The 109,860-nt window shown below is 36.2% G+C and overlaps 4 protein-coding genes and 3 long non-coding RNA genes across 9 annotated transcripts; 2 read left to right on the top strand and 5 right to left on the bottom strand.

Moving 5' to 3' along the window:
* Window positions 1–16,161: 16,161 nt before the first annotated feature.
* On the top strand, window positions 16,162–32,670 carry LOC147762040 (uncharacterized). The gene is made up of 4 exons (XM_087012067.1): window positions 16,162–16,343; window positions 18,588–18,862; window positions 31,253–31,604; window positions 31,902–32,670. Exons 1-3 carry the CDS (start codon window positions 16,163–16,165, stop codon window positions 31,589–31,591), a joined length of 795 nt encoding a protein of 264 aa, XP_086868193.1. The 5' UTR covers window position 16,162; the 3' UTR covers window positions 31,592–31,604; window positions 31,902–32,670.
* Window positions 32,671–61,353: 28,683 nt separating this feature from the next.
* LOC147762039 (uncharacterized) lies at window positions 61,354–63,169 on the bottom strand. Its single transcript, XM_087010318.1, has 2 exons — window positions 62,926–63,169; window positions 61,354–62,702 (listed from the first exon to the last, which is right to left on the bottom strand). Exons 1-2 carry the CDS (start codon window positions 63,073–63,075, stop codon window positions 62,397–62,399), a joined length of 456 nt encoding a protein of 151 aa, XP_086866444.1. The 5' UTR covers window positions 63,076–63,169; the 3' UTR covers window positions 61,354–62,396.
* An 8,896-nt stretch (window positions 63,170–72,065) lies between these two features.
* LOC147762038 (uncharacterized) lies at window positions 72,066–73,741 on the top strand. Of its 3 annotated transcripts, none has more exons than XR_015334116.1 (4): window positions 72,066–72,147; window positions 72,698–72,772; window positions 73,063–73,237; window positions 73,487–73,740. It is a non-coding gene; the product is annotated as an uncharacterized LOC147762038 (long non-coding RNA). The 3 variants fall into 3 exon arrangements; XR_015334115.1 differs by having other exon boundaries at window positions 72,107–72,206; XR_015334117.1 differs by lacking the exon at window positions 72,066–72,147 and adding an exon at window positions 72,425–72,587 and having other exon boundaries at window positions 73,487–73,741.
* Window positions 73,742–73,871: 130 nt separating this feature from the next.
* LOC147762037 (uncharacterized) lies at window positions 73,872–74,999 on the bottom strand. The gene is made up of 2 exons (XR_015334118.1): window positions 74,624–74,999; window positions 73,872–74,266 (listed from the first exon to the last, which is right to left on the bottom strand). It is a non-coding gene; the product is annotated as an uncharacterized LOC147762037 (long non-coding RNA).
* An 8,027-nt stretch (window positions 75,000–83,026) lies between these two features.
* On the bottom strand, window positions 83,027–85,593 carry LOC147762036 (uncharacterized). The gene is made up of 3 exons (XM_087011891.1): window positions 85,344–85,593; window positions 84,655–84,914; window positions 83,027–84,424 (listed from the first exon to the last, which is right to left on the bottom strand). The coding sequence occupies exons 1-3, from the start codon at window positions 85,531–85,533 to the stop codon at window positions 84,131–84,133; spliced, it is 744 nt and encodes a 247-aa protein (XP_086868017.1). The 5' UTR covers window positions 85,534–85,593; the 3' UTR covers window positions 83,027–84,130.
* Window positions 85,594–91,833: 6,240 nt separating this feature from the next.
* On the bottom strand, window positions 91,834–94,841 carry LOC147762035 (uncharacterized). The gene is made up of 3 exons (XR_015334217.1): window positions 94,752–94,841; window positions 93,963–94,161; window positions 91,834–93,142 (listed from the first exon to the last, which is right to left on the bottom strand). It is a non-coding gene; the product is annotated as an uncharacterized LOC147762035 (long non-coding RNA).
* Window positions 94,842–99,836: 4,995 nt separating this feature from the next.
* LOC106153843 (uncharacterized) lies at window positions 99,837–102,398 on the bottom strand. The gene is made up of 3 exons (XM_013527953.2): window positions 102,094–102,398; window positions 101,435–101,682; window positions 99,837–101,233 (listed from the first exon to the last, which is right to left on the bottom strand). Exons 1-3 carry the CDS (start codon window positions 102,281–102,283, stop codon window positions 100,934–100,936), a joined length of 738 nt encoding a protein of 245 aa, XP_013383407.1. The 5' UTR covers window positions 102,284–102,398; the 3' UTR covers window positions 99,837–100,933.
* Window positions 102,399–109,860: the final 7,462 nt, after the last annotated feature.

The raw sequence follows: 109,860 nt of genomic DNA, 5'->3' as shown, positions 1-109,860 counted from the left end.
TACTGATAAGAGAATCATATTTTCACTGACTAAAAAATCATACAGCCTTTCTCCGCCTCCCTACTCACCTGTTCTATGTCAAATGATAGGGGTGGAGAGAAAGCTGCCGTGATATTGCACACGTCATCAATAGAGCTGAAACTAAATGACATTATAAAATGGCTAAGATGGCGCACACGTATTGCGGTAGTTAATGATGTGGCTGTCGTCTTCCCACAAACCTTGAGCGAGGTTAGATAACAGCTGGTGAAATCAAAACAACACCTACTCCAGAGAAGAATTTCATCAACTGTGTTATGTTATAAGAATGAGGCAATTTTTCTTTGGTCAACAGCTTAACATTGAAATTGATTTTACCTCTAACTTTCGATGTCTAGCAGAACATCTTCATCAGCGATATTCACCTAGATAGCCTCATTTTCTCCAGGTGCCCTATAGACATTTACCGTGGACACGGGGTACCTGATGATATACCTGGTACTCCAGGTGTCCTATAGATATCTACCGTGGACATGGGCTATCTGATGTTATACCTGGTACTCCAGGTGTCCTATAGATATCTACCGTGGACATGGGCTATCTAATATTATACCTGGTACTCCAGGTGTCCTATAGATATCTACCGTGGAAATGGGCTATCTGATGTTATACCTGGTACTCCAGGTGTCCTATAGATATCTACCGTGGACATGGGCTATCTGATGCTATACCTGGTACTCCAGGTGCCCTATAGATATTTACCGTGGACATGGGCTATCTGATGTTATACCTGGTATTCCAGGTGTCCTATAGATATCTACCGTGGACATGGGCTATCTGATACTATACCTGGTACTCCAGGTGTCCTATAGATATCTACCGTGGACATGGGCTATCTGATGCTATACCTGGTACTCCAGGTGTCCTATAGATATCTACCGTGGACATGGGCTATCTGATGCTATACCTGGTACTCCAGGTGTCCTATAGATATCTACCGTGGACATGGGCTATCTGATGTTATACCTGGTATTCCAGGTGTCCTGTAGATATCTACCGTGGGTATGGGCTCTCTGATGCTATACCTGGTACTCCAGGTGTCCTATAGATATCTACCGTGGACGTGGGCTATCTGATGCTATACCTGGTACTCCAGTATTACACCGATACCTTGTTAAATGTAAATTTCTCCATTACCACAAACAGGTTAGCATAGTAACAGGTAGCTATATGACTTAATACGGCACATGATACTGATCTTTAAGATTTCAAGTACATCATTTATTGTAATAATATTGAGAGAAAATGTACATTAATTAGGTGGAAACGATAAAGACTGTTATCAAATTATGTGAGAATTAGGAGGTGACTACGGGTGTAGAAGGCCCGAACAGAGACAGGTTGAATTGGGCTGTTTATAGTACTAGGTGTTATATTATATAACAGAGGCGATGTATTAGGCACATTATATAATTGAACCGGGTGCCCATTACTGCGCTGAAATACTGAAAATCAAAACGTTTTTCTGGAGTATGACCGTACATTATAAAATTCCTTAACTCTCTTGCAATAGGTTTCATGAGTAAATATCAGGTAAACACAATTACTTAAATTAAAATAATCATACAATTACAAAAATAGAGCGACTTATTTGCGAAAATTGATGAACCTTCTAGAAATACGGTAAGATCAAAGGTAGGGAATATTATTTAAATATTTAAGCTCTTAGTGTTTTATGTTCAAACTATACAGGCAGATATGAGTTTTGCTGCCTACTCACTTCATAACCTCTGGCGTCGATTGCTTATTATTGAGAGAAAAAAATGCATTAATGAGATGGAAATGATTACGAAACTTAGCAAAGTTTTGTGAGAATAAAGAGTTGACGGCGAGTGTAGAAGGCTTGAGCAGAATCAGATTGAATTGGGATCTTCATTGCTTCACATGTGCTGATTGGCTGATGGGTAATATTCCATGCATGCTCATGCTTATCACAGAAAACATCTTTAAAGTCAAAGGTCATAAAATAGGGCATATTTATTCTCATTTCCAGGTGATGTGCCACAAGAGGAGGAAGTGGCTGGTCACGACCCTACCCATGATACACAGAGCACAGAGCAACCAGTGAGTTTACAATATTAACATAACTTAATTTTTGTTTTTGGTAAATAAGAAACATAAATACAAACATGCTCTATTTTGAGAAATTATTTGTGAAACTTTTTTTTCTTCATCTATCAATCTTTTATTTAAATTTACTCTTCTTCTTCTTCTTATTATTATTGTTATATTTTTGCAGGACCAAAGGGAGTGGTGGGATGGAAGGCCATCCAAGATCTAGCAAAGGCCTTGTTTGAAGGTAAGACTTTTTATTGCATTTTCTAAATTTCAACATTAATAAGTTATGCATGCAACTAGTTTAAATCCCTTTAAAAATAACTACAAAAAAAAAAAAAAAAAAAAAAAAAAAAAAACATTTGTGATTAATTTACTTCTTCAAAGAGCTTCAGAAGATAAGACTCTATTGCATTTTCTAAATTTAATCATGATAAAGTTATGCACGCAACTAGTTTAAATTCCTTAAAAAATAACAACAAAAAACTGTCATTTGTGATGGAATTTACTTCTTCAAAGAGCAAAATTAGGGACAAAATCTTTCCAAATATGAAAGGAGGATAGTTCATTTTTTTTTCCATTTTTTTTCCAGAGCAATGGTGGGAGCATCAGCAGGTCCTGCCACAGCAGTGGATGTTTCTCCACTGCATGATAGACTGATGAGCCAAACCAACATCCAGCTGTATGAAATCAACGCTACTGAAATGGTAAGAATTTTATTAAATTTTTTAAGCATGTACATTATTTCAGTTATTTTAAATTTGTTTCATCAGTTGATTTGTCAATAAAAATACTACATGTACAAATCAAAAGTGTAATATGTGGGAACAAATATTACTACTAAAGAGATATTTCACTGCGGTTTCTGTTGTGGTGTTAAACATTTTTTATGTACAGACACAGATGCCGGCGCCGTGCACTTTCATTGTAAACACGATAAGTGGAAGGCAGTTTTACTTTTTGTTTTTATGTTTATGGAGCTAATGAATATTCATAAAACGCAGGTCAAGTTCGAAAATCAGCATGATCTGGCCATTATTGTAGAAGATATGCAGTTTTTTCACTTTTCAGCATATATGCAACACTGTAAACACATTTCAAGGAAAACCGATAGGCCTGTTGTCATAAAACTCACAGGAGTAATCAATCTTACTAAAACGCAGGTCAAGTTCGAAAAACAGCATGATCGGGCCACTATTTTAGTAGTTATGCTTTTTTTCACTTTTCAGCATATATGCAACACTGTAAACACAATATAAGAAAAACAAATTGGCCAATTGTCATTAAACTCACAGGAATGGTCAATCCTGCTAAAACGCAGGTTGAGTTGAAAAATCAGTATAATCGGGCCATTATTTTAGAAGTTGTTTTTTCACATTTCCTCAAATTCAATTCTTAGGCATGTTAACAGTTTCATTATTTAACTAATGAGATACATAAAAGTGTTTGTTTGACATTTCCTGCATCTTTACAACATCGTTAGTTGATAATGTAAAAATGATGGTAAACTTGTCATGGTGTATAGTGTAATAAAGTTTCAAAAATGGAAATAAACTCATATCATTGCAGTTTGTCAGATTCAATCATTCACTATGTTCAGAATCTCAGAATGGAAGAAATTGGACATTTAACACTGTTGTTTTGATATCTTTCCCATCGCATCAATGTTCTTAGTTTATCATATAAAAATGGCAGTAAACTGTTAATTTTGTTTTATGTTAAAAAACTGTTGAAAATGGGGAAAAAAACATTTCAGAACAGTGCTGTCTTGTTTACATTTTGACATTTTTAAGTTGTGACTTTGAAGTTCTATGGGCCTGAAGACCTTTGCTAGTCTCATTTTCTGAATATCCATGATACTAATATTTTATTATTAAAAATTGATGGTCATTATGCTGTTAAACATTTTGTAATATTGCATCAAAATTTGAAAAAAAAAACTTTTTGGGCACTGCTCCCATGATGACCATTTAAGGAAAACCATGTCACTTACTGTTCTCAGTCTCACAGGAAAGAAACATGGGACTAAAATACAGCTTCAGTAGGCAATGCAGTCTGTTTGGTAATTCTTTCTGCCAGTTTAACAGTTTTTTTGTGAAAATTTAATTTTTCACATATTGGCATTTTCAAGGTGTGACTTTGAAGTTCCACGGGCTTGAAGACCCATGCTAGTCACATTTTCGGAAAATCCATGATACATATATTATTAAAAATTGACGGTCATTATGCTGTTAACCATTATGTAATATTGCATCAGAATAGAAGAAAACACAATTTTGGGTGCTGCTGCCATGATGGCTATATGGGAAAACCATGTTACTTATGATTGTCAAACTTTCAAAAAAGAAATACAGGACTAAAATGCTGCCTGAGTTGGAAAAGCAGTCTAATTGGCTTCTTTTTCTGGACGTCATACATTTTCAAAGTGTGAACTTGAACTCCCATGGGCCTGAAGCCTTATGCTTGTTACACATTTTACTTGCATTGGTATTACCTGTTGAGCATAATTAAAATTTGATGTTGAATTTGTAGTTTAACATAAAGTACTTTTGCATCAGAATTGACAGTAGCCTATTTTGTGCATATTTATTTCCTGCTTTTTGTCTGCACATTTGACAGCTTTGCTGCCTTGTTCCTTCCATGTAGGAATCAATAATTTTGATAACATTTTTTCATCAGTTTTGTAATTTTGATTAACCTTATTTTTAGGTGGAATGACAGGCAAAAGGGGCTCGAAAAAATGGTCCTGATGCAAGGCTTGCCTCCGCCTTTGATGGCATAGAATAAGCTACTGCCTGCCCTCCGGCGACCAGTGAGCCCAAAGGCAACACCACCAGCACCCATAGAGCTCCTTCCAAGGCTGTTGCCCCAGCCCAGTGCCCCTGTTCATGTCTTTGCCAGCATACCATCTGTAGCACCCCAGGTGAAGGTAACAACACCAAGTCCCCAGGGTGAAGAAAAGCTGCTAAAATACACACTATTTATTTATTTATTTATTTATTTATTTTTGCTCATGTAAGTGTTCTGTAATTTTCATAAATTAAAAACTATCATGCACAAGTTACAAAATTTTATACTACCTTTAACTTATGGCCCACCTGAATGTAGGCCTTATTTAGTTATGTATAATGTATTCTGTATATTTATATTGTACATTTGTATTTCCTGGCACATATCTGAGTACATTTTACCTTGTGTATATTATCTTTTATATACTGTTCCACAGTTATTATTTTATTTGCATAGTTATTAATTAATTTATTAATTTATTTATTTATTTATTTATTTATTGTACATATTTGTGCATTGTTACATGTTTAATGTAGACTTACCTGCAGATGAAGGCAGAACGGCAAAACGGAGAGTAAACCTCACTTCAGCTGGACAGAGCATGGAAAACTCCTACCCCCCTCCCCAACTTCCTTCCATACAATTCCCACCATTCATAAAGGGAGTGGAGTTGGGCAGCCCGCTCGCAGCATGTCTTTCAGTCTGTCATTTTTTTTTTTTTTTTTTTTTTGTAAGATATTTTAATTTTCTTGGTTAAAACTTGTAATTTTATTTGCATTTATACAATATATGACATAGTCTTAGTACATACCAATTACAATAGTATTTTTCAAATATAGTAACAGTTGGCAGTTTTTTTATTTATTTGATTATTTGATTTATTTGTAAATCTGCATAAATTTAATTCTTTTTAAAATACAAAATAACTTTTGTGTTTGTAGAATACATGTTTATGCACTTACCTTATATTTCTTTCACATATTTTATTTCATAAGTCAATCTTTTTGCTAGATATTTTCAATTTGGTTTTTAAATAGTGGAAATGTATTTTTTTAATGGAGGCCTATCAGTACTGTTATGCTGTACATAAAACTGTTTTAGTGTAAGTACATTGTTCTTTTTGTATGAAGATAATTCTTTTAGTTACTAGTTAAATTAGTTTTGTTTGTTGTAACATGTTCTTTATTTGACTGTAATAAACGATGTTTTGGGGAAAAGAAAGATGTTTGTTACTCTTTTTCCTTTCACTATTTACATACAAAAAATTAATTTATGTGGATTAGGGATAATATCAATGGGTAGATTTTCTATTTAAAAATGAAAAAAATATTCATTTCAATTACCTCAAAGTTAATGGATTATGCTTTTTAAATGAAATGCTTTGCAGAAAGATCGTTAGTATAATTAAATAGAATTTTGATCAAAATAAACGTTTAAAAAAAATTGAAAAATATATGCTTTTATTTTAAGTTTCTGCTCCAATCAGGTAACTGCAAATGCTGTTAAAACTCAAATATCTTACTTATTTAAGTTATTTAATCATTATTTAATTATATTTTGGTGTGAGGAGCCTTTTTAAAAAGATTTTGAACCTATTTATAATCTAGTGAGACTCCCCACGGGGATAGATTGATCTAAAATATGTGGGAATGCAGTCTTATTATATTTTCATATACACCTGCAGTACCTTGAAATTGTCACTTACTATAAGTCTTCCCATTTACCAAATAGTCAAACTACACCAGAATGTCGCAAAAAAGAGTCACCCCTTCCACAAGTATGCACATTGCTACAAGGGTGCCCATAAAGGTAGCTTTAATTTTACTATTACATAACAAATAGGAAACATATCATCATGTAAATTGTGGATGTGAGTAGCAGATTATTAATATTTTAATATTTAAAAATATCATACTGTCAGTATGGCATCTGATCCTGACTCCACCTTCAAATAACTGACTGTCCCAGTCATACTGTCAGTATGACATCTGATCCTGACTCCACCTTCAAATAACTGACTACCTCAGTCATACTGGCAGTTTGGAAGCTGATACCGACTCCTAGTGCACCCTCAAATAACTGGCTGACAGTGGGATTTTTTTTAAACAGCAGTCAGGGTTTTATGTGCATATGCCTGAATATATAGATGAATATATTAGTACGGTTGTGTAGTATCAAATTTGTTCTGTCACATAATTCCATGTCACATAATTATTTACTGTATTCCCTAAAAATACAAATTGTAGGGCAAGCGAATTTCACTTATATTACTCAATCATTATTTTTTTTCTAAACACTTTTAGGCATATTTGTAGGAATATGATTCAGTTAACTATATTTATTGGTTTTTCTTTTTCATTAATTCTTTCGTTCACTTTCACGATAGGTCGTATTTTCTGTTTCATATTATCCGTTTACAATCTTTATTGCAGACAGGGATTTAAATTATTTTGTTGTTGTGTAGCACTGCTAATCTTATTTGTTTCTGTGAGTGCATTTTTAATATGCACATCATTTATTACATATGCTATGTTAGTGGAGGTTAAAATTCAAACATTGTGTGTATGGGGCAGATTCAGTTCTATCTTTTAGCTTTGCTTCATTCTGAATAAAGTATGCAAAAACGTAGCAATTTTTAACATTATTTTTGAAAAGGAAATCGCCCCCCCCCCCCAAGAAAAAAACAAAAACAAAACAATAATACAATAAGTGAAATGATAACCGCCAGTAAACCCTCTGTTCGAGAAAAGAATGCCCAAAAAGTGGTGAGAGATAGAGACGCCATCAGTGATCGCGTAAAAATAGAAATAAGGTCTAAAAAGATAAAATGAGATATATGAGAAAATAAAATACACAAATGTCTTCAGATGCAAGAGTGTAATTCTCAGTTTATATTTCGGTAAAAATAAAGGGTAAAAATAAAACCGGTTGTGGTAGAGCAACCTGGGGGTCCAAGAGGTAAGGGGCGGCACAGTGGGAGGGTCCAGGGATTAAAATGATGCCGCTTGGGGTATATTCACTGGGGAACCGGGGGAAGGGGCGGCACAGTGAGAGGGTCCAGATGGTTAAATGTTGTCACATGCTGTATATTCAGGGGGGGGAGGGGTCCGGAGGAGGTAGCAACAGTGGGACGGCAAAGTAGAAAAAAAGTTTTAAGAGAATGCACCCGTGTAAATCATACGGCCACCAAAAGCTGTCGCCGCCGGCAGGCAGCACAAGTACAAAATAATAATTGATTAATTTTACGCAAAATTTAGATTTTGATTGTTGCTGTGTGTATGCTGCCATTTTATCAAGGGTTATGGCAGGTCCAGATTGTGCTTTTTTCTTTTTGTCTCATCAAACGCAATGACTGCCATCGCGCGTATACCACAATTCGTGCTAAGACTCCGCAAACACAACTGTTTCAATTAATCATCAGCGATAGTTATTTTATCTATTTGATTTTTAATAAGCTGAGATATTAGTGTGTGACATTGATCTTCTGTGCCAGTATAATTCACGCACAAGAATGGGGAGGGGCGGGCAGAGAGAGGTAGCAGTGACTGAAAGCACCCCTACGTCCAATGCCACGTGGCACAGAGGATGAGGAGTGGGTTGTAATGTTGAATTAATACGGTCAATGGGCAGAAAGTGGCATTGTCTCTGAGACTGTAATCGGGACATTCTGCTCAGTAAACCGTAAACCAGGGGCGGTTTGAAACCGTCTTTTGGGTCTTCCGGAAGTCGGTCAGATTTTAACATTGACGGGTATCTATTTTTTCTGTTGGAAGACCATTAAAAATGGAGAATGGATCAACAAAGATAATTTGGAATACTGCCAGAAAACATATCTGGATCCGCTCAGGTTTTGTCATCATTCTACCTGCTGATAGTATGCTGACAGAGGACAATGCAACACTGCCATCTATCGTCATTCTATATGTACTAGTAAGGAGTTTAAATGGTGGATTCTTATTGTGAGGTTGTCCAACGTTCAGTATGTGCATGTATTTTAGCGGTACATTATAAAATACAGGGAAACAAGACAAAGATGTATGATTTGTTTGAGAAATTATACAGTTATAGGGCAATTTATGACATTCTTATGTATTATGGTGTAATAGTGGCCGCAAACCCAGCCTGCTAAATTATTCAGGGGAAGTTGCTATATTCTGATGCTCAGCAGTTCTGTAAAAATCTAGGTTTATTAGTGATTTCTTCTAAGATAATAGTTTGATTTATTACATCTCTCAAAATCTGAACATCAAGTAAAATATTTGAAGAATTTACGACGAGAAGACTGATACCTGCTTCACAGATATCATACTAGTACAGCATACAGCATAAGAGCAGCATATTACACGAGCACGTAGCTGCTGATGAATTTTCTCACCACAAATAGGTTAACCCAGTAACAGGTTGCTCATATGGCTTAATACATACGACACTAAACTGATCTGTTCCATTTTATCTAATCTGTATCCAAAACAAAGGGTTCTTTGCGATAACAGGGGAAATATTCATGAATTGAAATGCTAAATGACCACGAGGATAGTATGAGGCAGAGCCAGTTTGAGGTGTCCTACTTACACGTAGATTTGTTCATCTGTATGATAAAAGACAAGTACTGTGATTAACGAAGCGATGACACTGAAGAAACTCATGTGAGAACTAAGTGGGAGAAAAACAAATTTAGAAATACTAATCAGAAACAAGTTATTTTAGCCTCATTTTAACAATATGTTTTTTAGGATTTCGATCACAGATCTTGGATGATAGAAATGTCAGGTAGAGCCCAGTAAGATACAACATATAAAGTTATGACCGCCGATGATAATACTGATGTAACGGGACATTGTGGAACTTACATTTGACGTTGAAAAAGGTATTGTCACCTAAATAAGTTACAGGAATAATGACGTCCCCATGTACCTATCATGTATAAGGTTTCACGTAAATCAATTAAGTTATTGCAATTTTTGTTGGATATATATATACTCACTTATTGACGAAATTGAGGATTACAGATGACAGTGTGCTGTGGATAGGAATTCAATCGATGAAGATGCGTGTGTCGACCAGGAGACTGAAATTTGGATTGAAAATAAAATGATCACTGGAGGTAAGGCTAAGAGAATTTGGTTGAAAAATAGATTGAATAAAATTGAATCTTTGAAGCTAGAACTGGTGATGTCAACGTGATACACCAAAGTGAAACATAGGTACACACACTGGAAAAAAGAAGTGTCACCCCCTAACTCAGAGTAATAATGTCGGCAGATCTTGGGTACTTATAATGCCTGGTCTACTTATAATGTGACTAATGAGTATAAAACTGCGATACCATGGAATTGTATTGTTGGTCTTGTACATGTACAGCAAATTTTATTCCTGTCTTCCTCCAATATGGTAAAATACAGGCAATTATCTAACGGTTATAGGTGCAAGTTATTAACCTGAAGAGGCGGAATATAAGCAATGTCAGAATATCGGTACAATTGAATTGTTCAGTCAGAACCGTGCAGAGGGTCTGGTCTCGGTATAGAAACACTGGATCAAGAGACAAATTGCCTCTGATGGGTCGTCCAAGAAAAAATACTGGCCGTGAAGACCGACGACTGATTTTGATGTCCAGGTTGTCAAAGTTCGACACTGCTTGTCAGTTGACAACACAGTGGAACAATTTCACACATAAGAATGTGTCTGTGAAAATTGCTAGGAGTCGGTTACATGCTCAGAGAGTGTACATCAGGGTAGCAAGACTGAAACCTCTTATATCGTTACAAAACAGGCAACGTAGAGTAAACTAGGGTCAACAGGATCTGGAACTGGACAGTTCATGACAATTGGTCCTATATATTTTTTTCTGATGAGTGTCGCTTTGGTCTGACCTCTGATGACAGACGGGTACTATGCTGGCAAACTGCTGGTAAAGCATTTGAAACACATGCACTGAATTTTCGAACCCGAAGCAGCATATTCATCATGGTGTGGGGCTGCATCAGCATCCATGGTTTGGGCGAATTGATAGTGGTTATTTGAAACATGAATCACTGGAAATATATCGATGTTTTGGAGTCAGGCTTGCTACCATCTATTACTAACATGTTTGGTGACAGGAATTATCCATTTTTTCACCAGGACGACAATGCTCCTTGTCACAGGCCCAGAGCAGTTGATGATTGGTTTGACCAACAGGACATTCGCAGGGTGATGTGGCCTGCCCAGAGTCCGGGTGCAAACATAATAGAAAATGTGTGGAATGATATGTCAAAACTTTTTACAAATGCCCGTCTCACCAGCAGAGAAACTCTGTTATATTCATGTGTTTCATGCTTGGGCCAGAATAAGCCCTGAACGCATCAGACAATTATATGAAACCTTGCTTCGTAGACTGGCACCTATTATTAGGTCACGTGGCTATGCCACTAAGTACTAATTTTGGACTTAAAACTGCATATTTTGGTAGAATGTATATTTTGTTCTCATTTTGTGATTTTTTGTGAAATTTGATGTTAATAAAATTATACCAGGAGCATATCATTCCACAGTAATTTATCTCCCCCATAGTATTGGCTCAGTAGGGGTGACACTTTTTTTGTCCAGTGTGTGTAGTAAATGGATGGATATATATATAGATAGATAGATAGATAGATAGAAAGACAGGGAGATAGATAGATAGATAGAAAAATTCTGAAGAATCTACGAGGTGAACAAAAACACAGTTTCAGTCCAACTCATCAGCATCGTTAAAATACAGCAGATGTTTCTTCTTTACAGGTAAAACTCTCTCTCACCACAAACAGATTAACGCGGTAACAGATAACTTATGGCTTAATTTGAGACAGTGTTGTATTTCTAATTGTATCTGAGATAAAACGATAGTGATAGGTAGGATTTGGGATTGTGCAAATCAAGAGGTGCTGACAGAGGAAGTTTAATTTTTTTTAAACATCTTTATTCTCAAGAAGGTTAAATATTGTTGCAGTATAATTGAAGGTGGCAATTCGCCTAGGCATTACATGCTCACCTTTGAAATTAAATAATAATAATAATAATAATAATAATAATAATAATAATAATAATAATATTCAAGGAAAAGACTGACGAGGACATGAGTGGCATTAGAGGGGAGTGAGGGACAGGGCATAGGGGAAAGGTATTTATGGGGAAGAGGGGGCAATAGGCAATCAGGAGTGAGTGGTAGGCGCCAGAACAGATATGGAAGATGATTCAGACATTTTTGATTAAGAAATCCGACACTATTTCAAAAATTTTATCGTTTTGTCCAGATGTTAGTATTTTATGGTTATGATGGAACAGGGATATCTTATATAGTTGGGTTCTGAAATATACATAGGTTACACCAAGTATATCTTCAACAGATTCGTAGAGATCATGATATTGCCTCTGTTTCAGAGGGTACTGAAAGAAAAAAATGACGGATGGTTTCGGGTTTCCCACATAAACAGTTGGGAGAAGCCATAGCTGTCCAGTTGTGGTCATATAGTTGGGCTCTAAATAACAAATCGACCCGGGCCTTGTTTAGGATTTTTTCATTTTGTCTCATAAGCTTCAGATGGGTGGTGGACATTGTTGCTGGGAAGGTTTCCTTTCTAAGGTTATAGTTGAGAGAGGATGCAGAAGGAAGATTTTTTTGGGTGGTGTTTAGTTCATCCCAGCTTGTCATCAAAAAGTGTTCAGGACCTTTGTATGTGAATTTAGAGGGAATTATGTAGTCTCTTTTAGATGTTGTCCGTAGAGGTAGCATGGATTTGTTTCTAAATGGGATGAAATAGGTAGAGACATACATGTAGGAAGGTGCTAGTTGATTGTGGATATTGAACATGATTATTTTCGTGCGGTTTCTTCGACGTTCCTCTAGTGAAACCCAGTTCAGCTGTTTCAGTACCTTACAGCGATTTGAGCCAGGAAGTTTAATGATCGTTTTGAAATGCTAAGTATAAAAAACAATATATCTGAAGTTTTTATAGGCTAGTCATATTCCAAATACCATATATATTTTTTAGAATTCAATTGAATGACTTCAGAAAAGTAATGTAAATGGACATTAAACGTTGATTTTCCATAAATGCAGACTTCTACGTAACACGTAAGATACATTTAATCTCGAATTTGACAGAACGTAGGAAGAAAACAATTTAATTATTTAGCCTTTGAGGTTTTTATGTTCAAAATGTACCACAAATGGAAGCTTTTGGCTAAATCTCTTCATTAAATTTGCTATTTCTATCATATTTTACCTCAGTTCCCAGCCGTTTATTAAAATATTCAGAAGAATCAGAATGCAATGACTAAAACAGAAATGGCAACATATGGTCGTTGAAATTAAATTTAGCTATTCGTGTATCATCACAGAATAACAGCAACGCACTTCTTTCAATAGCTCAGGCAGCACCCTGAAAGAGCTTGAACAAATATATAATTGGTGAGAAATCGAAACCAAAATGCATGACTAGGAATAAGAAAATTAAAAAAAAAAAAAACTAGGAGCTGGAAGACTTTCATACCGTTAGCAAACGGTCAACCTGGACGTAGGTACTCATCAGACTGATGTGAGTAGATGTTGTTGCTCACTGACCTCTAACTAAGATATGAAAGTTTATCGGCTTGTGTTTGTTAATTTTCATTAATTATGAAGTAAAGATATTTTGGAAGAGACAGCTGATCACGAGGGAGTAAGTAAAAACTGGTATTCATAGGCTCGTCATAATCTAAAACATCAAATTGCTTTTTAAAAACACTATAATGATACCAGTCAGTGGATTTAAATGAAAATTGAAGACTGGTTTTCCATAAATACAACATTTCATTTGACAAGTATAATGAATAAAATCTCGAATTTGATAGCATGCGGGGAAAGTCATTTAATAATTTTGGCCTGTAAGGTTTTATGCTCAACGTTTGCGTCAAATATCTGCTGTCAGCTGGCTCAAACATTTCATTAAATATGCGATGTCTTTCTTATTGCCATCATATTTTACCTCAACTCCCAAACACTAATTAAAATTTTCAAATAATACAGAAAACACCGACAAAAAGATGCTGTCAACTGGCTCAAACACTTCATTAAATATGCGACGTCTTTCCTTTTGCCATCATATTTTATCTCAGCTCACAAACACTAATTAAAATCTTCAAATAATACAGAAAACACCGACAAAAAGATGCTGTCAACTAGCTCAAACACTTCATTAAATATGCGACGTCTTTCCTATTGCCATCATATTTTATCTCAGCTCCCAAACACTAATTAAAATCTTCAAATAATACAGAAAACACCGACAAAAAGATGCTGTCAACTAGCTCAAACACTTCATTAAATATGCAACGTCTTTCCTATTGCCAGCATATTTTACCTGAGCTCCCAAACACAAATTAAAATCTTCGGATAATACATAATGATGAAGCATGATGGAGTGAATGAGGGAAAGTCAAATAATTAACCATAATAATAATAATAATGATTTGCACTTCTTTCAGTAGCTCAGCCAACACCATGAAACAGCTTGAACAAATAAAGAATTGGTCAGAAATTGAAACAAAAATGCATGATTGAGAATAAAATATATAGTAAAAGAAGCAAAATTTCTTTGATGTCCCTGCTACCCTTTGTGGGTGTAAGAAACTACTAATACTTGTTTCTTTATTCCATAACCAAGTGGCTGCAAGTCAACTATATTGCCCTTTTACCTGCTCTCATTTCTTGTGCCAGAGCTTGGAGATAAGACTCTGAACTGGTGTTTGCTGGGGGTAGGAGGGTGAAGGGTACCCTACATGCGTTGATGAAAATTACATTAAATCTACGTAATTCAATGCGGAAAAGAGTGAAAGCTGTGTTCTAATAGCATGACGCAAATAATGTTGCTTTAAAAGTAAGAGTTGATTGTGACCCCATATACTCAGCTTGCGTTTTGACTTTTGTTATATTAATACTACACACATAGTCCCCATACCCAATATACTCAGTTTACTGAGCTGTAACATTTTCCTCCTCGCAATTTCTGGAAAAACGTAAAATGAAGATGTGTCAGTAGAAAAGTGTAACGTTCTTTTCCCTAAAATCAGGAAAAGTAACACTGCATTCACACGTAAAGAATTTTGATGAATCAACGAATTGAACAAAACTTATTATTTATAGGGCCGTTATTTTCTAAAATATCATATTACATATTACTTTTAAATCACCTAAATGGTTTCAGAAACTTGTTTTAAACGTTGATTTTCCACGAATGCAGAGCTACATTTGACACGTAAGAGTTTAATTAAGTTTAATTAAGGAAGACTGCTCAGTTTTGGTGGATGATTTTCTTAAGTCTCCTTTGGGGAGGGGGAAGCAACATGCCATCAATACTCAAGGTTTGATAACGTTATGTGAGTACATGGGGACAATATAGGAGCACTTTTTATTGTCCACTTGTTTGCTAATTTTTGTCTGATGTCTGGGATGACATTCAGTTTGTAGATTATAATCCACTGAGCATAAAATTTGTAATATTGTGAGGCATTAAAACTGGTTGACTGAGAAAGAAAAGACGTGGGGATGGGCTGCATGTAGCTCACAGACATTGCTTTATCACAATATGGGGGTGACTGGCAAATTCGTACACTTCTATAATATACAGCAGATTCACCCTGGTCTTAATATTTAAATTTTCTTTAACCCCTAGGACAGTTTTGTAGTTGAAAAGTAATTTATGAATTAAAAAGTATTAAAATAAAACATTTGGACTAGATTCAGGCCAGTAGTTAGCAATTTCAAAAGGGAGGGCTCTTTTTCTGAAAAAAATGTGGTACTTTTATTATGAAATCTTTGTGTGCCTAGATCAAATTTTACTCAGAGGAGACACTTTCCCGCAAAAAGGGCGATTTTTGGAACCCTCCGAACCCCCAGGCTACGGTCCTTCGGATTATTTTACAATCGTCTCAGAAGATCTCACCTGCAGCGAAATGACAAAGACCACCATAGAATGCTTTGGAATTTACAGTAAAATTGAGTAAGAGAGATATTAAATGCTCTTTGAATTTCTTCTTTCTCTATCTCACTGTCCTGGTTTCTTTTATTCTTTATTTTTATTTCTAAAACCCACAACTCCTCTGCACCAACCTATGCACATAAACAGAGCGCACATGCGCACTTTCAGTTTGTCAACGTGGAGGATTGCTGCGTGCCCACCTTTAAAATTTGAATAAATAAGAAGAACGGGGGAAAGAGAGTCGCAGATGCCGTTTGTCCTTCTGCTACACATTTGACAAAAAGGGGACTCTCTTGAAGATGACAGGACAAGGAGGCGTGGCCGTGCTTCTGATCATCGCTTTGACAACAGTGACAACCGTTACTGGCGCGGGTCCCATCCCTCTTACTCAGGAGGAACTGGATCAAAGAGACGATGCTATGGCTGAAATAGCTAACCTTCCACTCATGGATCAGATGGAACTGCCCGCCGGTCCAGTATGTAAGTTGCATTTTCACTAATATTGCAAACGTGACTGAATAAGAAAACGAAGATTTATCGTTGAAGACTTAACCTAGACTGCCTTTTAAAGTGCCTGTGTACTAAAATTACCAAAACGAGAGTATAATGTAGTGAGTAGATCTCTGATACTACACACTGTTATCATTTCCGAAGCAAATCATTACGTGTAATGATGTTTTTTTAACTTGAAAATAGACAAAAAAGATACATTTTGCAACTCCTTTTGTTTAAACATCAAAGATAATAGTTGGTTCAGATAAGGTATTTATTTGTTTTAAGAGTCATATTAAAAAAAATATATATATATATATATTACAAAAGACGATCAAATTATTAAAGAACCCTATGCCCATGGTCTTTAAAGAACTGACAGTTCTCAATTTCTGGACAGGCCTTGGGGACTTAATACTTATGCGTTGCCAATACTTAGCTTCTACAAAATCAAAGAAGGTTATGTACATTTCTGTGCACGCTGTACCCTTTTTTTCTGTGTGTGTGTAGGCAAAAACAGAAAAATAGTATTCGGCTGCAACTTTCAACAAGTTTGGTCATCTAACGCGTCGGTCATCTATTACAGATGTATATTATGGGGAACTGGGTAAAGAGTTTAAGTTCCCAAAAGTGTGTTTTACGTAAAATTTGTAAAGCTGCAATTCTTGTAACGAAACAAATTTAACATGTTGCCGACAAATTTCATTTTAAGAAAGAAAGTTACACTATAAACTTAAATCAGGACTGTGTTAGATGTTACATCAAAATGTCCTTTGTAGACAAACATGACAAATGCCTTTTACTTGCTGCATGACTTGGGTAAATGATAATTCACTAAAATATCGACAAATATTATATAAATTAAGAATTTCAGCCCACACATTAATGGAAGAAAACAGGAGACAGTAATATACACCGAAATGTGAGACACACACATACACACGGATATATAAATTTGTATCTTGTTTTATACTCTGCAGTCAGATGATTTCACATTCGATGGAACTTTAGAGAAAACAAACAGAAAAGATCAATTGATAAATGCTGTTAACGTTAGCTTTTATACCACACTCGCTAAAGTCTGCCAATTTTTCTCGACCCCACTCTCCCCTAGATTTGACTTTAATCTTTAAATTGTGAGGCATATATACCATTTGGCCCTGTCGAGCGCGCAATCTCCATTTCTTTTACGCACTATGCAGCGAGAATAAGTAGCCTGTAACTCGAAACTCAAAACGAATTGAAAAAGTTTCCGGTGGCAGAGCACACTCGATAATTGATCACCCCTATAGCTGCCCGAAAAGTCATGGTGTCAAGCAATCAATCTGATTGATCTCAGCGAAGTTGAATTAAGCCGAGTGTATGCATAACTGACCAGTTGATAAGACCTAAGTATACACCTTCGATCCTGTATGTTTGACTGTCCAGATGTTCTCTCGACGCTACAATAGCCTGAGAGATTCATACCAAAATACGAGTGTAATCAGTTGAAAAGATTGCCACGCCCCCTCCCGGCGTCAAGTCAAATACAGATAAGCTAATCATAACAGTAAGTTGGCAACAAAAAGAAGCGAGACATTCCGCTATGCACCCAGCTGTGCACCCAAATTAGGGTCGATCTACAATCGTTCACAAAGGAAATAACTGTTTTAAAAGTATAAACGTATAAACTTGCACGGTTTTCACAGTAGGCCTACGCATCGGAGGGTGTTATATTCCTCTTTTTGTTCCTCTTAAATACAATCCCTCTTTTTTTTATTCCATTTCAATATAAATGTTTTAACTTAAATATAAATGAAAACTACCTACCGCTGCCAAAATATTCAGTTTATTTCTCTCATCAATTATAAACTTACAGTCACCTTCGAAACATTTTGACTGAATAATCGTCGAGCTAAAAGGTCTATTTTAAGCGTCTAAGCGCCTTGCCAGAACTGTATTCGGTAGAAAAGCTATTAACTTTTAACTTTTTGCCATAAGTGGGTGACCTTTAACTCACCACAGAACTTAATGAACACCACATGTATATGTGTTTGTTGATGTTTGTAGGTTTTAGAAAAGTATTCCAGGCAACATATTTTTATACCATCGGTTACAAAGCTTTTCACATTTTTTTTTTTTTGAAAATTCACATTTCGATTGTTTCTTGCGTATCGGATGCATTCACCTTTAGTGAGATCTTTAATGGAGGTACTGGAATGTATCCAAACCAGTGTTCCTTTTTCATTCAAGTCCCCCTTACCGTGGTCCAAGATTGCCATGCGCATGGTGATATCCGCTATGTTACGTTAGATGGGCTGGCCTTCAGATTTGACACCTGGCCCTGGGATATAGGTATAATGGCAAGGCCCCTAAATAGCTGGTTTTGGTATATAATGACGAAACATGAATTCTTTGATGGAGGTCCGAAGACTCGTCTGTCAGCAGTGAAATTCAAGATCTTTGATCACTACGTGATCATCGAGTACAAAAAGAATCCAGATCCAGCTGGACTGTACAATATAACGGTAGGTTTAACTAATTTTTGTACTCTCACTCTCTCTCTCTCTCAAGTCACTTAGTATACTGCTCCCAAAAGGTAAGAATTGCACCGTCCCGTGAAAATTTAGTCACATTAAATTTTGTACTTGATGTATACATGGTTGTCATATAATTGACACTAATAACGATGCCCAATGTATTCCCATTATTACCCCCTACAGCGGAGAAGTTAGTTTTTGTAGCCTTAATTAGTTTTGTCCATCGTTTGTTACTTTGAACTTCAATTTTGAGATATGTTGGTCAGTCTGTTTGTTTGTTTGTTTGTTTGTTTGTTTATGTTTTGATGTATGTCCCCAGCAAAGAGTGAACAGTTAAGAGCAAAGTCTTATATTGAATCTGTACCTATGATTTGATTAATGATTAATTTATAATAATGAGAATTGGGTAGTCTTGGAAAGAAATACCGGAAACACCATTGCAGTACTGCCTGGCTTCAGAAATAGTGGCAGCTACATGTATATGTGCATCACTCAACAGCGTATTCAGGTTTTGATTTTGATCCTTCTGATGTGTACAGCTTTTAAAGTGTGCACTCAGTTCTACTTGGTATTCTTGTATGTATGTTACTTTGGAATCCCCTTTCGGGGGATTCCAGATTCTGTATATTAATTTGCAATGGCTACCAATTAACACCATCTAGTTAATTTACATATTTCGTTCTTTACAACTGGTAAGCTGCCCTTGCGTTATACTGTATAAAGCAACACATTTTTCAATACCTGTCCGAAAAAAAGTGCCAGGAAAATGTTTACACTTGTCAACAAACTGTTGACAGCACACTTTTTGTAATCGTTAGACGTAATAAGGGGATGGATTTATAATATACTAATTGCTCTAGGGTGACATAAGATGGGTAACCCAGCTCATGGTCAGAGGTTAGCCAGGTGTACGTAGGGAATTTTTATTTTACTCTCGTTCTTCACTATATCGTACCTATGTTGTTGCAATATGTTTTCATGCATGTGAGAGTCATTTATATATGTTATATTATTTAGCAATCCTTTGCTTTATTAGCAATTTTATTTGTTTGTTTGCTTCTTTGTTTCACAGTGGACAGCGGTACGCAAAAAGTAATGGACGGATTTTACTAGAATTTCCGGGAAAGGTCACAAATGTCCCATAGAAGAAATAATTGTATTTTTGTGATGACCCATTATTCACTTAATGAGTAAATAAATAAATTAGCTAGTCAATTAATTAAGTGTATACAGATGTTGATGAAACTTACAGGATACAATATTGGACGCAAATTGACCAAGGAAGGTGTGGTTAAATTTTGGTAGGGGCCCATTAATTAATTAATATATTGTGGATAGATTTTGATAAAATTTTCAGGATAGCTGAAAAAGAGGCCAATGAAATTGTTAATTATTGTCAATTATTACTTAATTATTTTTCTTGCGCTTTAGACTTCCTCCAACAAGAGGGTTATGTTTTTGTTATCATTGTTGTGACGCGTGACACTCCAATACAAAAGAGAAGACTGTATTTGCACTCATACGGTTGATTTATTGTCTCTTTACACAAACTTGTGTGACGATACTTATGTGTGTATGGTTCAAATCTGTAAAATAAGATACAATAAAAATTGCTTAAATAACTGACAAAAACCCTAGAGCACATTATATATATAGATATAAAGAAACAAACAGATAAATAAATATTAATAAAGTGAATACATTAAATAATAAAGAAAAATGACACTTCTTTTGAAATTATCCACGAGTCCACACCCAAATTTTACTGAGACTTGTAAATACCACAATATATTTACCTAAAACTAAATTTGAAGTCAATATGAATTTGATAGTAACAATGGCAGTTGTATTAAAGTAAAGTAAATGAAACTTACAATTTTTTTGTCCTCTTTTGTATGCCAAATTTCTAACTTCTTGGATGTCTGCATATAATTCAACTGCTTGCATCTAAGCTTTCTGTGTAATCAACTGCTCATGCTTGGTGGCAGTGTCTATTATTGATAGGGGTGATAAGTGGACTACATTAAACAGTAGGGGTGTCAGGTAATGTCCTTTACACCGGCCCCTTAAATGTGAGATTATAAAACGAACATTTACCTAATATACTTCTAAAGGACAGAACTTAACTCTCTTTGTATGAAGTACATTTTATAACATAAACATATCAGTTACAGTCCTAATATTATTTATGTGTGCATTTTTTCCATCTACCATAAGAAGATTAGATACAACTATAACGTCAGAAAACACAATAGAGGGAGTGTGATAATGATAGGGTCGCTAAACGATTCTGACGGAATATAGTTACTAGCCTAATCCCCTTGTCGCCTGGGTAGGCACGCCCCCTTAGAGTACTTATGTAAACAAAAGGTCTTCCATAGAAAACTATCCTTTTGTTCAACAGCTTCGCGCGTGCAGCGGATTATGTATATAGTGACACTATACAGCTAACTGCAGTTAAATCTGTGAAAGCTGTTATTTAATTTATTCTGCTGTGTCGGACGTTGTGGGCCAGCCCAATGGTTCATTCACTCATTCTTTTCTGAAGATTGGTGATGCATATTTTGAATGCTTAATTATTTGCCCTCCTTCTTACAAAAGAAAGGAAAAGGGGAGATAAACAGAGACAGTGTCAAATAAAAAGGGTAAAGAGTAAAACAATACATTAATTAAAGGGACTCGCGGTGGGAGAAACGATAGACTGTTTTGCATCAAGGTATGCAATTATAATCCCACATGGCCATTGCATATACATTGTACGGCCGTAGTTTAAATACATTACTCATAGTTGTATTAAATTACATTCTTTTGCTGAATAGACATACATTTTAAAGTTGGTCTTTCAGGAAATCGTTTTGTTTGAAATAAAACAAACGACAGAGGTAAAATCACATATAAATTTATTTTGAAATAAAATGTTTCGCTAGATCTTGTTTACACTCAGCGAAATGCACCTAGTGATTATATTCGATGTGCCATCATTTAATTGCTTTCTCGGTTTCATTAATTGACGATAATAATTGCAGTAAGCAGGAAGGAGGAAATGTTGAAGACAAAGCAACGCCGTGGGTATGTGTGACTTTCTCCCTTAATATTTTCAATGGTGCTGTCAAAGAAAAAGGAACCGAGATAGCGATCATTTAAACCGCTGCTGTTTACAGCTGGACTTCTTCGTTTATCATTTGAATGCCCCCCTCCCCCAGCAGACCGAACTTGAGGAATGTCATTGTAGCTACAGTACACTGTATATCAAACTTCGGTTCAAGTTATGAAATGTTTAAGCACAAAACGATAATTTGAGGGTATTTTTTCATTCAAGACAAAATTCAATAACTATGATGTGTGACAAAAGAGACTTTACAAAGCTTTATGTGTACTTAGATATATTCCAGTAACCTATGAAGATTGGCTAGCGACGTAATTGTAACCTCAACAGGCAGTGTCCCCGATGAAAGCAATTAAGCACCACAATAAACACTGAAAGGCGGGGTACAAAAATTAACTTTTTAGATATCGATTACAACATGCTGTACAATGACTGAGACGTGAAAGGGGTATTGGACTTATTTGCGTTAAAAACAAATTCATTTCGAAATCAAAAGAGCTTTTTTTTTGGGGGGGGGGGCGTGGGGGGGGGAGGTAAATAGTAACTCATTCTGTAACCCTTCTTGCACATTTATTTAATCGTATCAAAACGTTTGATACACAATGTTCACTAGTGTTATGATTTTGGCGATTTATTAAAACCATATTTGTACAAAGTAGGTTACCTTAAGTTAGGCAAAAACCAGTGTGAAGAACAACTCCCTTTTTAAGTGAGGCAAGACAACCTATTCAAACTGATTATAACCTTGATAAAGACACAAGGCAAAGGAGTTATGTAAACTAGCGTGTGAAAACATTCTTTGTCACTGTTACAAGACAATGGAGGCGACCAAGTGGAGTAATTACAATATACCCTTGTACAGTCAAAGAGAAATTAGTTATGAAAGCTTACTTCGGGTCAGCCCTTAATTTGCTTGTTCGAAAGAAAGAGATAGATGTCGCAACGCGAATCCTTTTATTAACCCTTCATGAGTTTGTTTAAAAGTGTGAAAAACAGGCAACGATATCAAGTCGCTGTTGATATTGTTCGCAAATAATATTATAGTATACCGCCTACATGTAAACATCAGACAAGGCGTTGAGATCGATAAAAGTGGAGGTTTATCTGAAAAATTAGATGACATTTTTGTGAAATGAGTTATTAAGTGATGTGCATGTACCTAACATGTTTAAATTCTTGATTTTTATTATTTGAAACATCTTCATACACGGCCTCATATTTATATTTCTCTCAGGCCATATTTATTTTCTTGTATAACATGGGACTCTAAAGCACAGGGCATTGTGAAAGTTAATTGGCTACGGAGACTTGTTATCCTTCATGCATTTACAGCGTGGATGAACTAGAAACAGGCTTAATTTACTTAGGTTTACTTAATTTGACTTGATGTAAACCTAACACTGGTTTTAAAATTAGAAATATAAATGTGTTCGATGGATTAAATCACCGACACTGTTCTATTTTAACTTGGTTATATACACAGTAACACATATAATATTTATAAGTTGTCTGTCGTTCAGCACGCATTATAGGCGAGTAGCCAAACAGTGACGATGATTAATCCAAGTAAAATCTAGGCAAGTATTGTTTACAAAATAGATCATGATGAATAAACCTACGCTTTAATATACAATCACCACACGGTTCTGTTTTTGTCACTTAAAAGCTTTTTTTTAAAGACGCTCAATGATATCAAAAATGATTCGACGCTTTAAAAATGGACCGATTCAAGGGGCATTTTTTGTTTCAGCTAGGGGGATTTCAGGAAGAGGATTCAGTGTAGGTGTTTCCTCGGATGATAACAGCATCACACCCTAGGTCTAAGCCAGTTGACTAGAAGCTTTTTGTCCAACCATCCTATTCCTACTACTAAACTAATTACTTTAAACCATAAAGGTTTATGCGGTAAAAAAAAATTAAACTAAATGAGGTGCATTGACAGAGGCACAAGTACAATCCAACACCAACGTGCAACAGGGGAAAGTCTGACAGTGTATTACATAATATATGAAAGTGCGGTCAATATTAACAGTGTAAGACATCAGTTAAAGAGGAGGGGGTCTTACTATCTTTTGTTAAACGCGACTGTTATTATCTCTCGAACAAGCTTAAACCATGCCTTATACAATTACTGTGTCTCCGGCTGTCGTGCAGAAACGGCATGTCGAACATATTTGCTACAGTTACAAACAGGGCAAACTAGCGACTTGTTCTAGATCGCTCTAGTAAGAAAGCATAAGCGCGGCGCCCGGGCAAAACAATCAACTACCCAGTATAACATTCATATCTTAGCGTTTACATATGAAGCGCAAAGAGCTAAGTACATATGACGCGCAAAGAGCTAAGCAGTTAGCCTTGACAAAGTGGTCCGTTTTTAAACAACAACGAGAAAAAAGAACGCCTTGTCATAGTTATGAGACAAATTGCTTGCAACGTGCAACAAGGGGGATGGCTGACAGTGTGGTCACACTACATGTTTATGTATGTTGAATTAACAGTCTTAGACATCGCCCAAAGAGGAGGGACTTACTATAGCCCTCAATCTATTGTTAAACTCGATCATTATCTGTTCTTATACAACCTTAAACAAAACCTAAACAATAAGATTGTTAAATCAGATAAGTGATGTAAAATTATATTGGAAATTTACGTTAACGACGGAGACTTTCATTCGCAAAGTAAATGAAACAAGACTGGTCCAAGTTAACTGCCCATATTGAATAAATCTTAGACTGTTAAACCTAAAGCCCTGCTGACAATTTCAAAGGGGGGGGGGGGATCTTTTTCTGAAAAAGTGGACCTGTTACCGAAAAATCCCCATGGACTTATGTCAAATTTTATTTATTTATTTAGTTATTAAGTTTTTCTATTATTTAAATTTACGGATTGGCTTGAATTATTTTATATGAAATGTGACTTAATTGAGGCAACACGTCAGCTTGTTATATGAATAAATTGTTTTAATACTGTTTCTTTCTTTGTTATTTCTAAACTGTAATTTCTTTTTTACACAGGGCGCGAATTTATGTACGGAGCATCTTTAAACTTTTTGAGACGGGGTGATTTGTTGATCAAGCTGATGCACGATGCTGATGCATGTTAAACAAATTCAATTTTGACTACGGAACACTTCATATTATATTAAATAACTGATACTAAATTATACTTGCAGTTTTCTTGCAACACTTTAAACATAATGATAGTTCGCCACGGGAGACGGTTTAGTGGCACGCGTTAGCATGGGTTCTAGCTTCTTAAAGCCATAATCATATCACCACAACAAACAATGGGTACCTTCTGGCTGATGTATCCTGCTGTTAATTACACCTAGTTACAGCCGATTGTCGCGCTCGCGCTGGACCACAGAAACCGGCGTCATGGGGTTCACTCGCCTAAGGTATTGCGTGTTATTACGTCTAAACTATTGTGTTTTGGCGTTCGAATTTTGAAGGGATTAGACGGCTCTCCATTGTTTGTCCGCCCCCTTCTATTCATAGGATAGGGATTAAAACGTTTCTGACGTTTTTAAAACGTCGTACAACGGAAACTTAATTTTTATTACTACTGTATATGGTACATCTTAAGTTAACTATACTCCTTAAATGTCAATCTTAAACTAAGTAACACAATGTCCACTGTTTAATTACTGTCACTTTATCCAATGTCCTTCATGGTAACCTCCATGAATTATTGTCCTCATTGATCACTTTCCATGTCTTAAATGTCCTCCATGAATATCCTTTCCATGAATGAAATCCATTGTTATGACAGTCTCTGACTTTAACATAAACTGAATAATAACTGAAATTCAATTAACATATGTTATCATAGTCTCTGAATAAACCATAATAAAACAAAAGTAATGAAACAGTCTCTAAAGTCTATAAATCACACAGTTCTGCATTCTGTGACCTCTTCCAATAAGCACAACTTGGTTATGGGCCTAATCAAAGTTGTGTTGACAGTTTGTACTTCTGCAGATCTTACATGTCCATCTCTCCCTGGAAAAGTTTTAATGACTGTTGCAATTTGCCACATGTTCCTTGGAGTGTTATCTGCAATTAAAACAACATCACATATATGTCTCAGATGTATATCACGTCTTACAGTCATCCACTTTTATCTGCTTTGTAATAATGGCAAATATTCTCTCACCCAACGTTTCCAAATCAAATCAGCAAGATACTGTATGTGACGCCATCTTTCACGACTGTTCATATCTTCCTTCTGAAATCTACCAGGTGGAAGTGTTGGTCCTGAACGTAAAAGGAGCAAATGATTGGGTGATAGCGGTTCTGGATCTCTGGGATCATCTGAGACATATGTTAGTGGTCGACTGTTCACTATGCTTTCCACTGTGCACATAAGTGTAGAGAGTCCTTCGTCATCTAAGGTCTGCTCTCTCATGACTCCACTTAATACTTTACGAATTGTCCTGGGGCCGGTTTCACAAAGCAGTAGTTAGTTACAACAACTAACTACTGAACTACCTCGCTAACGAGCAAACTTAGCGATTTTCGAGGGGTGTTTCACAAAGCAGTCGTTAACTCATCGCTAAGTTCAGTCGTAAAGTTCGGTCGTTAGTTCTCTCGTTACTCACCGTAGTCTCGAAACCGTCTGCAGGAAGTGGAACTCTTGCGTAAAAGTGTCACGAAAGCACTTACTCTCCAATTTTTGGTGGCTGGAAATGCATAAGAACGTCTGCTTTGAGGTCGTCGTAAAGGATCTCCACCACCTTTTTGCCGCTCTTTTTGTCACAGCTAGGCGCAACCTCTCGTAAATTGCATCATCGTGTGTATATTCTAATAGATTCTGCCTTTCATGAAAACGTCGTAGTCTACGTTGCCGTCTGGCGGTACGGATAGCAAGAAAAGTAGCCGCCATATTGAATACAAAGACAAACGACAGACAACGGTAACTAAGCAACCTTTTTATTTCACTCATTACGCATGCGTACGATGAAACTCTAGAGTTAGCGACTGGTCTGACCAGTCGTTAAATATCCAAGGCAACAACGAGACAATAACGAGCGAGAGAACTAGCGACTGCTTCGTGAAACGGCACTCTAACTAGCGAGAGGCTAACTACCGATCGCTAACTAACTACTGCTTTGTGAAACCGGTCTGCTGTTTGTCCCCTTGAAACGTCATCCACTGGGTTGCTTTTGGAATCCACATAGTGCCACTGGTTCGGCTGTGAACCTTCTCTGATTACTGTCACTCGATTGGCCACGAAGGTCTTGTACCGATTGTCTTCATTGGTTATGTATCTGAGTACTGTTGCACTATCTGTCCAAAAAACAGACTCTGAAACTCTGAAGTCAATGTGCTTGAGTATCACGTGGTTTAATTTCACTGATAATGTCGCTGCCATTAACTCTAGTCTTGGTATTGTCACTTTCTTGATTGGTGCTAGTCTTGATTTGGCCATCAATAAACAACAATGTACTCTATCTTTGCAGACGGTGCGAAGATATGCTACTGTTCCATATGCTGTTTCTGATGCATCAGAAAAGAAATGTAAAGAATGATCAACTATGTCTGTGTCAACTGAGAATTTCACACATCTATTGATCTTCATTTCTTCGAGCTTTTTTAGGTTACTGTGCCATTTCAACCACTTCTCTCTCTCCTGGTCTGGTATTGGTTCATCCCACTGTAATTTCTGTCTGGTTAACTCTTGTAGAATCTTCTTTGCCTGCAAAATGTATGGACTGGCAAAACCTAAGGGATCAAATATGCTGCTGACCATACTCAAAATACCTATTCCCGTCAAAGGTTTCTCTTTAAGAGCAATCTTGTAACAAAAACATCCTCTTCAACATTCCAATAAACACCTAGAGCTCTCTCTGTAGGTAACGCTTGTTGACTGAGGTTGACTTCAACCCCTTTGGCTCTCTCTTGGACTGGGATAGATTCCAAGACTTCATGTTTGTTGCTCATCCACTAAGTTTAAACTAAGTTTAAACCATCCAGATTCTAGCAACTCGCATAACTGGGGAATGAACTTCACTGCAGTTTCCACGTCTGGTAGTGTCTTTAGGCAATCGTCTACGTAGAAATTTTTCTTGACTGTTTCCACAACTGATTCATCACAACCAGTCTGGTTCACTTCAGCTGTATGTCTGAGGACGAAACTACAAATGCTGGGACACCATGTACCACCAAATAAATGTACTGTCATTCTGTGGTCTACAGCTGGTTGAGACAAGTCTCCATTTGGCCACCATAAAAAAAAAAAAAAAAAAAAAAAAAAAAAAAAAAAAAAAAAAAAAAAAAAAAAAAAAAAACTCAACACACTTCTCTCACTGGGGGGAACTTTTACTTGATGGAACATGGACTGTATGTCTGCCATTATTGCCACTGGCTCTTCTCTGAGTCTAAGTAGGACTCCTAGTAGACTGTTAGTTAGATCCGGCCCCTGGTATACTTGTTCATTCAAGGAAGTCCCTTTGTATTTTGCTGAGCAGTCAAATACAACTCTTGTTTTCTCTGGTTTTCTGGGATTTATCACTGAATGGTGAGGTAAATACCAAGTAGGCATGTCATTTTGTTCAGTTGAGAAAGGTGTTTTCTCTGCATATCCACATTCTAACATATCTTTCATGTAGCAACAATAGTTTTGTTTCAAAACTGGGTCTTTTGTCAACTTTTTCTGCAGATTTCCTAGTCGCTGCTGGGCTATCTGAAGATTATTGGACAATGTTGGTGGTCTTTTTTCTGAATGGAATAGAAACTTCATAATGAAGATCTTCATTCTGCTGCAAGGTTTCTTCCCACATACTTAGTGTCTTCTTATCATTGTATGACATGGCCTTCTCATCAGTAAGATCATCTATGTCTTCAACTTTCCAAAATTTTGCGACCTGATCTTCTAATGGTAGAAGGTTTGATGTCACTTTAGGCTCCTTTGTCCTGGCTTGGCAGTTGTCCATTGGCACTGGTCCATCCTTAACATCTACAGGCGGTATTTGCAGATCCTTGAGGTGTGACCACTGCCTTATGCCTGTGGGTGTTGCCATGTGTTCTATGTTGACTGGCAGCCGTGTTCTGGTGAATACACGTGGTAGTAACACTTTATCACTTCCTCCAACTTGTTTGACTTCCAAGCTCACCACTGAAGCCTCCGCTTTACTGTTGGCCCTTTCAGGTGTGGTTAATGACATAGTGGTGCTGGTGGTGCTTCTAATCTGTAGCCTTCTACATAGTTCGACAGAGCAAAATGAATGGGTAGATCCACTATCAAGAAGAGCATATGTTGTTACCTCAATTGGAGAGTCGACTCCTCTGACTGTCACAGGAACTATGGGTAAAACAACTCTGTTATGGCTCATCATGTTGCTTGGATGGGATACTTGACCTATGTAACCACTGCTACCTTGGGTTGTGTTAGAGGTGCTCTGTGGTGTGTTAGTTGCGACTCCTCTTTGGAAACCTGGCACTGGCATGTGGAGAAATTTTGTGTGTCTTTTTCCGCAGTTTGGAACTGAACAGACTCTTTTTAAACCGCATTTCTGTGCAACATGACCAGGGTTAAGACAATTGTAACACAGCCTGTTTGAACGTACAAATTTGAAGCGATCCTCAACCTTCATGCCTTTGAATATATCACAACCAAAAAGAGAATGATGGCCACTGCACGGAGACAAATCTTATCAGCCTCTGGCCTAGATGTGGTCTGCTGCGGCTGGAAACTGGATGTTGTAGCACTGTAACTGGAGCTCCTGTCTTGACCTCTGTTTGGCCTGCTTTTCTGAACTGTTTTCTGTTGATCAAAGGGGTTACCATAAACTGGGTCATTTGCTTCATCAGCTGCATCCTGGACAAACTGTGAGAGGGCCCCTATAGTGGATTGTCTGTCCTGTCTGCGTATCCCTAAGACCTGATTCCTCCATCTGGACTGAAGATAAGCTGGTAACTTTGCTACTATTCTAACAAGTGCTGACTGGGTGTTGATTTCTTGGAGATGATCACTTGCCTTCAAAGTTTCTAAACATACTTGTAAATCATCAGAAAAGTCTCTTAATGCCATCTTATCATTGGGTTTTATGTACGGCCCTTCAGATACTTTCTTTATCCAAGCTTCAGTATAATAAAAGAGTTTCCAAACCTCTGCTTCAGCAAGTCTCTTGCTCTCTTATACCCCAGGGCTGGCTCCATAGCTAAGTAACATTCCATAACTTTCTTCGCCTTTCCAGAACAATACTGAACTAACCTCAAAAGTTTTGAAGCACAGTCAATAGTTTCTTTTTCTACCACACTATCAAATGTACGTATGAAAGACCAATATTTCAGTGGGTTGCCATCAAAACTGCTCATCTCTGTTTTAGGTAAGAGTGCAATGTCCATTAATCTCCGCTGTATCTGAATGGCACTAGGTACACACTCCTCTGGCTTAACACTTTCAACCCATGCACTTACTTCTTTCTGGGAACTTGGTTGAACTGCATCATGTTCAGCAAGGTTTTCACTGGTGAGGTCATCACTAATACTCTGATTACTGTGGCGTGCAGAGAGTAAACTGTCTGGTGCCTTTTGCTCTAATGCTTCCTCTTCTGCTGCTGTGATAGAAATGTCTGCCTCTAAACGTAAACTTGCCTTCCTCTGTCTCATCTGCAGATCTTCCAATTCCCGCTTTAACTTAATTTCCATCTCCTCCTTTTCTAGCTGCTGCTGTGCCTTCAGTGCTGCTGCCTCTACTTCTAATAGTTTTCTTCTTGCTGCTAACCTGGCCTTCTCACTGCTGACTGATACTTTGGTTTTTCTGCTACTAACATGACTACAGGCTATGGCTTTCTCCAGTTCATTTATTTGCTCTGCAGCACTGCTGTCTCTCACAGGGAGTTTGGACTCACTTTCAGGTTTTGGGGTTGACTGTCTCGCATATTACATGAGGAAGTAATGATTGGATTTTGATGATGATCCATTAATGAATAATAATTATGTACTGATTTTAATTAAATTTTCAGCATAGGTCTGTAATGAGCAAAAGAAAATTATCAGAATTTGCCGATGATCCATTTACCAGTAAAGTATTTAATGATTAAGTTTCAGAATAGGTAACAAATTGGCCAATTTCATGAAATTTTCAGGAGAGGTAAGAAATGAACAAAAAAGAAATAAGACGATTTGATGAATAATTAATGAATTAATTGTTACTACTTTATTATTCGTCTTGGTAGAGGTTGCGCTATCTAAGTCCTTATGTAGTTATGAATTTAACGCTTATTATTATGGGAAGATAACGATATCGGGATTTTGTCATCATTGCAGGTTGGACAGGAATTTGGTCCGGTACTGTGGGTTGGTTTTGTGGGCCTTGGTCCCGGTACTGTAGGAGGTGAGATCCACACAGAGGGCGGTTTTAAAATCGCGGTAATTCTGATAGCTGGCGATTGGTACATTGAGGTGCGTAGCACGCACCTGCCAGCCGTCCTGTTCGACATGTGGATACGTGTAGCCCGACATTGTCTCCAGATTCACCTTCCTCCGATCTGGTCTGGCCTCATGGAAGGGATATGTGGAGATTGGGACGGACTTCCATGGAACGATGTTGTCGCTCTTGACGCCTTCCCACAGGTGACATCTAAGCCGTTTCCCAGATTCCCCTAACGACGCTGATGACGTAAGCGGCTTGTATTTTGTCTGGAAATTAAACGCGCAAGTCATAGATTGCTGAAGTTACTCTCTCACACACACACATATAAACACGCAGACGCGCACACACACACGGCATTCCCCAGAAAATGCTTTTTCTCTAAAAAAAACTTATATCACACCCTACTTATCAGATTTGAAAGCATTAATTTTCAATCCTGATTTTTCAGTCTTTTGTTTTCCCTCACATCAACGATCATCTACAAAAATCATGAAAGAAGCTGGCAATAAAATATAATCTTTGTCTCATTTCTCTTTAAACCAGGATGTTACTTGACGATCCATGGCGTGATGACCAAAGAACCAATCAACCAACCAACGCTGTTGCCTTCTTTCTCCAGTCAGTGATCTTCACGTGGAACACGGGAAGCGCTGGACGCCATTTCATGTTCCACAGCCGTTGACTTGGATTACTACGGACCATGTCACTTAAACTTTTCAAACACTATTCACGGTGAATCTACTAACAGAACTGAGAAAAGCTGATTTTTGACTCACTCACTTATTGTTCTTTGGTGAATGTCCATGGGAGAGTCGATAATCCACAAAAGGAACGGAATCATGGACAATGAAATTGAAATTTGGGGGGTGCACGCTATTCTTTCGGTTTTACGATAACGATTCAATTTTTTTGTTTGTTTTAATTTTGGCAGTGGTCAAAGTGCAAAGAGGTTGAATTAATCAGTTTTTAATCATTTTTTGCCGTAACAGGTATATGACATTATTTCGTGAATGTAAACAAATTCGGAGAAATCTCAAACACAAGACTGACCATCAGAGAGAAAAACACATTTGGCACTTAAGAGAAATGCAATGTATTCGTACTTCTGGTACTTTTAGAAATAATTTGCACAGGTTTTGATGACGTTCACCTGGTGCAGTACAGTGGACACGTGATTTAAATTGGGTACGATGTAGTGACAATAGCTTCAAAATGTATTTGTCGTTTTAATTTTTGATTTATATTTCTCTTCAATTCGTTTCGCCGTGCTTGTGGCTTAAAACCGTTATTAAATGGTATCATTGATATCAAATATCTGTAGTATGTTTTGATTATGTTATATAGGGGAAATATGAGGAATTTCCGTTAATATTTTTTGATTAAATAATTATATATATATATATATATATATATATATATATATATATATATATATATATATATATATATATATATAAAGAGCACCTATCGTTCAAAGTTTAACCAGATATTCCAAAACATCGGCACTGGTTTCAGCACTGGTTCTCTGGGAGATTGTATTTTTTCTTTTGGTAAGCAAGGGCTTGGATGAGGGGAGTAACAAGCATGAAAAATTACAAATAGAGGTTGGAAAAAATAGTGCATTTTGACAGAAAAATGTTTCTTTTTTGTCTTTTAGTTCGCTTTTAAAAGAGTATGAAGAGATAGCTCAGAAGCTATAGGGCAGGGCACGTGCCCGTTGCCCCCTCAGATGTTATTATAACTTATTCATAAATTCAACGGTGCGCAGCCAGTTAAAAGCATATAGCAAAATGAATCGAAAAAAAGTTCAAGTGCAAAAAGTTAAACTTTTAAGCATCACTTTAATGAAATGACCGCAAAGAAGAAATTTTCAGTAAAAAAGAAGAGCAAAAAACGAAAATAATAAAGCCCTCCTCACACTACTCTATCTTATCTTTAAAGAGATTGCTATGGACACGAGCAAACAATAACGGGTTAAATTGTATCAGTGGCAACGGAAGCTTATAGTTACGGCAGATTGGATAAAAGAATAAAACGCTGAGGAACAAAACCAGTCATATTTTTTAAACTTTTAGACCCTGTTTATTAAACATCCAGTTGAATTATTTTAAAAAGTCACAACCAAGACTTACATAGCTTAAATAAATTATTTTAAATAGTTAACACATTAAGTAAATAGCATATCTCAAAATGTTTCTTATAATATATGATGTTTGTTTAAACGCCAGACGAACGACTTTCTCATCCGATCACTGCTGAAATCACCTTCGTGTGATTTAAGTATCTTTTCTGATTTATCTGCATTAATAATTTCCCATGCCTACCGAATGCCTTATCTGAGAATTAATTGAAACAGATGTGTTTAAAGAGTCTTGGCACAGATTGTGGTACCTTGTATACGCACGGCGGGGGTCATTGCGTTAGATGAGACTTACCAAACACAATCTGAATCTACGGCTGTAATCCCAGAGCTTTTAGATCGATCTATCCCCGCGGGGAGTCTCACTAGATTACTGTCAGATAACCCGGCTTAAATGTCCGTCCCGCCTACTACAAGCTGTAAGTGGGTAATTAACTTTCGTGTTCGCCCGGCTGACAGCTATTTAGCGTGAACCCCCAGGGAGTTAGGTCTATCTAAAGTAGATCGATCTAATCGCTGGAAATGGGGTCTACGATAGTCCTTGATAAAATAGCAGCACACACTAACATCAACAATATAATCTAGATTTTAAAATAAATCAACAATTATTTCACAGTTGTGTTGCCTGCTGGCGGCGACTGCATTTGTTAGCTGTATGATTTGCACGGGCCGATTCTCTTAAATCTTTTCCCACGTGCCGTCCCACCCCCACAAATTTCAGTTTCATTGTCCATGATTCTGTTCTTTTTGTTGATTTTCGACTCTCCAATGGACATTCACCAAAGAAAAATAAGTGAGTGAGTCAAATAATCGGATTTTCTCAATTTGTTAGTCAACAGATAGAAATATTTCATGGGAATAGGGATTTAAAAGTCTAAGTGACATGGTCAGTAGTAAACCTGTGTCCAAGTATACGGCTGTGAAACATGAAATGGCGTCCAGCGCTTCCCTTGTTCCACATGAACGTCACTGACTGAAGAAAGAAGACACACTTTGTAGAGAGTTGGTTGGTTGGTTGGTTGATTGGTTGCTCATCACGCCATGGATCACCGAGTAACATCCTGGTTTAAAGAAAAATGAAGCAAAGATTATATATTTGCCGGTGTCTGTCATTATTTCAGTAGAGGTAATTTTTTATGTAAGGGAGAACAAATGGCTGAAAAATCAGGATACAAAATTAATGGTTTCAAATCTGTTTAGTTGTGTGTAAAATATGAGAGAGAGAGAGAAAGAGAGTTACTTCATCAATCTTGTGTGTATAAGTTATACACATTCCAGACAAAATTCAATCCACTTACGTCATCGGCGTCGTTTGCGGTTAAGGGAATCCCCTAAACGGTATAGCTTTAAGCTGTGGAATCTCTGCATCGTTTCCTGGTAATCCGTCCCAATTTCCACATGTCCCTGTCATGATGAATCGCCAGACCGGAGGAATGCGAATCTGGAGACAATGTCGAGCCACAAGTATCCGAATGTCAAACAGGACGGCTGGCCAGAGCGTGCAACGCACCTCAATGTACCAATCATCGCCAATCTTAATTACGGAGATCTTAAAACCGTGCCCCTCGTAGATCACACCACCTACAGTATCGGAATTAAGACTTCCTTGAAAAACCGCTATCGGCGGAACTTGTGCAAATTCAGCTGCCACCTGCAATGAGACAAAATCCCGATAGTGTTATCATGCCATAATAATAAGAAGAAGAAGAAGAAGAAGAAGAAGAAGCACCGGACAAAAAATTCGTTTCTGACCTGCAATGCAAAATCCCGATATAGTTCTCTTACCAAAATAATAAGCATTTAATTTATAATCAGAAAAGGGCTCAGATAGCGCAACCTCCGCCAAGACAAATAATAAAGTAATAATTAATCAATTAATTAATTAATTAATTAATTAATTAATTAATTCATTAATGGATCATCACCAAATCTTCCCATTTCTATCTTTGTCCATTTCTGACCTCTCCTAATTTTTTATGAAAGTGGCCAATTTCTTACCTACCTCTTTACCTATTTCATTAAAATATGAACATGATTAATATATTCATTAATTTATTATTATTCATTACTGGTTCATTACCAATTCTAATCATTACGTCCTTGTGCTATTTGTGATCTATACCGAAAAAGTCAATTTTTATGTGTTTCACAATCAAACGAACAAACAAACAAGAGCGGTCATTTGAACTGAGTGCAAACGGTAACAAAAAAAATATACCTAATAAGATTACACTGAACATCATTATCAGTGTCTATTATACCCCGTTATGACAACCATCGAGTGCTTACCTATTGGGAGCAGTACACTAAGTGGCCTGACAGAGAGAGAGAGAGAGCAGAGGAAGAGAAAACTTACCGTTATTTTGTACAGTCCATCTGGATCGATAGTCTTTTTGTACTCAATTTTCACGAAGTAAAAAAAGGCCTTGAATTTCACTGATGCCAGACGAGTCTTCGGACCGCCATCAAAGAATTCTTGTTCTGTTATTATATACCAAAGCCAGCTTATTATGGGCTTTGCCATTACACCTATATCGGTGGGTGGGGTGTCAAATTTGAAGGCTTTTTCCATCACACGTAACATAACGGACATCACCATGCGCATGACATTCACAAGGGGGGATTGGCGCTGAAATGGACAGGGGCAACTTGAATGATAAAGGAACACTAATTTGGATACATTCCAGTACCTCCATAATTGTCCACCGTCAGCATTAAATGATCTCATTAAAGGTGAATGCAACCTGTACGCAAGAAACAATATATCAAAAAAGGAATCTGAAAAGAAGAAAAACTTCTTTATTGATAAGTTTTGTGACTGAATGACCAATGGTATAAAACTGAAAATGCCGTCAAAACATAGCGACTCAGGTCAACCACAACCTGTTTTAAAACAGAATATAGCCGGCGATAGAACGATCCAGACACGGACACAGGAAATGCCCTTAGTATTCACGTTCACTTACGACAGAATTTAAAAAAAATATTACAAAAGAAAAAATACAGGATATCCAAAAGCTGTGATTGTCAAAATATTTGTCACCCTCACTAGCATTTAATAGGCGGACAAAAAAGGACCCCACCCCCCAGCTCTCGGTATCGTTTCAAACCATTTCCATATCTGTTTATAGATTTTGATCGACTTTGATCTACTTTAATTATATAATATTTATAAGTTTAAATAGCACTCTTTATACATTTCAAAATTAACCAACCAAACGTGATAGAGGCTGATCTTAGACCAATATCGCTTACACCAGTGTTGGGTAAAAATTAGAGTCATTTGTGGCAAAATGGGTGATGGGTGGCCTGCAAATTGATAGGTCCCAATTTGGAGTAGTCAAAAATAGCTCTACTACCCACGCTCTAGTACAGCTGACTCACAAAATACTAGAAGGTCCTGAACCACCTGCTAAAACCAAATCTTAGTTTTATTTTTAGATTTTTCTAAGGCGTTTGACAGCATCTTAATTGAAAAACTGGGCAGTCAAGGGATTTCAGAGTTTATTAGGAAGTGGATTTACTCCTTTTTATGCCAAAGATATCAGAGAGTGAAATGTGGTCAGTGTAAATCTGACTGGGTCCAGCTTAACGGAGGGGTACCTCAGGGGACAAAGTTAGGTCCAATCTTGTTTATAGCAATGATAAATGATCTAAAAACCTGCTGCCCAGATATAAAATTTGTTGATGACACATCTATTTATGAAATATATCAGTTTGGCCAAAAGTCACTACTTCCACAGGCAATAGAGCAACTTGAAAATCGGGTTAGAAAAAACAATATGAAATTGAACGTAAAGAAGACAAAATGTATGGATTTTAACTTTACCAAATGTATAGATACCATCCTAACACTATTGGTAGATGGAGAAATAGTCGAAAAGGTGAGTAAATTTAAGCTACTAGGAGTAACTCTGACCCCTGATCTCAAGTGGACAGAACATGTGCAGTTAATTTATTCCAAGTCTTGTGCCAAGTTTTTTTCTTATCTCCGGCAGTTGAAAAGGGCAAATCTGGCCACTGAGGATCTAATAGTTATATATCAATCAATATTTAGATCAGTCCTAGAATATGCATGCCCTGTGTGGGGGCCTGGGCCAATTCTATAAAAGCATTCTAAGCCCTAGTTGGTTGCTGAACTTCATTCTATCTCTAGTTGCATACTCACTCTATTCCATAAAACCATTCTAAGTCTAGTATAGTTCTAAGTTTCATGCTAAAGTTAGAGTAGGTCTGGCTGTCTTCTAAATCACTAGTATCATTCTAACTCATTTCTACTCATACCTCATACCGAGGTGTAAGAATGGCAGAATTTTAGAAATTGTGGAACTCCGCAGAGCAATGCGGTGGGAACGAGTGGTTCGGGATAGAAGGAATCCGTTTGACATTTGTGATGATGTGGAACTTGTAAAAAGATACAGATTTTCCAGAGAAGTTTTCTGAGAACTGACATCGTCAAAAATTACATTACCCACCCTTCCAGGAGACATCTTGCCTTATTGCCATGCCAGCAGGTAATGATAGCTTTGCAATACTATGCAACGGGCATTTGCAAGTGTCCCAGCAAACTGCTTGGCGTACGATTCATCATGTATCAAATGCTCTTGTAGCAAGGATTACAAAAACAGAGATCGACACATTAGGATACCTTGCCTTGTGCTGATTCAGGATGCTTTCCCAAGCTTTATTTTTCCTAGCATTGGTGTTAGCATCCTTGTGTTGACTATCTAATGTGTCCTTAAATTCATCAAAGGATTCGGCTATGAAGAGATTTTCTTGTGTCAAATAATTCGGCTTTCGTTGTCTCTTCCCTGAAGCTGAAGTTGTCATTTTGACCACTTTCTATATAGTGCTTTTATAGAATACATGGGAATGCTTTGACCAGTACTTCCCTCAGCCTGCACTCAGTTCAACTTTCACCCTGTCACTGCCTATTGTTTGGCCAACTTGACCCTGTGTTTTTGCGGTTTTCCTATGAAGACACCATTCTAGCCAAACCTTAGCAAGTAATTAGTAAGAATTCTTCTTAGTATGGTTTTATGGAATCGAAATTAGTTGATTGCTAACAAGTATGCAACTAGGGATTTAGAATCATTCTAAGTCCTATTATCATTCTAAGTTAGAATGCTTTTATGAAATTGGCCCCTGGTCTTACAGCCGAACAATGTGAATGCTTAGAGACTGTTCAAAGGAGAGCTCTTAGAATTATTTACCCATTTTATACTTACAAGGATGCCCTACAGGCTAGTTATCTCACCTGAGGGAGATAAGAGACGTTTTATTTAAGAACTATTTTACAAAAATCAAGAATTTTAATAAGTTACACCATCTGTTTAAAGGGATAATAACTTTTCGTTTTAGTCAAAAAATGAACATTCCTGGAGTAAACAACAATTTTCCCATACTTACCAATGGTTAATGAATCCATTTTTACATTCAAATTTAGTCCCTGTTTTTTTTTTTTTTTTTTTTTTTTCTAAAAAGTTTGCTTTTTTGTTTAATCTCTTAAGAGATTATAACAGAGTATAGCCATCAATGGAGGTCACGTGATCTGGAGACAAGCTCAGATATCAGAATAATAGCTATAACTGCTGTTTTCGTCGTAAAACAGGATATATTATATTTCTATGAGTTATTCACAATGTTTCAATTGTGAAATATAGATTTCATACGAAGAGATATTATCCCTTTAAAGAAAAGAATCCAAGAAATATCAGTGTCGGCAACAAATTTTTAATGCCAAGAATGAAAACGGCGCGTTTTAAATCATCCTTTATAATGCAGTCTTTTAGATTTTATTCAAAAATAATTCTGCTCCAAATTGTCTTGTTTTAAAGCATTGGTCTTTAGTTTATAATTTTGAGTTACTTGTAAATACCCGTATGATTTTATTTATGATAAACTGTAAAACTTCAACCTTTGGGTTGCGATTGTACCAAATAAATTATTATTATTATTATTATTATTATTATTATTATTATTATTATTATGTGTCATCTGTACCAATCATTATTATGTAATCAAAATAAAAAAATGTCTCTTTTTGTCTTCTTACTTTTTTTCCAATTAAAAAAACGTCATTATACGTATTTATTTGCCTCAGGGATGATAAAAGTGTGCAGTATCAGACATGTACTCATTGTATCCTATATTCTAGTATACAGTCTAGGTTAAAGTCGTGTAAATCTTCGTTTTCATATTCCGTCTAGTTTGCAATCTTAGTGAAATTGTAACTTACCTACTGGACCGGCGGGCAGTTCCATCTGATCTTCAGGTGGAAGGTCGGCCATAGCTTCCGTAGCATTGTCTCTTTGAGCCTCTTCTTCCGGAGTAAACGGGATGGGACCCGCGCCAGTAACGGATGTCACCGTTTTCAAAGCGATGATCAGAAGCACGGCCACGCCACCCTGTCCTGTCATCTTCAAGACTCCTTTTTTGTCCAATGTGTAGCAGAAGGCAACTGCGATATCCTTTCTTCCGTTCTTCTTATTTATACAACTTTTAAAGGTGGGCACGCAGCAAATTTTCCTCGTTGGCAAACTGGGTGCGCATGCGCGTTCTATCAATGTACGTAGGTTGATGCAGAAGTGTTGTGGGTTTTACAAATAAAAATTAAGAATAAAAGAAAGTAAGAGGGAGAGAGAAGAATCTCAAGGTTCATCTCAAGGTTCGAAAGAACCGCTCTTTTTGCCGGGAAAAGGTTTCCTCTTAGTAACATTTGATCTAGGCACACAGAGGTTTCATGGTAAAAGTTCCCTTTTTTTTCTGAAAAAGAGCCCCCTTCTAAAATTGCTAGCTACGGGTCTGAATATAGTTCAAATGTTTCATATAAATACATTCTAAGTCGTAAATTGCTCATCTACTGCAAAACTAACCTAGACATTAAAGAAACTTTAAATATTAAAAATAATGGGTGAAACTGCAATATATTATAGAGGTGTACGAATTTGCAAGTCAACCCCATTTTATGATAAGTAATATCTTTAAGTTAGCCCATCCCCACGTCTTTTCTTTCTCAATCGACCAGTTTCTTTGCCTCACAACATTACAAGTCTGTTGCTCAATGAGTAATGATCTGCAAACTGAATGTCATCCCACACATAAGACAAATAATCATACAAAGGGACCATTAAAAGTGTTCATATTTTGTCCCCGACCATTCACATCAACAATCAACATCAACAATCCTTGCGTATTGATGTCTTGTTGCTATCTCACTCCCCCCCCCCAAAGAGACCTCAGAAAATCTTCGACCCATCCACTAAAATCGAGAAGCCTTTCTTAATTAAACCACAAAAAACCCTGAAATAGATTCTTGATCAGTGATTTTACCTAATGTATGAAATATTTAGTATTTTTGAAGACATTCTAGCTTAATTAATGCGGGTTTCAGCCGTCTTAAGCAGAAAATTCTGTGTGGTTAGATTACGTAAGACTTAATTTTTCAATCTTATTACGCCCATGTATATTCCACACTGTACATGCGTGACATCTTATCATTCATATGTTCAGTTCGAGTTATGTGCTTTGCCATCTTTCTCTTTACGGCATGAATTTCATCACATTTCATAGATAAAAATGATTAAGATGTAGTAATATTTTTGAATGCACAGATATATATGAAATATAAAGGTAAAATATTAAAATGGAATTAGATTTAAGTAACCTTTAAAATAAATATTTAAGAAAATAGTGAGAACACAATAAAATGTTCGTCATCCTTTTGAAAGTCACAGGTTCATAGAAATACAGAAGGCAACTGGGTCTATTCATAAACAGACCCAGTTCACTGGTAAATTGTATGTATATAGTTAATAAAGTGCTTCTAAATCGTTTGGTCCGTTTTGCTTAACATGACCGTAATGTAAATAAAATAAGATAAGAGAAAGGTTCATTTATATAATGAATACATAAATATACAATATCGGGAATGGATTGCTATATAAAGTCGCCGTCGTATTAAGAAACTGCAAAAAAAAACTTCATAATTTCACAAATTTAGCCACAAATTGAGCCATAATTGAGCCATAATTTTACGAATCCTCACATATCACATTCTTGTTCCTAATAATGTATTATAAAGCCCACATTGACTTTAAAACTACATTTCCTTCTGGTACCTTAATAGGTGGGGGAATTTAAAAAAATCAATACAAGGGTAGAATGTACATCGAAGAAATGCAACTTCTATTGTATTCTTAATGTTATGTTTTGATTTCGGACCAATTTTATATTTGTTTAAGCTGTTTCATGGTGTTTTCTGAGCTACTGAAAGAAGTGCGTTGCGGGATTTTGATTTGTCCATCTCTCAGTCACTCCATTATGATTCACGATAGGCAAAATTTACTTTCCAAGGCCAAGCGTTGCCATTTCTGTTTTTCAATGTATTCTGTTTTATCTGGGGATCGGGTCAGTCTGTTCTCACTTATAGACTCATACTGAAGCCTTTTTTACGATACACACACACATGTAAGCTGTTTCATGGTGCTGTCCTAGCCACAGAAGGAAGTGCGTTGCGAGTTTCTTATTTGCCCTGTCCTACGTAGCTTTCCCTATCCTCAGTCACTGTGTCATGATTCATGAGTAGCCAAATCTGCTTTCAACTGCCATATGTTGTCATTTCTGTTTTTGTCAGTGTATTCTGTATTATCTGAAGATTTTAATTAGTGTTTAGGAGCTGAGGAAAATATGATGGCAATAGGAAAGACGTCGCATATTTAATGAAATGTTTGAGCCAGTTGACAGCATCTTTTTGTCGGTGTTTTCTGTATTATCTGAAGATTTTAATTAGTGTTCAGAAGCTGAGGTAAAATATGATGGAAATAGCATAGACGTCGCATATCTAATGAAGAAACTGAGCCAGAAAGCTTCATTTGTGGTAAACGTTCAACATAAAACCCCCAATCGCTAAATGATTAAATCACTTTTCTACGTTCTATCAAATTCGAGATTAAATGTATCTTACGTGTCAAATGGAACGCTGTATTTGTGGAAAATCAACGTTTGAATCACGTTTCTGAAACTTTTCAAGTGATTTAAAAGCAATACGATATTTTAGAATATGACGGGCCTTAATATACTCCAGAAATACTTTTATATTTAGCATTTCAAAATAAGCATTTAATTTCCTCGGTCGATCATTCCACAAGCGTCTCCACTTCTTGATTTGCACTATCCCAAGTCCTAACTGTCATTATCGTTTTTATTTTCAAATACATTTAAAATAACAACGCTGTCTATTTATCATAAAATAAGAATCTATTTACATGCACACAGAATATATCAAACTTGGTATACCTTACCCCTCCATCGTGGTAATTTATTTCATATTTTTATTTTATTATATTAAATGACAATCTGTTGTAAGGTACAGTATTTTAAATATAAATGGTTTGTGCCATGTTTCGATTTATCAAGCCGTTTAAGTTATCTGATACTAAGTTAACCTATCTGCTGAGGGAGAAATTTACCTGTACTGAAGAAACAGCTCTTGTATTTGAACGTCACTTGTGAAGGTGATGAGTTGGTTTGAAAACTGTGGTTTTGTTCACCACGTAGATTCATCAGAATTTTTCACGTGCGAATGCAGTATAGTTTTCTGATATTTAGGGATAAGTAAGTCACTATTTCTATTGACACACCTTCATTTTACATTTTCCCGGAAATGCGAAGTAGCAAAAATGTATCAGCTTAAGCTGAAAAGATTGGGTTTGGGGACAATGCGTGTAGTAAGAGTATTTCAAAGGTCCACAAATAAGGCCGTAGTGCAAGGTGAATAGACCGGGTTAGTATCAAATATTACTTAAAAACCTCAAGTAACATAAACTACGTAACACTTTTATAGAATACCTTTCACTCTTTTGCATATACTGAATTTAACAAGTTAGCAGATTTAATGCCATTTTTCATCGTCGCACGTAGGACATTAGAGAAAAATGGACGTTCATTCCAGGAACTCTTCACCCCCTACCCCTGGCAAACACCAATTCAGAGTCGGTGGGGATCGGGTCAGTCTTTTCTCACTTCTAGACTGACACTGAAGCCTTTTTACGCTACACACATACATGTAATCTGAATGATTTAAACTTAATTAGAATATAAAAGTTACACAGATGTGGTCATTGCAGTCAATGCTACGAAGACGTACGTAACCGTGTTCATTACTTAACTCCGGCTATCTTTCACCCTGCGAAATATCAACAAAAGTCGAAAGAATAAGGGAAACTCAACATAGTGCAATTACAACTACATGGTTATGGAATATAATAGTAGCTTATAACCAACTTCGCAGTTTCTCAATGTCATGTATGTATCAAGATATATTTTCAGAGATAATGTGCTTCTATCTTTGGTTTCAGCTGACTGGGTATTTTCTTGTGTCTAAGCCTCTTGATATGAGGAGAGGTAAAATGTGATGAAAATAGCAATGAGCTTTCATATCTATAATGATGTGGATGGGTCGGACAGCTTCTATTGTCCATAATCTTTGAACATAAATGCTGGAATAATTAAACTGGTTTATTATTTAATTTCAAGATTTAAAAAAAAATCAAACAGCAAATGAGACGATGCGTTTTTTTGCAGATTATTGATAAATATCTATAGAAACCCTATTTCATTTATCATTGAAATAGTTTTTAAACATTATGTTACTCTGAAATATGAGCCAGAAAAGCTAAATATTTACGATCGCTGTCATCCGAATTATTGACAAAATGTGACCAAAGCAGCATATGCCAATGCCAGTTGCCTCTTTTAGTATTTATTTGGTTTTTATTTAATTATTTTATGCTTTTTTATTATTATGTTTCACCACAATCATATTGATCTCATATTTTCCTCTATTTTGAACTAACCAACCAATATCTATCTATCTATCTGTCTATCTATCTATTAGGTATGTCGTGTATCGCGTTGGCAGCATAAAACCAGTTCTAGTTTCAAAAATTTAATTATATTCAGTCTTGTTTTCAACTACATTCTCTTTGCCTTACCTCCAGTGAGCGTTTTATTTTCAGTCCACATTTCAGATCGACATCAGTATCTCCATTTCTTACATTTTTATCCACAGCACATTGTCATCAGTAATCTCAATCTCATTGATGAGTCAGTACATATTTATCCAACGTAAATTGATATAGCTAGTATTTTTATTATATCTTATGCATGATAGGTACACGAGGACGTGATTATCCCGGTGACTTATTTGATGATCAGGACCTTTTTCACCATCATATGTTAGTTCCACAAATCTCTTACCATCAGTATTATCTTCGGCGGTCATAACTTTAGGCGTTGGGTCTTACTGGACTCAACCTGACATTTCTATCATCTAAGATCGGTTAAAATCTCAATAAACAAAATGTTAAAATGAGGCCAAATTAACTTGTTTCTGCTTACTCTCTTTCTACACCTGTTTTTCTCCCACTTGATTCTCATATGAGTTTCTTCGTTGTCATCATTTCATTAATCACAGTATCTGTCTTTTTCATAGGTGAACACATCTACCTTGTACGTGTATGCAGGTCACGTCAAACTTGTTCTGCCTCATGCTACCCTTGTGGCCATTTAGCACATTTCATTTCATGAATATTTCCTCTTTTATCGCAAAAGAACTTTTCGTTGTAGATACAGAATAGATGAAAAGGAACAGCTCAGTAAAGTGATGCATTAAGCCACATGAGCAACCTGTTACTGTCTTAGTATATTTGTGGTCAATCAGAATTGTCTCAGCAGCTAGGTGCTGGTGTAATATGCTGCTCTCATATTGTATGATATATAATATCAGCGAAGCAGGCATCAGTTTGTCAGAAATTGACTGTCTTCTCGTGATAAATTCTTCAAATGTTTCACTTGACGTTCAAATAAATTTGAGAGATGTAATATATCAAAACATTTTTAAAGGGATTCGCCAGTAACCTAGATTTTTACAGAAACTGCTGAGGATCAAAATGTGGCAACTTTCCGTAAATAATTCAGCAAGCTGACAAAAGTGGGTTTGAGACCACTATTACACAATAATACATAAGAATGTCATAAATTGCGCCATAACTGTATAATATATTTCTCAAACAAATAATACATGCCTGTCTTGTTTCCCTGAATTACATGGTGTAATGCGCATATGATAAACATGGGATAACCTCACCAAAAAAAATCCAACATATAAACGCCTTACTAGTGCATACAAAATGACGACAGATGAATGTATTACATTGTCCTCTGTCAGCATACTGTCACCAGGAAGAATGATGTCAGGTTTACAGTGCAGAATGACCCAATTACAGCCTCACAGGCAGCCACTATGCGACAGAAATTGTTGCAACTTATAATGTCAAACGGTTCTCCTCCTCACACATGCTATTCCAAGTAGTTTCTTCTGAGTAATGTGTTGCCAACCCTCCAGTTCCAACTCCTCTTTCATCAACGGTTATCCAGGTTCAGAGAAGCACAACAGTGGTGTTGGCTTTTAATAAATCTGTGCCTGTTAAAATGAGGAACATTGTATTATGAATTTCAGGATAGGTAATGTAATTATGTTCTGTTGAGCAAAGTGAATTAAAATGGAATTATTTTCCCCTGGGGGGGTGACACTGTATATTGTGCTAGTTTCTACCAAATATGAGTAGACAGCGAGTAAAACGTGGATTAAAGGATGAGGCAAAAATGCTGCTTGCTTTATATTTACTGGGGGACAAGGGGCAAGTGGCGGCACAGTGGGAGGGTCCAGAGGGTTTTAATTATGCCGCTGGCGGTATATTCACTGGGGGATCCGGGGAAATGAAGCAGCAATGGGACGGCAAAGTGGGAAAAGATTTTAGAGAATCCACCTGTGCAAATCATACAGGCAGCACAACAGCAAAATTATCGTTGATTTATTTTCACGAAATTTAGATTTTGATTGTTGCTGTAAGTGTGTGCGATTTTATCAAGGGTTATCGCAGGTTCAGATTGTGTTTTCTAAGTCTCATCTAACGCAATGGCCGCCGCGCGTACGGTATACCACAATATTTGTGCCAAGACTCCGCAAACACAATTGTTTCAATGAATTTTCTTAGAGATTTAAGTAAATATCTATTTCATTTAAGTAAAATGAGATATGCGTGTCATCGTTCTAATGTGCCAGTATCATTCATGCAGAAGAAGGGGGTGCAGACGGGAAACGAGGGGTGTGCGGTGACGGATACACGTGTAGCACCCCTACTCCCAGTGCCGTGTGGTACTGAAAGCCCAGTCTGGTTTACATACAGAGGACGGGGAGTGGGTTATTTGCAGCCAACATTCATTTATTTTAATTTGCTGACCGATTGCAAAACCAGTCATCTCTAAGCGTGTGTTTCTTTCTAATTCCCGATAACAACTTACGTACGCGCGTTATGTACACCACAAAAAGAACTAGTTTAATACATTCGGGAGGCATGCGAAAAAATAACATAAATCACATAAAAAATACATACATAAATCACATGAAGAAGGTGATTCCACCAGTGACCGAAAGGGAAAGGAATGCGTCTGGCTTTTTAACAAGCACCACATGTTATAAGAAACAATTTGAGACATTGCTATTTACTTTATGTATTAACTGTTTTTAATTATTTATTTCAGCTATATAAGTGTTGTTCGCGACTCTTTAAAATAATTCAACTGGATTTAAGGTGTCAAAAAGTTTTTAAATTATGACTGGTTTTGTTCTTCAGCATTTTATTCTCTTATTCGCTCTGTTTTCACTCTAGTCTTCCGTTGCGGCTGATACAACTTAACCCGTTAGTTTGCTCGTGTCCATAGCAATCTCTTTACATTAACGATAACGAAAACTGGCATGAGGTCATTGAGGAGTAGTGTGAGGACCTTGGACAGAAAAGTTTGGGCGCCCTATCAGCATTACATGCTGATTCTCCTACCTTGCAATCATCATGCAGGCTGTATTGCCCGGTCCTGTGGCCTTATGGTAAAGCTAGACTCAGGCGGCACTGAACAGTACCTGTCATCTACATTTCACCCCTCCCCCCCCCCCCACACACACACACACACGCGCGCGAGCGCGCAACTATTTTTTCAAGACTGATTTCCTCCAGGCTCGTTGTCAACGAAAGCATTTTACAATATGAATCATGGTCGATAAAATTTATTCAAAAAACGCAATTCATTCCTGTGAATCAAGAACTCACTTGACCTCATGCACATGCACCTGAGTAGAAAATTGGGAGGGGTGAATTTGTTTTTATTTTTTTCGTTTATAATTATTGTTATCATTATTTATTAATTTATATTGTATTTTTTACTGAATTTTTCTTCTTTAGGATGATTTCATCAAAGTATACCTTAAAATGAGGCTTAAAATTTTTACTTTTTGAACTTCAACATTTTTTATTTGATTTCGGTATTAGCCCTTAAATAGCCGCGTACCGTGTAATTTATATATAAGTTAAAAGAACATCATCTGGAGGGGGGCAGTGTCAACGTGCCCTGCCCTCAGCTTATTAGCTATCTCTTCTTGCTGTTTTAAAAGATAAATTAACGAGAAAAAGAAGCATTTATCCGTCAAATTGCGGTATTATTCCTGTTGTCTGTTTGTAATAAGTCATACTTGTTACCCCCCTCCCCTCCGCTAAGATCTGACATAATGTTGTATCCTAGCCCTCCCTTACCTAAAAAAACGGAATACCTTATACTTCCCTTTAATATAATTAAAACAAACTACAGATATTTGATATCATTAATACCATTTAATAACGATTTTAAAGCTACAAGCACGGCGAAACGAATAGAAGAGAAATATAAATCAAAAATTTAAAATACAAATGCATTTTGAAGCTATTGTCATTACATCATGTTTCCACTTCATTGTACTTCATCATCAATCAAAATTTGTGAAAATTATAAAAAGTACTGAATTACTCTTATTCTTTTGCGACTTATTTCATTTGTTTTAAATGCTATGATCAGCCTTGTCGTCGGAGATTTCTCCATTTTTGTTAACATACTAGAAATAATGTCATACACTTGTTACGGCAAAATGTTTAATTCAATCTCTTTACAAAAAACCACATGCAAGGCTTTGCACTTTGACCACTATCAAAATAAAAACAAACAAACAAAAAACAGAATAGTTATCGTAGAACTAAAAGAGTAGCGTGCACCCCCACAAATTTCCTTTGCATTTACCGTGATTCCGTTCGTTTTGTCGATTTTCTAGTCTCACATGGACGTTCACCAAAGAACAATAAGTGAGTCAAATAATCGGTTTTACTCAATTCAGTTATTAAAAAAATAGAAAGATTCCATTGGAAATGGGTTTTAAAAGTTTAAGTAACATGGTCCGTATAGTACCCCATTTCAACGGCTGTGAAACATGAAACCACGTCCAGCGCATCCCGTGTTCCACATGAACATCAATGACTGGAGAAAGAAGACACAGTTTGTACAGAGTTGGTGGTAGTCCCTCTTTGGTCATCACGCCATGGATCATCGAGTAACACTAACATCCTGGTTTAAAGAGAAAAATATTATATTTTTGCTGCCGTGATATCAGTAGAGACAAAATATATACATACATGTAAATATATAAGAGAGAACAAAAGGCTGAAAAACCAAGAAATATTATTAATATTTTTAAATCTGATTAGTCAGATGTGAAATATTTTTTTAGGAAAAACGTTTTCTGGAGGATGCCACGTGTGTGTGTGTGTGTGTGTGTGTGTGTTTGAGAGAGAGAGAGAGAGAGAGAGAGAGAGATCGTGGGTATACTTTATATATATCCCAGTAAAAATGTAATCCACTTACATCAGCGGCGTCGTTTGCCGTTAAGGGAATCCTCTAAACGGTATAGGCATAACCTGTGGCCAGGAGTCAAGAATCACTACATCGTTCCCTGGATTTCCGTCCCAATCTCCACATATACCTTCCATGAAGCCAGACCAGATCGGAGGAATGGTAATCTGGAGACAATGTCGTAACACATGTATCTTAAAGTCAAACAGGACTCCTGGCAAGAGCGTGGAACGAATCTCAATGGTCGGTTCGCCATCCTTCTCAATTATGGAGATCTTCAAACCGAAATTGTCGAAATATATAAGAGGAAGTGCAGACCTTCTGTATCTTCTTCGTCCAAAGTTACCGAGATCAAGCCTTAATTCAAATTCCGCTATAGGCTTAGGTTCAGATTCTTTTCCGACCTGCAAAACCCCGATATTGTTATCTTACCATTATAATAATCGTTAAATTTATTACTAGATAACGGCTCAGATAGGGCAAGCCACGACGAATTAAAAAGTAATGATTAATTCATGAATTAATTAATGGATCATCACCAAATCTTCCCTCTTTTTTGTCCATTTCTGACCTCTCTAACAAATTTTATGAAAGTGGCCAATTTCTTACCTCTCCAGTAAAGTAGTAGAAGTATGTCGTTTTCGACCTGCATTCTGGAAAGGAGCTATATACTTTCAATTTTTTTTTTTTTTTTTTTTTTTTTTTTGTGAACCTTGAACCTTTTAAGGAGCAGTATACTATAAGTGCAAGCGAAGAGGAATGACGCATGCACTAGATGCCCTTGGATACCTACGAGGTGGCAAGCAGAGGGAAGGGGTCTTATTTGTTAAGCGGATTTGTCAACAAACTAACACCCGAAGAAAGTGCAGGCGGATTTGCAAATATTGATTTGTAAGCGAATTTTAATGAAGAGTGCACTTGGATACCTACGAGGTAATATCTCAAGTAGAGAGAGGCGGCTCTTGTTTGTTAAACGGAATGGTCAACAATCTACCAGAAAGTGTCGACAAGGTAACAGCCTTGTTACTGTTCATAGTCATTTTATTTCACCAAAGATGGTCATGTTGTATTATATAATTATTCTAATATTTGCTATTAAAATGAAGGGGAAAAAACTGCAAAGTCATGTCACTCTGTTGCCTATAATTCCCCGATAAATATTTGCCAAGCAAAGGGTTGGAAGGTTTGTTTTGCTGAAAAATTGCAGAGTCTTTTTAATTTTGCCAACGACTGTAGAGTTGAAACGGCGTATTATATTATTATTTTAATATTTTAAAATAAAGAAAAAAAACCTGCAAAGTCACACCATTTCTCGGTGTTAATACCACACCACCATGCCAGCAAAAATTGTCACCGATCACTGCATTATTTGCTTGCGTATGGTCAGACGCTCAATTACTTATGTACAAATCGAGTAATGCAAACAACGCACATGGTTCACGACCAAGAAAAACAAAAAAGAACTGTGCTGTGAACTTTAAACAAGCAGTGTTTTATGCTGAACGCTGTCATGTATAGTGCCTTCGAGCTATATAACATTCAATATCCACATGTCTCACCTGCATGTGAATTCAAATATTGCAAACATGTCCAGGCATGTTTATGTTTACTCAGATAAGGCAGACCGCTGGTCAACAAAGAAATACCACCGACCAGGGGTAACTGTGGCGACCAAGTCTTTTTTAATTGTTTTCCTTTTTTAAAGTCTTATTATTATTATTTTTATTTATTTATTTATTTATTTTTATTTTTTTGCGTATTTAAATTTTTTATTACATCATTTTCTTTGTTTTTGAAAATCTTATCTTGTCTGTTTTGATTACAGTCCCGTCTCATCTTATAGTTTTAACTTTTAACTTTTAACTTTTAAAAAAGTGCATTTGCACTGAAGTTTGTTTCAATAAGTGGGTATACAAACAGTCACGCTACGGCACGAAGTGGACAAAGACTGTATTTGATCGCTCAAGCGCCCTTGTACTCAACAGCTGTATCGAATATTTCTATGTCTAAATGATTTATACACCAAACAGTAAGGGCGCACGTGGTCGTCCCAGCTGATATAACAATAATGAATGACGATATTTGTTTATTGACAAGGTATTTTTACTTACACCACTCTATCATTACAATATACTCTCCGCATTTAGACTGGGAGTTATGTATAAATAGCAATATTCAGGAGGTGGAAGGAAAAGTAATCAACTTGTAAAACATCTGATAATAAATTATTTACTTTTTTCTGAACTGGTATCTTGATTGATATAGCATATCGGCCACGTGCACCAATATACATTGGATATATATTTGCTCTCTGTTTTGATAGTAATGTAAAAACGCCTTGTATAGTGGATCCTTCTTGATATAGTTATTATTGTAAATAATAGGGTCCAGGGATTTGTGCCTTTATTTGTAATTGTCCGATTCACTATCATCCGTCTCTGTAGCCGACTCGTTGGAAACTTCACCACATTCTGACTCGCTGTCCGGTGACTCTGTGTTTGACATTTCGGTTTGCCCCGATTCTCTGGTGTTCGCCAATTCTATACTGTCAGACAAATCAGAATCAGTACGGTATTCGTTATTGCGTTCAGGCATAGATCGACCTTCATATTCTGCATCCAACACATACTGGCGCTGTAATAAGGGAGTCCCCATGTCTGTCTGTTTTGGTTTAGGTTTCGGTCTAAGATTATATGTCTTTTGAGAAACAGCGTGTTTCGAACGCGTACGCTTTTGCACGGATTCTCTTGGTGTTTTATCAAACAGGTTTCGTTTAGACCCCGCCATGGGACGGTCGACCCCACTGGTAATGGTGGGCGGTCGTTGCGGTAAACCTACAGTCCTGTATGGCGGAGGGAGTGTTGAGTTGTGTGTAGGAGTGGTCTTCATATACACGGTTTCGGCCGCCATGGGGTTATAGTACTGTCCTTCCTGTGTTTTTGTCGTTTCCAGTATGACTCTTTCTCGTGGAACAGTTCATCATTCAGATTAACCTTTTCGTCCAAGGTAAGGTCATTTCTTTTCCACAACTTGCGTTGGTCTGCTTCTATTTTATCAGTTATTTTGGTAAACGGTTCCGCCTTATGTTTCTCTTCTTGTAAATACTTTACAGTCTTTAGAGTTTTTAAAGAGGACGAGATAATGACAGTTCAAGGAGATGGTTCTCGCTTCCTTCTCTCTGGGAAAAAGGTTTTGGGTAATAAGTATGACGCTGACATTGCGATGATGTGATACTTTGGTAAACAGGTCGCGTATTCTAGTATCAAAAGCTGCCTCGGCAAATAGGTCGTCAAATACTATGGGATTGTTCACTTTATGATCAAAGAAATCGTCATCTTGGATATTGGAAGGAATGCGTTGATGAAACGCAATAAAACCCTTTCCCTCGACCAGCATGACTTCGTATAAATGTTGCCAGATATCGTAACACCAAATTATTTTCTGTGGGCGCGGTGAAATCATTGAATGGGCGTGTACAATAATCGTTTCACGAAAACCGATTTTCCACTGCCAGTCGGACCAGTCACCATGGCAGTAAATGGGGCTATGAGTGGTCCACACTCACTACCCGCCTGCAGATTAAGCTGAGCTTTCACCTGGTGTACACTCATTACGTGTCTATTCAAGTTGTCCTTTCTGGATAAGGTTTTTGGGCACTCTGGACACTTCAGCATCTTGTAAAAGAATGAGAAGTTAGAGTGAGGAGAAAGCTATTTATATTTGATAAAATATACTTTTACACCCTCCTCCTCTCTAACTCCTCCTCCTCCCTCTCCTTTTTACATCCTCCTCCCTACATTTTCCCTCTTCCTCTCCATCGTGCATGCCTGACTATTTGGTGTGTAAATCATTTAGACATAGACATATTCGATTCAGCTGTTGAGTACAAGGGCACTTGAGCGATCAAATACGGGCTTCGTCCACTGCGTGCCGTAGCGTAACTGTCTGTATACCCGGTTATTGAAACAAACTTCAGTGCAAACGCACTTTTAACTATAAGATGAGACGCCACTGTAATCAAAACAGACAAGATAAGATTTTCAAAAACAGGAAATGATGTAATAAAAAAATTAAATACGCAAAAAAAAAAATAATAATAATAATAAGACTTTAAAATAGGAAAACAATTAAAAAAGACTTGGTAGCCATAGTTACCCCTGGTCGGTGGTATTTCTTTGTTGACCAGCGGTCTGCCTTATCTGAGTAAACATAAACATGCCTGGACATGTTTGCAATATTTGAATTCACAAGTGAGACATGTGAATATTGAATGTTATATAGCCCGAACGCACTATACATGACAGCGTTCAGCATTAAACACTGCTTGTTTAAAGTTCACAGCACAGTTCTTTTTTGTTTTTCTTGGTCGTGAACCATGTTCGTTGATTGCATTACTCGATTTGTACATTAGTAATTGAGTGTCTGACCATACGCAAGCAAATAATGCAGTGATCGGTGACAATTTTTGCTGGCATGGTGGTGTGGTATTAACACCGAAAATGGTGTGACTTTGCAGGGTTTTTTCTTTATTTTAAAATATAAAAATAATTATATAATACACCGTTTCAACTCTACAGTCGTTAGCAAAATAAAAAAAGACTCTGCAATTTTTCAGCAAAACAAAGATTCTAAACCTTCCAACCCTTTGCTTGGCAAATATTTATTGGGGAATTATAGGCAACAGAATGACATGACACGAGTTATTTCCTTTCATTTTAATAGCAAATATTAGAATAATTATATAATACAACATTTCAACGTGACCATCTTTGGTGAAATAAAATGACTTTCAGCAAAACATGAACAGTAACAAGGCTGTTGCCTTGTCGACTCTATCGGGTAGATTGTTTACAAATCCGTTTAATACACAAGAGCCGCCTCTCTCTACTTGAGATATTACCTCGTAGGTATCCAAGGGCCTCTAGTGCACTCACCATTATATTTGCAAATCCTCCTGCACGTTCTTCAGGTGTTAGTTTGTTGACAAATCCGCTTAACAAATAAGATCCCCTCCCTCTGCTTGTCACCTCGAAAGTATCCAAGGGTATCTAGTGCATGCGTCATTCCTCACAACGCATCATCTCCCTCATTTACGCTTTAAAAATTGCATTGAAAGTATGCTATCCCTCGATTTCGGGGCCTGTAGAACTCCTAATATACTACTACATACACTAATTGAATTATTTAGACAATGCAGAAAACACTGACAAAAAAAATGGCAACATATGGCAGTTGAAAGTAGATTTTGCTTATCATCAAGCATGATGGAGGGAATGAGGGAAAGATAAATAATTAACCCTAATAATAATAATAATAATAATAATAATAATAATAATAAGCACTTCTGTCAGTAGCTCAGGCAACACCACAAAACATTTTAAGCAAATAAAGAATTGGTCAGAAATCGCAACAAAAAGCATGATTAAGAATACAATTGATATTAAATGAAGCAATTAACCTGCTTCCCGCCACCCTTGTACTTGTTTTTATTCCCCCCAATCTATTCAGCTACCGGTAGAAAGAGTTGTTTTTAAGTCACGGTGTTCTATTTTTACAAGCATTATATTTATTTTGGGGATATGTTCAAAGTAAAAGCTGCCCTGCTCATTCACATAATTGAATATGCAACGCAATTAGCTAATTTAATTATAGTTTATCTCAACTCCGGTCAAGAAACTTCAGATTTAACACAATACACTGTTGAAACAAAAATAACAGAGTATGACCTCTGGAATTAGATTCTGCTACATGTATATAACGTGGAGAATTAGGGGTGGTGACTACTAACACTAGTGTACTGACCCTATAGCCAAGTAGTTGCAAGTCAACTGCATTCAAATATAAAAAATATAGTAACTGCAAGCGACGTCTGTGGCATCTTCATAGTCTCATTTAGTTTATTGGTTCATCCCTATACCACCCTTATATGTGCATGTACCACCCTTATAAATGCCTCTTTCCCAGTCCCAGCGATGGGAGAAAAGACTGGCCTAACCCCCACCAATTCTTAACTAGTGTTCGCAGGGGGTGTGGGTGAACGGTATCAGGAATGAAAATCTGTTTTCCCTAATGTCCTACATGCGGTGATGAAAATGACATCTGTGAAAATCAAAATACAAAAGAGGTGCGTTCTAATAGCATGGCGCGATTTGTGTTAACTTAAGTTATATTTGATACTAACCCAGCCTATTCAGCTTGCAAATGACGTAAGGATGAGTGCTAGTAACCATTGGCAAAATGCCTATCACCAATTACTTTAAATAATTAGCTATTATAAAGTTTATGCATATATATTTTTGCTTAAAAAATTATTTGGCTTGAGGGATAGTTACTTGGTATTTTTGAATGAGTTATATATGGGGGGAGTAGCTAGATATACCTGTTGTATGCAGTCTAATGAATCAGAGCAATTTGTTTCAGAATATATATAACATAAATATTTTTTTCTAATGACATGTGTCCTGTTGTGTAAAAAGGAGTTATATGTTAAATACTTGAGATGCGGCCCAAGTAAATAGGAAATAAATAGTATTTTTTTAATCCCATAAGAGAGGGAGGGGTGGTGTATTACGGTATTTTCTCAAAGAAGCCATCACTGATTTCACTCTAACGTATAAAAGTTTTGTAACTAGGGCAACTTGGTTCAGCATATTTATTTTATGTAACTTTTTTCCTAGACCATTATTTTTTTTCTAAATAATTGTATTGATGACCAATATACATTTTGTAAAAAAAAAAGACTCTGTAAAGAATAATAAAAATGCTGAAAGCAAGAAGCGGTTGCAGTAATAAAAAATATCATTTGTAAAAAGGACTCTAAATAGCTATTTGGAATGTTTCCAATAACCATAAAAAGAAAAAGGTATAAATTCTCCCAAAATAATGATAAGGTAAAAGTAAAAACTGGATGAAAATAAAGTATACATCATAACAGTTATGGCTAACAATCTGTATGACAGTGAAATTAATTCTTCAAAAAAGTACTTCGTATGATTATATTTTGGCTCTGATTAAATCAGGTGCATCCTTGCATATACTGATTTCAAACTGGCCATCTAGCAGATGCTCATCAGTATAGTGGCTAGCTTGCTTTATCTGGTAAACGTATGGTAATTAATTATAAGCTGGTGATCTCTTGTTTGGTCTATTTACCAAGTCACTGATCTCCTTGACATTGGAAGGCATTCATTTGGGAAAAAATTAGTGCTATAACAAATTATGCTGGCGCGGAAGGTTAAGTAACGAAACTAGGGTGTGTGTGATGAAGGTTTTTATTTTATTTTTTTATGCAAAAGATGTAAAGATGTAAAGGTGGCATTTACACATTTTCCTTTTTAGCATGCATTACATGAAAATGAATTTTCTTTTTCTGCTTGCAACTGAATTTTTTTACTAATTCTAAACTCTGCTTCCCTACGTTTTTTTTTTTTTTTTTTTTTGAGTTATTCTTTTTGTACAAAGATACACTTTGTCTGTCTACATATCCTATGTAAGCATGTAGCTTATGGCAGGAAAAATTATGGCAGACTGCTAGCATATGGACTGAAAATGTCCACATAAGTTTTGAGTAGATATTAAGACCAACCTAAGACAAGCTGATTTTCAAATATATCTCACCTTATATTCATGTCTTTTCAACCATGAATAATTAGCTTGTCTTAGGCAGGGGTTCATATAAAGATAAACATCTTTTATCCTCAAGTCATTGTGAGATTCTTCTTTCAATCAGCACTACATGTAAGAATAAAGCAATCAAAATATTGATCACAAGCAATAATTGGCCACTTATTGCCTTTCTTTTTAAAACTGGCACCTTCTGTACCCAATTACAAAATGTCACTGTCGTCACCTTACTACAACTATAGAAATGTAACAATGTATTTCATAACTCCCCTAAAACACACATGTTCTTGAGTATTTGACAAGGTAATTTTGACATCAATTTTTGATATTTCAAAATTATTTTTACAGTGGAATATTAAAGTGTAAGACCTTAATTTTAATTCGGTATCATTTTTTTTCATTCATTCAAAATTTATTTTTCATGTACAAAGGTGGGCACTTTCACCCTCTTATCACCATTCATCCTGTATGGACCTTTCAAGTATTAATACTGCAAACAGTCTCCGAATCTAAATCTCTTCAGTTTGCTGAATTTTTAGGAGCTTTTACATTTTCCAGCTCAGCATTTCCCGAAAAACGGAAAATGAAGAGTCAACTTACTTATCTCTAAAAATAGAGAAGTAATACTGTATTCACACGTCAAAAATTCTGATGAACCAGTTCAACTCATCAGCTAAGTTTAAACACAAGAGCTCTCTCTCCACTACAGGTAAATTTACCCCTAGCCGCAAATAGGTTAACAGGGTAACAGGTAATTTATGGCTTGATTTGAAACAACTTTTGATTGTAATGTTAATTCTAATTGTATTTGGAAATACAAACGATAATGAAAGTGAGGACTTAAGATTGTGCAAGTCAAGAGGCGGAAGACAGATGTTGAAAGGAGGACAGAGGAAATTTAATGGTCACTTTGAAAAAACAATATATCTGGAGTATTTATAGGCTCGTCATGCTCTAAAATATTATTTTGTTTTTAAATAACTTGAATTTCCATAAATACAGCGTTCCATTAGACACGTAAGGTACAATTTATCTCGAATTTGATAGAAAATAAGAAAAAAATACTTAATTATTTATCCTCTGAGGGTTTTATATGCAATATTTACCACAATTGAAAGCTTTCTGACTCAATCACTTTAAACGTCTTTGCTATTTCCATCACGCAGACTTGACATTTAATATGGAATATTTCAGTTTTGAAGGTATGCCTAGGTAACTTCGATCTCATATAAGATCTGTGAATGGAGAAGTATGCAGTCAGGTGTGTCGCTACCAATTAACTGAATACCAGGTTTGTTGCGCTGCTACATTATGTAATATGCAGTGATTTAACTTGGTGGTGCTCCTTTGGGCAGGTCAAAGCTTTGCTCTGTCAAAAAAATATCTATATGTCGGCAACTACTGTATAGAAGATTTAGAAATTTTGCATGCAGGTGGTCGGTTTTGCAGTATGTAAAATGAGCTATACAGTGCTTTACAAATTTGTTAATCTGTGGCAGAATGGCGCAAAAAAGACAGCAATTGCCAGACAGATAATTGTGCCAAACCAAATGGTTCGCACAGTTTTATAGATTATTATGCCAAGACTGACGTACCTACACATAGGCCACTCCCTATGTATTGAAATCTTACCACCAGGGTACAGGACCCACTGTCTTTCGATATGTGCTGTTGAAACTAAACAAAAACCACCCAGTCCGTTCAGAATGAGGGGTTAATTGCCACCAAAATGCATTTTTCGAGGCCCTTAGCAAACACCAAACTGGTTTTAGCAGGTAAGAACACCAGACGACTTCCGAGGAACCCACTGTAAACAGCAAAACATCGATGTATGTTTCTCTAATGAATTGGGGACCTTGACCGTTTCTTGGTTGAACACCTAAACCTCGTGGCTTTCTTTATTGAGGTCAGATTTCACCTGTACCGCTCAATTAGTCAAAATAGAGTTTACAGACATCCAGAGGAGGCCAACGACGAATCGTGTGCCGCGTCTAAAGTGACAAAGGTCATTAACAGCGTTAGTATTGAAGTGGATACCACATTGATGCTGAAACACCAATAGTAGTCTTCGACGAAAACATGAACCAGATCAAATTAAAAGGAATAATATGGGAACCGCTTGACTATCATTTGATAGGGGGTACCTTAGGAACAATTTTAGGTTGAACGGTGAGATTGCCGGTTCACACACAGCACTTTTAATAGCAGATTACTTACAGAACCTAGGCAATGAGCAGCTACCTTGGTCATCAAAATCGCCATATTTGAACCACATAGACAATATGTGGGCAGGCCATTACTCGCCCAATCAATGGCCTACATGTCCTTCAACAAAACTGGACCAAATTGGACAGATTTTGACCGATGTCTGGAATGCTATTCCTGATTGAACTCTAAAAACCTATACCAAAGAATGCCTTGCCACTTCAGAGCGCTGGTAGCAGCCAGAACAGGTCAAGTGTAACAGCGACAGTTACTGTGACTAGACACACACAATAATTTGGAAAATATGGAGATCCAAAATATTTATTTTAATGGTTGTCATATGACATAGAATAGGCAATGCGTTTTTGTTTGCTTCTCTGGCGAATTCAATTCAGAAAAACCAATGCAATAAATAAAACAGAAATGGCAATATATGCTAGTTGAAAGTAGATCGGCAATCATAATGGAGTGAATGAGGGATGGACAAATAATTAACCCTCAACGGACTTCTTTCATTAGCTCAGATAGCATAATGGAACAGCTTACGCAAATAAAGGACTGGTCGCAAATAAAAAGTTTAACAACAAAATGTCTTTGATGTGCCTGATAACTTGTACCTATTTTTATCCCCCCAATCTATTCCGCTTCTGGTAGAAAGAGTTGTTTTAAAGTCATTTGTTCTAGTACAAATGTTTGGAAACATATACTTGTAATGCATTTACTATTAGGAGCAAGAAAGGTATTCTTTCTTTGAGGATTTCTAAAACTATGGCTCTATAAATTCCATTTGCCGAGCAGTTTTACAAAATATGGTTTTATCGCTGATTCATTTTTAGAAAATATTTGACTTATTACATATCTCAAAATAACCTTGAAATTACATGTACTTCAATGATAAATGAAATGGGATTTCTGTAAAAATTACACACTAAATGCAGCGAAATGAAAAATGCAGCGTTTGCTAAGTTTTCTTTTCTTTTCTTTTTAATACTTGAAGTCAGATGGGTCACAAGAAACCGGTTTTACAGTGCTCAGGCAGTGTGGGATTTATTTTCAATATAGAAGCTTTCCTGGTCATTCACATAATTAAATATTGAATATCTAAAAAGACAGTATAGCACCGTATATAAATTCCGAAAGTCCTGAATAGCATTCTTTTCCAAAGTTCTTAAGGTACTTAACTGGTCCGGTTTCAATTTCAAATTTTAAAGATAAGTTAGCACCAAAACACTATCTACGAATTATAGGCGTTGAAGATGCAGCTGACTGTACCTTTTTTTTTTTTTTTTTTTTTTTTGAACGAACACTGTGAAACCTTCCATCATCTGTTAGTAACATGTCCAAAAAATTGCCCCCTGTGGAAAAAAATCCATGAATAGATTTACTCAAAGACAGGAAATAGACTACAACTAACATGTACTGACAAAATTCTAGGAATTCCAAACACAAATTATAGTGTACTTAATAGCTTGCTTATAATAACCAAAATAAACATACTGTACCTCAGTTCCTAAACAGTAATTAAAATCTTCAGAAGAAATGGAATGCAGTAACTAAAACAAAACTATTTGCTTTTAACATCTCTCAAAGTTACCAACAAAGATGATTAATGAAATGAAATCTTTATAAAAAATTACGCAATAATTCATAAGGAACACAGCGTTTTCTTTGCTATTTTTTATTCTTGCAGTTAAATAGATCACAAGAAACCCTGTTATTTACTCAGGCATTTGGGGTTTATGTGCTGGTGCCTGGACAGCACAAATAACAACAGGCACTGCTTTTCCCTCGGATCTCGCTTCATGCACCAGTAAAACGGTTAGTCTAGGTCAAGGAGACGGACCTCTGTGATTCCCCATGCGGCATCATTTTGAACCTATGGACCCTCCTACTGTGCCAACATTACCCTGGAATATCCACGAGCGGCAACATTTTAACCCTATGGGGACCCTTTGAACCACGTATATCTCGCTTTTTATTAGAAGTTTTAAAATACTATTTCCGACGCTGTGGCTTGTGGTCAATTTGGTAATCAGTGCACTGGTGGTGTCTCTGCCTCTGATGATCGGAAGGACGATTTGCTTGATGATGTAAAGGACAGTTAGCATTTCTATCATTCAAACACTACTAAATGACTTCTTAACCATGCATATAATATCACATAAGGAAAATAAATCTACAGTAACCTTTTTCACCTTTTATTCAGAGGCAAAGCTTAAAGACATAATTGGTATAAATCTCATAATTATACACCGTTTGTTGTGCATATTTTGCTCATGTCAGTTAGTAGTAATATGTTGAATTCTACAATTATTACCTCTAACATTTACTTTTTACGCAGCAACAATATTCCGTGCATGGCAAATGGTCAAACTGGACGTTTGTTTGACTTTCAATCCCTCTCAAATATATCTTAATTGAAAATTAATTAAGTCCTGATTAAAAACACACAATCAAAACTGAATTGGATTCTGCTTAACTTTAATGTCTTTACTAATTAAATTTAATAGCCATTTTGTCACAATCAAAAAAGGCATCATGGAAAGTAAAAAGAACACATCGACATTGAAAACTGAACAACCATACTAATAGAAGCGAAAAAAATAGTTTACAGAAGTATCTAAATTTAGAGTGATGCAAAGCACCATGATGGAAATGATAAAAACACCCATACATTAATATGTTTGTCATTTCACTCATTCCTGGTATTTGTAATTAACATATCTAAATATCTCTATCAAAACACAAATATATCGGATTTGTTAGTTGGGTAAATTTCAATCTTTACTATGTACCCGGTAAGATAGCATTGACGTCTACGTTACATCAAATATACCATCAAAAATAATACACGAAAAATTAATACGCAACCGCATGTCTTCACAAAAAACCTGACCTTAAGCACCATATCTACTGAGTACTGCCAAAATTAAATAAATACAGAATACGTCAGCGACAAAGTGACTTGAATAAGATTCTAAATGGAAAGCCCAGTAAATTAAAATCCAAACCCTACATATACAATAATCAATATTTGAAATTAAGAAAGATAAGTGAAACTGCAGTATGCGTTCCCCATTTTACAGCCCTCATTGTCTGCGTTATTATGGAATTCAGTTTCTGACAAATTACCTAAATGGAGAGACAATAAATGTATTAAACTTAAATCCTTACCATACAGCCCAATAATGAATACATTTAAATAAACTAAGAGAAGTGAAAATGCAGTTTGCGTTCCCCTATATTCAGAACTCATCGTCCGTATGCATACGGGATTCAGTCCAGTTTGTCGTCAGTGTTTACAAGGGAGGTAACACGAGAGGAGCCCATGGTGGAAGGACGAGCGGCCCTAGGTTATCGTAGTCGTTTTGTGGAAAGCCATTGTAGTCCCCGCAAATACCACGTACTCCACGTTCAGCGGCGGAGTGTAAGGGGGTCAAGGTTATCCAGAAGGAGTGCAAAGCGACATAAACAGTCATTGGAACGGCATGGCAAGATATACTGTAACCTCTGGGAGCAAAATAATCCACGGTAACAGCTCCTCCGGCAAAGTTGAGTGGTGGTGGTGGTGGTGGAATTGCAACCCACCCTGCCCGGGACCAATACTGGAAGCAAAATGCAAACAAATATGTTAGTACATGTCTAGCGCAATGGACTACATTTGCAAGCATTGGGAACAATTAGAATGCACACAGTAAACAAAAGACTTTGGCCATAGCTCAAAATTGTTTTGCATAAAATTTCTGACGAGAGAGATAGAAATAATCGACAACTTAATGCATGCAGCATGTGTTCACTGGAAAGAAAACTATTGGGAAGAAGACTCACCCATAATGCCACAGCAGGACCTAAGTCAGCCCTAAAGAATTGGCCTGAACACTTGACGTAGACTTCATCGATGCGCGTTTTCGGCTCCCCATTAAAGAGTTCTTGAGTCGTAACCACCCACCAAGGAAGAAACATAAAGGACATGACCATAACGCCAAGTCTATCAGTAGGGGTGTTGTAGAGGAACTCCAGGCCGTCCAATGTATGGTAACGTACATCGCCTCGTCCCCAACAGGTGCTATTCCTAACTAAAAGAACAGAGGATTTCAACCTTTGGACAACACAACAAGTAAACGTGAAGGGTGCCAACAAGTCTAGTCACTCCTTTGCCTTCTTTTCCGCCCAACATACATGTAACCACGAACTCCTTGAAGTATTTGACCTATGGTATGCAATAAACTATTTAAACTATTTGCATTCACGTTTGATACTTTGAATGTATCAGATCAATAACTACAGGTTACACCCTTATGACCATAATAACCAAAGACAAACAGATTCAATTACATAACAAAGCGAATAAGAAAGCTGCCGTGATATTGCACACGTCATCAATAGAGCTGAAACTAAATGGCATTATAAAATGGCTAAGATGGCGCACGCGTATTGCGGTAGTTAGTGATGTGGCTGTCGTCTTCCCACAAACCTTCAGCGAGGTTAGATAACAGCTGGTGAAATCAAAACAGCACCTACTCCAGAGAAGAATTTCATCAACTGTGTTATGTTATAAGAATGAAGTAATTTTTCTTTGGTCAACAGCTTAATATTGAAATTGATTTTACCTCTAATATTTTGATGTCTAGCAGAACATCTTCATCAGGGATATTCACCTTGATAGCCTCATTTTCTCCAGGTGCCCTATAGATATCTACCGTGGACACGGGGTACCTGATGCTATACCTGGTACTCCAGGTGTCCTATAGATATCTACCGTGGACATGGGCTATCTGATGCTATACATGGTACTCCAGTTGTCCTATAGATATCTACCGTGGACATGGGCTATCTGATGCTATACCTGGTACTCCAGGTGTCCTGTAGATAGCTATCGTGGACATGGGCTGTCTGATGCTATACCTGGTACTCCAGGTATCCTATAGATATCTACAGTGGACATGGGTTATCTGATGCTATACCTGGTACTCCAGGTGTCCTATAGATATCAATCGTGGATATGGGCAATCTGATGCTATAACTGGTACTCCAGGTGTCCTATAGATATCAATCGTGGACATGGGCTATCTGATGCTATACCTTGTACTCCAGATGTCCTATAGATATCAATCGTGGACATGGGCTATCTGATGCTATGCCTGGTACTCAAGGTGTCCTATAGATATCAATCGTGGACATGGGCTATCAGATGCTATACCTGGTACTCCAGGTGTCCTATAGATATCTACCGTGGACACGGGCTATCTGATGCTTTACCTGGTACTCCAGGTGTCCTATAGATATCTACCGTGGACATGGGCTATCTGATGCTATACCTGGTACTCCAGGTGTTTTATAGATATATACCGTGGACATGGGCTATCTGATGTTATACCTGGTACTCCAGGTGTCCTATAGATATCTATTGTGGACATGGGCTATCTGATGTTATACCTGGTACTCCGGGTGTCCTATAGATAGCTATCGTGGACGTGGGCTGTCTGATGCTATACCTGGTACTCCAGGTGTCCTATAGATATCCACCGTGGACATGGGCTATCTGATGCTATACCTGGTACTCTAGGTGTCCTATAGATATCCACCGTGGACATGGGCTATTTGATGCTATACCTGGTACTCCAGGTGTCCTATAGATATCTACCGTGGACACGGGCTATCTGATGCTATACCTGGTACTCCAGGTGTCCTATAGATATCTACCGTGGACACGGGCTATCTGATGCTCTACCTGGTACTCCAGGTGTCCTATAGATATCTACCGTGGACTTGGGCTATTTGATGCTATACCTGGTACTCTAGGTGTCCTATAGATATCTACCGTGGACATGGGCTATCTGATGCTATACCTGGTACTCCAGGTGTCCTATAGATATCTACCGTGGACATGGGCTATCTGATGCTATACCTGGTACTCCAGGTGTCCTATAGATATCTACCGTGGACATGGGCTATTTGATGCTATACCTGGTACTCTAGGTGTCCTATAGATATCCACCGTGGACACGGGTTACCTGATGCTACACCTGATGGTCACTGCGTATAACTGAAAAGCTTAGTAAAATTATCTTCGATTACCGTTAACCAGTTTTTAAAACAATGTTAAAATAACCTCCAATTTTATAGAGTTATTTAATGAAAACAGCATACAATTGGTCTGTAACACATAAAGACATTGTCCTGCAGTGGTCATATGTGACAGAATGTCAATGAGGTATCAGGTCGATTGATTTTTCTGTAGTCTCAATCAGTTAGTTATTAATTAATTAATTTGTTTATTTATTTATTGTACATATCTGTGCATTGTTACATGTTTAATGTAGACTTACCTGCAGATGAAGGCAGAACGGCAAAACGGAGAGTAAACTCCACTTCAGCTGGACAGAGCATGGAAAAATCCTACCCCCCCCCCTCCCACTTCCTTCCATACAATTCCCACCATTCATAAAGGCAGTGGGGTTGGGCAGCCCGCTCGCAGCATTTGTTTCAGTCTGTTTTTTTTTTTTTTTTTTTTTTTTTTTTTGTAAGATATTGTAATTTTCTTAGTTAAAACTTGTAATTTTAATTGCATTTATAGGATATATAACATAATCTTAGTACATACCAATTACAGTAGTATTTTTCAAGTATAGTATCAGTTGGCAGTGTATCAGTTGGCAGTGTTATTTGTAAATCTGCATAAATTTAATTATTTTTAAAGTGAACAAAATAACTTTTGTGTTTGTAGAATACATGTTTATGTACTTACCTTATATTTCTTTCACATATTTTATTTCATAAGTCAATCTTTTTGCTAGATATTTTCAATTTGGTTTTTCAAATAGTGGAATGTATTTTTTTAATAGAGGCCTATCAGTACTGTTATGCTGTACATAAAACTTGTTAATTTTTTAGTGTAAGTACATTGTTCTTTTTGTATGAAAATAATTTTATTTTTAGTTACTAGTTAAAAAAGTTTTGTTTGTTTGTTTATTAAGTACATGCATGCCACTGTAGCATGTTCTTTATTTGACTGTAATAAACGATGTTTTGGGGAAAAGAAAGATGTTTGTTACTCTTCTTCCTTTCACTATTTACATATAACAATTTTAATTTATGTGGATTAGGGATAATATCAATGAGTAGATTTTCTTTTTAAAAATGAAAAAAATATTCATTTCAATCACCTCCAGTTAATGGATTATACTTTTTTAAATGAAATGCTTTGCAGAAAGATCGTTAGTATAATTAAATAGAATTTTTGATCAAAAAAAAAAATTGAAAACTATATGCTTTTATTTTAAGTTTCTGCTCCAATCAGGAAACTTCAAATGCTGTTAAAACTCAAATATCTTACTTATTTAATTTATTTAATCATTATTTAATTTATTTTGGTGTGAGGAGCCTTTTTAAAAAGATTTCAAACCTATTTATAATCTAAAGAGACTCCCCACGGGGATAGATTGATCTAAAATATGTGGGAATGCAGCCTTATTATTTTTTCAAATACGCCTGCAGTACCTTGAAATTGTCACTTACTATAAGTCTTCCCATTTACCAAATAGTCAAACTACACCAAAATGTCGCAAAAAATATATTATTTGTCATGATTGTCTTTTTTCTTCACTGGTTTTTCTCATTTTTTATTTAGAAAAAGGAGAAAATCACCAGTTTTTCCTCATAACTTCCACTGTAATTTCATTAGACACAAGAACAACACTGTATAAGCGCCTCATTTTCAATTATATATTTGTTTTTTCTCATTTTTATTAAAAATAAATACTCACCTGTTGTACCTTGAAACTTCCACTGTAATTTCGTTAAATTGCAATCGTTTCAGACACAAGAACAACACTGTATCAGGGTATCGTCATTTTTCCTTTAATAGCGCTTCATTTTCATTTATTTCTTACTTGGTTTTTCTCATTTTTTTATTTAAAAAAATCTTTAAAAAATCACCAGTTGTACTTTAAAACTTCCACTGTATTTTCTTTAAATTGCAGTCATTTCACTCCCAAGAACAACACTGTATCACCGTTCGTATCTTTGCTTTATTAGCGCTTCATTTTTATTTATTTCTTTTCTTTTTTTCCTTTCAATTTCGTTCTTTTCGGCACGTCATGCCCATTATTGCATAGGTCAAGGTCGCATTAAGCAATTAAGGCCCGTCCGGTGGATCGAGCCCCGGGGTGCAATTGTGGGTACTTTTTTTTTTTCTTGAGGGCCACTTTCATGGAATTTCCCACGCTCGGCTGTCACCTTGATTGGATAGTAAACGGTTGTCGTAAAATCGCTAAATGATATTTAAACCCGGTGCATAAACTTGAAAAACACCTAGGACAACCTTAGACTGCCACATTAATCCAATACAACGCAAAAATAAACTATAATAAGTGGTTAAAGCCTTCAAACCGAATGTCGTAAAGTCCCCATATACCTCCATAGAGACAATAAAATAGAAGAAGCTTGTGAAACAAGAAAAATCCAGTTCCAACATAATAATCGAAATAAAATACTGCCGGGCATCGGAGCGGCCTAAAACTTGGCACGCTTACCGCTAATACTGCAGGCTACATCATCCCGTCGCTCGTTTGTAAATTCCGTGCATGGCATACGCACAATCAAACCGTATATCCAAATTCCACCTCTGATGTTTGAATTGGTCCCCTCTACAATCCAATTCAGGAAATGACGTAACCGCAGAGGTCGCATTGTCCAATGGCATGGCTACTTTTTCGTAATGGTAGGTTAGAGAGGACCAATTCAAACATCAGAGGTGGAATTTGGATATACGGTTTGATTGTGCGTATGCCATGCACGGAATTTACAAACGAGCGACGGGATGATGTAGCCTGCAGTATTAGCGGTAAGCGTGCCAAGTTTTAGGCCGCTCCGATGCCCAGCAGTATTTTATTTCGATTATTATGTTGGAACTGGATTTTTCTTGTTTCACAAGCTTCTTCTATTTTATTGTCTCTATGGAGGTATATGGGGACTTTACGACATTCGGTTTAAAGGCTTTAACCACTTGTTATTGTTTATTTTTGCATTGTATTGGATTAATGTGGCAGTCTGAGGTTGTCCTAGGTGGTTTTCAAGTTTATGCACCGGGTTTTAATATCTTTTAGCGATTTTACGACAACCGTTTACTATCCAATCAAGGTGACAGCCGAGCGTGGAATTTCCTACGTTACGGAGGCCCCTTTTTTCCGCTTTTTTTTTTTCGTTTTTTTTTTTTTTTGCGTTTTTCCTTCTTTTTTCGTATTTTCCTGGGCTCAAAGATTGCGTGGTAATTTGCCTGGCCAATAAGCGCAAATATAGAATTGGGCAGAAATCGAAACAAAAAAAGCAGGAGTGTTTGCAAACATGATACTTAAAATGTATACAGCTCTACCAAAAAGAGTCACCCCTTCCACAATTATGCACATTGCTACAAGGGTGCCCATAAAGGTAGTTTTACTATTACATAACAAATAGGAAACATATCATCGTGTAAATTGTGGATGTGAGTAGCAGATTATTAATATTAGATATCATACTGTCAATGTGACATCTGATCCTGACTCCACCTTCAAATAACTGACTGCCCCAGTCATACTGTCAGTATGACATCTGATCCTGACTCCACCTTCAAATAACTGACTGCCCCAGTCATACTGTCAATGTGACATCTGATCCTGACTCCACCTTCAAATAACTGACTGCCCCAGTCATACTGTCAGTATGACACCTGATCCTGACTCCACCTTCAAATAACTGACTGCCCCAGTCATACTGTCAGTATGACACCTGATCCTGCCTCCACCTTCAAATAACTGACTGCCCCAGTCATACTGTCAGTATGACATCTGATACTGACTCCACCTTCAAATAACTGACTGCCCCAGTCATACTGTCAGTATGACATCTGATCCTGCCTCCACCTTCAAATAACTGACTGCCCCAGTCATACTGTCAGTATGACACCTGATCCTGACTCCACCTTCAAATAACTGACTGCCCCAGTCATACTGTCAGTATGACACCTGATCCTAACTCCACCTTCAAATAACTGACTGCCCCAGTCATACTGTCAATGTGACATCTGATACTGACTCCACCATCGTATAACTGACTACCTCAGTCATACTGGCAGTTTGTAGGCCCACGAGGCCGGGTGTTATGTATATCTATGTCACATGTCACGTTAATAAATAAATGCATACTTGTTTAGATAGATAGATAGATAGATAGATAGATAGATAGATAGACAGATAGATAGATAGATATTGGTTGGTTGGTTCAAATAGAGGGGTTTAAGAGGGTTATGATTCTGGTGAAACATAATCAAAAAAATTTGAAATAGTCACATAAAAACTAAATAAATAGTAAAAGTGGTAACTGCCATCGCAAACTGCAGCTTCATGCAGTGACTGCGGAATGTCACATTATTACATTTTGTCATTGGACCATTATCCAATGGACCAATGGACAATAATTGTAAATATTCATCCTTTCAGGCTCATATTTCAAAGTATCAATCTGCTTATAAAACTATTTCAGTGATAAATGAAATAGGGTTTCTACAAAACTTTATCAATAATCTGCCAAAATGCAACTATTATTATCCATAAGCAAGTGATTGTTATTGCACTATATTGATTTTCTCCTACTGGGTATGCTTTCTACTTTTGATGATATTTCGCAGGGTGAAAGCTAGTAGAAGTTAAGGAAATGACACGGAAAAGAATGCCATTACCTGCACTGACCACGTCATTTTTAGTTTAAATCTTACTGATTATGTGTGTATCGTCAAGAAGCTTCAGTTTCGGCCTATCAGTTTAGAAGGGAGAGAAGACTTGCCCGACCCCCACCAGCAGGGGGAAAGGGGGTAAAAGCTATCTGGAATTAAAGTCAATTTTACCTATGTGTCCTACATGCGTCCATGGGAATGATTTTTAATCTGTTAAAGGGATACTAACTCTTCGTAAGATATCTTTATTTCACAATAAAAACATTGTGAACAACTCATAGAAATATAATTTATTCTGTTTAACCACAAAAACAGCAGTTATAGCTATAATTCTGATATCTGAGCTTGTCTTCAGATCACTTGACTTCCATTGACGGCTGTACTCTGTTATAATCTCTTAAGAGATTTTAACAAAAACAAATTTTTAGGAAAAAAAAAAAACAGGGACTAACGTTGAATGTAAAAATGGATTTATTAACCACTGGTTAGTATGGGGACATTGATGTTTACCCCAGGAAAATTTATTTTTTTGACCAAAATGAAGAGTTATTATCCCTTTAAATTCAGTACATAAAAGAGTGAAGGGTACATTCTAATAATATGACGCAATTTATGTTACTTGATGTATATTGAGTAATATTTGATACTAAAGCAATCTGTTCACCTTGCATTATGGCGTAATTTATGGATTTTTGAAGTATTCCTACTACACGCATTGTCCCCAAACCCAATCTACTCAGCTTGCTGAATAATTCGGAGCTGTTGCATTTTCCTACACATCGTTTCCAAAAAAAGAAAAAGTAAATCGAAGGTGTGACTTACTTTTCCCTTAAAATCAGCAAAAGTAAATCTGCATTTACGCGTGACGAATTTTGATGAAAGGACGAGATGAAAAAAAAAATACAGTTTTCAGTCAAACTCATTAGCAAAGTTCAAATACAAGAGTTGTTTCTCCAGTTCAGATAAATTTCTACTCACCACCAACAGCTTCTATGATAGATAACTTCTATGACTTGATTTTAAACAACGTTGTGATTTTAATTGTATTTGAAAATATAAAAGTTAGATTAGATAGAACGTAGGAAAATGAATTAATTATCTGGCCTTTGAGGGCTTTATGTTCGACGACAATCGCAAATGAAAGCTTTCTGGCTCAATCACTTCATAAAATATGCAACGTCTTTGCTATTTTCCGTCATATTTTACCTCAGCTCCTAAACAACATATAGTAGTTGAAAACAGATTTTGCTACACATGAATCATAGCGGAGTGAATGGGGATGGGGAAAACTGCGTACGCCAGGGCAAATAAGAAACTAGCAACACGCGACTTTGTAAAGCTCACACATCACGATAGAACTCCTTGAACAAGTATGGGATTGGTGACAATTCAAAACAATCAGGCCCGATTAAGTATAAAGTGGAAGTATAAAAACTTAAAGTCAGAAAATTTTCATATCGTTAGCTAACGACCAACCTGGACGTAGGCCTTCATCAAATTGTTGTGAATAGATGTTGTTACTCGCTGACTGCCGGAGGGGAGGGGGGGCAAGTTGACCGTAAACTAACTGGATGAAAGTTCTTCGGCCTGTATTTTTTTATTTTATTAATATATTTTGGAAGAGACAAATGATTACGAGGGAATAAATAAGGGTTATCCAAACCGACTTCAAAGCAGGGCGTACTGCATATTTGGTGAGATTGTCGTAAGAATTAGTCATATAGAAGGTACAGTTGTACACGTGTAACTAAAAGAAAAGAGGCAATTGCAATTGACATCGAAAAAATAGGTTCACTGGTCGAGGAAATAGGATCATTATGGAAGTATGAGAAACGATAAGTATTTCTGTATATCTATAGGCACGTTATATTTTAAAATATTATATTGGTTTTAAAACACTATAATGATACCAGTTACAGTGTTTTAATGAAACTTAAATCCTGATTTTTCATAAATACAGCATTTCATTTGACAAGTATGATACATAAAATCTCGAATTAATTTGGCATTTAATGTTTTATGTTCAACGTTTGCGGCAAAGAGATGCTGTCAGCTGACTCAAACGCTTCATTAAAGGGGGTCTTTCCGATATGAGGGAAAATAAAGCATATCCCAAACTTTTTCTTATATATGAAGGTCACGATCTAAACCAAAATTCGCCTTTGAGGTAGACGGCAATCAAAATAATTAATTATTTCACATTCGAGTCTGTATTGGAGAACGTCCTCTCCCCAAAAAAAGAGAAGACGACTACCGCAAGGTTTTAGCCAATCAGAGTGCGTTGCCTAAAATAGCACTCGTACACTAGGAGAAACAAATATGGCGCGGCGGAGTTCGAAGTAAGTCGTTTACAGATGCACGTTAGTTAAAACTCTCTCCCTTCATTGTTCGTGAACAGGTTTGTGCACTTAAACATTTAAAGAATTCATTTAACCTCTCGTCGGTTAAAATAGTCCAAAAATCAACGAATGGCTTGGAAATATTTACGACGGAGTGTAGCCTATTATGTCAACAGTGCTTGATGCCGTAATTCTCAATGCCGATTCACCGAATGAGTGACTTGTATCAGGAAATATACCGATGACATGATTAGAGACAGTGATATTTTTCGGGTCAACTGAAACAGCCCTTTTCGGTTGGATATTTATGAACGACTGTTACTTTTTTTGTTGTTTGCTATGCTTTCTGAGCCGCAATTTTGACATCGCGATTTGCACGCACAGCGTAGCACGGACTACAAATGCGTTCCAGACGATTTTGATACTTACTGGCAGTAGTGGTGAGCATCGTGCAGATGTCAAAATCGTCAATAGGAGTGCCTGAATTTTGTGCTACGCACACACGTATCTTATCTTGCTTTTCTAGTCGATCTGTTTTTATAATTTTCAGATCGAGAGTAGGCCTATTGTTGATGAGGCAAGCAGTCAGAGCAGTCCAGAACTAGAGGGTAAAGAGCTCCCTGAGGTAAAGAGTTTTCTGTTATTTTTAAATAATACAGGCCTTTTAGTTAATCTGGCATATTCCTTAGTTTTGATAGTAATGTGTAGGACCCACCTTACCCTCACCTATATTCACATGTAATAATCCACACATACAAAAAACTTATAGTTTAGGGATAACAATTGATGCGCTTGAGTGCAGGACAATGATTAATTGAAGTGAAACCCATTTTGAACAGTTCACAACATTATTACTAGCATGCAATTGAATCAGTGCCAATTATTATTATTATTAGTTTTATTATTATTTTACAGCATACTATCTTGTGATGTCAGCCTCATTAGAAAAAAAGCCCTGTATAAAGGTTTAGTAGAGTTGGCAGTGATACATAGCACTTCTAGGTCCAGTAGTACAAGGCTTGGAAGAGGTGTGAGATCAGGAGTATTGACTCAAGAACATGAAAGGAGAATTCAGTAACTCACAGAAGAGGTATAAAACTCATTAAATCTTTATTGAAAAGATAAATTCTAAGTTTCTCACAATACACAAACACCATTCATATCCCTTCTTATTTTCAAAGTAAATTTATTCGATAAAATTTGGTGGTGTGAAATCCAGTCCTTATGGTTGTTTTAGTGTTCATACATTTTCAAATATTTTATTTTTGAAGTAAGCTATTGTACATATCAAAACAGAAATGACAGATATAAAAGTGAATATATTTTTTTTCATTATCAGAGCATACATGATGGTGTTGCCAAGAAAATGATGGTGTTGCCAAGGCAAGTGCTGAATACATTGTGACAAGTGTGATGGAAATCCTGGCCTTGCACTGGATATAAAGATGCTTTTGCTAGAGAATTTACCAAGCAATGACTCAGCATCAGTGGAGATGGGACTGGCCCATCTCCCACTCACTGTAATGTCCCCTACATTTTGACTGCCGTTGAATTTGCTGGATTACTTCACTTTGAAGAAAATCACAGAATAACTATAACCATGAGTATCAGTTTACTGACCAAACATTCATAAGACCTGTAATATGCAAATCACTGAGTAGAAGGATTCTTTTCATTCTACTGTAATTTGTGCAACCATTCAGTGAACATAAAAAATAAAGGCATAGAAAAACAAGGTGCTTTCATTTATCCCTTTCTCATATCAAAAGTAAAATGCAACTCTGTACACAATCTGTTCATAAAATCAATCATTTTAAAAGTTAATGTCATACAAGGAAATAATGTATGTCTGGATGGATTTATAAAAGAAAAGTTTATGTGAGGTAATCATCATTTTGATAAAAAAAAATTCTTATATACATATAAGGACCATGGTGCCTTGAGTCTCTTGGTTCCATCTGCACCATGGTTGCTTAGAAATGTGTACTTGTAATTCCCATGTCAAATTCCTGGTTTGTAAGACTGGAATGTATCTTTATTTGTGCTAATTGTTTATGTAACAGCTTGAGGTCTTACTGTCATCCATGATTTTGAGTGCTTGCTTTGTTGCTTAGTATACCTAAAAACAAAACATTGACTATTTGAAAGACTTCAATGCATTTTTTTTGTGAAATTAATAGTACCCACTTCCTGTAATGTCTACGCCAGACATAAGAGCACTGAATAGAGCATGGTTATCAAAATTATTTGTTTCAAAATCCAATTTACTATATAATGTTCCCCACAATAAGTACTGATATCCTGTGCTTGTCACAATTCTAGGACTAGCTGCCATGGCAGTGTTAAACTTTATAATAAAATGGCATTGTTCCAAGTACTAACATGCATTAGATTGATATTCATGATGGCAAGGTGTACTGAACATGGTAAAATAAACAGATATTGTGTGTTTGGATTCTGGGTGTCAGGTACTTACTTTGGCTCTGGCTCTATGTTGGCCTTGAACCTGATGTAGGGGTAGATGTTACCACATGCATATTACCTGGATAAAAAAATATATATACCAGTGTATTATCCTCATTCTCCAGAGATTCCCCATGAAGTCAACTTTAAAAACATAAACAGAGAATAAACATTTACTACCATCAGATGCTGCAATTAATGTGCTCGCTTTAAATCTTTTAATTTAAATTAAATTCGAATAAGGTAAATAGTGAAAGGTTGTTTTTTTCTCTTTTTTTTTTTGGACTTGAGTATATAACGACGTTAAGTAAGCCGACAAAAACCAGTCTTTAATAGAAGACTATTTAGCTCAATCCTTGTTTGTACTGACTGCTCTAAAGAATAATAAACTTTTCTGAATAATACAGGCCTTTTAAAAAAATACTACAAGAGACAACTGACATTGTAAAAAAACGCTCTAGTGACCGGGGAATGTCACGTAGTTACATTTTGCCAGTGAATCGCAATTTGGAGCTGTGCGTTACATGTTCCTTCTCAGTATTTCCAGAAAAAATGTAAAATGAAGTAGTGTCGATAGAATAGTGTGACTTACTTATCCCTAAAAACAAAAAAGTAATACTGCATTCACACGTGATATTTTTTTTAATGAATCTGCGAGGTAAAAAAGTTTCAGCCCATCATGCGCCATTTGCAGTGTAATAACTGTATATCCATATATAGATAACTTGAAGGGAAAGATAGATACATCACTTAAATGTAATGTTTTCAGTGCCAAGGAACTCATATTATTGGCCAAGGAAACAGATCAATCTATTATCCGTGACACATGTACATTTGGTCTACTGACGACGTACAGCAAAAAAAAAAAAAAAAAAAAAAAAAAAAAAAAAAAAAAAAAGCTGATTGCATTTTATTACGCCGCGGTTTACAGAAGAACAAAGCGTTTTGTTTTTAATCCGCTGCAACTCATATTATTAACTGTTAACGTTGCCAAAAGAGCCTGGGAGAAATCATTCTTGAAAAAAAAGGGCGGAGTAGCTGATAGCTATAGGGCCGCTGAAATATACCCTTACCAAAATGCCGCAGGGACTTCTTGCCCTGTGTCGACGGTTCGGACAATATAGCTTGCACGGTAAATGCAGGGTAGGAGAAGTGGGAAGTAATGCTCGAAGGACACCCAAATTTGTCGGTCCAACAAACTCACACTGCTCCTTCTAAATGACCCCATACCAGTTTTCTTTATCGTTAATGCAAATATATTGCTATGGACACGAGCAAATAATAACGGGTTAAAAATTAAGTTGTGTCAGCCGCAGTGAAGGGGCAGATTGAATACGAAAATAAAACGCTGAGGAACAAATAATAATAATAATAAAAAAATGTAGACCCTCTTTATTTAACATTCAGTTGAGTCATTTTAAAATGTCTCGATCAAGACCTACATAGTTAAAAGAAATAATTTTAAAACAGTTAATACATGAAGTAAATAGCAATGTCTCAAATTGTTTTTACAAAATGAGGTGGCTGTTGATTAAACGGACGCATTCTCTTCCCTCTCGATCACTCCTGGAATAACCTTCTTCTTTTGTTTTATGTATTTTTTTAATTTAATTGCGTCAATATTTTCCCATGCTTCCCGAATGCCTTCAACAAGTTATTCTTTTGTGATGGGCGTAATTAAGAAAAAATAAATAAATGCTTGTTGGCTGCAAACAGTCAGCATAACACGTCACTCCTCACCATATGCATATAAACCAGACTGGGCTTTCAGTACATCGTCACTGGGAGTAGGGGTACTATCCGTCACCGCCCACCCCTCGTTTCCCCTCCGTACTTTCGTTCTTCTGCATGAATAATACTGGTACAGAAGAACGATGACACACAAAATAAAAATACTGAAAATTAATTGAAACAGTTGCGTTTGGGGAGTCTTGACACAAATGGTGGTATACGCGATGCGGCGGTCATTGCGTTAGATGAGACTTAGTAAACACAATCTAAATCTGCAATAACCTTTGAAAAATAGCAGCACACTTACGGCAACAATCAAATCTAAATTTCGCGTAAAATAAACCAACGATTATTTTGCAGTTGTGCTGCCTGCTGGCTGTATTATTGGCACGGGTGGCTTCTCCCAAATTTTTCCCACTGCTGCTACTTCCCCCCCTCCACCGTAACCCCCAGTGAATAAACCACAAGTGGCACAAGCGAAATCATTTTTATCCCCTTGACCCTTTAACTCTGTCGCTTCTTTCTCCTTGGATCCCTCCAGTGAATACCTCCGTATACCGCAGGCGGCATTATTGCCTCAACCTCTGATCCGCAGTTCACTCACTCGTTGTCTCTTCGAATTTAGAACTTTCTGGCGATTATTCTCTCTCTCTCTCTCAGTTTAGCCACCGCGTTTACTGTTTTCTTAAGATTAATTAACAAAAAAGAACGCCAACAATCTCTTCTTTTTACTATTTATTCAGTAACGATGGAACTGTTTAAGACCCCATAAATGTACGCGTATGAGAAGAAAATGTTTCGATCTGAATACAGACAAATACTCAATGCATTCAAAATTGTCAAATCAGGATCATGTGGAACGTCATTTCCTCTATCATATCATATCATAATCCAGTCTGCATTTAATTAAACTACCTCACAGAATCACGTTAGATAAAACAAATCCACAATACTATATTTACCTGAACAAATTACCCATAAACACCTTGTTTACCATAAGAATTAATGGATAAATGTCACTAAAACCAAAAAAAAAATTATTGGCATGAAAACGGATCAGTTTTTCAAATGCAGAATCAATAAACAGATCCAAGAGTAAGTACGGAGGGGTGACAAAATTAATGAGTATTTAACCATTTATTGATTAAATCATTTAATTTAATCAAAGCTACAGAGGGGTGACAAAGGAATTGCATCACCTGTATGAAAAAAAGTTCTATGTGACATGGGGGCCCCGTTAGTTCAACCTGTTTTTCGGTTTGAATGCACAAATAGCACGACTAGCACAATGAACAATGTCACCTCCCTTCCAGGAGAAAATAAGTCCATTTTAATTTAATTTACTTCGCTCAACCGAATATAATTTACCCCCCCCCCCCCAAGTTCATTATACAATGCTCCTCATTTAAACAGGCACAGATTAACTGAAAGTAAGGAGTTTAATTTTTTTTTTTTTTTTTACTATGGTGAGGTTGTCCCACGTTCAGTATGTACATGTATTTGTGCCTAACACCATGCAATTCAGGGAAACAAGGCTAGTATGTATGACTTGTCTGAGAAATTATACAGCTATGGCGCAATTTATGACATTCTTATGTATTATTGTGTAATAGTGACCGCAAACACAGCTTGCTAAATTATTCAGGGAAAGTTGCTACATTCTGATGTTCAGCATTTCTGTAAAAATCTAAGTTTATTGGTACAGGTAAGTCCGTTTAAGAAAATATTTTTATATATTACATCTTTCAAAATTATCTGAATGTCCAGTGAAACATTTGCAGAATTTACCACGAGAAGAAACTGGTACCTGCTTCACAAATATTATATATCATACGATATAAGAGCAGCATATTACAGCAGCACGTAGCTGCTGAGGAATTTTCTCACTGACCACAAATAGGTTAACCCAGTAACAGGTTGCTCATATGGCGTATTGCATCACTGTACTGATCTGTTCCATTTCATCTACAGCGAAGAGTTCTTTGCAATAACAGAGGAAATATTCATGATATAAAATGCTAAATGACCACAAGGATATCGAGGCAGAGCAAGTTTGACGTGACTTCCATACCAGAGATCACGTCAGAATCAAGTGGGAGAAAAACAGATGTAGAAAGACTAAGCAGAAACGAGCTAATTTGGCCTCATTTTAACATTTTGTTTATTGAGATTTTGACAAGCGATCTTAGATGATAGAAATGCCAGGTTGAGCCCAGTTATATCAACATCTAAAGTTATGACCGCCGATGATAATACTGACGCTAAGGGAATGTGGAACTAACATTTGATGTTGAAAAGGGCATTGACAATTACATAAATTACAGAAATAATGACGTCCCCATGTACCTATCATGTATAAAGTTTCAGGTAAAACAATGAAGTTATGGTAATTTTTGCTGGATAAATATGTACTTACTTGTCGACGAGATTGAGCATTAATAATGACAGTGAGCTGGATAGGAGAGTAATAGATGAAGATGCTGGTGTCGACCAGGAGACTAAAATGTGGATTGAAAATAAAAAAAGCTCACTGGAGGTAAGGCAAAGAAAATGTGGTTGAAAACGAGATTAAATATAATTTAAATTTTGAAGTTATAACTAGTGATGCCAACGTGACACGACGAAGTGAAGCAAGATAGTAAATGCCTTTGCAAGTTGGGTCATACATGTAAGAACATGATTGAGTTCGAAATTGTGTTTTGGTATGGCCCCTATACGAGGACATTCAGTCAAACTCATCAGCAAAGTTCAAATACAAGAGATGTTTCTCCAGTACAGATAAATTTCTCCTCACCACCAACAGCTTAAGGCGGTAACAGATAACTTCTATGACTTCTATAACTTCTATGAGGATTATCCAAGCCGAATTCAAAGCAGGGGTACTGCAAATTTGGTAAGATCGTCGTGAGAAATAGTCATATAGAAGGTACAGTTGTATAAATAAATGAAAAAAGGCAATTGACATCGAAAAAATATGTTCACTTGTCAAGGAAAGGGGATCATTATGGAAGTATGAGAGACGATAAGAATTTCTAGGATATTTATAGGCACGTCATACTTTAAAATAAGACATTGCTTTAAGAAGACTATAATGATACCAGTTGCTGGGTTTAAATGAAAATTGAATCCTAATTTTTCATTAATGCAGCATTTCATTTGACACGTATAATACATAAAATCTCGAATTTGATAGAATGTTCCGAGATTTCGGCAAAGAGATGCTGTCAGTTGGCTCAATCAAACACTTCACTAAATATGCGACGTCTTTCCTATTGCCATCATATTTTACCTCAGCTCCCAAACACTAATTAAAATCTCAATATAATACAGGAAACACCGACAAAAAGATGCTGTCAGCTGGCTCAAACACTTCATTAAATATACGACGTCTTTCCTAATACCTCAGCTCCCAAACACTAATTAAAATCTTCAGATAATACAGAAACCACTGACAAAATGATGCTGTCAGCTGGCCAAAACACTTCATTAAATATGGGACGTCTTTCCTATTGCCATCATATTTTACCTCAGCTCCCAAACACTAATTAAAATCTCAATATAATACAGGAAACACCGACAAAAAGATGCTGTCAGCTGGCTCAAACACTTCATTAAATATACGACGTCTTTCCTAATACCTCAGCTCCCAAACACTAATTAAAATCTTCAGATAATACAGAAACCACTGACAAAATGATGCTGTCAGCTGGCCAAAACACTTCATTAAATATGGGACGTCTTTCCTATTGCCATCATATTTTACCTCAGCTCCCAAACACTAATTAAAATCTTCAGATAATACAGAAAACACTGGCAAAAAGAGAAATAGCAACATATGGCAGTTGAAAGTAGATTTTGCTTATCATGAAGCATGGAGTGGATGAGGGAAAGGCAAATAAACAAACTTAATTATAATAATAATTAGCAATTCTGTCAATAGCTCAGGCAACACCATGAAACAGCTTGAACAAATATAGGATTGGTCAGAAACTGAAACAAAAAAGCATGATTAAGAATAAAATAGATATTATAAGAAGCCAAATTTCTATTCAGCTACCGATAGAGAGGCGTGTTTTAAAGTCACTGTGTTCCATTGATTACATTTATTATACTTATAATGTACTATTAGATGCAAGGACGGACATATCTTACGCGATCCTACAGAATTATTTAAGTCATGGTTCTATTGCAGTTTTATCAGTGAATCATTTTAAGAGATTATTTTATTGTGACATCTTATTAAAATATCTGCAATCTTTTCACTGATAAATGAAATGAAATTTCTATAAATATAACAAAAAAAATCGCTAAGAAGGCAGCGTTTATAATTATTATCTTTTTAATTTTAAAATCTTAAAATATATTAGACCATAAAAAAACTGATTTAATTATTCGAGCAATGAGGATATTTTCGGGATATCTTCAAATTAGAAGCTTTCATGTTCATTCACGAACTTTTACTTACATTTTGCCTCAACTCCGACCAAGAAGCTTAAGATTTAACATAATGCATTGTTGAAACAAAAATAGCAAAGTTTAACCTCTGAATTCAGATCTAAATACATAACAGAGAGGCTGAAGGGTGGGATGTAAGGAACTACAAATACTTGTGTCCCGACTCTACCGAGGTAGCAAGTACCTTTTCATCCGCTCTTTTTACTTTGCCAATTTTCCGCATTCAAAGATAAAAAAAAGTCACGTAAAACATCGTAGCACTGAATGCTCGCGACGTCTGTGTCATTTTCATAGTGTTATTTAGTTCCATCCCTACTGATTATGTGTGCGTTTTGGATACGTCTAATTCCCAGTCCCAGAGATGGGAGAAAAGACTGGGCCGCCCCCCAACAACCCTGAGTTGGTGTTACAAGCGGGAGGCGGGTGAAGAGTATCAGAAATGAAAGTCTATTTTGTCCTAGTGTCCTACATGCGATAATGAAAATGACATTAAATATGTTTATTCAACAATCAAAAGAATGAGAGGTGCATTCTAATAGTATGACGCAATTTGTTACTTTAAAAGTAATATTCAATAGTAACCAAGCCTTTCAGTTAGCACTTTGTCGTAGATTATGGACCTTTGAAGTATTATTACTACACATATTGACCCCTAACCCAATCAACAAACAATAATGGAAGTTAGGGCATAGGATTGTCCAATTTAAGAGGTGGAAAACAGATGAAGAGAGGCTAACAGAGGGAAATCTCTCCGACTCTCACACGCTTCCCCACGTCCCGTCCCAGCAGGGGCACAGTAATTAAATATTGGCTCAATTCAACCGGTCAGGATTTGTCGGGAGGGGAAGCGTGTGAGAGGCGGAGAGACTATTTCAGGATTAAACGATCTTCCGTTCATGTAGGTCTGCCATATTTAGGGGCCTAAGTAATTAGTAATTTTTTTTTTTTTTTTTTTTTTGTGAATTTTTCATTGTCTGTATAGTTCTGTAGATTTTTGCCATCGCGCTATTCATTTAATTATACAAGTTTATTTCAAACACCCTTGTATGAGTGTGCGTGTTTGGTATAAGTTTATGTGCGCGGAAAAGTTATGAAATTTATTATTTTCATTATTTTCTTTATAAACTCGTCAGGTTTCTTTGGAGATATGCAATAAAAAAGAAGTGGAAGACTGACATAGGACATTTTATGATCATTTTATCACTTTATGAAATACCAAGTAACACCAAGAATAAAAAACAACATTTCTGGAGTATTTATATGCTCGTCATATAATAAAATATCATATTGCTTTTAAATCACTTGACGTAATTTAATTGGAAATTAAATAGACTAAAACGTTGATTTTCCATAAATGCAAATTTCCATTTTAACACGTAAGTTACATTTAATCTTGAATATGACAGAACGTAGGGAGAAAACGATTTAATTATTTATCCTTGAGGTTTTTATGTTCAACGTTTACCACAGATATAAGATTTCTGGCTCAATCACTTTAATAAATGTGCGACGTCTTTGCTATTCCCATCATATTTTTCTCAGCCCCTGAACACTAATACAAATCTTCAGATAAAACGAAATACAATGACTAAAACGGAAATATTTTGACTTATTGCATCTCTTAAAATTGCCTATAAAATTATTTCAATGATTTTAATCATTAAAATGAATTAAAATCTCTGTAACTATTATGCAATAATCCATCAGGAATGCAGCGTTTGCTTTGTTACTTTTTTATTCTTGAAATTAAATGAATCACAAAAGAACGTTTTTATTATTCAGGCATTGGGGGATTTATTTCCCGCGCAAATAACAACAGACACTGCTTTTCCCTCAAATTTTCGGACCTCGGTACATGCACCAGTAAAAATGGTTAAGTGGGAAGAATGACCTCTGTGATATCCCCAAGCGACATCATTTCAACTCTTTGGACCCTCCCACTGCCCCACCCCTTCCCCTGGATCTCCCAGTAAACAGCTCACTAGCTGCAACAATTTAACCCAAGCCCACCCCCCCCCCCTTGAACCACGTGTATAAGTTTTGATGTATATACTATTTCTGACGCGCTGGATTGTGGTCAATTTAAAAATCAAGACATTGGCGGTGTCTTTGCCTCTGACGGTCTGAGGGATGATTCGCTTAATGGTGTAAAAACAGCATTTCCATCATTCTAACACTACTATGACTTCTTAACCATATTATCACATAAAGAAAAAAAAATCTACAGTAATCTTTTTCACCCTTTATTCAGAAGCAAAGCTTAAAGATATAATTGATATAAATCTCATAATTATACTCCATTTGTTGTGCGTCAGTTGGTTGTAAAGCGTTGAATTTTATGATTTTTATTATGGTTATTGCATCACAGAGAGGCAACAACAACAGATAGTCCAAATATATGCAGCAACAACATATTGTCCAAATGGTCTAATTGAACGTATGTTTGACTTTCAATCCCTCAAAAATATATTTTATTTGAAAATTAATAAAGTCCTGATAAAAATACACAATCAAAACTGATTTGTATTATGTTTAATTATAAATAATATCTTATTTAATTTAATAGCCATTTTGTCACAATCAGAGAAAAAGACATCATGAAAAGTGAAAAGAACCCATCGACATAGAAAACTGAACATTATTACTTATAAAAACCGAAAATATAGTTTACATAAACATCTAAATTTAGAATGAAGCAAAGCAACACGATGGAAATAATTAAGACACCCACACATTAGTACTTTTTTGTCATTTCACTCATTTCTGGTATTTGTAACCTGCAATTAACATCTATAAATTTCTCTTTCAAAACGCAACTATACCGAGTCATTCGAATTTGTTAAACATGTAGCTTGGCGCAATTTCAATCTCTACTACCGTTAGCAGTTAAGATTAAGTCTTACGTCTACGTTTTATCAAAAATACCGCCAAAGGACGAAAAAGTTCACTTCCACACCATGTATTCACAAAAAAAATTGACTTTAAGCACCCTGTCTACTGTCAAAAATAGGTAAATAAATAATAAGTCAGCCACATAATGCCAAGTAATAAGAATCCAAACCTGCGTTATTATGGAATTCAGTTTCTGACAAATTACCTAAATGGAAAGACAATAAATGTAGTAAACTTAAATCCTTACCACAAAGCCCAATAATGAATACGTTTAAATAAAGTAAGAGAAATGAAAATGCAGTCTGCGTTCCCCATTTTTAGCACTCATCGTCCGTATGCATATGGGATTCAGTCCGGTTTGTTGTCTATGTTTACCTTCGTGTTTTGTTTGTCCATATTCAAGTCTCGTTTTTCCTTGTCACTGTCCGTGTTTCGTTTATATTTAGGGAGGTATCAAGAGAGGAGCCCATGGCGGAAGGAAGAATGGCTCTAGGTTAGAAAAGTCGTTTCCCGGAAAGCCATTGTAGTCCCCGCAAATACCACGTACTCCTAAATGAGCGGCGGAGTGTAAGGGGGTCATGGTTATCCAGACAGAGTGCAGAGCGACATAAACAGTCATTGGAACGGCATGGCAATGTATAACATAACCTCTGGGATTAAAGTAACCCACGGTAACAGCTCCGCCGGCAAAGACGTGCGGTGGTGGAATCGAAGCCCACCCTGCCCCGACCCAATGCTGGAAACAAAAAGCAAATTAATATGTCATAATATGTCTAGCGCAATGGACTACATCTATTAGTGTTGAGAACAATTAGAATGCTCACATTAAACAAAAGGCTATGGCCATACCACTAATTTCATTTGCAAAATAATTCTGACGAAAGAGCTAGAAAGGACAAAAAAGGATGCGATAGCTTAATGCAAAATGTGTTCACTGGATTGAAAACTATTGGGAAGAAGACTCACCGACAATGCTACAGTAGGACCTAAGTCAGCCCTAAAGTATTCGTCTGAACACTTGACGTAGACTTTATCGATGCGCGTTTTCGACACTTCAAAGTATTTATAGATGAAGTATTCTTGAGTCGTAACCACCCACCAAGGACGAAACATCCAGGACATGACCATAACGCCAAGTTTAGTAACAGGGGTGTTATAGAGGAACTTCAGACCGTCCAATGTACGGTAACGTACATCGCCTCGTCCCCAACAGGTGCTATCCTTAACTGAAAGTACAACGAATATCAACTTTGTGTATCTTATGTTGATAAGTGTCAATTAATACAATTAGCATGAAGGGTGAAAACAAATCCATGCATCCACCCTTTTGCTTTCCAATCCACGAGACATAAACACGAATTCCTTGAAGTATTTTACCTATGGTATGAAATAAAGTATTTAAACTATTTGCACTCATGTATGGTACTTTGAATGTATCAGATCAATAACTACAGGATACACCCTTATGACCACAATTGTGAAAGATATGGTGATTCAATTATATAACACAGCGAATATCTTACAGTCGCTATAGGCATCCAATATTTCGTTGCAATGGTGCCAGGGAAAACATATGCAGCGACTGAAATGTACGTTGGTTTTTTCTCGTCGTTCTTCACGATAAAATTGATAGTAAGCTGGTCATGTCTACTTACTGTAAGGGCTGTACTGGTCAGACACCGGTATATGTGAGGTGTTGCCTTCGTATGGCTTTAGCTCGTCTTCAATCTCATCGGGAGTGAGAGCTGCTACCATCGCACCAGGCCCAATGTTGACCAGAAGTAAAGCCACAGCCAGGGAAATAAGCTGTCGATCCATGATGTCGATAAGCAGATATCTCAGCATTCGTTGGTGTGGGGATTTTTATAGTTCTCAATCTCATCCTATTTTACTAAGGCTGGACAGAAACTACCAATGGGCGTTTAGATGAATATTAATGTTGACGTCACCGAATTTTTTAACATGATTAATTCCCACCCGTGTCACTATATTGTTAATTTTTCTGTAGTATTATTAAGTCTGGAAAAAAGGTTAACATTTTTATTTTTGAATTGTTGATTTGTATCCATACAGAAGTCAAAACATCTTTAAAATAGATATGGATATGGTAATCGTGAAACAGTAAACAACACGAAAAACAGCATAATTAATGATTTTATTGAAGGGAATGCCTTAAATCAAGGAGTCCTAAGGCTGATGGTCTTCTTTGACTGACAACAATTACATAAACGAGTTCAGTCAGATTATATGGAATAGAAAGGCAATTATTTTTAAAAGCTACTGATAACAGAAGCATATTTTCACTGAGCTTCAAGTTCTGAAGTTTTTCTCCGCCTCACTACTCATCTGTTCTATGATAGGGGTGGATAGAAAAATGCCGTGATATTGCACACGTCATCAATAGGGCTGAAACTTAATGAATTTATAAAAATGGCTCAGGCGGCGCATGCGTAATGCGTTAGTTAGAGATGAGGCTTTCGTCTTCCCACAAACCTTGAGCGAGGTTAGATAACAGCTGATGAAATCAAAACAACACCTACTCCAGAGAAGAATTTCATCAACTGTGTTATGTTATAAGAATGAAGTAAATGTTCTTAAGTCAACAGCTTAATATTGAAATAGATTTTACCTCCAATATTTCGATGTCTAGCAGAATATTCACCTGGATAGCCTCATTTTCTACATATATATCCACCCTGGACACGGGCTATCTAATGCTATACCTGATAGTCACCGTGTATAACTGAAAAGCTTAAGAGAATTATATTACCTGTAGATTGGCGTAAACCAGTTTTTAAAACAGTGTAAAAATAACCTCCAGTTTTTATTGAATTATTTAATGAAAACAGCATACAATTGGACTGTAACACGTAAAGACATTGTCCTGCAGTGGTCAAATGTGGCAGAATGTCAATGATGTATCAGGCCGATTGATATTTATGCAGTTTTATTCATAATTGCTCTGAATGCTGTAATTGTTCCTAACAATTTACATGACGGGAATAAACCAACCAACCAAAACTCACAGTGTTAAATTGGGAAAGAGGGCTCCGTATCTAACCCTGGATACCAGATAATTAAGGGTCTGCTCACCATTAATATATCGGCCAGTCTACTGTGCAATAACTCCACAGGGAGTCTCGCTAAATGCAATCAGATTGACAGATTAAAACCTCTCCTCCTGGCGTTAAGGAGAAAACAGAACGTACATTCACACCCATATACAATGATTAGAAGTATACATTAGGTAATGGTTTCTTTAAAAATGTTTCAAGTACACTGTTAATAAGAACGCGTTTGTAAATGACATGAAGTAGCTGAAAATTGTGTCGAGACAAGAACAAGCTGTCAGGCAAAGATAATGTTCAATGCACGGTTGAATGTGTGAAGTGTTGAGGCAGACATAAGACATGAGCTCTTGCTAGAGCCAGGTATTGGTAAACAACACAACAATGGGGAAAATAATGGAAAAGACAGAGGGAGAAAATTAGAGAAAAAAAGACAGTTCTACAGTATCACACCGACACCTTGTTACAGGTACATTTTTTCCTTACCACAAACAGGTTAACATAGTAACAGGTAGATATATGGCTTAATTAATACAGTACATGTCGCTGATCTTTTAAATTTCAAATACAGCCTTTATTATTATCATATTGAGAGAAAATATATATTATTTATGTGGAAATGATAGGTAAACAAATTTACTTAGATGAAAATAATCATTCATTTCCAAAAACACAGCGTCTCATTTGCCACATTTGATAAACCTTCTAGAAATAAGAACAAGCGTAGTGAAAATTATTTAAATATTTATGCTCATAGTGTTTTATGTTCAAACTATACAGGTAGATATGAGTTTTGCAGCATACTCGCTTCATAACCTCTGGCGTCGTTTGTGTAATATTGAGAGAAATGTACATTAATGAGATGGAAATGATAAAGAAAGGTACAAAAAAATTTTGTGAGAATTTAAAGAGATGACGGGGGGGGGGGGGGGGTGTAGAAGTCTTGAGCAGAATTAGACTGAATTGGGATCTTCATTGCTCTACCCCTTTACATGTTTTTTTTTTCATGTTATAAGTGGGGATCAGATAGCCCATGTCCACTATATATATCTATAGGACACAAGAAGCACCAGGTGTAGCATCAGATAGCCCGTTTTTCTTCTGACCATTGTTATTTAGCTGTTCTACATTCCTGTATGGTGTTGTGTATTCGTTTGTATTTATCCGGGTCTTCTTTAACTAGTCTTCTCTCTTATATGAGGTTCTTAATTTCCTGGGTCATCTAGTGACTGGTAGGGCCCTTCCTCTCTTCTTTAGGTATATGTCTATTTGTTTCTTCAACAAATGCATTTTTCATGTTGTTCCAGTGAGCTTCTGAAGTATTTATAGCCTCGTCATGTTCTAAAACACCTTACCCCTTTTAAAAAACACTTTCATGATGCTAGTTACAGGATTTCAAATGATTTTTCCATAAATACAGCATTTGATTTGACACATAACTTATACATGAAATCTCGAATTTGGAAGAACGTGGGGAAAGTAATTTAATTATTTTGGCCTTGAAGATTTTATGTTCAACGTTGCGGCAAATAGATGCTGTCGGCTGGCTCAAACATTTCATCGAATATGCGACGTCTTTCCTATTGCCATCATATTTTACCTCAGCTTCTTAACACTAATTAAAATCTTCAGATAAAACAGAATACATTGACAAAAACAGTATTTGCAACATATGGCCTTTCAAAGTAGAATTTGCTTAACGTGAGACATGATGTAATGAATGAGGGACAGCAAATCATTAACTCACAACGCAGATCTGTCAGAAGCTCAGGCAACACCATAAAACAGTTTAAGCAAATAAAGAATTGGTCATAAATCAAACGAAAAGCAAGATTAAGAATACAATTGATATTAAATGAAGCATTTCTTCGATATACATTCTACCCTTGTGCTTGTTTTTATTCTCCCCCAACCTATTCAGCTACCGGTGGAAATAATTGTTTTTAAATCATTGTGTTATATTTTTTACAAACATTATACTTTTAATGTTCTATTAGGAGCAAAAAGGACGGACGCGATCCTAGGGGATTTTTTTCAATTATGGCTCTATTATATTTGCCCGACAGTTCTGTAAAAATCCAGTTTTATCAGTGAATCCTTTTAAGAAAATATTTTGATTATTTAAATATTTTACTTTTTATGCCAAATAGATGTAAAGGGGGGGGCATTTGCACAATGATCTAAGTTGTACAATATGTACTTTCATACCCATTTGAAGTGGGCTGGGTCAAGCCCACCCTATGTGTAGAGGGTCTGTGTAGCACAGGTCTCTATATAAAGTAGGGGCCACCACAATGTACATCTGCTATTATCATATTTAAGTGCCATTTCACGAGAAACTCGACCAAATAGAGGCAAGGCGGGGGTCAACAGATTTTAATGAAATTTGGTGTGAAGATTTCTTCTAAGAAGGTATGAGATTATGTGAAGTAAAATGGAAAAGATATCCTTTCTTTGCAAAAATATGGGGTGAAAAATGTTTGCATTGCTTTTGCTCCGAGATGACCAGTTTCACTCTCTTTATAATGTGGTGCATATACATGAGAATAATTTTTAAAAGGAATATAGTGTATATATTTGGTTAGAACAAACTTCTAACATCACAACCAAGTTTTTTAGAAGATTTTATCACCCCCTATAAAATGTTGCTCGTTTTTCTCACCCCTCCCCAAAACCACTTTTAGACCCTACCCTCACAAAAAACCTAAGATCACCTAACACAGCGGGATAGACTCATGAAACTTGACACGACTATCAACAAAGGATAGTTCTATCAATACATAAAATAAAACTTACTTCACCCTTTATGGGTTGGGAGATATATGCCCTAGAAAATAGAGATTTGTGATCTACTTTTTGTCATTCCTCACTGCCTGTGCAGGTGGAAGACACTTTGTCCAGTTTTAAAATCTGTTACTATAATAAGGAGTGTTACAAATAAATATGACAAATGTATTTAAAAGATAGTCACAAATTTTAAAATGGGTCTATATAAGTAATTTAAAGGCTTTTAAACCTGGACTTATATCTTTAAGCTGGCACCACACAAAAAAAAATGTGTGAAAAATTGGATACATCTCAAAATGTAAAAAGAAGATGGGTTAGCCAGTGCTATGGGTACATTATCAATGAAGCTTTTATTCTACTTTTGTCAATCCAACCCCACGGGTACTCTTGCTGAATGTAATTAGGTTAACAGATAAACACGTCTTTTCTTGTTTCCTGTGCATTCTTACAATCACAATATTTTCTGTATTCTCCTCAATGCAAGTACTGCAGGTGGGTGTTTATCTGATAGCATTCAGCCAGAGTATCCCGGACTTGGGTCGATCTACCTAGAACAAAAGTTTCATTGGGAATGAGCCCTATGGCTGTTGCATAATTGTACCTTGGTTGTGTAATAGCAGCACCTCCACTAAGAATTTGTACAATGCACCGTACTGCATCCATTTCAAACTTTCAAATATGGTGTAGATTTGAACTGCGGTCAAATCACTTATTAAGTGGATTAGATTTCAACTTTCCAATATGTTTGGGTTACAGAAAAAAGTTTGTTTCGGATGTAGAAGCAAGGGACCCAGATTTCCTGCCCCCAAAAGATGAAACCCAGTTCATATTATGTACTCTCCAAGTTATTTTTTATTGAAACACTCATTTCAGATGCAAATTAAATGATCTTTGTTTTTATTTATTTCCGTCTTTTGTTCAAAGAAAAACAAATTGCTTTAAAATAAAAATATATAAATTTATTATGATTTAAAAAATAAAATAAAAAAGCATCATGACCAATTATGAGAAATTTAAATGCCGTTCACTCGACTGAAAACTATTAATATATATACTTATACAGGGGCGCATTCTACACATCTAATATTTACATTATATACATTATTACAAATTTAAAAAAAAACTGAATGAAAAAAGTGACTTATTTATAATCTGCTCTTAGCAGGACAGTGTGCTAAATATCTACAATTTATATGGCTACAGAAATAAATAACACAAAAAAGCCTGTTATGATTATTTGTCTTTTCATTAATGTTTGCCTCTAGAAGGCATTTTTCTTTGCTTTTTCATTATAATATTTAAACATGAAAAATAACCAATAATTTGCCGAAAACTCAGCTACGCATCCTCGTTGAACAGTTTCTTGTTTGTTTTTTATTCATCATTTATTGAAAGACATCAGTTGGATATTCCTTCTTTTCTGATATTTCTTCCTTTCTCAAATTCACTGAGAAGAAATGACTTGACTAGAGAATCTCTTTATCCTCCAACCTGCTTCAGTCCCTAACCAACTGGAACACTATCGTGGCTTAAGGCACCTGACACAGAACCTGTCAACTATACAGTGAAAACTCAAATTGACTGTGCACCTTTCCCAATTTTCTACAACAGATGTATGGCAGTCTCTGATATCTCCAGATGAAGACAAAGCTGCGTGCATGTCACTGGCTGAAATAACGTCATGCCCTTCATCAACATAAGGTCTTATGAGAGATGAGAGTCTGTTATGAGACTTTCAAGGGGAGCGATTTTTGTTCACATTTGTCCTTGCCTGCTTGTGCCGAACAAAGAAGCCTCTCTGTTCAGATAAAGCTGGTATCAGCATGGGCAAAGTATACGAGCACAGTGGTAGCACCCAACTTCATCTAAACTATTATTTCTCCAATCACTGACAGCAAAAAAGGACTCATACTGAGTCTTTTAGGGACTCCAGCAGTGGGTCCTAAATCAAGTCCCTTTGGGGATTTCTCCGAGTCCTTTAATGTTAAAGGGACTCCAGCTAGCTAGAGTCCCTTAGAGACTCAACTGGAATCAAGGGATTCAAGACGATTGAGTCTTTTAAAGGACTCGAAAGATTCGTTAAAGGGGCTCTAGCTATGAATTTTAGTCCTTTCGGAGCCTCCAGATGAGGCTTCTTGGGGAATCATTTTAGTCTAGTGAAGACATTTAAAGACTCATCTGGTCCTATTTTAAAGGGGAATTTTTCATTGAAATTATGTTTTCAGCCTTTTGCAAAGTGATACAACACTTTAAGCAAAACAGTGATAGTTTGAAATTTTGTGATGCAAAAAATAAACTAAATGTTTTTAAATTAATATTTCTATTTGCAGTTAAAAACAGCAAGTTAACAAATCCTCTTTTAGAAAAGCATGCAATAGCCATGGAATCCAATACCTAGATCAAGATACAAACAAATTCTAAATGATAAACATGAATGTATTTCATTAACAAATGGTCATGAACATAGAACTCTTCTTGGAAAACTTAACTCGACCAGTTGTCCCTAAATCTGGGATGACCTTTAGTTGAATTTCTTAACTAATCTAGCCACTAAGCCACCGAAACATGTTAACAAAATAAATGCTTTCTTAAAATATTTCCATAACACAACCAAAAAACATGCTCAAATCAAAAGTATGTGTAGTAATTTTTTACAGCTTACAAAAGATAATATAAAATATAATATGAAAGAAATGATTATTCATAGATACAGCATCTTGCTGCTTACAATACAAACATTATTCACAAAAAAAGGAATCAAAGCTTTTGAAGACTCTGACCCTGGTATTCATCTTAAGTTAATGTGAATGGCTTATTATAACCAGTCTATTTGAAAATATCGTTTTAACTTAAAAGTGTCAACATATTTAAGTTTATACTTTATAAAACTAGAAGTCAAGACAAACTTTTCCATCCACTTAAAACTCAATGTCTTTGTCATGGTCACATGAACTAAATTCCTCATTTTTTTGAAAACTCGAACACCAATTTTTTGAGGAACAAAGTGGTGTCTCAGAACTTCAGTGGCAGATCTATTTTTTTTTTCAAGAAACTTTTCCTAAAAAATTAAAGCCTTATAACCAGATATGCCAGTAAAAATTTTGGTCCTCAATAAATTAAGTGTAAGGAATTTAAAAGAGCCGGCAAATTGGCTAAAATTAAGTGTAAGGAATTTAAAAGAGCTGGTAAATTGGCTAACCTGTAATAGTTTGAATACTTGTCAATGAATAATGGTTCCATAGTGTTTATGAATGTATTCTTGTCAATAAGGTAGTCAGCTTGGGCAAAACCTTAACCTTATTTGTATGCCCAATCAGGACTTAATGAATGAAAGTCAGGTGCCATAAAGGTTGGTCGAATATGCCATGTTAAAGGCAAATAAGTGGCCACCAGGAGCATCAACAAATGGATCAACTGTTGCAGTTTTCACATTTTCAGATAGATGTAAAATTTTGTCTCTTGACATAAAGTCTCCTGAGTACTGGAAGTAATTATAGGCTGAACTGAATCTCCCAGACAACTGAATTTTCGAAGCCGGCATCCACATTCTTCCTTCAAATGAAGCGGCAAACACAAAATGCCAGCACACCAGGTAGCATCTACATGTAAAGAAAAAATATATACTCATTATCATCTACTAATGAGATGCAGCAAATGATGAATATACTTTACATTTGCAGTGAACTATGTATTAACTGTAGTCTTCAATGTCTAACATTAGCTTTGGATGTGTTCTACCAAATTTTCTGTTGTCAAAGGATGCAATAAACATCAAATCCAAAAGAATTAACAAGATGAAATTGTGCATACATGTAGGGTCACAAAAAACGAGCTTAATTTATTAAAAAAAAAGTGCCAAGTAACGAGTAACATCAACCTCTTGTAAATCTCACTTTTATTGACTAGGTTTACACTGTTGCAAGAAAGAATTGTTTCATGATTAAGTGCAGGATCTATAAATAAATATGTAATTGCATATATAGGTAATGTGCAAATGAAAATAACTCATAGCAGTTACATTATTTTATGAGTAGAGGATTGTGTTCAATGCAATCAAGGATAATTTTATTGGGATACTAAAGCGTTCAATTTCAAGGTTTTCATCTCAATTATCCCAAAAGGAAATTATATGGATTTAAAACCCCCTGGTTTTGTGAACCCAAATGAGGGCAGGCATAAGTTGCCAAATTTTTTTTGACGTCATCATTAGACCCACAATCTGCGCAACCATATCACACTGAAGAAGAAAGCAGCCTAAGCCTGGCTTGTGGAATCTCCTGACATTTTTATAAGGTTATTTTGCCTTTATTTTGAGACAATACAGAATGATGCAAACAATGAAATTGAATTCAATGTCTTTTTAGAGGGAAGCATTTCAAAAGGAACTGTAAAAAATATTGAAAATTAAATAGTACATACACTTTCTGTCAACATCAGAGCGTGCAGACGCCATATAGCTTCTTTAGCCTCTTGCAGTTCACTAGAGAGTCCCCTCATGGAAGCTCCTTTTCATTTTGGGCTGTGGCAAATTGACAAGACCTTGTCCATAAAAATCCAAGTTTTTTGCCATTGCTGACTTAATATCCTTCTCCGATAGCCTTGTGAATTCATTGAATAACTGAAAATAAGTAAACATTTTAATTAAAGATAAATTCAACATATTGATATGGTATAACATGTTAAGATTAAAGGTAATTTTTCCTAACTAGTTTGTTATTTAATATCTAACTTGCTAGCCAGATCAAACACCGAAAGCCTTTTTTACATGAACTGATCTTTTAAAACAAGACTGTAACATAATGACAGATAAACACGACAGCAAAAGCGGAAGTTTAGCCTGACCTCTGTGGTCCAATTTCAGAAACACAATGACCTGATTTTCTACTGCCATATCTGCACAGCAGTGGATACAAAAATGATAAATACTACATGATTTATTTTTTAAAAGCTTACAGGGTTTTTTGATTTTTTTATTAAAGCTAATCAGAACAAATCCTATGTGTGAGAATAATATTCCCTGGCCAAGATTTTGATTACTGCCACGGAAAAAGTCACAGTATTCAATACTCACAGCAACAGGCCCAAAAAGGGCTATGGGTCTATAACTGATCGTCTCAATATGGTCTAAAGCACTCAATGACATAAAACTTTAGGAAATTAAAAAAAAACTAAGTCTAAAACCGTTAAATACTTAAAAGTTTTACTTACCAAAACAACAAACGTGTGTGAAGGCTTCCTCGTGGTACCTGACGGATCTGTCATCACCAATCACGTGACTAAAAAAACCGCCAAAGTGAGTATTTAAATGGACTCAAAACTTGAGTCTAGCTTGAAACAATGAAATCGTTAGGTTGGATTCCTTAAACGGACTTGAGTGAGTCTGTTTTGGTTAACATTGAGTCTCTAAGGGAATACAGCACCCTGGAGGCCTCTGAGAGAATCAGTTGAAGCTTTTTTTTTTTCTCTCAGTGATGCCTTCCACTTTTGTTTTCAGCTGGCATACAGATTTATCTGGCAGAAATATAAGTGGCTTTCTCCACGCAGTGAATCTTAAAAACAAATTAATGAAAATATTATTTTACAAATATATCCCTGCTAATAATTTTCTGGAAACTATGAAATTTACCCAGGTGAAAGGGTTTTCATTAGCAAGGTCCTATCTAGCAATGATAAAATCCACATTAAAAGTTAATTCTTACAACAAGCATCAATGTTATTGTAACAAACATTGATTAGAATACGAAACAACATAATAATTTTCAAAAAGAAAGTCATATAATCATACAATAAGCCGAATGAAGTTTTTTTTAAATATTTTCTAAAACTAAAAAGCCATATAAAGAATGACGAATCTAAGGCAAAGGCATGACACAGAATCTCATTTACCTCATACCCATTACTAGCATACTTACTTGGTTAGCAAAGCATTTTCCTTTCCTTGTGTGTAGTGAGTGCTGGCACTCTCTGAATTGAGTCCCCCGTGGGAATCTGTGAGCTGAACATACCATTAAGCTAAGTAGCTCACTCTCAGAGCGTCTGAAGAATGGGCTCCCTATCATCCCTGGACGAAAAGCACATTCAGATTTCGTAAATGATTCTCAACATGCCTGGTGCACTCCCCAAGCAAAATACAACTCGTCTGATATTTGTTGGTAGGTTTAAAACCGCATGCTATCTTTTCTGCATCAAAAATATTTACTTCTCACCCCGATGTCTACGTAGATTGTGAGGAAGCACGCAGAGTTATACAAGAAAGAATCGAACTATTTTCTTTGTCTTGATCGAAACCAATTACAACGACGCTAATCATTCGGAAAACTATTTAGAATATTGTCAATTGTATTAATATAAACAAAAAAGTACCATTGATAAAAATCAGGCGTATTTTAACAGCACCATAGAAATGAACCACCGCATAACTCACCGCTCACACCCTTCATTGTAGACGTCCACCCCTACGTATCCTGACAAGATGCAGTATTTTTATTGTGTAATTACAAAGCTCAAGTCCTTAACTTTCCAAAAATTGTGTTCTTTTATTCAAATTGGACGCCGTGTTAGGCAAAATTTGCCAATTGGTGAGTGCTACATTTGGACATTGATTTTGGTCCCTCTTTTTACGGGCCAAGTTCATTACTTTAGCAACTTGGTTGACATTTAAGTCGCACACCATCAGAAAGTTCTTGGTATGGACCCTTAGAAAAAAAGAATAGTTAATGTCAAACCCTTCATTTAATTTACAAGCAAACTTCCACTACTTTTGTTACGATATTTTTTGTAGTCAGGTCCCCCAAATTTCAAATGGCAATATCTATTTTTTTCAAAAAAATTCAGAATTTTTAAAGTACCCCTGTATGCTTTCAACATCTTTTGTAACAGTTTTCAAACACAGAAAATATTGGTTGAATCTGCCGACCCCCACCTTGCTATACTTTAGCTGATTTGGTTGATTCTCTCGTGAAATGGCACTTAATATAACTTTAAATATCTGAAGAACAATTTACATTTCATCTTTCTTAATTCTAATAAATGAGGATAGACTAAATGTATTTAGACTCCATTTCTCATCCATATTTTCCTCTTTAGCATGTATTATATGAAAATGAATTTTCTTTTTCTGCTTGCAACCGAAAAAATTTTACTAATTCTAACCCCTGCTTCCCTTTCAAACACCTTAGTTTTCGGAGTTGTTCTTTGTGTACAAAAGATACGATTTGTTTTTCTACCTCATGGCAGGGAAAATATTGGCTGGCTGCATACATGTAAGTTTTGAGTAGATATCAAGCCCAACCCTAAGACAAGCTGATTTTCAAATATATCTCACCTTATATTCATGTCTTTTCGACCATGAATAATTAGCTTGTCTTAGGCAGGGGATAATATATAAAATAAAAAAATCTTTAATCCTCAAGTCATTGTGAGATTCTTTTTTTCTATCAGCACTACATGTAAGAATAAAGCAATCAAAATCTTGATCACAAGCACTGATTTGCCACTTATTGTCTTTCTTTTTAAAACTGGCACCTTCTGTATCCCATTACAAAATTTCACAGTTGTCACCTTACTACAGCTATAGAAATGTAACAATGCATTTCATAACTCCCCTAAAGCACACATGTTCTTGAGTATTTGACATGGTCATTTTGACATCATTTTTTGATATTTCAAAATTATTTTTACAGTGGATCATTAAAGTGTAAGATCTTAATTTTAATTTGGTAGCATTTTTTTTCATTCATTCAAAATTTATTTTTCATGTACAAAGGTGGGCACTTTTACCCTCTTATCACCACTCATCCTATATGGACCTTTCATGTATTAATACTACAAACATTGTCTCAGAACCCAATCCCTTCAGCTTGATGAATTTTTAGGAGCTTTTACATTTTCCAGCTCAGCATTTCCGGAAAAACGTAAAATGAAGAGTCAACTTACATATCTCTAAAAATAGAGAAGTAATACTGTAATCAGACGTGAAAAATTATGATGAACCAGTTTTCAGTTCAACTCATCAGCAAAGTTTAAATACAAGAGCTCTCTCTCCACTACAGGTAAATTTACCCCTAGCCACAAATAGGTTTATAGGGTAACATGTAATTTATGTTAATTCTAATTGTATTTGAAACTACAATAATGGAAGTGAGGAAAGATGTTGAAAGAATGTCAGAGGAAATTTAATGGTCATTTTGAAAAACAATATTTCTGGAGTATTTATAGGCTCGTCATGTTCTAAATTATTATTTTGCTTTAAATAACTTGAATGGTTTCAGAAAAGTGATTTAAATGGAAATTAAATGTTGATTTTCCATAAATTAAGCGTTCCATTTGACACGTAAGGTACAATTTATCTCGAATGTGATAGAAAATAAGAAAAAAACACTTAATTATTTAGCCTCTGAGGGTCTTATATGCAATGTTTACCGCAAATGAAAGCTTTCTGACACAATCACTTTACATGTCTTTGCTATTTCCATCATATTTCACCTAAGATTCTAGACAGTAATTAAAACATTCAGAAAAACCAATGCAATGACTAAAACAGAAATGGCAACATACGCTCGTTGAAAGTAGATTTTGCAACTCATAATAGAGTAAATGAGGGATGGGCAAATAATTAACCCGCAACGGTCTTCTTTGAATAGCTCAGATAGCATCATGGAACAGCTTACGCAAATAAAGGACTGGTCGGAAATAAAAACAAAAAGGCAAAATGTCTTCGATGTGCCTGCTACCCTTGTACTGATTTTTATCCTCCCCCAATCTATTCCGCTTCCGGTAGAAAGAGTTGTTTTAAAGTCCTTTGTTCTAGTACATATGTTTGGAAACATATGCTTATAATGCATTTACTATTAGGAGCAAGAAAGGTTTTCTTTCTGTGAGGATTTCTAAAACTATGGCTCTATTAATTCCATTTGCCGAGCAGTTTTACAAAATATGGTTTTATCGCTGATTCATTTTAAGAAAATATTTGACTTATTACATATCTCAAAATTGCCTTGAAATTACATGTACTTCAATGATAAATGAAATGGGATTTCTATAAAAATTCCTAAATAAATGCAGCGAAATGAGAAATGCAGCGTTTGCTAAGTTTTCTTTTCTTTTCTTTTTAATACTTGAAGTCAGATGGATCACAAGAAACCGGTTTTACAGTACTCAGGCAGTGTGGGATTCATGTTCAAAATAGAAGCTTTCCTGGTCATTCACATAATTAAATATTGAATATCTAAAAAGACGGTAATGCACCGTATATATATATTCCGAAAGTCCTGAATAGTATTCCTTTCCAATGCTCTTTAGATACTAAACTGGCCTGGTTTTTATTTCAAATTTTAAAGAGAATTTTAGCACCAAAACACTATCTACGAATTATAGGCGTTGAAGATGTAGCTGACTGTGCCTTTTTTGTAACGGACACTGTGAAACCTTTCATCATCTGTTAGTTACATGTCCAAAAATTGCCCCCTGTGGAAAAATCCGTGAATAGATTTATTCAAAGACAGGAAATAGACTACAACTAACATATACTGACAAAATTCTTGGAATTCCAAACACAAATTATAGGGTACTTAATAGCTTGCTTATAATAACCAAAATAAACATATTATACCTCAGTTTCTAAACAGTAATTAAAATCTTCAGAAGAAACGGAATGCAGTAACTAAAACAAAACTATTTCCTTTTTACATCTCTCAAAGTTACCAACAAACATTAAGATGATTAAATAAATTAAATCTTTATTTAAAAAATTACGCAATAATCCCTAAGGAATACAGCGTTTCCTTTGCTATTTTTTATTTTTGAAGTAAAATAGATCACAAGAAACCCTGTTATTAATTCAGGCATTTGGGGTATTTATGTGCTGGTGCCTGGACCGCGCAATTAACAACAGGCACTGCTTTTCCCTCGGATCTCTCTACATGCACCAGTAAAACGGTTATTAAGGAGATGGACCTCTGTGAATCCCCAAGCGACATCATTTTGAACCTTTGGACCCTCCCATTGTGCCGACATTACCCTGGGATATCCACGAGTGGCAACATTTTAACCCTATGGGGACCCTTTGAATCACGTGTATCTCGCTTTTTATTAGATGTTTTAAAATACTATTTCTGACGCTGTGGCTTGTGGTCAATTTGGTAATCAGAGCACTGGTGGTGTCTCTGCCTCTGATGATCTGAAGGACGATTTGCTTCATGATGTAAAGGACAGTTAGCATTTCTATCATTCTAACACTACTATATGACTTCTTAACCATTCATATATTATCACATAAGGAAAATAAATCTACAGTTATCTTTTTCACCCTTTATTCCGAAGCAAAGCCTAAAGACATAATTGGTATAAATCTCATAATTATACACCGTTTGTTGTGCATATTTTGCTCACGTCAGTTAGTCGTAAAATGTTGAATTCTACAATTATTGCGTCTAACATTTACTTTTTACGCAACAACAAATATTCCATGCATGGCAAATGGTCAAATTGGACGTTTGTTTGACTTTCAATCCCTCTCAAATATATCTTAATTGAAAATTAATTAAGTCCTGATTAAAAATACACAATCAAAACTGAATTGAATTCTGCTTAACTATAATGTCTTAACTAATTAAATTTAATAGCCATTTTGTCACAATCAAAAAAGGCATCATGAAAAGTAAAAAGAACCCATCGACATAGAAAACTGAACAACCACACTAATAGAAGCGAAAAAATAGTTAACAGAAATATCTAAATTTAGAATTAAGCAAAGCACGATGATGGAAATGATAAAAACACCCATACATTAATATTTTTGTCATTTCACTCATTTCTGGTATTCTGCTATCAAAACACAAATATGTCGGATTTGTTAGTTGGGTAAATTTCAATCTTGACTATGTACCCGGTAAGGTGACATTGACGTCTACGTTACATCAAATATACCATCAAAAATAATACACGAAAAATTAATACACAACCGCATGTCTTCACAAAAAATCTGACCTTAAGCAGCATCTCTACTGAGTACTGCTAAAATTAAATAAATACAGAATACGTCAGCGACAAAGTGACCTGAAAAAGATTCTAAATGGAAAGCCCAGTAAACTAAAATCCAAACCCTATATATACAATAATCAATACTTGAAATTAAGAAAGATTAGTGAGACTGCAGTATGCGTTCCCCATTTTTCAGTCCTCATTCTATTATTATGGAATTATGGAATACAGTTATCCGAAAAATTACCTAAATGGAAAGACAATAAATGTAGTAGTGAAATATTTACCATATAGCCCAATAATGAATACATTTAAATAAAGTAAGAGAAGTGAAAATGCAGTTTGCGTTCCCCATTTCAGAACTCATTGTCCGCATCCGTTTGGAATTCAGTCCAGTTAGTTGTCTGTGTTTACAAGGGAGGAATCAAGAGAGGTTTCCATGGCGGAAGGACGAGCGGCCCTAGGTCCGAAAAGTCGTTTTGTGGAAATCCATTGTAGTCCCCGCAAATACCACGTACTCCTAAATCAGCGGCGGAGTGTAAGGGGGTCATGGTTATCCAGACAGAGTGCAGAGCGACATAAACAGTCATTGGAACGGCATGGCAATGTATAACATAACCTCTGGGCGCAAAAAAATCCACGGTAACAGCTCCGCCGGCAAGGATGACTGGTGGTAGTGGAATTGGAAACCACCATCCCATGAACCAATACTGGAAACAAAATGCAAACAAACATGTTAGTATAGCACAATGGAATGCATCTTTAAGTACTGAGAACACTATGAATGCGCATAGTAAACAAAATACTATGGTCATAGACAGAGAGGAACAAAAAGGGATACGGTGCACAAAATCGACAGCTTATTGCAAAATGCATTCACTGGATTGAAAACTATTGGGAAGAAGACTCACCCACAATGCCACAGTAGGACCTAATACAGCCCTAAAGTATTGGCCTGAACACTTAACGTAGACTTCATCGATGCGCGTTTTCGGTCCCCCATTAAAGAATTCCTGGGTCGTAACCACCCACCATGGAAGATCCACCCAGGGCATTACCATAATGCCAAGTCTATCAGTAGGGGTGTTATAGAGGAACTTCAGACCGTCAAATGTACGGTAACGTACATCGCCTCGTCCCCAACAGGTGCTATTCCTAACTAAAAGAACAGAGAATTTCAACCTTTGGACAAAACAACATGTAAAAGTAAAGTGTGCCAACAAATCTAGTCACTTCTTTGCCTTCTATTACATTCTGTAAACACGAACTCCTTGAAGCATTTGACCTATGGTATGAAATGAACTATTAAAACTATTTGCACTCACATTTGATACTTTGAATGTATCAGACCGATAACTACGGGATATACACCCTTATGACCAATATAACCTAAGATAAAGTGATTCAATTACATACCATAGCGAATATCATACAGTCACTATGGTCACACAATACCTCGTCGTAACGGTGGCAAAAATTGATGTAGCAACTGAAATGTACGTGGGTTTTCTTGTCAACCATCACGCTCACACTCAATCAACCTAATAGTAAGCTGGTCATGTCTACTTACTGTAAGGGCTGTACTGGCCAGGTACCGGTACATGTGAGGTGTTGCCTGCGTATGGTGCTAGCTTGTAATCAATCTCTTTGGGAGTGAGAACGCCATCTACCATCGTACCAGGCCCAAAGGAGACCAGAAGTATGGCCACAGCCAGGGGAATAAGCTGTCGATCCATGATGTCGGTAAGCAGATATCTCATCTCTCATCTCTCGTGGGGACTTTTATAGTTCTCCAGTTCACTTAGTTTTAAACTAAGGTGGAATAGAATCTACCAATAGGCGTTTAGATGAATATTAATGTTGACGTCATCGAATTTTTTAACATGTCGATTTCCACACCTCTCTATATTGTGACTTTTTCTTCAGTTTTAAAAAGTCTGGAAAAGAGTTGGCATTTTTATTTTTTAAATTGTTCATTTGTATCCGCACAGAAGTCGAAACATATGAAAGATAGATATGGAAATCGTGATACAGTAAAGAACACGAAAGACAGCATAATTTATGTTTTTATTGAAGGGAATGCCTTAAATCAAGGAGTCCTAAGGCTGATGCTCTTTTTTGCCTGACAACAATTACCTAAACAAGTTCAGTCAGATTACATTGAATAGAAAGGAAATTATTTTAGAAGCTACTGATAACAGAAGCATATTTTCACTGAGCTTAAATTTCTGAAGTTTTGCTCTGCCTCACTACTCACCTCTTCTTTTTCACGTGATAGGGGTGGAAAGAAAGATAGGGCTGAAACTTGATGAACGTATAAAAATGGCTCAGGCAGTTAGTTAGTGATGAGCTTCTGTCTTCCCACAATCCTTGAGCGCGGTTAAATAACAGCTGGTGAAATCAAAACAACACCTATTTCAGGGAAGAATTTCATCAACTGCGTTATGTTATACGAATGAAGTAATTTTTCTTCAGTCACCAGCTTGATAATGAAATAGATATTACCTCCAATATTTCAATGTCTAGCAGAACATCTTCATTAGGGATATTTGCCAAGATAGCTTAAAATTTTCTCCAGGTGCCCTATAGATAGGCTTATCCACCCTAGACACGGGCAATCCCATGCTATACCTGGTCACTGTGTATAACTAAAAAAACGTTTAAGCTCTTAAAAGAAAATGATGGTGGAGTAACGTAAACGTGACGAATTATTTATTGAAAACAGCACCCTTTACAAAATATCAGGCCTGCTGCAAATACGCAGCAAATTTGCAACAAATTTGCTACAATATTGCTGCAAACTGCGACGCCTTCTTGCAAATTAGCAGTAGGTTTGCAGGGGCGGATCTAGAGATGTTTTCTTTCAAAATATTTTCTGACAGTCTTCGCAATTACCTTTGTCGATCCAGCCTTCATTTTTGACCGTCTTCCGACAGAAAATGTAAACTTATGTAAAAAATGTCAATGTAAACTTAAAAATCTGACCGTCTTCGGGAAGACCCAGAAGATACCCTAAATCCGCCCCTGTTTTATAGCAATATTGCTGCAATAATGTTGCAATATTGCTTCAAAATTATCAATTTGCTAAGGGCATACAATTGGGCTTTAACACGTAATGACATTGGCCTGCAGGGGTAAGATGTGGCAGACCGTCAATGATGTATCAGGTCGATTGATATTTAAGCAGTGTTTTCATACTTGCTATGAATGCTGTAATTGTTCCTTACAATTTACGTGACGGGAATAAATTAAAAAACCAAAAAAAAATAAAAAAAAAAAAACACTGTATTAAATTGGGAAAGAGGGCTCCGTATCTAACCCTGGATACCAGATAATTAAGGGTCCGTTCACCACCAGTATATCGACTCTTCTACTGTACACTAACTCCACGGGGACTTCACTGAATGCAATCAGATTGACACATTTTCTGGCGTTAAGGAGAATACAGAACAGCTGGCGATTATGTGTACATTAACATCCATATACAATAATTTAAAGTATGCATTAGGTAATGGTTTCTTTTAGAAATGTTTCAAATACGTATTAATAAGAACGCGTTTGTAAATGACATGAAGTAGCTGAAAATTGTGTCGAGATAGGAACAAGCTGTCTTGCAAAGATAATGTTCAACGCAAGGTTGAATGTGTGAAGTGCTGGGGCAGACAAGACATGATCTCTTTCTAGAGTCAGGTATTGGAAAACAACACAACAATGGGGAAAAGAATGGAAAAGACAGATGGATAAAATTAGAGAAAAAGAGACTATTCTACAGTATCACACCGACACCTTGTTACAGGTAAATTTCTCCCTTACCACAAACAGGTAAGCATAGTAACACCTATATGGCTTAATACAGCACGTGATGCTGATCTTTTAGATCTCAAATACAGCATTTATTATAATCATATTGAGAGAAAATATACATTAATAAGGAGGAAATTATAAAGAATGTTAGAAAAATTAAGTGAGAATTAAGGGGTGACAGTGGGTGTAAAGGCTTGAGAAGAATCAGATTGAATTGGGATCTTCATTGCAATGTGATTCAATGACTCGTCTTTACATGAGTAGCAAAATCTGTTGTTTTTTTAATGCCATATGTTTCCATTTCTGTTTTTGTCAATAATTTTTGATTTATCTGAAGGTTTTAATTAGTGTTTGGAGCTCAGGTAAAATATGATGGCAATATTTAATGAAATGGCTGAGCCAGCTGACAGCATCTCTTCGCCGCATACATTGAGCATAAAACCTTACAGGCCAAAATAATTAATTATTTCCGAACATTCTAACAAATTCGAGATTTTATTCACGTGCCAATTCAAATGCTGCATTTATGGAAAATCAGCATTTGGTTTTCATTTAAATCCACTGTCTGGCATCATTATAGTGTTTTAAAAACAATACGATTTTTTAGAATATGACGAGCCTATAAAAACCCTTCCTTATTTTCTCCCTCGTGATCAGATATATCTTCCAAAATATCATTACTTCATAATTACTGAAAATTATCAAACACAAGCCAATTCATTTTCAAGCCTTTCTTAGCTAGCGGTCACAGAGCAACAACATCTACATGTACTCACATCAGTCTGATGAGTGCCCATGTCCAGTTTGGCCGTAAGCTAACGGTATGAAAGTTTTCCGGTTTTCAGTTTTTTAATTTCTATTTTATTCCTAATCAGGCATTTTTGTTTCGATTTCTAACCAGTTATAAATTTGTTTAAGTTGTTTCAGGACGCTGTCTGAGCTATTGAAGAATGGTGTTGCGAGTACCTCATTTTGATAAACGGTTGGGAACTGAGGTAAAATATGATGGAAAAAGCAAAGACGTCGTATATTTAATTAAGTGATTGAGCGAAAAAGCTTCCATTTGTGGTAAACGTTGAACATAAAACCTCCAAAGGCTAAATGATTAAACTGTTTTTTCGTACGATTTGTCAAATACGAGATTAAACGTACCTTGTGTGTTAAATGGAAATCTGCATTTATGGAAAATCAACGTTTAATTTCCAATTAAATTACGTCAAGTGATTTAAAACCAATATGATATTTTAGAATATGACGAGCCTATAAATACTCCAGATATATTGTTTTTTATACTTAGCATTTCAAAACTATCAATAAACTTCCTCTGTCAGCACCTCTTAATATGCACAATCCCAAATCCTCCCTATCATGAGCGATTTATCAAAGATACAATCAAATATTCAACGTTTTTCAAAACCAAGCCATAAGTTATCTGTTACTTCGTTAACATGTTTGTGGTTAAAGAGAAATTTATCTGAACTGAAGAAAACATATCTTGTATTTTATGCTGAAGAGTTGGACTGAAACTGTGTATAATCATCCGAATTTTTTCACGTGTGAATGCAGTATTACTTTTCTGGCTTTTACAGATAAGTAAGTCACACTATCTTATTTACACATCTTCATTTTATGTTTTTTTCCAAAACACTGAGTAGAAAAATGTAACAGTTCCGAATAACCCAGCAAGCTGAGTAGATTGGGTGTTGGGATAATGCGTGTAGTATTTATTCTTCAATGGTCCATCGATTACGCCATAATGCAAGGTGAATGGACTGGGCTAGCATCAGATATTACTTAATATTCATCAAGCAACATACATCGCATCACACTATAAGAACATACCTCATATTGAATATAACCGATTTAATGTGGCATATTAAAACACAGAGAAACGGACCTGTGCATGATACCTGCCAACACCAATTTAAACACCAATTCAGAGCTGGCGGGGGTCAGGTCAGGCTTTTTTCCCCCTAGACTGATATTGAAGCCTTTAGCAAAGATTCAAACTAAACCTAAATATTAAAATTGACACAGACGTGGTCACTGTAGTCAAAGTGTACATTGCCGTGTTCATTACTTAACTTTGGCTAGCTTTCACCTTGCGGAACATAATCAAAAGTGGAAAGATTATTGATAATATTTCGAGAAATCTAATTTCATTTATCACTGAAATAGTTTTATAAGTAGTGTGTCACTCTAAAATATGTGCATCGAAATTTCAATTACATTAAATCTCCTTTTCAACTACATTTCCTTTGTCTTACCTCCAGTGAGCAGTTTATTTTCAATCCACATTTCAGTCTCCTGATCGACACCAGCATCTTCATCTATCACATCCTTATCCACAGCACATTGTCATCAGTAATCCTCAATCTCACCAATGAGTCAGTAAATATTTATCCATCATTGACACAGCTAATGTTTTATATTAAACCCACTAAATGATAGGCAATTACGTATTCAATGTTCAGTACTTTTTTCAATTTCATACGTTAGTTCAACAATTCCCTTGATATTAGTATTATCTTCGACAGTCATAACTTTAGATGTTGGATCTTACCGGGTTCAACCTGACATGTCTATCTCTAAGATCGGTTGGCAAAATCTCAATTAAAAAAAGGTTAAAATTAGGACACATTAACGTGTTTCTACTTGGTCCTGCTTTCCCCCACTTGGTTCTCACACGAGTTTCTTCACTGTCATCACTTCATTAATCACAGTATTTGTCTTTTATCATACAGAAGAACAAATAAATACCAACGTGTATGCAGGTCACGTCAAACTTGCTCTGCCTCGATATCCTTGTGGTCATTTAGCATTTTATATCTTGAATATTTCCTCTGTTATTGCAAAGAACTCTTCGCTGTAGATGAAATGGAACAGATCAGTACAGTGACGTATTAAGTCATATGAGCAACCTGCTACTGGGTTAACCTATTTGTGGTCAGTGAGATGTATTAGCAGCTACCCCTGTGCGTGCTGGTGTAATATGCTGCTCTTATATTGTATAATATATAATATCTGTGAAGCAGGTATCAGCAGTTAGTCTAGTGGTAAATTCTTCAAATGTTTCACTTAACTTTCAAATAAATTTGAGAGATTTAATATATCAAAATATTTTTAAAAGGATTCACCGACAAACCTAGAATTCTACAGAACTGCTGAGCATCACAATGTGGCAACTTTCCATAAATAATTCAGCAAGCTGACAAAAGTGGGTTTGAGGCCACTATTACACAATAATACATAAGAATGTCATAAATTGCGCTATAACTGTATGATTTCTCAAACAAATCATACATGCTTGTCTTGTTTCCCTGAATTACATGGTGTAACACGCATATGCTAAACACAGCCACTATACGACAGAGATTGTTGCAACGTATGTCAAATGGTTCTCCTCCTCACACATGCTATTCCAAGTAGTTTCTTCTGAATTATGTTTTTGCCAACCCTCCAGTTACCAGTTCAGGGGGGAATGTACCCGAATATCGCTAAATATCATCATTTGGGGTTTTTTATGTCTAATTATTGGTTAAATGTGTATCTAACATTTAAAGGAATAACCTTTTTACATTTTGAACAGTCTTCACGGTGACTTGGAAAATAGACATAGCTAGCTTGATTCACAATAGGTCTAGGGCGTGAACGGTGAGTTCCGTGTTAATTACTAGATATGTTTGTTATTGTTAAAGGTTGTCTGAATTGTCAGATTAGATTTCAGTTGTAATAGAGTAAACTTTGCCTTGAGTGAGTATTAAAATAAGTCAAGGACTTTAAGTAAATAGAGGCAATAATGCTGCTTGCTTTATATTCACTGGGGGACCAGGGGGGAGTGGCGGCACAGTGGGAGGGTCCAGAGGGTTTCAATTATGCCGCTCGACGTATATTCACTGAGGGATCCGGGGGGAATGGAGCAGCAGTGGGACGGCAAAGTGGAAAGAGATTTTAGAGAATCCACCTGTGCAAATCATACAGGCAGCACAACTGCAAAATTATCGTTGATTTATTTTCACGAAATTTAGATTTTGATTGTTGCTGTAAGTGTGTGCTGCTATTAGCAAGGGTTATCGCAGATTCAGATTGTGTTTTCTAAGTCTCATCTAACGCAATGACCGCCGCCGCGCGTACGGTATACCACAATTTGTGCCAAGACTCCGCAAACACAATTGTTTCAATGAATTTCAGAGAGATTTAAGAAAATATCGAGATTTAAGAAAATATCTATTTTATTTTAAGAAAAGTGAGATATGCGTGTCATCGTTCTAATGTGCCAGTATAATTCATGCAGAAGAAGGGGGTGCAGACGGGAAACGAGGGGTGTGCGGTGACGGATACACGTGTAGCACCCCTACTCCCAGTGCCGTATGGTACTGAAAGTCCAGTCTGGTTTATATACAGAGGACCGTGAGTGGGTTATTTGCAGCCAACAGCCATTTATTTTAATTTGCTGACCGATTGCAAAACCTGTCATCTATAAGCGCGTGTTTCTTTCTAATTCCCGATGACAACGCGTTATGTACACCACAAAAAGAACTAGTTGAATACATTCGGGAGGCATGCGAAAAAAAAAACATAAATCACATAAAAAATACATACATAAATCACATGAAGAAGGTGATTCCAGCAGTGAACGAAAGGGAAAGGAATGCATCTGGCTTTTAAACAAGCACCACATGTTATAAGAAACAATTTGAGACATTGCTATTTACTTTATGTATCAACTGTTTTTAATTATTTATTTCAGTGTTGTTCGTGACTCTTTAAATAATTCAACTAGATTCAAGGTGTCAAAAAGTTTTTAAATTATGACTGGTTTTGTTCTTCAGCATTTTATTCTCTTATTCGCACTGTTTTCACTCTAGTCTTCCGTTGTGGCTGATACAACTTAACCCGTTAGTTTGCTCGTGTCCATAGCAATCTCTTTGCATTAACGATAAAAAAAAAAACTGGCATGAGGTCATTTAGGAGTAGATTGAGTTCCTTGGACCGACAAATTTGGGCGACCTATCAGCATTACATGCTGATTCTCCTACCTTGCAATCATCATGCAGGCTATATTGCCCGGTCCTGCGGTGCAGGGCAGGAAGTTCCTGCGGCAGTAAGGCTAGACTCCGGCGACACTGTACAGTACCTGTCATCTACATTTCACCCCCCCCCCCCACGCACACACACACACACACACACACACTCACTTTTCCTCCAGGCTCCTTGTCAACGAAAGCATTTTACAATATGAATCATGGTCGATTAAAATTATTCAAAAAACGCCATTCTCTCCTGTGAATCAAGAACTCACTTGACCTCATGCACGTGCATCTGAGTAGTAAATGGGGAGGGGTGAGTTTGGTTATATTAGTTTCGTTTATTAATATTGTTATCATTATTTATATATTTATTTATTTTGTATTTTTTTACTGAAATTTTCTTCTTTAGGATGATTTCATCAAAGGTTCGCTTAAATCAGGCTTAATTTTTTTACTTTTTGAACTTGAACATTTTTTTTTATTTTTGCCATTAGCCCTTAAAT

This window comes from Lingula anatina, chromosome 4, assembly GCF_051362555.1.
Source record: "Lingula anatina isolate TDL-2025a chromosome 4, LinAna3.0, whole genome shotgun sequence".
NCBI lineage: Eukaryota > Metazoa > Brachiopoda > Lingulata > Lingulida > Lingulidae > Lingula > Lingula anatina.
This window is presented reverse-complemented; position numbering and strand designations above follow the sequence as displayed.

Coding starts and splice junctions, on each gene's coding strand:
- LOC147762036 (XM_087011891.1), bottom strand. CDS start 85,533: ATGCTGAGATATCTGCTTATCGACATCATGGATCGACAGCTTATTTCC. Junction 84,915..85,343: donor TGACCAGTACAGCCCTTACA/GTAAGTAGACAT, acceptor TTGTACTTTCAG/TTAAGGATAGCACCTGTTGG. Junction 84,425..84,654: donor GTCCTACTGTAGCATTGTCG/GTGAGTCTTCTT, acceptor TTTTGTTTCCAG/CATTGGGTCGGGGCAGGGTG.
- LOC106153843 (XM_013527953.2), bottom strand. CDS start 102,283: ATGAGATATCTGCTTACCGACATCATGGATCGACAGCTTATTCCCCTG. Junction 101,683..102,093: donor TGGCCAGTACAGCCCTTACA/GTAAGTAGACAT, acceptor CTGTTCTTTTAG/TTAGGAATAGCACCTGTTGG. Junction 101,234..101,434: donor GTCCTACTGTGGCATTGTGG/GTGAGTCTTCTT, acceptor TTTTGTTTCCAG/TATTGGTTCATGGGATGGTG.
- LOC147762039 (XM_087010318.1), bottom strand. CDS start 63,075: ATGGTCATGTCCTTTATGTTTCTTCCTTGGTGGGTGGTTACGACTCAA. Junction 62,703..62,925: donor GTCCTGCTGTGGCATTATGG/GTGAGTCTTCTT, acceptor TTTTGCTTCCAG/TATTGGTCCCGGGCAGGGTG.
- LOC147762040 (XM_087012067.1), top strand. CDS start 16,163: ATGACAGGACAAGGAGGCGTGGCCGTGCTTCTGATCATCGCTTTGACA. Junction 16,344..18,587: donor ACTGCCCGCCGGTCCAGTAT/GTAAGTTGCATT, acceptor TTTTCATTCAAG/TCCCCCTTACCGTGGTCCAA. Junction 18,863..31,252: donor CTGGACTGTACAATATAACG/GTAGGTTTAACT, acceptor TCATCATTGCAG/GTTGGACAGGAATTTGGTCC.